Raw genomic sequence first — 143,686 nt, 5'->3', positions numbered from 1 at the left:
ACAGATGTATGGCATAGTTAATTAGCCTTATTTTCCATAGGACACATAAATGACAACCAGATAAACTGACATGCCTTTTGTTTTTGTGAAAATGCACTGAAGAATAGAGGGATTCTCTTTTCACTGTCATATTTTGGATGCTGTGCAATTCCTATGTTACAGCTACTTGGGAGCTTCTGCAGCATTACCAAGCAAATTTACTGAGATTATAATTTTTACAATGGATAACCAAAGAATGCATTTAAATTATGAGCCTGACATGATATAGTATTTAAGTATATTTAAAATTGGAAAAGTAGCCTGAGACTGACTTTACCTCTGTTTTAGTTCATGTCTTATTGCAAGAAATAAATTCTGATGTTTAATTATTTAAAGTCCTAGAGGTGTTACTTGCCATTAATTGCTGAATGCAGATAATATTTTATTTATAGATAAAAATATCTTATGTTTGTTCATTAGTGGTAGAAAGCAATAATTAAATAAACAAAAAATATTCAGAAAAAGTAAAATAAATAAATTAATAACTGAAGTATAAAATTATGTTTATATTAGCAGAAGAATTATCTCCTATTTGTGACTGAATTCTCCCAATAGAATATTACTACTGTCTTCATATTTTGCACTGCAAAATCAACTTGCCACTTCTGCAGCAATTCTTTACAAAAGATGTATTAAGGTAATGTGAGAATTTCTAAGTAATCAAAAATATTTCACAATGGCAATGATTAAGCATTTGAAACTAAAAAAATCCAGCTGCAGGATGGCTTTACAAGAGCCAGTTTTGGTCACTGGATCCAGAGTGTTGGAGCCTGTTAAATATCTATAGACAAGTGCTACAAAAGGATCAGCTCGGGCTGTGAGCAGGTACAGTGAGAGACAAGCCCTTCATGCTGGGTCTGAGGATGACTGACAGTGTTTGTTACACTTCTGAGAGAAAGCAGAGATGTGGAATCCTATTTGATATTCAAAATGGTCAGACTTTTTGTCAGAACATAAAATAAGTGGGAATAACAGAAAATTTTCCAGTTTGTAAGCAGTGCCCCACATTTGGCAGTTTAAACACTTTAGATAAACATTATTGAATAATTCCTTTAAAATACACTTTAAAAAATTATTTAACAAAAAATCTGAATACTAGTCTGTGATGGCTTTTTTACCCAAGAAATCTAACTAGTGGGAACAAGAAATCTGTTCTACCATGTGGGAGGATGGGAGTAGCTTATGAGTTTTCAATTAATTGTTCTCTGTTTTGATCTTTCCAGGAGTTTTGCTTCAGACAGAGTTACTGAGATGGTAGAGTGGTGTCTGTTTAGTATCATCCATGCTGTTAGAAGTGCAAAATAATCCTGACCAGCTTCTACAAACTAAACTGTAAGCAGGGAAGCAGGGCTGGGTGTGGTACAAACTCTGACTATACTCACACAGGTTATTTTGCCACAGGAATCTCCCCTGAGAGCTATGATGGGTGTCTGGCTGCAAGAGGCTGTGGGTTCTCCAGGCTGCTGTGGCACCCAGGTTAAGCATTTCTCTCCATTTCCGGACTCTTAAAAGCTTCTTAGGTCACTTAATATGGCTCATGCAAATTTTCCTACATCACAGAATCACAGAAGGGCTTGGGCTGGAAAGGATCTTTAGAGGTCATCTAATCCAACCCTCCTGCCCTTGGTAGGGACAACTTCCACTGGATCAGATTGCTCTGAGCTCAATCCAGCCTGGCCTTGAACACTTCCAGGGATGGAACATGCACAGCTCTCTCTTCTGGGCAGCATGTCCTGGTGCCTTGCTGTGGGAGGATGGATTGTAGGAGAATTGAGACAGTGCTGAAGGAAATCTCACCTTGCCTGAGGAGCTGCAGCTGTACTGATTACCAAAGAGCAGGAACAGCCCTGCCCTTCACAGGCCACAGCTATGGCCAATAAGGATGGGTGCTATAAAAGAGTGGGTTAGCTGAGTGAGATGAGGGCTGGAGATTGTTGGCTGTGCTGTGAGGAGGAAGGGTCAGGCAGTTGTGCAAGGGACAGGAAGGAGTCAGCTGGCCATGCAGAAGAGAAAAGGAGTCAGTGTTGTGAGGAGCTGCCCATGGGAACTCACAGAGAGAAGGTATGAAAGTTTTACAGTAAGATAATAAACTGGCAATGACAGTCAGTTTCTATCCACTGTTGATTGGTGCCAAGCACTGATGCCAACAATTGGTGGTCCATGCAGGGATGAGTCCTGATACCTTACCACCCTCACAGTTAAGAATTTCTTCCTAATATCAATGTATAAGTGTGAACTCATAATCAGTGACAGGATATAGGGATTCAGAGAGAAGTAGAAATGCAAACTTCAGGGGCCTAACCTGCTGGAGACCAGCAGGGAGCCAGGCCTGCACTCACAGCTCTGCATGGCCAGCCAAGGAAGGACTGAAGATGTCACAGCATGAGAAGAGCTCCTGGCCTGGGGACAACCCCCCTGCTGCAAGGCAGCTCTGTCTTTGGAGAGACTTTGCACCCACCCTGTTGGAAACATGTTCACGTGTCTGAGTCAGCTGAGGGAACAGACTGCTTCTCACAAAAAGCAGTGAGTTGGGAAAGGGCTTGGTGAGGGCTGTAACACAGAAAAAAAAAAAACACAAAAAGAAATGTCAGGCTAGGGCTGGAAGGTTATATTGGTTCTGTATGTGGCAATTGTACGGCTGCTGCTAGAATAGTGTATTGCCAAGGATGATGTTGGAGGGGGGAGAGTTAAAGAAAGAAGACAAAAAAGGATCCAGAATGAGGAAGGTATTCCTAGAACTGAGCTATTCAGCTTTTTTGAGAAAGGGTAAGAGATCTTACACTCTTTTAGATAGATATCTACATGAGAAAAAGTGCTGGTTTGGTGCTTACTTTTACAGGCATGAATTAATGGGTAAAAGGGAGAAGGAAAACTTGAATAGTGTTGCAATCTGCTGTCAGCACTGTCTGAGGCTGCCCATTTGCTTTTTTAGTGATACTGGAGCTACACACACATTTTCCCCTTCCATTCTGCAGACAGCAGGTCACCAGGATTCAGTAGCTAGAAGCTGAACTCGGCCAGTTAAACTCAGATTTGTAATAGGACAGAATTTCCCTGAAATAAGGTAATTAACAGCTGGAATGATTTGTCAGGGGAAATGCACAAGCTCCTAAAATGAAATTGTCTTTCAAAATAGGCTGTAATCCAGTTGGAGAGAGCAGCTTTATGCCCTGTTTATGCAGAAGACCAAAGTGAAAAAATACAGGGTTTCCTTTCACCTCTGCACTCTATGAAAAATGCACCTGATGTTTACAGACACTTCAGTTCCTGATCATGCTGACTTTGCAGTAGTGTGTGCGCTCCTGAGCTGACTTGAGGCAGGATGTGGTGCTGCTCTATTTGCTGCTTGTCAAATTTGACAGTTATAGGGAGGAGGGGAATGGATCACTTCAAAAACTAAAAATGCATTTTCCTCTCTTCTCTTTTCTAAGACAAATCAGTGTAGCAGCTAGTTAAAAAAAAAAAAAAAAAGCAGAGAGAAAAAAACCAATATCTAGTACAAAATTTCATGCCTGTTTGGTATAATTTTCAAAATAAATGTGTGGATGTTGAGAAATTCTACAGAAGAAAGAGGCCAGTCAGATCTCAATAACACAGCTCTCAAAGGCAGCTTGCATTTCCTTTGGTTCCATCTCTTTCCATGTGGCATGTCTGAGCAAAGGCAAGAGTGCCAGTGGCTGTGCCTTGGCTGACATGGATGAGGATGCACCCAGGAGAAATGGAACTGCCATTGTGTCCTCCACTTTCTTCTCTGATCCTGATGTCTGCTGGCTGCAAAATGGTGCTGTAGCACTTCTGCTTTACACATACACTGGCCAAGCCTTAATGTGCATTCAGAGCAAGCTGTTTTCCTTGGTCATGCCAGCTGCAATGCAGAGTAAAAGGAAAGGCAAACAGGCACTTAAATGGGCTTTGAAGCCCTCATTGCAATGCAGTGAGAATAAAAGCCTCTTTGCTGCCAAAAAAAAAAAAAAATCAATTTGCAGCAGTATAGAGGCTCTTTCTTCACTGTATCCTCAGCTTACACTCACACTTTTACTTATGTTCCTCCACAAATTGACACCAGTTAAGGTTTAGCAGCATGCATTGTCTGGCACTATTACATGGCTGGCCTGGGAGAGCATCCCACTCCTCCACTCTCCTGTCATTATAGTGCAAGAGTTTCATATTGCCAGAGTTTTGTACCCCCTTGATGTTTCTTGTAGGCAGTTCCTCTAGGCACTGGCTCTGACTCATCCTCACCACAGCCAACTGACTCCAACTCCCCTCAGCCAACCAATCCACTCTTTTATAACACTCTTCTCATTGGCTACAGCTGCAGCCTGTTAACATCAGGCCTGCTCCTAATCCTTTATAATTAACCCAGCTGCAACTCTTTAGGGGGTAAGATTACTTTCTATACTACCTTTATTTACTTATGTTCTATCCCCCTACACTCTCCTAACCTGCCTTGACCACCTGTCTTCCAGGATGGAGGTAGATATGACATGGAAGTGACAGGACCTTCTTGCATAGGTCCTAACTCTGCTCAGTTGGAGCATGAGGTCAAGGGCACCAGTGGGAGCTGGCTGCAGGTTCCACTTTGCACAGGTGGGTTTTGGTCACAGTACTGCTAAAGGCTGTCTCAGCAGCTTTGGCCAGGCATTTCCATCCCTAAGCCTTTGCCTTTCTCTACTCATCCTGCAAGCTCCTCAGGTCTGGGGTCTTTTCCTGTGCTATGCACAGAATTACACCAAATAACAAATAAACAGTCTATAACAATCCATGTTGCTCTATTCCTCCTGTGGCTGTGCGCACAGCTCCTCTACTACTTGATGTTTGTGCACCTAGTCAACCCAAGCAGGTTGCTGAGCACGGGACCACAGATGTCTGCCCTAACCTGCCCTGTGGTGGCTGAGTGCTCCCCAGAGCTGCTTCCAGGCACGGTCTGGCAGTGAGGGCAGCAGGGTGGCCCTGGCTAGCAGGCAGTGTGCCCACAGCCACCTCCATCTGCCAGCCAGATGGTGAGCTGGCACAAACACGGGCTGTCCCACAGCAGGCAGTCCTGGCTCCCAGGGAAGTTTCTGGGCATGCTTCATTTTTGAGTAGAGGCTGTGTCCATGGTCACCATGCCCCGAGTCCATTCAGCCCCAACACAGGCAGTGTCTGACTGCAGACTGTGCACAGCTGTGCCTTGAGAGCAGGTCCAAAAGATGTAAACTGTTTTTTAGACCCAGGCTGGACTCAGCTTGTAGCCCAAAAGGAGTGGGAAGTAAAACAGCATCATATCCATGTTATTGCCTTCATTCCTCAGCTGTTCCAGAGACTGGAGTTGTTCCTGACATAATTAGGGCTCTACAGCTCTGCCTACAGAGCTCGTGGTACAGTCCTTGTGAAAAAACCTTGATGGCAGTTATCCTCTATTGCTAGAAGATTTCTGCAATCGTACCCTTGGCTTTTCCTTCATTTACTGAAGAGAATTGAATAAGAAAGTGGATCTTTATAGTGCACAAAATATATGAGAGCACTGGGAGTAGCATCTCAAAAGCAATAGATTTTAACTTCATGGGCAATATTTGAATAACTAACTGGACAAGAATCTGTATTTAAGTAGGTATTCCCAAAGTCTATAAATTTTATACTCCAGGCAGATTTTGTTTTTTGGTATTCTTATTACTCAGATTTGTACCTGAGGTTGAGAAGCTAGGTGGAAAATATGAGGTAGTCCTAGCTGCTATTTATATAATTCTAAATTATGGAAAACATAAGCTTTTTCTGGAATAATTCTTGCACCACCTTTTTCCAAGCAGCTGCACAAAATCATTACACTTTCCAAAATTAATATGTTTTCTCGTCTTTGGAAAAAAAGAATTTTCCCATATCAGCATTTTGTTTCAGTAACTTAAAAATTATCATCTCCAAATGTCAGATTCTACATGATGATTAATAGCAGGCAATTTTACCTCAAAACTGTACTGGTTTTAGTGTAAAAGTCGTAGGTCTTAGTGGAGGACTTGACTTCATAATGAAATCCAAAAATGCAGGTTTAATTATTTTGCATTCTAAAGCTGTCTGGACAGTTGAACTAGTTTCTCGGAAAAGCAAGCTCAGGTTTGGGAGACGAAAATCCAGCCACAAGATGGCATCTCATTCTCACAGGAACACCCAGCAATGGGCAGGAATATTGCTGAAAACAAAATGAAGCAGTGATAGGCATTTCAGTAAAACAAAACCATTTTAGACAGGACATTTCATCATAGTGCTGCCCAGAATAGGGCTGGCATGAGAATGAAGTAAAATATGGAGCAAAGAGCGTGTCTTCCTCTCACCCTACCCAACCTGTGGTTGTGATCTAATGTTTTTAATTGCTGCAATTGAAATAGAAAAAAAAAATCTGAATCCACCATGAACATAATGCAGGCACTTTGGGGCTATTAAAGGGAAGATGGATCACTAAAACTGGTTCGAGAACGTTTTGAGTGTAAACTACTCCAAAAGACAGTCTGTGGCTAATGTTCTGAACAGGAAAATACTTTGTCACTCTCAGGGATGAGACAACTCTTTCCTATAATTCCTTTTTTTTGTATTATGCAGTACATGCATAATATCTGTGGTATGTTTCCAGTTATCAAAGAGTGATGAGACACAAACTAAAGCTATGGGCTCAGCTGAGAGCTACTTTAGTAATATTACCACAGGGAAAAATGTGACTGGCTCTGGAATTGATATAGTATGAAAGCTAAATTTAAAAATACACACATTTTATCTGACACTGCAGTTTAAAACAGAAGGCTCTAGAACATAAATGTCTTTTATTTCTTATGTGTTCTATTAGGTCGAATCTTTGCAGTCTCAAAGCGCTGTATTAATTAATGAGTGTGGGTCCTCTCTGGTCTCAGACCTTGTTTTTCCCTGAGTAACACCACACACCTCTGCACCAGAAGCAGCACCCCAGGGACCCCAGTGCCTTGGGGAATGTGTCCCCAAGAGCAGAGGGAGAGGAAAGGCAGCAAGGTTCCCTCCAGACTGCCCTCTGCTTTATGGCAGCAGCAGCAGCACATCCACCACCATCTGGTTTCAGCTAGGGTTCAAACAGGAGCCATGGGATGAGGGGCATGGCAGGGAAGAAGGAGTTGCCTGCTTAGCCAGAAGCTGCCTGAAATCTCCCTCTTGGCCAGGGTCATGCCTCCATGTGCGGGTGGTGGATGAGGTTACAGGCAGCCCCAAGAACAGGGGAGTGGAACCAAGGGGACAGAAAGCAGATGAGCTGAAAGGTGGATAGTGGCCTGTGATATCTCCAAAACCAGCTGCCTATTTAGGCAAGAGAGTGCCCTGTAAATCATGGTCCTTCCAAAGGCTGCTCCTCTAAGGGTGCACATATGTGACACCTTGTTCAGGCACGCTGCCCTACTTGCTGCTGCTGTTCTGCTTGCTCTGAAGTGAAATATCTTGTAAATGTCCTGTAAATCATAATCTAAGACAATACTGCATCTGGCTGAAACTGCAGTGAGCGTTTCAAGAGTCAGGCTGCTGTCATCTGTATTGGATTGACAGCACCTCTGCACAAAATTTTACATGGGCCCTCTAATGACCATGAGAGGTCATGAACCCCCACAATGGCTCATCAGGCAGACAGCACCATGCTCCCCAGGAAAATACTGAGGCTTCAGCTCACCTGCTCAACCGTGAATATTGACTGCTGGAGTACCTTTGTCCTACTGAAGGCTTTCACTAATACATTGGACAAGTATCCTCTGCAATTAGCATCTGAAATCCAAGAAAAAAAAGCACAGCTCTCTTCAGCTGTGGCTTGGAGAAATGCCTTATCAAAGTTCTCCCAAGGTCTGCCCCTTTTGTATCTGTGTAAGAGACAAAACAATGATTGTGTATTATTCCCATGTTTATTAATGGGGGGAAACACTTTCCAAAGCTTCGCCTGTTATTGAATAGAGAGAGCCATGCAATAAAAAAAAAAAAAAAAACAGTTATGACAACAGTTCAGGAAAATATCAGGGAAAATATAATTGAAATTGTCCTTCTTTTTCCCACATTGAATTCTGTCTTGTTTTTATCCTGCCTGTTTAAAAATGGATCTATTCTGTTTGCAGTGGAAAAACAATAGCATAGACAATTTACTCAGAAGAATCACTTACTTGAGATCTGTTATAGTCAGAGAGCTCCAACAAAACCTGTGTCGTTACAGAAGCTCATGAATGCTATTACACATCTGCACACACAAAATGTGACATTCCTGACACTACACTGCCATCTGAATAGATGAAAAAAATACTTTACGACACACTTCAGAGCTGAGAGCATCTTGCAAGAGCTTCCAAGATTTAAAACATTGACTCAAAGGGTTTTTTAAAGTTAATTATGAAAATTGTACTCAGAATTATTAGTATTTTGTTTCTAGTACTATTGTTTAATTTCAGCTTTCTCATCAGCATTGCTCTCCCCCAGGAGAGCTCTGTTCCCTCTTGTGCTGCACCAAAGCCCTGGCACTTGGAGAAAAGCCCACACTGAATGCCACTGTGCTGGCAGAGCTCCCCAGAACTGAATCTTGCTCAGGTAGACATGACTGCTTTGCCTATGTACCATGAGTCTGAACTTCCCAAGTCAGAGAGGAAGCAAAAAATGAGTCAGATTTGAGATTTTTGCACATGGTCTTGCCAGCAGCTCCTCCATTTACTTGAGAGGTGGGACTTCACAATAAAACTGTTTAGCCCTGAAGACTATCCCTGCTTTCACCTGTGTTACCAAACCTGGGAGCACACTGGAGTTCTGGTGCCTGAACCAGAGCAAGCACCAGTGATGAACTGGTGTCTCTCCTCCACCTTGGCTCCCATGGACAGAATGTTCTGATGAGAGCTGCAATGTATCTGCAGGTAAATACAGGTGCAACTTCAGCTTAAATAGTTTACATGGAATGTTCTCCCAGAGGTTCAATAATGTGAGTGCATGTTCTAAAAGTCATGTCACATACATAGAATAGAATACATGCAGGCTTTTCAGACTCCAAAATGAGTGGATCTTCGCTAAGGTTATCCAAATAATTCAAAGAGATATATAAAATAACAAATGCAACATGTACTTCCCTGACTTAGTATGTCTTCAAGTTTGAACTGGATCATCTAAGATATTCACACAAGTCTCATAGCTCCCTTTCTGACCATTATGCTTCTTTTGCCATTGAACATCAGCCTTCCTGACATGGTGAGTCTTGAGGTTAAAAGATCTTCTGTTCATCATAACTCCTCCTCTTGACTCTCCCTTTATCCCCAAACTCCTCATGTGGCTCCACATGCTGCAATCTTCTGTAGAGTTGTGATGAGCACACAACCAACACCATGTATAATGAGAACTGCCAGGGCCTAATGCAGTCAAACACCCAGGTTGTGCCCTAAGTCAGGGTTAGGTCTGATTTGGCAGCTGTCAGAGGTGAGGGAAGGGAAGGGAAGGGAAGGGAAGGGAAGGGAAGGGAAGGGAAGGGAAGGGAAGGGAAGGGAAGGGAAGGGAAGGGAAGGGAAGGGAAGGGAAGGGAAGGGAAGGGAAGGGAAGGGATGCACAGTACAACCTTAGCAATTCTACCTTTGTAACTCCACATTTCATACTGGTGTCACATCAGTAGTTACAGATTATAGTGAAAATCTCAGGAGCCACAGACCAGAAGACCACCTTTCTTCACCATGGCAGTAGCCTGTCGACATATTCTTATTTAACAGGGCTTCAGCTTCTCACCTAAAAAGCCACCTTCTGTATACATTTGCCCTCATAGATGTTTTATCCAGACACTTCTTCCTAGAGAGAGCTTGTATTTTCCCCTTCTTATGCATCAATTCATTTGTGGTACAAGACTTGCAAAGGTTTTAATATTTGTTCTGTTTTTACATGGTCCATAAGCACATTATTGTGACACAGAATAATTGTTTGAGTTCCAAATGTGTACAGCCTGAGGTAAGATCATGGACACAGATGCATCTCAGAAATATAACACAGAGTGGCAACATTTACTGTGTGGTTAGAAAGAAAATTTTCTATTTAAAATAGATCCTTCCTAACTTAGCTGCAAAATTTATGAGAAGAATGGGATTAGGAGATGGTACAAATGCTACTGTTATGATCAGAGAATATCTTTAGGCCTTAAGGTGCTTGAAGACTGCTCTGATTCCACAATGAGTAGATTTAATCAACTAGTAAAATCAGTAACATTTCTTCAAAAGGATATAAGGAAACCCTTACCAAATAATGAATGCAAATTGGTGGCATCAGACTGTACTACAGACCAATTGGCCTATAATCTCCTCTTCTCCCTATGGAACAGAGAAAGGGAGCACCACACTGCCAATAACAGAAATATTAATCCAATGCTGAGGCTGCTTTGCCATGTCCACAACATACAGTTAAGGAGATAAAATGATGTCAGAAGACCACTTTGGATGGAAGAGAGCTTCTCTCTGTTTCACTTCCAGCTGCCACTCCTATGACTTCATTTCAGTGTTCAGAATGCAGTTTTCAATCCAAGGTGCAGGTGTTGCACCAAAGTGGTGGTGAGGATGTCCTGTATGATGCCCAAGGGATGGAAGCATGGACAGCTAACCCTATGCAGACTTCTGCACTCACAAAACCAGCATGGGTCTGTTGAACACCTCTGGATATAAAAGGAAGCAGGAGACCACGAAGCCCAGTGTTCTCATATCTGAAAGCAAAGTATGAAAACATTTCATTGAAACCCTGATTTGGCCTGTAAGCATCCAGACTGTATTTGCCCAGTGCCTAACACACTAGGTTTTGGAAGGTCTAGGGACCAGAAAATAACACTATTTTTTTCTTAAGTAGGATTTAAATAAGCATTATAGAACTACTTTAGCAAATTTATTTATTTATTTATTTATTTATTTGCTCAGCATTAATGTGCTGGGTATCTTCCTTGACTAAATTAAAATGACCTAATAAAAACATCCAAATGTTTCAGATGACTCTGTGGGCCTTAAAAGAGCATTACCATGTGACCATATTATTTAAACATTTTTCAGGCACAATTAAGAAAACAGTGATTGGAAAAGTATCCCAGTTGGGACAGATAACATTTATATGGTGTGTGGGCTGATGGGAGATTTAAAAGTGCTGTTTGTTATGCTACAGACAGTTATGAAACAAATGATCTGGCTCTAACATAAACTGTTAAACTGAAAATATGCCAGAGGGAGACAGCTGCCAGTACATTAAAAAGTCATTTTCTCAGACAACAAAGACTTAAACCAATCATTTTATAAACATATTTCTTTCCCCAACCAGATTTTGGTAATTCTAATGGTTTGCCTACTGCACGGAGAAATAAAGTAAGCTTTTGCTCATATTATTTGTCAGGAATTTCTGATTCGGAAGAGCAGATGGTGCTAAAAAACTGAACAAGGATAACAGAATTATCAGGCTTTCAACTGCAAAATCCATTCTTTCCATACACATTTAAAATAGAAGCAATGCATATCACAAGCCCCTGACCACCGACAATCCACAGTTTGCATTTACATGGGAACGGTTTCTAGTGTTGAAGATCAAAGATTGGAGTAATGTTTTCTGGATTTGTGACAAAGATTTTGAATTATAAATTAAAGACATGGCCAAACTTGCCATTGGTGCAAATCTGGACATCCCTATTAAATTGCTGAATGTAGGGATTTACACAGCATAAGGACTCAATGCCACACTTTCTAAACAATCTATGCCATATTTCATGCTGACCCAGGTTACTGCCTGGACAAGTCTTAGAGAAGCTGGGTATTGAAGCAAAGGTCAGAGCACTGTCTTTTCCCCAAAAAAATTTACTACTTTCATAGCATCACCCAAACAATTTTACAGCACAGTACTGAGAGTGGCAGGTGGCAGCTATGCACAGACACAATCTGTTAAAGCAATAATAATGATCACCACTCGGCATCCCTCTCTCTCCAGAAGTGGCAGCACTAATGAAAATGTAATCTGATCTATTTTAAATACGTCATTACCAGGAATTTCTAAGAGAAGTCTAACAGCACTGTCTGCACCCACCAGCAGCAAGGCCCACAGCTTCTGTTTCCTAAGAGATGGCAAGGCTGGCTCCGCTCTGCAGCAAAGGGAGGAAAGGGCAACCACATAAGTCTGCCTGCCTGGTGTCTGGTGAATCTGCCTTTTTCTGGTATGGACCCTGCATGCCTGGCTCTGCCTGGTCCCAGAGGCATCTGCCCTGTGTGCATGGGAGAATGTCTGTGGAACGTCCAGGAATCAAGAGTGTCCCAAACCCCAAAATTCATCCTGAACCTCAAAGCTCACCCTGAGCCCCAGTCAGGCACAGCCTCTCAGCACAGTGGCATCCCTGGCATCCCTCCCCTGGCCAGGTGCTGCTCATCCCAGCTGAGCAGGATGATTCAGCACTCAGTAGAAGGTAAGTAGAGATCCTGCCAAAGTCTCCAAAGTGTTGATGCCTACACTAGAGAGTTATTCAGGGCTCCCAGCCAGTTTCCAGCCTGCACATATCCATCATCCCCTCCTCAGTCTGGCAATTTCACTCTGGAGCTGCTTTAAGACCCAAAACTAACTAACCTAGTGCCTGTCTGTTTCTAGGACTGAATGGATCTGCAGGGAGGGTTCAGGCAAGCCAGTGTCAGCAGTCCTGCATCCCTGAGCCACAGCCCTGTCATTCCCAGGCATGCCAGGGCTCCCATGGGTGGCACAATGGCAGGTCCTGGCACTCAGAGAGCTACTGGCTCAATGCTCCAGTACACACGAATGGGTACAGCAGTAACGAGTCAATGGGAGCATCAGTCACGCTGTGACATGGAAATGTTCCCACATTGGGCTACTGTGTAAGCTCAGAGCTCCTCAGCTGTGAGGGGGGCAAGCAATGTGTGCAGGGGGCAAGCATCAGATCTAAGAATGCACACCTTGGTCTTAAATGAACCTTCTTGTGGAACATGCCAAGTCACACAGAAAGGATCTTTTAAAGCACATCACTCCTAATTTAGGCAATTTTCTCATAAAAATTGTTTTGAGCACATATATAAATGAAAGATAGAAAAGGAATAAAATGCCCTTTTATTCTCAGCATTTAAGTAATTTCAACCTAATCAATTAAATCAGCATAAACTACACCCATTTCCAGTTCAGACTCCACCCGGTTTGCATGATGTTGTACATTGTCACTGTAGATAGAAGTTTCCCAGGAAGGAACTCATTTCCCAGGAAATGAGAGCAAATGTACATTCAATAACACTTTCTCAGACACTGACGTGAGCACACACTCTGAGCTCTTGCTGAGCATGGGGTTCTGACACCAGGCAGCCCCTGAGGCCAAGTCAGACAGTGAATGATGGTTGTACACTCTGCTCTGAGCCATCTGCAGTGACATTCTCCTTAACCAGAGACTACCCTTTCCTTCCCATTTTCTAGAAAAGAAACAGGAAAGTCAGCTTCACAATAAATGTTTACAAACAAGCATTCCTGTTTCCATTTTTAAATCACTGTTTACTCATACTGTCCATCCTTTTTATGGTGATAAAATTGCTTTCTTCTACCTACACTGGCATCACAAGTAGTTTCATCCAGCTGCCTATCAAGAGATAATCTTAATTCTTGAATTTGTGAACAAATTAAGAATCTAAGAGAGAGAAGCCCAGCTCTCTGTTTCGTTAGGAGGCATATAAACTGTATATTATATATGATAATTCTAAATGCAATATTCTTAAGTGTGAGGCCTTCTTTGGGGGAGATTAAACTGAGATCCTAATTTCTATCTCTTTTCTTCAGACAGTATTTTTAAACCATTTTATAGACACCAATACTCAACCATGGACACCCATTTGAGTCTGAGCCACCTTCACCTGTCAGCCACCACCTCATCCAAGCCACCTCGGCAGTTGAATGAAAATTAGGGTAATGTGGGGAAAGAGCAGACTAGCTCAGTTCATCTGCTAAATGTGCTCTCTTGAAAAGAAAGTGGTGAGGTAAATCACACCTACCTAGCACCTAAGGTAGTGCCTGCATCTGAGTCTCTACAAGCTGTAATAACCCAGATACACTGTGTACATAGAATAGTGAGAAATCTGAAAACTGCTGTGCACAGAAGTATCTCTCAAAGCAGGCAGCTCTGATGGGGAAACCACTGATCTCTAGTTTTGGACAACCATGCTGCTCTCCTGCTTTTGCACTATTTCCTTTTCCAGCTACTTAGCTGTGATGAATTGTAATGGGAGCCATTCTGGGAAACGCAAGTGAGAGTGGGCTGAAGCAGGCGAGCTGCTCCATAAATTGGGCTGTTTGTTACAGCTTTTAAGTTGCTTAAACAGCCACACTGATGAAATGTTGGCAACCATCTGCTACAAACATTTGTAAATAAATACAAACCAACCTAAATATTTCCTGGCTTGTTGCTCTGTTTCAGGCATGGGTCTCTTTTCTGAGGAACCTTTTAAAATTTACCTGTAGTTTATGCACAGGCCTAATTTTTTCAGACTGTTTAGCTACCTGGGGGTGATTTGCACTGTTTTTTGGTACCCGTCTATGCAAATTACTCATGACTGAATGGAGAGGAAAGATGCTTAATTCTGAAGACAATGATGATGATGATGATGATGATGATTATTGATATCATTTATCAGTGTCAAAGCAAACTGTTAAACTTTGAATTCTTCATGGAAGACTGGTTAGAGAAATTAATTTTAAGCTTTCTTTACATAATTTTTTTCTGTAATTATGAGCAAGTGGGATCTCCTTACAAAAGGAAGAAATTTTAAAGCATTTAGGAGCCCCATCCAAAGCTTAGCTGTGTTTGGCTCTATAGAAATAAGGGTCAGAATTTTGAAAGTCTGAATATTTAGTTTCAGCCTTACATGAGGGTCGACCGTGTTATAAACAACACTCCTCATTTCAATGCATCCTATTCAATACTTCCTCTCTGGCTTGTGATCACATAATATCTCTTTTGTTTCCATAACAGATGCTTAATGGGAAAAATGTTATTATGAAAACTGAACTAGAAATCAGCTACTGGATACTTCTTCAAGCATCTACCACAAAAAATGTTACTTGTCGACTGTCACTATGATTTTGCACCAGACTGCCCCAAGGAAACAAATGCTGCTCACTCTCAGATCCACTTTCCTTTCTGACACCTTTGTTTCTGCAAGAAAAACTGCCTCCAAGCTAAGAGTGCTCTAAGCAAAATTCCCAATTTGGGTAGAGTGTTTAAAATATGATGAAGAAATGAAAGGACTTCTTGAAAGCTTGATTTTTCTGCTAGAGTATTGTTTTCTGGCAAGGAGTAGTTAAGGTTTACAACATAATTTTACAACTCCTCCAATACAACAAGGACTGTGCTTGTTTTAGACATCTTCTCTTTTATTGATGACCTACATTGAGTTATCTCTAATGTGAACAAAACTTCTAAACCAGATGTAATCTAGTAGAAATATCTTTCAATTTTTTTTTAAAAAAGTTCAATTATTCCTTTTCCTCTGGAGAACTAGATCAAATATAAGCATAGCTGTATTATTTTGCACAAACCAGTGATCTTTTTTGCTTCCACATGATTGCAATGCTTCTGAAAGCTGCCAGGATGCATTAAAATAATTCATGAATTTATAATAAGGGCCTTGGTTCCACACTGCAAGTATTTTGCAGTAGAAAGGATACACTGCCAAAGGATTCATCCTTGTTAATAGCATGCTCTCTACTTGTGAAACATTGGCCTTTCAGACTTGAGCAAATAATTGAATGTCCTTTTGGCTCTGTTCCACTAATGACCCTCTGGAATAGCACAGAATCCTAAAGCCAGAGAGTAAATGGAGTCCCTTCTTACTGGTCTTCTAAGTGTATTTGATATCCTGCTGTATTAAATAAATCATGGTTTATTAAAAAAAAGTGTTCAGGGGGGTAGGAGGATCTACTTGTTTATTTTACAATGATTTGAAAAAAAAATAGTAAGATTGGCATTAATGGAGTGAGAGTGGAAGTGTCTGTGTGTGTGTGTGTGTGTGTGTGTGTGTGTGTGTGTGTGTGTGCAAGTACCAGAAGAAGCAGTTGGATGTGCTAAAAAGTTATGTGGACAGAGAGGAAGAACAAACTGACCCAAAGATAAGGTATCAAACAAGACAAAGAACAAGTCCAGGGCAAAAAAATACACAAAGGCAACACATATTCATGAAATTCACTGATTTGTGAAAAGTGAAACAAAGTAGTGAGGCAAAGTATCCCAAACACCACTCCCTCCCAAAGATAAAAAGCAAGTTCAAAATCAGGTCACTTGCCAACTAAGAAACCCAGAGGCACAATGAGGAATAACAGACAGCATCCTTATTTTCTGTATGATCCCACACATGATCTCGGCCAGACCAATTAAACACACACATTTTGGTATCTCCCAGTATGTGGGTGTGAAAGCATAAAAAGAAAGAGTCAACAGTTTAAAGAGATTTTGTTTATAAAATCACATTCCCATTCCATGAGACACTATGCTGAGCCTTATCACACTCATTCCATATGCACTCTAGTTCTTCAAAATCTGTCAAAACCTCGAGTTCCCAGGTAAATGATGCACACATCCCCCTGGCAGAGGTCTTTGCTGTCATTGCTGTCCTGCAGCTCTGTGGAAGACTGAGGGTGGCACTGCAAAGATTGGCTTCACAAAGCCATGGCAATAGAGGTGGTCTAGGCAGCTTGAACAAGAATTCACATGGATAAAATTGTCGCAAGTGGACACAGCCAGCACAATATCTACACATAATTTAAATTCTTCTAGAGCCTTTGAAACTAGACAGTAAATGGATTACAGGCTTTGACTGTCCCAGTTTCATCATCTTAAAACACTTCAACCAAAGAAGAAAATAGCAGTAAATGAAGACCTTATGGATTGTGTGCTCCCTTTATGGAAGTGGCAGAACGTGCAGTGTATTTTCTATAAAACAATAGAGGAAGTTATACTGAGTCTTCCAGAATGACTTGAAATGAAAGCTTAGTGTAATACTGTAGAGTCAGTGTGGAAGTTTGGGAGATTTATGAGTTTGCTAATAACATGAAAAAATCTGGTTTCAGGTTGCCACTTCAGAGTCAAAGCAGTTTCCAAGTTTTCCTGAAAAGTTTCTACATGCTGAAAATTAAGACACTTGCTGTGGAAGTCCTTACCTCATGGCTATGCAAAGCAATGTGCCAGTCTGGGAAAGTCAGAGGTTGGAAACCGGATTATCTCCTTGGTGCAAAAGGCAGTACCTCCCAAGGTATGTTAGATCAGTCTCCATACACAGACCAAGAGGCCTTAGAGGACCACCAGCTGGGCCTGTCTCAAAGCAAGGACTGAAGTGGACAGATACCTAAATGAGGACTTCAGGTGGATTTTGGATGACCAAACTACGTACTAGAAAACCTGTTGCAGTGTCTTCCTTGGAATGTCTGACTTCCCCAGTGTCCTATAAAAAGTCATGCCCCGGTGTATTAAAAAAAAATCATCCTGGGAAACATTGAGTGGTTCTGCACAAGCCTGTCCAGATACTCCTTCATATGAGGGGATGGATACAGCGAGCACATTCACCTGCAGCATCAGCCACTTGAGAAACCGCAGTGGCACCAGCACCTGCTTTCTTAGGGTGCCAAAGCATGAGCAAGATATATGTGAGGTGCGGTATTGAACAACTCTTTAAAGTATTGATGCAGTCTCAGAAATCCCAGCCTCCTCTCCTTTCCTCTCTCCATTCCTCCCAGCCACTTTCTTGTGAGGCTAAAAATTCAGGTTTCCTCACACACCTCCTTCAGAAACTGCTCAGTTCTTTGCTGCACTATGGCAGTTTGTAGCAGTGGAGCAGGAGGAAGCATTAGCAGATCATAACAACTTCTTCATAAATGTCTGCAGTGCAGCTATTTTCTTCACTTTTGGGGCCTCTGAGCACTACTCCAATATAAACATGGATAAGCAGAAGATAAGAACATGACCTAAATAAGAGAGAAATCTGCTGCTCACTAACCTAACACAGCCAGTGCTGCCAGCTGGTTTGTGCATGTCCTATTCAAATGGCTCCTGTGTCTTGCACCAGGCTGAGGCTAAGAAATATGGTAGCTAAGAGGAAGCCCTCACTGACTGAAAACTACCATACTCCATTTCCTTATTTCTACATATCCAGATACTTTCAAAAGCAAGTTTTTATTTTCCAAAGCAAAGGACACGTGTAAGGCATGGTTTAGACTGTAATTCTCATAACTAGGCTGCACACTTCAGCTTCAAACGATGCCTTCAGCTCTGAAAAATTAGCTCCAGGGATAAAGCTCCATGATATTATTTTGGAGCTGTGCCTGTCACACATGTGACCTGGCATCTGTGCTCCTGAGAGCCATATGTGTCTGCTGAAAACCAACTGTGTTTAAAAGAGGAAGACAGGCAAACTGGTAACCCCTACAAAGAAAAGACAGAGGAGTAAGGACACCAGGCACGATCTGATGATTTAATAGCACACAGCAATCAGGCTACTAGATTGCACTTAATAGTATTTCATCAAGAGGGATTGCTCACTGTAAAAAAAAAAAAAAAAAAAGCAGAGCAATGAGAACTGTCCTTTGTGGTCTCATTTATACTTCCATTGGTTCCACTGGGATTGGTGTTCTGCATGAATCATAATGGGACACTGATAGCTTGGCCAATACTCAGACAGCACATCAGGGAGGGAAGGGAACTGCATATAGGAACGTGACATCCTGTTTGGAGGCTTGAGAGGCAAAAATCCAGCAGCAATCACTTCCAAGGGTAGTAACTCAGTTCTTATTGCCTTCATAATGACTCCACAGTTATTCAGTCGATGAAAATGTAGCCTGATATTGAGCATCAAGAAGATAAATTAACAGTAAAGTGAGTCTTACTCACACATCCACACCCTACTTCAGCAGAGGACTGCAAAAACACAGCATCTACTCTTAAAGTATGTTGCCCTCCTCTGTAAGGTACTGAGATGGCTGAAAAGGAGGCAGGAGCAAACCCTTTCTTTACAAAATACCGTGTGAAGGAAAAAAAAAAAAAAAGCTGTTACAATTTAGTAAGCAAATTTTCCATTGCAATTATTGAATAGTTCATGTTATAAAGTTCATGTTACCCATCATTTTGGCTGACAGTGAAAACACAACAAAATTATTTTATGAGCTTTAGATTTGGCAATAACAACATGGATGAAGTGCCAAATGCCAGGAGGTTATGGCATTAATTTTTGTATAAGACCCACTATTGCAGACAAAACAACTATAGTCTAATTAAATAAAAGCAAACAAACAAACCAACCCACCAAAATTGACATAAACCACAGCAGTCAAACCCAAGCAAATTTAATCTTGTTTGATGTAAGCTTCCTTCCTGCCTCCCTCTCCAGCTCCAGGCAGCTCTCTTCTGTGTCTCAAGTCATGCTGGAAATAACTTACAAAGCAAACTCTTGGCTGAAGACCCCAAATGTCTTATGGTCAATGAACATATCCCCCGAAGACTTGCCTTACATCTAAAATGGAATACAAAGGATTCTCCAACTATACAAAGGATTCTACAACTATAGCAGCTAAAAATAAAATCCATCCAAAATAAATCAGGGGATTATTATCAAGCAGGATATAAGACAATGAACAAAAGCTAATGAACAGAAGACTCACTGTGTCATGCTAAAATTAGACTGCATTGACATTTGCACTGTCACGGGTTTGTGGAATACTCAAAGGCATATTATTGTTGTAAGCATCATATATATCTTTATCAATTTGATAATTAGAGCTAATTCAGTACATTTCTAGTTCAATGGGTAAGTGACAGGATAATGTCATAGAGGAAAAAATGATGGAGTTGGTATTAAGAGGCACAATTAGTGCAAATTTTAACACTGAAAAAAATATGTAAACAGCAAGTCCTCTGAAGTTCCTGAAAGAAACAGCAGGAACAGAAAGGACAACATTACCTTTGTCACTGTCCCCCAACACAGGTGCTCAGTCCTGAAGCCAACTCCCTCAGTCACCAGTACAGCCAAAACCAGCCTTGTTGGCAATAGGAGATGCACCAAAGTACAAGAACAGGAAAAGTGATGGAAACACAGAGGTGGGAATGGAAGGAGAGGGTGGGAGAAGCTGGTGTTTAGATGACCTGACATGGAATCACACCTTAAATTGCCTAAAATAAGCAGGGTCATTTTGAAAGAAATGAGTTAAGGAATGATCATGTGAGTGGCAATCCCAGCAGGCTTGAGAACATTGCATCCTCGGTCTGAGATAGGGATGAGGAGGCAGGATAGGCTGTGGAAGACAAAGAGCTTCTGCCAAGTTGCACTTGGATAGAGTTTCCACCAGTGCTTCCACCAGTGCATGTAGCACAGGGCTCACATGCCTTATCACAGCACCCAAAACTGTGTATAGCAGAGTGATTCTGCCCAGATGTCATGAAGAAACTCCAGGTTACAATCTGAAGAAATCCAGCCAAGTAAAAGAGAGAAGGGAGAAAAGTAGTGGAACAACTGCCCTTGTATCACTGTATGAAATGATACGCTGTAAATGAGCAGTAAAATCTGGAAAAAAAAAAAAAGGAAGAAAAATGAAAAAACATACAGGACTGAGGAACAAAAAAAAGAATCTGAAGCTGAAGCTTCAAGACATTATGCCACCAAAATATAAGCATTTCTTGAACTAGCTGGGTAGTTTGATTTTAATCAACTATGTGTTTGTAAAATGCATAGCTTTTTGTTTGTTTGTAAAATGCATGCTTTCCATTTCTGCATATGGATCATAGCTTGATCCATATGCAGAAATATTTCCCTGAGCTGGGAAGTGACAAATCACAACACAGGTCTGGTGTAACTCCTTCAGAAATTCATTTTGGAGCTCACATTACCGTAACAATGCTAATAAACATGAAGTTGCACAGATGAAAAGAAATAAAAGTTGGTTGCCAGCTTAAATTATGATTTAGAAGTCTCAAAGCCCCTGAAGTGTACAGGCACTCAGAGAATCACCAAATACACGATGCTGAACTCAAAGATGAGCGAAGTGCTGATTAGAAAGAGATTATTTATGAAAGTTTTCTGAAAAACAGGGTATTTTAGACCATGGAATAACCTCACAGGAAAGAAGGAGAACCGCAAAGCCTGGCAACTGCTGAGGACAAAGTGACAGCCTGGTGTAAGGGCAGCCTCTCTGAGGTAACAGATCCACACACAACTGTTCCTGTGCTTGATGAAAGGCAGGTTAACATGAGAACGGGACAGCTGCTCAACGAACATTAAATGTGACAGGAACAAGCCCCTACAACAGCAGCTCTCATTTTCTACACGACCTCTAATACTGCAATTGCCTGATCCATTCAGCTTGGTTTCACATACGCCTCCTTGTCCTCATGCCACTTCACTCTTACAATTATAACCTCTTCTATAAAATCAGGAATACATCTGCAGTTTTCCTCAAGTGCAATTGACTACAGCATTCCTTGAAACGCCAGAAAATTGGCTTTCCTTTCAGACCATGCACATTTTTACACAAAAGCATTTCCAGCCCCAGTTTCTGCTGCCATAGCCGTTTCGTAGCCAGAAGAATGGGCGCTTATTTAAAGTGTCAATAATAGAAAGTAATAAAAGCGTGACACATCCTGAGGCGCTGCGAGCTGCTCCTGAGGGAGAGCTGCTTTGGGAGCACGACCCTTTCCCGGGTTCTGTCGGTCACTGTCACACCACTGTCGGATCAGCTCGGTCAGGGCTCCGCTGTTCATTTACTGCTGGGGGTGGTGGTGAGCAGCGACGATACCGAGAGCTTTAGGTGCTCGAAACATTGATTTTATAATAAGGGGTTCCGACTTCGTCTTGCAGACACCGCTCTGTTTCTTCCAGCTAACTAATGTGTTTTCAGCCCACCTCCATTAGAATTTTAACACCAACCCGCAACGAAACCAAAACTGGTCAACCAACCAAACCCCCAAAGTGAGCTGTTTCAGCACGCAAAGCCCCTGTAGATACACACGAATGATAATTTTAAAACCAAGCATTAATGAAACACAACACCAAACAAACGCCAAATCCCTGTCGGCGGCTGGTCCTGCCAATCTAATTGCAGTTCGCAATCAAGGTGACTTTAGGGGAAAAACCTCCCCTTGCAGGGGCAATCACCTCACAGGGTCGGTCCCCTCACAGGGTCGGTCTCCATACAGGGTCGGTCCCCTCAGAAGGACAATCCCCTCACAGGGTCGGTCCCCTCAGAAGGACAATCCCCACACAGAGTCGGTCCCCTCAGAATGACAATCCTCTCACAAGGTCGGTCCCCTCAGAAGGACAATCCCCTCCCAGGCTCGCTCCCCTCAGAAGGACAATCCCCTCCCAGGCTCGCTCCCCTCACACGCAGCCCCACCGCTTCCGCCCGGCGCGCGCCCCCTCAGCCTCCACCCCCCTCCCTCCCCGCCCCCCGGGCGCGCACGTGCTGGAAGCAAACACGGCGCGGCGCATGCGCGGTTCGGCCACCCCCGCCTTTACCCCCCCGGCTCGGGGCTGGCGGGGCCGAGGGAGGAGCCTCAGTCTCCGGGCGCCTGATTGACTGATGTCATTTCCCCGGCTCCGTGCCGCGCCCGCCCATTGGCTGCTCCCGGACCGCTATCTGCACCGCGCCGCCTGGTTGGCTGTTGCCGCGCCGGCCGTTGCCTTATCGCAATTCGGGCCACGCGGATTAGGGCATCTAAACCCCGCCTCTTGCTCCAGCCCCTCCTGCCGCCAAAACCAGCTCCGCCTTCCCCGCCTTCTCCCGCCTCTCATTGGTCCGGAACAGCTTCGCTCCTCCCCCCGCCCGCGCGCTGAGCTTTCCGATTGGGTGACAGCCGAGCTCTCCCCGCTCCCCCCCTCCCCGGCCGTTGATAAAGTTTTGTCCGGAGGCGCTCGGGCCACGCCTCCTCTATCCTGGCCCCGCCCCCCCGCTGTCCCGGCCCCGCCCCTGACCTGCCCGAGGGGGGGCGGCCGTTGAGGCGCGCGCGCGCTCGCGGCGGCGGCACCTCCCGTCCCCTCCCGACCCCTCCCTCAGTCCCGCTCGGCGGCCGCGGCGGCAACATCGGCGGTGCCGCTGTGGGCAGAGGTGCCTGCTTCTTCTCCGCCTCAGCTCCGCTATCCCCGGGCACGGTGAGCACAGCCGCGCGCAGCCGGGCTCTCCTCCCGAGCCGCCCGCTCCGCGCCGGGGGAGCCGGGGCGGCGCTGGGGCCGGCGGGGAGGCGAGGCGGGATGTGGGGAGGCTGCGGGGGCTGCGGGGCTCTGCCCCCGCCCTGGCACCGCGGAGCCGCTGCGGGCGCGGCCGCCGCTCGTCGCGGCTGGCGCTGGTCACGCTTGTCACCCGGGACCAGGCTGGGCTTTAGCATCGTATTTCATGTCTGTCATATTGCCTGGGAAACTTCTCCAGCCTGATACAACTTCGAGCAAAAAGGCAAAAGAAAAAAGCCTGAGCCTTTTCATTTAATGTTACCTCTGTTGGAAAACACAGCCCGGCAAGTTCCTCTTAAAATATAATTGCAACATCACTCCGTTAGAGGAAGCGAGAGCTGGAACATAGGACCGCAGGGAAAGCACTTAATCTCTCCTTTTGTGTAACGTGGGAAAAGACTGGGCTTTTCTGTGCCGTAGGACTCTCCGCTGGGAGGTTTGATGTCTTTTAAAGTATTCCGAGGCTTTTCAGAAAGATTTTAAGTGCAAATTGCTCCTCTAAGGCTCTAATCGGCTGAATTGGAAATGAGATTGGGTATTGGAAGAGTCTGCTGTGCTGTTTTTCTGTCATTTTGGGTGGAAAACGCAAATGAAACCATAGGAGTGCTGGACGTGGCTGGTCTGAAATTGGGGTGTATTCACTCCCCAGCCCGCGGTTCTGACACCCCTTGAGAAACTTGTGTGCGCTTTCTTCTGCCTTTGGCTTGACTGACCTTGCTCTGCAGAATCCTTTGTATCATTGCTACTTCCAAGTCTTGTGTAACATCTGCCAGTGCTATAGAAATACATAAAATAGTTATAGAGTTTTGGATGTCCGACTTGCTTCCTGCTTGGTTTTTCTCAGATCTTTCGAAACTCGGAGACTGAGATTAATGCTTTTCTTTTTTTCCCCTCCTTCCAATTCAACAGATGCAGTTTATGTTGCTTTTTAGTCGCCAGGGGAAACTGAGACTCCAGAAGTGGTATGTCCCATTATCTGACAAAGAAAAGAAGAAAATCACAAGGGAACTTGTTCAAACAGTATTAGCCCGCAAACCGAAAATGTGCAGCTTCCTGGAATGGAGAGACCTGAAGATTGTCTACAAAAGGTGGTTCTGTCTCACTAACCTCGTAATTGCCATACATTACAAACCGTGTGTTAAGTAGCAAGAAAATAATGAAGGTTGTTCTTGTTTTGTTGTTTTGTTTTTTTTTTTTTAATTTTTTTTTTTACTTCCCTCTGCTGGTTACAGAGAAGACTGACTTTTCTCTTGCATCTAATTTGATAACCAAGCGGGAGTCATTCATGTGTGGAAAATCACTCATGCATTGAGAAATGTACTGAAGAAATGAGCTTTCCTCCTATTTTTATAAGGAGTGGCAGTTCCTCTTGGTAGTCTGTTTAGAGTCATGCAGTACATACATGCTTCCTATTTGTACACATTTCAGATTTAATAAGTGATAAAAATTTTATAAATATTTACCTCAAGAAGTAGCTTCATAAATCACCTGGAAATGTAACTTGCTTTTAAAGGCTTCTAGAAATAAGGAAATAGTTTTTCATAGTACTTGGTTTGAGTATTGCCTTTTTTGGGGGGTTTTTCCCCCCTGTATGTACAAAAAGCGATTTTTCATTATTGAAAAAATCGTGGCTAGCTTTCTTTTGATGGAAGGTACTGTATAATTTTCTTCATGATAATTTCATTTTTCAGGTGTTCCCTAACCTTTGTCGGAGTATTTGGCAGGCATTTTTTAGCTTTGTGCTGATCTTTAGAATGTATCAGAGTGTAGTGGTGTGAGCATAATTCTTCTCCAGAAATAACAGTCATCCTCCTCCCGATGTGGTATGCTGCATCTCTCCCAGCTAAAGGTGGTGCTACAAAGCCTTGAGTTATCTCTCTTCCCTAGTTAGTTGTAAACCTGAGAGTGTTTATGCATTCCTGTTTTCTCATGGAGATGGTAGATAGTTTGTGCCCCACAGAAAATATTGTTGTATTCCCTGTAGATAGGACAGAAAGGACTGGAGCAGAAATGAGCAGTTTGTAACTCTTCTCCAGGATAACAAATGGGTAGTATCAAATATGTTTAGATGTTTTCAGTGCTGCTCTCATAAATACATTGGTTTGTGTGAAGGTACATGTGTGAGCATTGCTGGTCTGCCTAATGCATGCAGTTCTTCAACACAGGAGAAAAGAGGAGAAACAATGCATGAAGCTATGCTAATAGCAGACACAGTTTCTCCTGCCTCTTGATTGCTTCACAAACCTCCTTGAACATGTATGTAGACAAGCTTGCTCAAACACTTGTGTGCTTCCTTCCATATTAATGCCTGCAAGTGCCTTTTCAGCTGGGCATTCATGGGACTAAATCAGAAAAATGAGACGTTAGTAGGCCAGCCTGTTTCCTTCCTTACCCGGTCTTGAACAGCAGTAGTTGTTGTGGGGATGCTTCCACACAGCTGCTTTCCCTCCCTGTTTGTTGCTGTTAACTCCTTGCCACGTCCTTTTGTGTCCAGGAGCTGGTGGAAATTGGGGTAGGACTGTTTGAGTTGCTGATTGTTGTGGAGTTCTTGCATCTCAGTGGTGTGTTGTGGGTCCTGTGGTCAAGGAGAATGAAGAAATTTGCTGGGAGACATCTATGTCTGGCTAAAAATGGTCTAAGTACTGCAGTCTGTCTGCTGGACTGCTGGTGTGCACAGCTGACTGCAGTAGCTTATTTCACTCTCTGCAGACCAGTCTGGCACAGAGAGCCTGTGGAACTGCTGAAGATGAGCTTGTACCAAGCTAATGAACATCTCAACTTTTTTTTTGACTGAAACATCACCAGAAGGACTAGGTGTAAGAGGTGATAGTTTAAATGTCTGTATCTGGTAACACTAATAGCTCTTAGGTTTGTGGGACTTGTTCCCATCACTGCATCATAGTTAAAGATGATGAGCACCAGCTAGTATGATTTCTTTGTGAAGGGTGACTTTTTGTAGCTGAGAAGGTGATGGGCTAAAAGCAAAACACACCACAAGGAACTCTGTAGCTTGTGAAATTGCAAAAGGTGCTCACAGTTCCTCTTGAGCATCTCCAGAGGATTTCTGCTAAGATTTGTTCTTGTCTGATCTATTGCTGGGAGTGATCTGAACCTGCTGGTGCAAATGTTTTACAATAGAAGTTCTGAAAGTATGTGCCTATTGCTATTTTGCATCTTAAATTCTTGGAATTTAAGTGCTGTTTCTCTTTTAGAGTGTGTTTGTTGTTCACAGGTAGGAGAATTGAACCTAGATATTGTAGCTCAGAGAATGATTGGCAGTATCAGAGATGTATTCAGGGCCTTATCATACCTTTTTGAAGGAATAAAATGAAGTTAAATGCAGCAGTTGGCAAGACAGGAGCTTTAATTTCCTTATGATACTTAACATTTATTAAGACTGCTGGGCTATTTTGATTAGCCTCCTTAGCTCTGTAGCATTTTCTCTTTATAGGATGTTTTCTGAATTTTTAAGGAAATACATCTTAAAATTCATTTAAATGTAGGTGATGTAGCTTTTATTTCCCTCTGGTTTCATACATGTACCATTTATAATGGCTGCAACACAGGCTCAGTCATTGCCTTATAGAGTTTTTTCCTTCAGCACTACAGAGCACAGACAGAAAGGTGCCCAGCTTTTGTCATGGTGTGTGAATTGGCTTCTATGTATTCTGTAGCTGCTTTGGAAGATAGTTTTTTCAGGCTGATAGACACCAGAAGATTAAAAAGAGAATGTGGGCTTCTAACTTCAAGAAGCACAGAGATTTGAAATGACTCGCTGGGAAAATGAAAAATTAAATATGGGAAGCCAACCACAATTATGGTTTATGAAAATAGAGGGGGAGTCATCTGCAGACAGCTGATTAGAAACTTAACAAACACAGCTGATGTGTTTGCTGTTCACAGTTTGTCATTTAAAAAGTAACGTAGTGGTTTTGGAGCATATAGGGTAGAAGTTCTTGCAGCTTTCCCCCTATGGCAGAAAAAATGTGTTAAGTGTTAAAATTTCTAATTTTTTCTTGGAAGACTTCTGTTCACAATTGTAACTTTTGGCAATATGAGTTATTTTCATAGTGTAGTGTATTGAGTCAAAATCAGAACTTGGAGAAAAACCTCTTTTATATAAATTTTACTTGGTTAGCATTTGTTTAGCTGCATCCACGGGACATAGTTTAGTTATTTAATTATTTGATTAAGGATTGTGGCTTTGCTTTTATGTGTCAGTTTGGAACTGTATTTGGAATATGATATTATGAAACTACAGTAGCTTTTGCTGCTCTTGATGTGGCATTTGTCTTTTACTTTTGCACGACATAACCATAATCAGAGGTTATGTTAAAGATTCAAAACAGAATAAGTTTTAAAGTTTCTTTTTACCCTCCCTCCACTGAAAGAAGCAATGAAAGAGTCCATTGTGCAGGTACTGTGTCTCTTCAAGTGTTGAGAGCTGAAGGTACAGCCATGTGGCCAGTGGGATGTGCCCAGCTTGGCATGATCCCTCTTTTTCCTTATGTATAACTTAGCAGCCAGTTGTACCTCTTCAAAGTATTACTGTGATGTTAGTCAGGTAGCTTTGTAAAACTGGCTGAATGCAATGATTTTTGTGAATTAGATACTTGGACTGGATAAATTTAATTAGATCAAGTCTTCTTTGTACAGAGTTTTAGTTTGTGTGGCACTAGGAGGACCTCAGTATCAAGAAGCAACAGCTTTTTCTTAGAGAATAAGCAGAATTGTTCCTTTTGAAGCTGCTGGGGGCTATAGCCTTGCTGAAATAAGAAACTGGAAAAGTGCTTCACTTTGATAGACTATATCCTGGAGCCTCAAAGTTCATGGTTTTTTAAAGAAATGAGTAAAGTTGTGGGACAAGAAAAAAACCTTACTTCAAGCACAGCATATTAGTTGTCCCAGTTTTCATTGAGTTAGCTATCAGCCAACCACAGATTCTTGGGCTCATTAAACACTTGTCTGCCTCCTCCTTGTCATTTAGAGTTCAGTTCTGTTCTTTCCAAACTTTGTAAGCTTTAAACTTCCACAATTAGGATCTGCATGCCAAGTGACTTAGATGCTGACAGACTTATGGCTTGTTTGCAGGCTTAGCTGGTGCTGAGCTTGCAGGGATGACTTGAAGCAGGTGAGGTGTTCCCTCTTGAGGGAGAGCAGCTCTGAGCTGGTAGGATTTGTAAGTTGTACTCTGCCCACAGTGACCTGATCTCTCAGCAGAGTTACTGAGCCTGGCTGTGAGAGCAGAAGAGGAGAACTCTGCTGAAGTATTGCCTGCCTGTTTTGAGGCTTCCCACTGCTGAATTATTGCAGCTCTTGAGGGAAAGATGCATGGATTTGTTTCCTGTCAGAAAAGAAAAATCTCGAGGCCATCTGTCTGAAGGCAGGAATTTGCATAAGTGTTTATACCTGCTGTGTTACCTTTTGGTTCTTTAATCCTGTATTACATTTTCAGGTGATTTGATCCAAACATTGTTTGGTCTCTCTGGTTTTGGTCTCCTTTCTGGTAGGTGGAGGATATTTATCATAAAATATTGCCCTCATTTCCTAAATGAGGGCAAGCAGCTGAATTGAGTCTGATGATTATTTTAATAATGTTTAGCGAGATAAAAAAAAAGACCAGAACTACAATAGGAATAAAAATGGCAGAATGTTTCTTACAGACTACACTTTATTTACTTCTGGGAATGTACTTTTCTATCAGGATTTGCCTTTTCATTGGGTGCATAAGAAAGGTTTCTGTCAGGCCCATTAAGAAGAAGCTGTTTCTGCAGAGCAGAAATCTTTTTGAGCCCAAGTAATCTGCTTGTCTTTGTGTGAATACTGTCCATGTCAACTTCTGCACTTGGCAAAACTTCCAGTGTCTGCTGTGGATTATAAGTGCAGGCTTTTTTTTTTCTGAAGCCCTTCCTGCAGGGGAAAAAATTAAAATAATGCCTCTGAGAATTTGGATCTGAAGCATTCCTTTGTAGTATGCTCATGCCCTTTGGTATGACTTGTTTTTACTCTTCTGCCTTTTGCCATTCAGGCTCATTAAATCTGCATTTGTTTGCTTTTGTTGAGCAGTGATCCATTAGTCATGGTTGCTACTTAAAAAATAAATACCAAAATATTCTCTGCATATAATAGTAGATACCCTTGCCTCCATTTTGTGTTGATACCCACTGAGTAGTTTTTGTTTCTTGGTCTTATTTCTCCAGAACTGCAGTTGGCAGGACTTGAATGTGCAGTCTACTTGCTAGCTGCCAAATACAGTCTTTTGAAAGTATGTTTTGTGCTCTCTTAAAGGAGGACACTGAGAGCAGACCATGTTCTGAGAAAGTATTTTGTGTTGGACTCCCTCTCTCCCCTCCTCCCTTCTTTTTCCATAAAATAGTTCTGTGTGTCAAGAGACACTCCTAAGTACTAGAGGAGCAGAGATGGAGTTTCCCATGTGGATAAACTTAAAATATTTGAGTCAAATTTGATTTGTAAGGTCTGCTGGTACATGGTTCAACATGTGTTTAAGCACTGTAAGGAAAGAGTTGAACTGCACTTCATCATAATCAGTGCTGCTCTTGAGCAGGTGATGAAAGGCTTTGTTTAGATGGATTTGGCCTGAGTGCTGGTGATTAGTGCAAATATCAAATAATGTGTTAATGCTCCTTTTTGCTACAATGAAATATGATAACATGGAGCTTGACTTACAGATTTCTCAGTAAGTTTGAAAGCATGTTTTTTCTTTATAATATTTCTTTCCAATACTTTTAAAAATAGTTTAGGTTCCTTATACAGATTGAATGTTGCAAGCTACTGCAATGACTGTAAATGTCCTTGAAAAATTAGTGAGGCATAAACAGAACAATGCAGAATCAAAAGAACTGTGCTCAGATAGGACTTGTGATAAGCTGATGAATCCCTGTGGTGAAGAGATGAAAGAGAGAGGGAATGAAGGTGTCCTTCACTGGAGGTGTCTTCCTGTCTTCCCCCATCATGTTTTGTGGTAGGACAGGCAATAATATTTTATAGTAGTTTAAAGATTTTGTATAAGAGCTATTCTGATTAGTCTTTCATGTTGAAGCCGTAGCAATTTGATTTGGAGCAGAGGGGGAGAAGGGGGGACATTTTCAGATCATAAATGGCGCTGGATAGGTGTCTTGGAGATGAATTTCAACATAACTGAAAATACAGCTGGGTTTTTTCAGAATTTCTAACTTCTAAAAAGTCTGACAAGTCCCAGCTGATAAAATATGTTTAATGTTTAAAAGATGGATGGATTTCTCTGTATGGGACACAACTATGCACCTTAAACTAGGTGTTCATATCTGGATGACTTATTTTTCAGTAGGGTTGGCTGCACAGGAGTGCTTAATGGGGGCAGTTGTCCCCTCTAGAGGCAAACAAAAGCTGTTTCTGGTTTATGTAAATTAGCAGTTACAACAGGTGGCACTTGAAATCTGGTTTGTGCCATGTGTGACTGAAAGGCATATGGTTTTGGCATATTAGAAAAGACTAAATGGGGTTTTCAGCTTTCATTCCTGCTTTGTTTGTTTTTTTTTATTTTATTAGGTTTCTTTAAACATGGCTTGAACAAATATATAATAGAGCACAATAGAATTGGGTGGTCTTTTTGTTAAAGTGGAACTGGATCATATCTGAAGTTATGACTTCCTGTCTTCCAAGATGGAAGTGGATTGCTAGAAACTATTTGATGGCCTCTCATCAGTCTGATGCTAGGACAGTTAGTAGGAATTGCATTGTTGGCTTAGTAGTAGTTGGGGTGGATGACATTGGTGTTGGTTTTGGAGTTTTTGTGTTTTTAAAATTCTCTATAAAGACCAAATCCTAATTGCTAATTCAGTCTATCTTTCTTGAGGCATAATGGTTTTTATTATCTGTGTATAGCTTACATGATGAAAGTTTAACATGGGATCAGTTGGTTAATATACTGGTGTGTGGATGTTAGATAGAGAAGAGAAGATATGTCATCTTAGAACTCTGTCATGATACCACAAATCAAACATATTTAGTTTTCCAACTATCTCTTTGGCTATTTTAGTTCTGTCAGCTAAAGGATGGTCAAGAGTGAAGTCATGCTTGACTCAAAGACATAATTCCCATGTACATGTGTGTGTCTTCTGGTCTGTCAGCCATTCTTTGGCAAGACTTGCTTGGTTGTGATTTGGATACCAATATACTGAACTTGAGTATGAAGGACTGCTGAGAATGTGATACTCCTCATTTTGCTTATGTGTGTATGCTAACATCAGGATTATTTTGTTATTACAGATATGCAAGCCTCTATTTCTGCTGTGCTATTGAAGATCAGGACAATGAACTAATAACTCTGGAAATAATTCATCGCTATGTAGAACTTCTTGACAAGTATTTTGGCAGTGTGAGTTAAGTTTCTTTATGCTTTGGCATTTCTTTTTATGCCCACAACATTTTTACAGGAACATAACCAGCTAGTAATTGAAAAGGTGTGTTTAATACTTCTGTGTGGCTTGCTTGGGCAAACTAAGCTGATGGTTGCCTCTATTAAAATACAGAATTAAATTATTGATTTATAGGACTTTCATTAATCTGGTGCTAATTGCCTGTATTTGTTTCATTTTATAGTAGTCTCACTTGGGTCAGATAAAATCTTACTCTTAACCAGGAGGCTTTTCTTCCCCTGGCACTACTCTAGTGTGAGCACCTCTTACATCTGCTTCCAGAGGAGGCAGTTGGTTGTGAAGTGGCAGGAATGGTAAGGAAAGGTGTGAGGGACATCTGCTTACCCAGACAGCAAACACAAACTGCTACAGCAATGTACATGAACACTCCTAGAAGAACTGCTGCTCATTCTGCCTTCCTTGGTAGTCCTTCTGACTATGAAATGCAGACTGAACAAGAAATGAGATTTGTTTATTTTCATATCTCTCTGTAAGACTGTGTGAGCTGCCTTTGCATACTGCAGGCAACAGGAGAACTTCTATAGGGAATGTTCTCTTGTGTCTTGAGGAGCTGTGTCTTACAGACTGCTGTGCATTGAAGCCTTTTTAACAGTGAAAGCTTTTTTCAGAGGTTGCTGTAGCTGTTTTTAACTGAAGAAAAAATCTGATGGTGTTTTTTTTTTCCTTCAAGATGTGGTTTTTATTATTGCCCCAGTCCTTACAAGGTTACAGCCTTAGGCTAACATCTTGATTTGGTAAAGTTTGGTGAAGCTGTGAACAAGTTTTGTGAGAGGATATACCTCAAGTGAGAGTATCCTTCCACTTTGCAATAATGCCTGATGTTCTTTTTAGGTCTGTGAACTTGATATCATCTTCAATTTTGAAAAAGCCTATTTCATTTTGGATGAGTTCCTTTTAGGAGGGGAAGTTCAGGAGACATCCAAGAAAAATGTTCTTAAAGCCATCGAACAAGCAGATCTCCTACAGGAGGTAAGCACATCCAGCTTCTCTGGCCAAAGTGTCAGCATGGTAGGCTGGGACTCAGAAACCTCCTGTTCCTCTAAGCTTCTAGAAGGTATTTTGTAGCATGCTTAGCATGTAGTTTCAGCTGGTTGTCCTAAGTGTGCAATAGGATGATGTTAGCTGCTCTTTTCGTTTGGTTTGGCATGTTGACTTTGTAACCTACTGTGACTTCATGTTCTGCTAGTAAATGCAAGTGGCTGTTCTGTGTTTGTACCTAGATAATTGCAGATCATGTTAATTTAACTTGGTGTTGTTCATGTGTCTTTTCATTCCTTCTTTTTATTTATTAACCATTAATTTTTTTCTCGTACCTGATGCATGTTCACTTCTTTACTTTTTCATTGCTGAAATCCAGAAGCTAGACTCTCTTCTTTGAGACTTGTTCAGGTATAGTTCTGATTAGTTCTTAGACCTGCTTTTCTGCTGTAGGCTGCTTACTGTGGAACATTTCCAAGCTGACAAAGCAGTAATAGTAGTGCCATAGAAACATACAAAATAAAGTATAAGAACATTGTTTTTTTCACTTTGAATGCTTTTGTTGTTTGTTATTATCACTGAAGAATGATGGATTGCATGTCTACCATTTTGAAAAAAAAACCAAACATTTGATGTGAAGGGGTTCAATGGTATAGAAAAGCATAATATAATTTCTCCATATTTTTCCATCCTGTGCTGGTTATTTTGGGTTTATCTGATTTTGTTTGGTATTTTTTTTTCCTTACTGAAATGTACATTGTTAAGGTCCTTGAATGTCTGCCTGAATGTGAATCAAAAATTCTGATGTGCTGGGGGAATCATCAAGTCTTGTGTGCAAGTCAGTGAACATATGTTTTAACAGGGATGGTTCACCTTTATTTTTTAAAGTCTACTGAGGTTTACTGCTTAGATGCTATATAGATCCAAGTTACTCTATTTCCCCCTACATGAACCTTCAGTTTGTTATTTTCTCCTATGAATTAATTGCTTAATTCTTTTACAAGCCTTCTGTGTTCCACTTGGTAGTCTTTTGTTGGACATAGTAGGATGGGGAAGCACAAGGTGTTCTTTACCATGATAGCTGGTTTTTTTAATCCCTTAAGAATACATGCAGATCCACTGCACATTAAAGTTCTTGTCATGAACAAGGTCAGCCATTACATACAGATTTGCTACCCTATTTTTCTAGAAAGGAAATACATGCACTTATTTACTTCTTGTGTTCTGATTCAATTTAAGTCCTCTTTACTCTTTGTAGGAATTATCTTAACCAGAAGTCCTGTTGCAGTTTACAAAGAGAGGACAAAAATGATGTGTTCATTCTCTTAAAATCTTTAGCTCTTTATATGAAAACATATGTAGCAGATTAGTTATATATTCCAGTTTGTCTCCTGCAAATACAGTTAATTGTACATAAAGTAGAATAACTATGTTCTTTCTCATTGTTACTGTTTTTGAACTTTATTTTCACTACTTTTGAGTGTGGGCTGGTCTAAAGAAAAATACATTTCTAGGAATTCATTACTATTTTTCTTTCCAAGCAACAAACATTCTCTTTTTACAGAGAATATAATTTCATATTAATATAACTTCAAGTTAAAAATCTTAAGCCAAGGGAAATACCACTTTTTCAATGTGAGACTTTTTCTTAACCCTGGTAGCTTTACTCTGATTACCCTTCCTTTCCCCATCTTTAGGAGATTTTGAGTTGCCAATGTTTATTAAATAATTCTGATTAACTTGAAATGTAGCAGTGTATCACAGCACTGCTGGAGTCCTGTGTTGGGCTTCTGTGTTTTTCATTCTTAGTTGTATTGAGTGTTGATCAAGTATAAAACTACTCCCTATACCTGTATTTTAGTTTATAAACCCTGTAAAAGTCAGGGTTCAAATTAAATTGAGCTTCCAATAAATTTGGACTATTTTCTATGGAAATTTGGTTTTGTATCAACTGCTGCTATGTAAATGCTGGGTTTGATGAAGAGAGTTGTTAAAATAAGTTTCTCACATGTGGAGAATTTTTAGTATTTTGAGTTAATACCTGCTTCCCAGAAGACTTCAGAACTACCAGACTGAAACATGGTGTGATCCAAATGCAAAGCATATTTCTAGCACGTTTGTCATATGTTTGTTTTTGACCATTTAGATTTTAATTATGTGCAACAAAGTAATTATTTGGCCCTGAATACTCATATTGCCAAAAAAATATATATACATGTGTACACACATACACGTATATAGATAAATACACAATATTATTAATGGAGTACGCAACATTTTTAATTAATAATGCTCCAGGCATTGGTGTCTGAAGTACCTTAAAGATGAAGAGCTGTAAAGAATACTTACACAAAAGAAAATCATTACAGATCCATTAAGTGACTATTTGTGTAATGTTAAGAGGAAATACGCTGAGGCACAAATTGCTGAGTAGTGAATTGGTTCTTAAGTAGCCTTGCCTACTTGTATTTTCTGTTGAAGTTTCCCAGGATGTACTTCTGTGTCTGAGCACCTACTTCAGTTTGTCATAAAGTTCTTGGTGCTGTGAGCTCCCTTCACTAACTGCTGCAGTTTGTGTGATGGAAGCACACCAGCTTGTTAAATCCCTCTCACCTTCACATTCTTGTTAGTTCTTCAGGAATGTACTTAGTTCAAGTATTCATTCCCTAACCCCTCCCCCATGTTTATTACCACCTGATAACTTATCAGCAGTCAGTCGTCAATACTGGCAGTGGTACCCAGATGAAGGGTAGTAAAAGGTAATTAACTCCAGTGCTTGCATTCTTCCTTGTCTCTCTATTGTAGAAATGTTTCTCTTCAAAAGAATGCTGATGATTTTGTATCTTGTTTGCTAGAGAGATTTTAATACTTAACTACTGATTACAAAGGCATGCACTGCTGAAAAGGTGGTTTTTGCTTGTGTGAACAACTCAATTATACTGAAGAAATTGGTAGATGGCGTGTGTTGTTGCATGAATTAAATATATACATGTGATGTGTGAAACAGCTAAAAGATGAGCCTGTGCATCATTTTGTGACACTTGAGATTTTTAAGGCATGGAACTACCAATGATAGATGTTCTATACAAAAGAGAGATTTTGATTTATTTCTCTCAAAAGTCTAATTGCTCTGTGCTATTTTGGATAGCTTCAGTAGTTCAGTATGGTGCTCGGAGGTTTGTGGTCGTTTCCTGTACTAAAATGCTGAAATCAAGGAGTCAATAATTATAATATTTAAACAGAGCAGTCATGTATATATTTTAAAGCAAATCTGTACAGACTTGCTCCTCTTAATTTGAAGTAGGAAAAATTTACTAAACATTGGCTATGAATGAAAATGGTTTTTGTTGATTATCTAAGGCAAATTTTAGAAGAATATTTTGGAAATCATCCCCATTTTGATCACCATTGTTATTTTGTAGGATTTTTTGTGTAACTTTTAATACTTGGTTGCAGAACATCTAAATACTTAAAAATACATATTTTTAAAGAGGTTTCTAAATAAAAAGGCTAACGAGTCTCCACAAATCAGACTTGCTTGTTTGCGTCACTACTTCAGTAATGATCAAAAACTTAAAAGCTATGTGAATGTTTTTTTTCTTAGGCTCTTGCAGTTTGGCCTCAGGCAGTATTTACTAGTCCTTCCACATGAAGAATAAGAGATAAGCTATCAATTAACCTTATTTTCTTTGCTTTCAAACCCTTGCCTCATCCTATATCCAGAAGGGTGCTGACAGTGTTCATGTTGGCCGACTTGCCTCAGATGCTTAGGGTTGCTGCATAGATTTAAGCTTTTGGGTTTAGAATGAGCATCTTTGGAAATGAAACTCTGGTGAATTTCCTGCATATGCTATGAGAATTTTCTTACTAGAGATGAAATGTGCTTATTGGAAACCATAGGTTTGAAAGTATGCATAATAGTAGGTATTAGGTTGTTCTTGAGATGTGCCAAAACTCCTTCATTTTCTCATTACCACTGTTAAAATTCTTCTATTTATGCCTCCAGTGGGTGGGAGTGAGTATAAGGGATTTTGTCTGATTTAGGAAACAGCCTTTGTAAGCATCTTTTTATTACCATTTGCCTGAGAAACTGACCACAGTGAATGCAATTAATTCAATCTTCACTTAATGTTTTTTTCTTAAATATGAACTGTTGAAATGGACTGCCTTCCTCAGTTGGCAGTGGCATCATTTGCCTTGGCTGTACCTGTGTTCCCCTGAACGTGAAACAAGAATGAATAATGAAGTCTTTATTATCATGGAGATCCAACTGCCTTGACTGCCATCTTCTCTTCACATATAACTTCAGTCTCACTTTCAGGTGGTCAGCTTTGTTGATCAGTTGGTCACTGCAATTTTAAGACATGCATCTGCTTGATTTTAGGCATAGAAAATGATCTACATTTAGATATATATATAGACCTATGAGAGTTACTGTCAATGAGAAATGATAGATTTTTAGTTCATTATTTAGGGATTAGGAAATAGCTATGATTTTTATGGATTTGGAATCCCTCCCAACTCACAGAAGAACAAGTTGTAGTGTTTTGGTAGCGGATGCTTTTGTAAAATGTGTTTCAGAACTGAGTCTCTGGAGATGTATTTATAGAAGAAAGGGGTTACAGTGCTGTTAGAGTGTTTGGCACTCTCCATGACACTCAAAAAAGTCATGGCAATCAGAGGCAGTCCCTGGTGACTGGGAAGAGGGAAGCTTTGTACCCATTTCAAAAAGGGTAGAAAGGAGGACTGGAAACTACCAGCTTGTCATCCTGACTTCAGTCCATACCTGGAAGGATCATGGACCAGATCCTCTTAGGAGCTGTGCTAGGGCACATGGAAGCCAGGGAGGTGATTTAGGACAGCCAGCATGGCTCCACCAAGGGCAAGTCCTGCCAACCCCTTCTCTGGGTTGGCCTTTGATAATGGAGCAACTCTGTCAGTGGGCCAGGGGAGGGCTACAGATGCCATTTATCTGGGCACAGTTCCCCAGAGCATTGCTCTCTCTAAATTCAGGAGGGGTGGATTTGATGGGACAGTTACACCCAAAGGATAGGAGTCAATGGCTTGGTGTCCTGATGCCTTTCAGTGGTGTTCCTCAGGGGTCAGCAGTGGGACCAGAGCTGTTTGATATCTTGGTTAGTGACATAGAGGGATTGAGTGCACCCTCAATAAATTGGCAGGTGACAGCAAGCCGAGTGGTGCAGTTGACACTCGTGAAGGATGGAATGCCATCCAGAGGGACCTGGATGGCAAAGCTGGAGAAGTGGGCCCCTAGGAATCTCAGCAAGTTCTACAAGATCAAGTACAAGATGCTGCACCTGGCTCAAGGCAATCCCTGGTATCTCTACAGGCTGGAGGGTGAACAGGTCAAGAGCAGCTGAGAGAGATTTGAGGGTGTTGATGGATGAGAGGCTGGACATGACCTGGCAATGTGTGTGTGCAGCCCAGAAAGTCAGTTCTGCCCAGGGCTGCATCAGTAGCAGGTCAAGGGAGAGGATTCTGCCCTTCTGCCCTGCCCTGGTGAGACCCCACCTGGAGAGCTGCATGCAGCTCTTAGGAACAAACCTCTAAAGGTTTCTGAATTTAATTGTAGCAGACAGGTCTGTAAACGTTGATATTTCTGTATTTTTAATAGATAATTTTAAACTGTCCTCCTTGCACTGCAGAGTAGGCTTTCCTGTAAATACTGACCAAATTACACTTTCATGTTTAAAGCTATAGAAAGTATTCTAGAAAATGAACAGTAGAACCTGCATCTCTTTTTCCCAAATAGTAATGGGGGAAGAGGAAGTTAACATTTTAAGATTTAAATATCTTCTTGAAAAAGTGGCAGAGTATCCAGGAAGTTAGCATTATTATGCTTTGACCTCTTCCCTTGCTCAGTCTGATTTTTTTTTTTGTTGTTTCTTCAAGTGTGTATGTATGTAAGATGTGGCTAATTCTATTACATCAAAGAAACCAAAATTAGAAGATGTTAAGACTCAACAAATTGAAGAAGTCTTTCATAAGTGTTAAATATGCATTCATTAAGCTTTGTAAATTGAAACATCAGAAAGTTTCAACTAAAAAAAAGACAAATTAGCATAGGCAGTCCTTGCTGTCTCCTAACTATCCAGTACCCTCTCTGATGTGAATGCCATTACTGATCAGTTTCTAAACTGTGAACTTGATCATTTATTGATGTAAGCAATTCTTGTAGCACTGTTGAGGGTATATTAACAATACACTGAACTCTTTGTAGATTATAATTCTAATAAGGATGTATTTATTCTGTACATTCAACTGATAGATTCTTTTCCAGAGACATTGTCCTGTCCTCAGCAATAGAAGCACTGTGTCAGGGTGATGCAATGAGAATTTTAGCACTGCTGCATGTGCCATAGCTATTTTCAGGAGTTTAGTCGTGTGCTGCTCATCAATTAGCATAGTAAATCCAGTGAACAATTGCAGAAGGCTGCTCAGGAGTAAGGAGTATCTTATCTTCAAAATCAGGTGCTCTTTCTGAATGCTCACATTAATCTGCATTTTAATAGAACAAGTTCATTGGATGTGGCAGGATGTTGAAAAGATCAATGTTGATGTTTGGATCTTGAGATTGTGAGGAGAAAATTCCATTTTTACTCTGTTGTCTGAGATGATGTATCATGTTGCAGGGCTACTACCCTTTCCTAGAATTCTCACTACCTGTGAGATGGTCTTAGAGTGCCAGAGAATATTAGGTGAAAAGAGTACAAATGTCCCCAGGAGGCATCCTGTTGTGTTTGGTTTTAGATTCTCATTTCTTTGTGGTCTTCTCTGTATGTTGTACAGATGTTGGGGCACATTGCTGGTATGTTTTAGGGCTTTTATTTATTTTTAAGGGAGAAGCTATATTTTTTTGTTGCCAAGCTGTCTAGCAACAGTAGTAGTTCTGGTGATGGATATCAAGATACAATAAAAGTGTGTATATTAAGTTTTATAAAGGCTGAAAATTTGATATTAAAAGGCAAAAAATAATCTGAGAAGACCTGTTGTTCACAACTCTTTGAGAATTCTAAGTATGTTTGATTAACAGATGGATTGATTCAAGTGAAAATGTTGAACTTTTTGCACTAAGCAATACAACACGAAAGTGACTACTCAGCAAGTAACAATGGTGACTTAATAAATATGAATTTTGAATTAAATTGTTACATTACTTCAAGGATGATAGGTTGAATGAAACTTCTTCATGAAACAAGTCTAATTATTTATGTTAATAATAATACTGTGTGACAGTTAATCACTGAATGAAATATATGTAAATTTTGTATTCTATTATGCTTTTAATCTGTTCCAGTAATGAACAACTGCTCTTTAAAAATGTAAAATCTTTGAATTAAAATTCCTTCATGCACAACTGAAGCTTTCTAAAGAACTCTTTACAACATACTCTTTTAAGGTACCAATATCCTGTACCCGGTTGAGAAATGAAAAGTAAACTTTAGAGTTTTTCTGATGCATCTCCTTGAAGTCTTTGAATAGATGTTTTCTTCTGGTGCATTTGTATTTGCTTTCTTAACAATAGACTTTTAGGAAAACCTATTGAAATTGTATTAATCTAAAGAATAACAGCTGAAACAGATTTAAGTGAAATAACTGAACTTTTGTATATTGTTTAGAATATTTTTAAGTCTTATTTTAAATGTAAATAAGCTGTACATGATTGGGTGGATGTTGGGTTTTTGCCTTTTTTTTTTTCATTTAGTAGTTGATACTACATTTTCACTGCTGCTTGATTTTGTTTGTAGAGCCAGAATGAAGACTGGGGAGGTTTGTCTGAGGATATCTTATGATTAAGAGCAATCTAAGGCATTAGCCCTTTTGACCCCATCTAAATGATTGGTAACTACCAAGTTTACCATTTTGGTGGCATGGATTAAATGGGTGCTATGCAAAGAGTGCTGCACGTGTAATTAAGTCCTTGCAAGGGTAAACAGAAAATGGGTGATGGGCTTAACTTTCTGCAACACTTGCATGATGGTCTTTGAAGAGTGCTTTGAGTGTTTCCTTTTATTTTTCTTTTACGTACTAACCGCATCAACTTGAAATCTCTGACTTCTACTGGCTTTCTTTGGTGTTGGTAATTAAGTGGGATAATGCAAGTTAGAGAAATGGATACCAAAGCTAATAATTAAACAGATGTTTGGCTTTGTTTACTTACAATCAGCCCATATAAACATGTATTTATTGGAAAATGAGCTGTTTACATCTGCTATGCAAAGAAAATGGGCCCTAAAAAGATTGGGTGCTGCTGCAATTGACTGTGTATCAAAATGCCGGATGCTGCATGACAGAACAAAGCTTATTTGCATATATAGTGCATTGCAACATATTTTTGTCCAAAGCATAAGTGGAATACGTTGTGGCAGTCCTACTAATAAAGGTAAGATTTTAATTTGCATAAAGCAAGTTTAAAGCATACACGAAAATGATTTGCTGAGAAAAACTTAATTAGTCTGCTACTTATTTGATATAATGATAAACAAGGAGTTTAGTAAACAGATTGGCTTTTGTGCTGTGGAACTGTGGTAATAGATCTAATTTCATATGCAGCTTTATAAATACCAGGATTTAGTTTCCAGATAAAAGAAAACAATTGTAGTAGGCAAAGGTATTTGTAATATGTTCAAAACCAAATTCAGAGCTGGTGTATGGGTATTTTTACCGTTTAAGAGTTTCCTAGTATATGATAGAGCCATTGATTTGTGTTGGGAAGAGGAGAGCAGCCTATAATCTGCTTGCATATCAGACCTGAAGAATTAGGGCAGTCAACAAGTCATTTGTTGAAAACAATTTCTTTATGAGCTTGGACATATTCTAAAACAACTTTAAGAAAAACTTAAGTGCTCAAGCTTGATACTTTGTACATTTCCCCCCAAATTTTATTGCTTTTGCTGTGCTCTTCTGGATAACAAGTTCATATACAAAGAGTGTGATTCTTATGGTGAGGTTGGAATTGAAACTGTGCCTGTAAAACTTTCCTTGTGATTAGAACTTTAAAAAGCTACCTACATTGTTCAGTGCCTGTGCTATGAACAGAGCTTAGGAATCCTAATCTTTTTTTTTTTGTGTCTCAGATGGCTACAAAGACCAATTCTGACACATACAAATCAGGCTTAGATAACTGTGTGACTCCAGTTTACTTGCCTACAATATTTCCCTGGGTGAATGCTGTGTGTGGGCATAGTTTTGCTTGAAGAAATGTGCTTTGTCCCCATTAAATTAAACACAGTTGTATTATCTGATGCCCATGGAATGCTACTTCTTGGCCTGTACTGTTCCTTGGAAGGAGTGAAGGAATAGTTGCTGTGTTCAGACCCCAATTTACAAGGTTGTCGAGGTTCCTCAGAATATGGAGAAATAGAAATGGCATCTGCTGGGCTGAGTGGAGAGGGACAGATAGATGGTTGCACATAATCAGAGATAGGGAATAGTTAGCCTGCAGTAAGGTGCTGCAGTTTGTGTATAGGAATGAAGATCATCTGGGTTAGAGAAAGATCTCCTGAGGTAAAGGAGGTTGCCTAGGGCAAGGGGAGGAGTTTGGCTCAGAGCTTGGGTGTTTGGATTAACCTGATGTTTAACTAATTGGTTATACAACTTTAAATTACTTTAATCCTTGTTACTCTGAGGCATAACCAACCCTAGAATGAGCAGAACTTGTTTTTTTGGTTGTCTCTTTTAGAGAGATTTTCTGTAAACTAGAGTGTTGAGAACTACATATTCCATGTGGCAGTTGTAATAAGCCACATACTCAGAAGTAGTTAGTTTCATAGAGAATGTGGTGAAATTTATGGTAAGCCTTGCATAATACTGAAAAACCACATGAAATCTTGACGTACATTCAGATTGTTCTGTGTAGAAATTCTGCTTTCTATGGAGATCATTTTACAGTGGTAAAGTCATGGTGTTGAGTCGGGATGCAGGTTGCTCATCACCCAAACTCATGCTGACAGTGACTGTTGTTGAGAAAGCTGGATCTATTCTCACTCCCACCTTTGTGGGTCTGCTTGCCCTGTGGTTCTGGGTCTCCTAGCTTGTTAGCCAAAACTTGAGCTCATGTAGGGGGAGCATGAGGGAAGTGCCATGAGGAGAAAACCGGTGGCATTGAAAAGGGAAGTAAAAAGCAGCTGCTTTTGGCAGGCCAGGACTTCTGCTAAAGTTGATAGTACAGCTTAAATTATGTCTTATTTTTTAAAGAATCACAACGTCTAAGTGGTTTAAAAAGCAAGTGTTCCACACATCTTGTCCTGACTCACTGTCTGCTGTGAACCCCCAAGTCAGCCTGCAGAGGTAGGGTCTAATTTACTTGTCATGTGCTGCACCCCTGCTGTTGGCCTGAGTCATAGGAGTGTAGTGAGGAGCTCAGCAGCAGTATTGACTTTGGGAGTTTTCAGCTGTCCTTTCTCTCCCTCTTTCCTTGTGCCAGAAAAGCTATTTATACAGCCATTCTAGAACTGGATTTCAGATCCATTTAAACTGATCCAATTCAAATTGTTTATTTTAAAAAACATATAGTCAGCAGCTTTTCTGTGTTTACAACTTGTGCCTGCAAACATTTGTCCAAACAATTGTAAGAATGCAGAGTGCTGCAGTGCCAGGAAGGAAGGGAGATGCTTAAATGCCATTGCCATGGAAGCTGAATAGTATTGGACGTGACATGGCTTGTTGCAGCAGTATATTCTGGTCAGCTCTTCAAAGATAGCAGCCCTGCAGTTTAAGAAATGCTTCCTTGAGCAAAAGAGAATAAGTGATGCAAACCTGTATCTGCAGTGCTGAAAGAAAGCATTAATGAATCCTTATGTGCCTAGTTTGACAGTTTGCCAAACATCCAGACACTGTCAGATTATCTGATGGGGAGCTCAGTGATTTTTTTTAAAATAATTTTGGCTCTAACTTCACAATACAAAGTGTTCAGCCGTAATATGTGCTTAAAGCATTTGTGTTTTTGTGGTGGCGAGGTGGAGCCTCTGATGGATTCTCAGAACCGTCCTTCCTGCTGAAGGCTGGCTCTCGATTGTTCCTGGCTCGCTGCATAGCAACTGATTGGCACATGTGGAGGAGAGCCCCAGAGCGATTATCACCTCTGAGCTGGCAGATCAGAGCCGCAGCTCAGAGGCAGGAAGCGCCTGCTATTATCGGGTTGTAGTGCACAGAGCTTCAGCTGATCTTTGCAGTGCTTCTGGGAGAGAGGCAGGCAGGCGCTGCTTTCATACCCTTCTGCTCTGCTCTGTTGAGATGATGTTGTAGAGCTGAAGTCTGTGCATATGCTTGGATGTTTTGCTGAGTAACATTTGCAGGACAACTTGCTGTTTCATATTCTAGTTGAGAATTCTGTTGACTGGTTTGAAAAAAATCTTGAAGTTTTTTGTTTTCTCTGTATAGAAAGCTGCAGACAGGATCTTGACTAGGAGTTGGTATTGATGAAGCATTCTTCTTTCTATTTGTTTGCTTGTAGGTTTTTTTGGTTTTTGTTCTTCTTTTGTAAGATTATTATAGTTAATACTTGTTTTTGAAGATGTTTGTAAGTGTTTCTAGGTTCTCTGGAAACACTTGGGTCTTCTTAGAAAGTAGAAATAGAATTTCGTAATAAGAATGCCCTAGTGGGAAATACCAAGGCCGGACTAGATGTGCCCTGAGCAATCTGGCCTATGGTAATGTATCTGCCTATGGCACAAGGACTGGAACTAAATAATCTAAAATATCCCTTCCAACCCAAACCCATCTTTCTAACAGAAGTGTCTGAACAGTTAGCTAACCAAAGATTGGGAAACAGGTACTCTCCTGTTTTGAAATCCTTGAAAAGGCAAGTGAACAGCAGCAATTTCATAAAGCAGCCGTTCATTAGAAATATTGCCTAATAATGATTCAGAAGTAGAGTGAAAAAGTAATTGCTTTTGAAACATTGCTAAGGAAGTGCTTGTTAAACGTGAATTTCTTCCTACTGTAAAAACTTCACGTTTCTAAACATAAGTCCTCAGCCTCTGCCCTTGATTTCCCCATAGCCTGCTTCTGTAGAATTCTTCCCAAACTTCCATGCACTCTATGGACCCCCATTTGTATGTTGTTTGAGCTAGGGTTTTGTTAGGTGCTGAGTGAGGAAAAAAGCCAAGTCTTTATCAAACAGTGGCAGTTGTAATTTTTGTGTGCAGTTTAACATGGCTTGCCTTCACAGACTTTGTGCTGGGTTTGTTGGGAAAGAACTTAAAATAATAGCCTAAGCAAACTTTCCCTGGAAAAGAAGTTGAGCAAAGTGTTGATGAAATCTGCGTCACTGCCATGAGATGTCATCAGTAAAATGGCAGCCCTGCAGCACGCTGAACTTGAGACAGTTTGGTAAAGACATAAAGAATTTCTTTTCTCTCTTTTGCCTGAGGAAATAGCACAGTTTTTTTGTCCACTACAGACTTAAAATACCTTAAATTGCAGCAAGTAAATAATTTAAGGTAGATGTTAGGCAAATTTTCCAGTGGAGATGATAATTTAGCATTTAAGTAGATTGCCTAAGGCACAATAAAAAGGCATCACTGGATGCCTTTAATAGATGAAATATCTCTCAGGAAAGTTATAGGTATACTGTTAGGGGGACTGGATTAAATGAAGTCTCCTCTAATTTTATTTTAGCTATGATTTCTAATTAGTTTGGGTCATGACAGAGTTGGCTGAGAAAATGTCAGTTGGGTTGGACTGGCTAAATAGTTCTGTTTGCTCAGATCAACTCTACCATTTTTCTAATTTAAAAAATTTCCAATGACTCAGGCTGACAATTTCAGAGAGTATTACTAGCTTTTTAAAATGAGTTGTCAACACAGATGTTGTTTTGAAGAAGATTAATTCTAGTAACTTTTAAAATACTGCAATTCCACAATGTGCAGATTGTGTTGTAGAGCTATTACTTTTCTGGCAGTACTAGGATCTAAGACCTTTGTGTTAAAGTCAGATAAGTGGTTTACAGCCAAAGTTTTACGTGATGATTTTTCAGAGGTGTATTTCATGTTAGTTTGCCTTTACATTGTACTGTAAGGATACTATTGTCTCTTCCTTAGCTTCTAGATCAACTAAGTTATAAACTTATAACAATAAGTTTATATTCGATCTAAATTGTTATCTTAAACAACATCTGAGCCTGTGAAGCATGTCCTTGAGGTCTGCACATTCCCACCAAAGGAAAGCAAGGTAGTATAGATATTGGTTGTGGAATTTGACAACTGTCCCTTCCCCATGTTGTCTTTTCTGGTGTTCAGACCAGCAGGCCAACTGCTCTGGAGACAGTGTAGTGGGGAGGCACAAAAAAAGATCAGTCAGAGTTGAAACTTGTGAGGTGCTGTAGTTCTGTGATGGCAAACAATTTGTCAAAACTTCATTTTCCTTTTGGTTGCTTGTCAGGCTGCCCACAATGCCAGGCCCTTGTGTGGGATGGTCCTGGGTGTCCTTGGTGGGTACAGAGGCCTCACTGGAACACCAGTTCTCCTTCTCAATTTTGCTGTGTTATCACTTTGTATCTCTATTACTGTTGTCTTCCATTGAATCCTTCAGGTTCACTTCTACAGGGTCAGTTTATCGCTAGTCTAGTTGCAGGTGATGTTTACGCATTCTGTAAACCAAAACGGAGTGAAATAAGCACATTTTTCCTATTGTTGTCTGACCATCTGTCTTGTTTATCAGTAAACCATAAGTTTCTGTGAAGATGAGGCACTGATCTCACAATAGTAATGTGAGTCAATCATCTAATTTTGTGTACCATGATTTTAACATCAAAGACAGCGAAATCCTCGAGATGTAAACCATTGAAAATACAATCAGGGTGGGGAATAACCCAGACTATGGGTCTGTGCAAATTGGGAAAGGACTTGCTCACATGAAGTGAGCACTTCCATGGCCTTATTTGTTGATGTTTACAGATATGTAAAATGGGACATGGTCAGTGTTTCCAGGCCAAAGAGGATGCCTAAGAATGTGTACACACAAAATCCTTCAATGCAACAGTGGGTTGCAGTCAGCTTCATAAGAAAGAGAATGAGCTGCTCTTGTTCTTCTTTCTGTCCAGAGAGCTAATGTAAAGTTAAGGAGAAATCTATTAGAAGATTTGACAGACATTTCAGTGAAGACACCAACTTTGATGGCTCCACATTTCCAATGGTAAACACTGGAACACATGAGTTTTTTCAAGGAAGAGGGGAATCACGTGTACTCATATATAACCCAGATTAAAGTTGGGCATTTTAGATTATTACAATATGCCTGTTCTTCAGTTGTCTTCTCATGAACAGTCACCAGTGTAAGTAAAGCAGAAGTTTTCCCTACGGACCTTTCTGGGAATATTTGTCTGTAAAATACTAAGAAAATTAGTATTTTATTCTTTTTAGTTAAAACTCCCTAGTCCCTAATAATTTACACTATTACCATGCAATGCCTTTTCCAGTTAGGAAAATGCCTCAGCATTTTGTTTTTAATGTAGACTGATGATTTCTACTTAGTCCACGCGAGAGGTGTTAAGTGTTGAAATTTACATTTGTAATTTTTTATTATATACCAAATTCTTTTCAATCTAAAACCTATAGCGTGCATCATATAATTTACTGGTAACTGTCACAGAGTTATATGGGTGCTATTATTTTGTGAACTACTGGATTTGTAGTTAGCTAGGTCGGGGTGATTTAAACTACTGTGACATGATCTTCAGATTACTGATACTGAGAAACAGTATAAACAACTGCAGCTTTTGGAATATTTTTGTTGTGCTTTTTTTGTGATTTGAGAACAGATTTTTAAAACATGCGAGCTTGGACATGCAAATAAAGTGAGATGGCACAGAGGAGACAGTTTTAGAAGTCCATGGGAACTCTCTCAGTTCTGTTGTAAAACTTCTGTCATTCTGGGAAGTGGGATACTAAAATAGATTGAAGATTGTAATTGGTACAGGATCAAAGATGGAAACTGACATGCAGAGAGTTGAGTTTTGTGTGTTTTCATCCCAGAAAAAGTTAATTCTGCATATATGGGGCTGGTGCTCCTTAATTACTGTTACTCCATTATTGAGTGTTGCTTTCTTTCTAGCTCATCTTTCAGCAAATTGAATACTAATGTTCATGCCAATCATACAAGAGTGTGTTGAGTTCAGCAGCATAGTCCAAAGGCAAAGAAAACTTTGTCTGCTTTGAGAGGTGTATCAGAGGCCTCCATTTTTCTAAACAGACTCCCTGGATTTCAGAAAAGGAATTTTTGTCACCAGTAATGCCATCGCTGCACTACCCTGGCATGGTGTGTTCAGAGCCATGTTCTGGAGGCCTGGTTCCTCTAAATGTGTATTTTATTAGAGCAGATGTGGTGGGTGGTGTCAGATGGCACTTAGCTCAGTGCCGGTCTCTGACGGAAGCCAACAGTCAATGCCTGATGCAGAGACAAGTAATAGATGGGGTGGCCCATCTCTGGAGCTTCAAACTTTTTTTGGCTAAGAAGAGCTCTGAGCTTATGTAATAAAGTATTTATGATATCAAGTATTTCTGTCTATTGTTGGACACAGTATGCAAGTATGGGGGGGTAAAACAATGATTCTGCCCACTACTCTCACCCCCTGGACATCTAGAGTAGTCAAAAATACAATATTGTATTTCTGTATCAAATGTCCTTTTAATGTCAGATATACAATAGCAAGGTAATATTTTTGTTTTCTTGCATATCTGTCCACTTTTCTATTATGTATAAGAATATGTACATTTCTTTTGTAGCCACGTCATGAATACTTTAATGTACCAGTGTACTAAATGGCTTCATTCATCATGCATGCAGAATTTCAGAGGAGATAGACCTGTGACTTACTCATGACAGAGCATTATCATCAGCTTGCTGAATCCAGTCATCCTGAATCTAATAGAATGCCACAACCATTCTCTGCTGTTGTACTTTCCTCTTCCCCCTCTGTTTTACCGTGTTGTCTCTTCACATGTCTCATTTCAACAAAACTTGTGCTTGTTGCCATATGGTTTACTTTTTTATTGTGTGTAAGCTTGAAGTCTTATGCTTAAGAGTTCTGTAGCATTTTCTGAGCTAAACATCTATATACTGCAATACCTATATTGTAACATTACTCAACCCACATTTATCTTTTAAATAGGTTGTGGTGGTATTTAAACATACTCTTAAATTAAGACTTACAGAGAAAGTAGTGAAGGAGAAGTATCATGTGACATGTGTATACACACAAGTATTAAATGATGCTGAATTAAATTCTGTGTAGACCATGCATCTTAATTAAAGGTGCAAATAACACTATCCCTTTCTGAAGACTGGTACAAAAAGTGTGACTGACCTTACAAAAAGGAGAGGGACAGAATTGATTAGGTCAAAGAGAATGATGGGTAAATGTGAAATTAAAACATTAGTATTTAAGTGTGCAGAATGCTCTTGTGAGTAATTTAAGTTACTGCCACTGAAGGAGAGTACAATACCATTGCTTGACAAATGAATAATGGAATCATAGAAACATTAAGGTTGGAAAAGACCTCTTAGCCTATTGAGTCCAGCCATTAATGATTAAGGTTGGAAAGATCCAAGTCCATTAACAGTATTCTTGCAATATGCCTTCTTAAATTGGCATTTCCAGTTTTAAATGCAGGCTGCCTTGTGTATGGGAGAACTGCCACGAAGGGGAATATAAATGCATTCAGTTGAAAAGTGGGCAGTGAGAGGGCATGTAATGCATCCTGTTTGGAACCTAAAACCAGGGCTGATTCTGAAAGTTGTTTCCATGAATTATCAAGGAGGCAGTTACTAAAATGAACCACAAACAAGCTAGTTCCCTGTACTATATGTGGTAATGCACTACCTTCCAAATGTTAAACTGACAAAAAAAAATGGGAGATTTAGGGGATTAGACAAAAGATTTGGATTGGATTTGCAGCATTCTGAAATCTTAGAAAACAAGATCATAGGAGTGGTTTTCCATTTCCAAGTTTGCCTTTTTTCTGTAAGCCATTAACAATGTGTTTGGATGTCTGGTTAATGCTGCTTTAGCCTGCATTATTTCATGCCTGTTGGCTTAAAATGCTGTGCATTGAGCTGTAATGAGATGCTGTTTTTCTTGTTATCTGTATACAGCTGCTTGCTTCTAAATGACTAGGTAATGAATTAGCTTTTCTGGCATGTTTGAAATAAAGTATTGCATGCACTTTTGTCTCATGTGAATGACTTTTTTCCTCATCTGTGTTCTGATATTTCAAATTTGTTGTTTGCCTTGGGTGATTCTGAGCTACAGGTAGTATATAACACTGCAGAATGTTTTACCTAAGAATTGGATAAAATGTTTTACACTTAGTAAAACAAATAATGTGAACAAAACATAATTCATTCTATTTGTTTCTTAAAGGTAATAATTAATGAATTTATTCTTCTAGCAAAAGACATTAGCCTTTAGGTGTTCCTTGAGATTATATTGTTGATGAGGAAGGCACATCTGTTTCAAGATTACTGCTTTAGTAATAAAAAACATTAAAAGAAATCTGAGTTCTATGGGTGATGTATCTGTGGACCAGTAGCTAATGTCCTTGAAATAGGTTGCTTTTAATGGTTAGCTGGTGACCTTGATTTACTTGAAGAAATGCAGTGTTTAAGTTTATACCTGCTGAAAATCATCTCAGACTTTGAAATGGCAGTGAAAACAACAACACTAAACTGCTCTAAAAACAGTGGCAGCACTGCTCTGCATTTCTTCACAGCTATAAAGAACTTGTTTTCAGGTGACTTTGTAAATATCCTGTTGTACTCCTGTGTAACTCGTAAGTGCCCACTACTGTCTAATCAATTTAAAATTAAAAAATGAATTTATTTCAAATATTTTGAAGACCCTGAAATGCTTGAGAAGTTGTATTCTTGTAGAATGCTCTTCAGTTCTGGTGTCATAGTTAACAGTATAGGATTTCTTGAGTAAAATGCCTTACCTTGGTGGATAGGGGAGGTGTGTGTCTTCCAGAATGAATGCAACAAAGTAATCTGGGAATATAATACAAAGAGTTATATTAGAAATGCTACACAGCCATTTCTTCAGCCAGTGCCTCCTTTTGGGGTTTTGTTAAAATACACATGCAAATCTTTAATCCTGCCATCCTGTCTGGCTTTGTCAAGGTCACTGCAGTTCTAAGAATATTAAATATTGCATCTGTGAGGGAAAAAAAACCAAGCCAGCACTACATCTTTAATACACCAAGCATCTTGTTTTCAGATTTAACTTGCCTTTTATTGCAATTTTTTATTTTCTTCTGGATTTTAGAAGCCATCTCAATATGCCTGTTCCAAGCTCTGACTGATTTTTAATGAAGTTGATTTAAAGTATCATAGCTTGTTCCTTCACTGCTGAATCACCTTATACATGAGCTGAATGATCATAGTAAACTTGATCATTTTGTGCCACATAGTCAAGGCTGATAGAGACAATATTCTGATGTTGTTATTTGCAAGGTTTGAAGTGTTTAATTTTGTGTTTTACCAACACTATTTTTCTAATAAATATTTGCAAAGCAGTTGAAAAATAATTTGTTGGCTGCCTTAACTGTTATCTGCTTTTTTTTCTGCTGCATGACATGTCTTGTTTTAGGATGCTAAAGTAAGTTTATTCATGCTCTTGATGTTAAAGCTTTTTTTTTTGACACGGACACAGTATCCCCCTTCATTTATCATGGCATTGTTAATTGTTATTTTAAAAAAGGCTCAGCCTAACGTTTCTAGTTCAAACAATTTCTTTTCAGATGCTATGGAAGTAATGAATACAAAACTGATGATAATTGTTTGGAATTTGGTATTAAACAACTTTCTCTGAATCTAAGGAAAGCTTTCTAAGATGAGAATTAACTTAAAACTTTATGCCTGGTGTGGAATAATAAAATTCCTGTCATAAAAACTCCTCCCTCTTTGAAAGGGATCAATTTGACACCAGGCATACCAAGGTACTGTGACCTGCTTTTGTTAATTAAAAACATGGGATCACTGTATAAAAAACCAAACCAAAACTCTTTTATAAAGATCTTAAGGGATACTGTATCTTAGTTTCATCTGTAGATTCATTCATCCACTTACTTGTTATTCCTGAACAGATTTTTGAGACCCCCCTGAAACAATTCACCACAAAATTCACTGGTTCCATTGCAAGCTCCTTCCCCATCCTTCCCTAGTTCCTATCTCTCTTATTCACTTGTGATTTGTTCCCTGCTGGTAGATCTAAATTGTTTTATTTTTATTATGCTTAAGGGCAATAAAATCCACCAGCTATTCTTGTGAACCATGGCAATCTAATTAACAGCTCTGTGAAAAGTGCAGCTAATACCATGTTTGCAAACTGCAGTGCTTCCATGTTTTCATGTCTTCAGCTTTCTTTTTCAATTCAGCATCTTCCATACTAACTCATGTACAGCTCTGCTCAGTAGAAACAGTGTTCATTTACTACTGTCTCACATTTTCCCTCCGTAGGAAGCAGAGACCCCACGTAGTGTACTTGAAGAAATTGGATTGACATAAATCTTCTCTTCAGCTGATGCCATCTCAGTGTTTCATACTGTAAATGTTCACTGCCTTCATTGTAATGTTTAGCTAATGGTGTAAGATGCTGTTTGTCAGTATTACTGTTTTGCTAAGCTGCTTCATTCAGGCCTACAAGAAAAATACAAAAATACTTTTTTTTGAAAAGGGAACAAGAAACCTAAGTTCAAAATTTATAAATGAAAGGGAATTAGATTTAAATTGACTCAGTGTTTCCCTTCACTGCATTTATAGGAAAATTGCATTTGACTTCGATAAGCCTACTGTTTTTTATAAGTGAACTTGACTTCAGGAAATAAATGTATTACTATGACATAAGCATAGCCTACCTAAATGAAAAGAATCTACATGGACAACTCCAAATATGAAATGTTCCGGTGTAGAAATTGTGTTTATGCAACCAAAGAATTTGTTCATCTACATTTTAGTCACCACTTGTGATTATTCTGCTTATTTCAGTTGTTGCATAATGATTGGAAATATCTGTTTACTACTGAATTTGTCATTATACCAAAGAATCCTGCCAGGATCTGCATATCAAACTGGTAAAAAACTGTTAAGGTGATAACTGCTTTTTTTAAGAAATCTGATCAACTCACTAGACATGAAGGTGTATTTTAGTGTAACTACCTTGAGCAAAACTGTGCAAGTTACTATACTTCAAAGGGAATGCATGGAGGAGAGAAGGAAAACCAGCCCAGACTGAATAAGGAAACTGTTTTTAGGTCTGATATTAGCTTGCTTTGACCATGAACACAAGGAGGTCAGCTTTCTAACTGAATAGAGAGATGCATAATGAAAACTGAACACTTTGAAAGATGGGAAAGAAGAAGCTTTACAGAAGGGACCTTTTATTATTTTCTCTCAAAGTCTACCAACTAATTTGTATTTTTTGGTGTTTTGTAGTTACGCTTCATTGGGTGTATAGGTACCTTTAGGACACACTAAGTGTCAGTCATTTAACTGCTTTTCTTGATCAACACATTAAACATGTGGTACATCCCTTACAATACTCCTGCGTGATGTAGTTGAACCAACTAATTGGCAGTGAGAGCTCTTAACCATTAGATTTGTATGGGATATTCACTACAAATCATGTGAACTGATATCCAGGAATATTTTGACACTTTGAACAGACTCTCAGTAATTAGGGACTGAGCCTGTTTCACTAGCAGAAATGTGATCCATGTGTGATTTTGAGGGAGACAGTGGCAGTCTACACCTGGGAGTAGCCAAGTTCTGTTTCCTGTCCCCTCCCTCTCCACCCAGACACCTTCCCCTGGGAGTTTTGACTTGTTCACCTGAGTGGTGCCATGTTTTCACAAAGCTCAGCTCTGGCAGTGCTGCTGCAGAGTGGGTTCAGTAGTACCAGCCAAAGGAAAGGTGCAGTGGTGCCACTTGTAAGCCCTGATCCAGACCCCAGCACCAATCCTTGTGACAGCAGAGTGGCCAGCCAGGCCCAGGCTGTGTGTGCCACTCCTGTGGCAGTACCAGCGTGGTGCCTGTGAACTCAAGCCATTAGAACTTGTCTATGGGTGCCCATTCCAGGATTCATACACAGATTCCAGAGACTCTTTTTTGTCCCAGGGCATTTCCCCAGTGCACAGTGGGCAGGGGTAGATGAGGGTAGAGGGGTAGTGAAAGGACCCTGTGTGTGAGATTGTAGTGGTAAAATGGATTTAAGTCAAACCAGAAGCAATTTTATATGTATTAAACATGTTTTTAAAGTTTACACTGTCACTTGTATGTGCTTGGCTGGATTAAGCTTCGTTGTGATTGTGACAAACTGTTTGACCTCTGTCTGTCACATTGGTTTAGTTGTAATAAATGTTCATTTTTACACCATTACTGTGTTTATATGTAATTAGTGCCTGTATTCACAGAGGAAAGAAGAGGCCACTCAGTGCTGGCTTAAAAAAAGGGGAAAGTTTATTACAGTGCTTAACCTGTTCTTGAGCACTTCATTAAAAAATGTTGAGGATACTGTGTCCAAGTTTAGTTATTTACATCCATTTAAATTGTAGAGAAAGCAATAAATTAGCAAGTTTTTGGAAAGCTTGCCACATTAAACATGAAATTTATTTAAGTGGATGTTAAGTTGATGGGGTAGTACCACTTCATTTGAAAATTAAACCACATGTTGAGAGAGATTTCTGGATAATAGAGACTGAATATTCAGTTCTTTTCATAGAATTCTGAACAAGTCAATGCAATGTTTACAATCCTGGTCTTGACCAAAAATACGTCACATGAATCTGTTCTCCACCTTTTTAAAAGAACTGAACTGCTTGATGTTATCAGCAAAAGCATGAGGAAAAATTAACATCTTCAGGCATTTCTGAAATTAATCTGAAATGAAGTTCCAGGTTTTGAATTTCCTGTCTTGTGCAGAAGGGCTGGGGAGAGCTAAAGAAGAAGTAGGAATTTCTGGATTGTTCAGGCAAGTTGATTGTTGTCTTAAATGTCTTCAACTTCACTGACTTAAGTCTTTTACTCGACGAGGCCTTCCTGAAATGTGCTGTTCCTTTTGGGGTGATGAGGCCACAGTGATGCTCACCCTGTGGCTGCCTCTGTCAAGTTCCCATGTACTGGGTTACAGTTGTCCGGCTTGCTTTGCAGTCTGTCCCACAGCTCAACAAAGTCTTACCTGTCCATGCCACATCAGTTTTGGTTTTCAGCCATAGATACCAATTCACCTGATACATCAGTGCTGAGCAGGAGTGTATGTGGAATAAATGAGGTTCATTTTAATTACAAGCTTACAGTGAACGCAAAATGAGCTGCACTCTTTGGATGATGTAAAAAGTAAATTAGGCTTTTAGGTTATTAACTATCATAAACTTCCATCTTTCATGTTTTGTAAGAAGTGCTGATCCAGGACAGGAAGCAATAGCATCTTTTAGCAGGCTCTTGCATGTCTTTAGAAAAAAACCAAGTTATTTAGCGCACAGGAATGTCACTGGTAAACCAGAGGGCAGTTTCAGTACACTGAACGTGCTAATGCAAAACTGGATGCAGAACAGCCATGCTGCCATCACAGGGCATAAAAATGGGAGAGGAGTCACTTGGGATGCATTTTGGACAATGTGCCCTATACACAAGGGCTGGGGCCAGAGAGGGAAGGCCTTGCTGGGTGTCCACAAGAAATGCTTTGCATTCAACACACACACGTGCCTCCCTCCTCAACCCCTGATGGGGGTTTGCTGCTCTGGACAGGCAGACAGGGAATGAAATCCCACAGAAGTGGCCCCCAGCTACAGTTGGAGGGAAGGCTCTGCTGTGAGGGGGCAAGCCCAGCTCCCTGATGCCTTCATTCTGCTGGGCAGCAACAGTGCCCATGCCTACAGGGGCTCCCCTGTGCTGCTGCCTGCCTGGGCTGTTCCTCCTCCACTGAAGGGCAGGGCAGCACCTGCTCCCCATCCTGACTGAAGCAGGGCAGCTGGCAGGCCCTGGCACTGCCCCCCTGAACCTCTGTGTAAATGCCAGAATTACTCCAAAGCACCTCCATGATCCCTGCAGAATTCACAACTGAAAAAGAAGTATTTTGAAATACTGCTACTTTTAAATAGCAGTTGAAGACAAAACAAAACTTGGCCCGTATTAATTCACTTTATAAGGTCCTTTTCTGTGGAATATGCGCAATAACACGCAATGGAAATTTACAAATTTAAATCCTTTCCATGTTCTTCTGGGACTTTTTCCCTTGGGGAAAGAAAATAATTAAGCTTAACATTAAAAAACTTCTAGTCTGTCTCTCCAGAATAAAGCAGCTCACTCAAATAATAAGGAAACACAAAACCATGCATATAACACTACTTAAGATTATGAAGCAGAGAAACAATACTGAAAATTACAAACTCCAGAGTTAGAAAACTGGTGGAATCCCAGGTTTCATGCTAACAAATGCAAGCTAAATGTCAGATCTACAGCACTCAAATTCTGTGTAATAAACAGATGGTGTGTGAAAGTGCAGGGCAATCACAGCTACCAGTCCTACACTGTACAGGTACAGCCAGCACGTTTGGGTCCAGACCTCAAGAAAAACAAGCTGAAGCTTCAGCCATTGTAGTAGCAGAAATAAAGTATATTTAAATTTTTACATGCATTTCTAAGCAAGTTTGGTTTTTTTGTGGTTGGTTTTTTTTTTTGTTTGTTTGTTTTTTTTGTTTTTTGTTTTTTTTTAATACAGCCACTTAGCTTTTCAAATTCTGTTGCAAAACTGTGGGGACAAGGAGCCTAATCACCCGTGGAATTCTCACATGGTTATTACTGGGCACTTAGTTTCTAATCCCATGGAGACTTGGTTTGCTTATTTCACCTGACTGGTCACAGGTTCCCACCACATTTCCTTGAGCTGCACAGCTGATTTTGCTGGGCTAATGCTCTGTGACATCTGTCCGTGTGACACGGGGTGCACAGCGGGGGCACAAGCCAGCTCTCCCACCTGAGAGCTCTGGGAAGCAGGGCAGCCCAGGGAAGGGAGGGTGGAACCAGCCTGTGGTGGCCAACTGAACCAGAGTTTGCTACATGCAGTGCAAGTGACCCAGTGAGACAACTGAGCATCTATAAAAAAACAGAAACCTCAGGGAAAATTTGTCTCTAAGGAGTGATGAGAAAAAGGTACGTTATAAGAAACTGGCAGTAACAAATTTCTCAAATGGAATTAAAAACTTTGTGCTGTCTATCCTTTGAAATATGCCTTTTAAAAAAGTTATTATTTCAAAAGTTATGCTAATTACAATTCCTACATCAGTTAATAAATAAAACATTTAATCAAATTAACTAAGCTACAGCTCTGCCTACAGTTATGACAATATATCGTGGAAGTTGGGTTTGAACTGAACATCACTTTTGTTGCATTACTCCATATTGGACAAGTTACACATGAAGAAAGAAGGAAAAATATATAATCAGCATGCTAGGTGCACTATGCATTTAGAAAAGCAAAAATATATATATAACATCCAGAAGCAATGTTCACTTGATCTTAACTATCCTGGGGAAAAACATTCTTGCTGTGAGGAATGCTGTTGGTAAAGTTCAGATACCTAGATTTTCTAAGGGAGTTAATGTTACACTGCTGGGAATTCTAATGAATTCCTATTTGGGAGCACTTCATGCCTGCTTTAGGCTTCTAACCCTTGGGGTCTGATTGGCTCTCTGAAGGCAGGAGCCCAGTTCTTTGGGGAGGCTAAAGACAGGGAGGTGTCTCTACAGGCCATTACAGCACCTGCACCTTTGGTGCTACAAGCTCTCTCTAAGTGTCTGAGGACACTGAGGTGCCCAAGTTAAAACCTGAAGGTAAACCATGTGAAATACAGTACATCTAACAGCACAAATCTTTTAAATAAAAGTGAAAAAATATTGGTAAGGATTTCTCTAACTGCAGGTACTTTGCTAATATAGCTGTCATTTCAAGGAGGTTTTGTCCCAGTAATTTCATGTTTATGTACCCTACTCTTCACCTTGGCTGTGGGAAAGCAAGGCAGTAGGGTGCCTTAAACTATTTGTAAAATAAACCTCAAAAGGCTCTAAGTCAAGTCCTCCTCTCCCAAAACCATGAAATAGTCTTTCCTGTATAAACCCTTCAGTTTCTTCAGCCACTCTGCAGCCATCTTGACTGAGCCTTCACAGTCACACCTTTGGTTCCCTGATGGACACTTTGCACCCCTCCAGCACAAGTTAGGCAGGTCCTTTTCACCTAAAAATGGTGAGCAACCAAGAGGTATGCAAAGCAGTTCTAACCTCACTCAAGGATTACAGCTGCATGGTCTCCAGTCTTACTTGGGGATTAAGGTACTGAATAAACTGATTGTTTCTCTGTGTACTTTCTTGCTTGGTTTTAGTCTACTGCAATCCCTACAAGCCATCAGCTCAGCAGCTCAGTCAGGGCTGAGAAAAATCCAACACTCGTGACCAAAAAGCTCCTACTGGACCAGTACTGTACAATCAAACACGCATGTCTTTGAGATCCCTTTTCTCCAACTCATAAAACAATTATATTTTCTTTGTCTGGAAAGCAATTTCCAATAAACACGAAAAATACAAATGGCAATCATCTACACAGACCTGGATCTGCAGTGTGCTGGGGTGTGAATTTACTGCACACTGGCTGTTCTGTACTAACTCCTTACAGGAACAGTAAACACTTAACATACACATAACAGAAATAAGCACATACCAAAGAGGCTTCACTTCTCTATTTGCACTCGGTGTGCATCCAGGTGTTGCAGCTGTTCAGAGGGACAGAGTAGCTAGAGTACTTGACATTCACACCTTCTACAGGACTGAAAACTTTAAATTTTCTCAAGCTTCGCACACAGTAAACTACGTTCCTTTATTAGGAAGAAACATTTTAATGTGCAAGAACACTTTATTTGAAATTCATATATATATGGTACCCTATTGGGAAGATTTCTTTTTCAGCTCTATTTTTATCAATTAGTGATTTCTGAAAGTAATTCTCACTTTGTTTTGGGAGTTTCACTATTTTTTCCTCTGCTGCTTGATCTCTTTTTACCCCTGCTCCTGGATCGAGAGGAGCTCCTGCTCCTGCTCCTGCTGCGTGTCCGACTGTGACTCCTGCTGCGGCTCCTGCTGCGGCCTCTCCGCTTCCTGCCCCTGCTGTGGGACCTCCTCCTCTCCCGGCTCCTGGACCGCCCCGAGCGGTGCCGCCTCTTGTTCTTGCGGCGACTCTTTTTCCTCTCCGATTCTCCGTTCCTGCGGTGGGAATGGTCGGGGCTGGGGCTGCCCCTCCTCCTGGAGCGGCTGTAATAGTCGTCACGATGGCTCGAGCGGTTTCTCCTCTCAGAGTTTTTAGACAACTGATGAGTCCGTTCAGGAGAAATACGTATGTCTCTGTTGGCCTCCCAAAACTCGTTGTTTGGATTTTTGAATACGTGAAGAAAGTTGCAGTGTTTCCCTCTTGGACACTTCTGCCTTTCAAATAAACCTGCAACAGATTAGGGTTTGATTTTTTTAACCAGACCTATTAAATCTCTTTCTTCATTATGTACCAACTGGAAGAAATTAAATAAACTCAATTTTGCTTCTCCAAACAGAAGAACATGCATCTGACCACCTATCAATTTAACTCACAAAAGATTAATTTTCGTTGTGTACTTTTCTTTGAATTAGCTTTTTAACAGCTATGAAGATTTGGTTTTAGCTTAGAACAAGCTTAACTTTTTATTTCATTAAGTTTTATTTACCTTAATGTAAGAAGGTAAATAAAGAACATGTTATATTTACTGCTTATAACTGTTGATAGTCCAGAAACTGCCATTGCTTCTCAAGAGATAAACCAGTACTTCTTGGAGTTTCACTTTAAGATTATTATTTCAAAAGCAAGAATCCAAAACTTTTTTCCTAGACCATGGTAAATCCACTAGAATAATTCAGACATGATGTTACACTCCCTTTCTTTCCTGGATCTGCACAAGACATTTGTCTTCCAAACAGAAATGAATACAACATTAGGCAAATCTGAAAGCTACAGCCTAATCCCTCTTTTTCACTTCCATGAGTGAGTATTCTTTCAGTTACACATACTCTCTTTTCCAAGACTCACCACATATGGCAGTTTTCCACCTCGTCACAGGACAGAATTCACAGTGAAGCTGTCTGCCTGCATACCATCGTCCACTGAACAGAGCCAGAGCTGCCTGACAGTCCTTCTCCCTTTAAAAAGGAAAAACAACAGATGGCATGACCATCACACAATCATTTCAGACACCCCTAACCAATTCTGGGTTCCCACTACAGTGTGAGAATGCACTGCATGCACGATACAAACACTTATTACTCATCACTCAGCTCTGGAGTTTAGCTGTAACTCTTGGTAAGACTGTGAGTACTTACGACTGGTACTGGACGTACACATTTCCTCGCAGGTGGGGCTCATAGTTGCAACTGACCTGAGGGGATGGAAACATGAAATTAGGCCAGTGGAAGGTTTATGCTGTACAACAGCTCACACATTCTGAGATGGGCAATTCTCATTTAAGACAGTTCATCCATATCAACTTAGAGATGATGTTTTTCAAAACACTAAGTGCTAATCAAAAAAAAAAACAAAAACCAAAACAGAACAAAACAAACAAACAAACAAAAGCCTTTCTGGCTTATGCTTAAATTATGCTTGGATTAACTCTGAGACCTTGGCTTCACTTAGTCCACAGGAAAGCTTGTACTCCATTGTCTTGTACTAGTCTGGGCCAACCCTACTGTGCAACAGCCAAATCCTGCTCTGACAACAATTATTAGTATCCTCACATGGAAATGAGGGATTCATTACAGTAAGAGACTCTAGAGCAATGTATCTTCACAGCATCCCTTTAAAATGGTTTCAAAAAGCTGATGACACCATTTTTCACTGTACAGTTCTGAAAAACCTTTTTTGTAATAATTTAGCATTCAAAGTAGATCTAAAGCTCTCAAAAATTAACTTTGAAAAAGTTTGCTGCTAGTTACAAAAGATTCCAACAGGCAGGTCCAGGCAGGTGGAACCCAGTTCTCCAGGACAAACTGTGATTCCAGCCTCTGTTGCCTGCAGGCCTCTTCCAATATTTGCAGCAAACAAAGTTAGCGGCTCCTTTCATCCCTGAACCCTGACTGACCCTCAGGGAATACATCTGTGTGTGCTGGATCAGCAAAGGGCTTCAGCCACAATAACAAGCACTTGTATAATTAAGTATTACAGGATAAGGAGTCAAAGTATTTGAGATAAACAGTGTCAATACAAGAACAAGTGAGAATGATTTTGCCATAGACATTTTTGGGTAGGAAAAGAACCCTAGAGTTCTAAGGTAGTGTTTTATCAGGACCTTCCAGATTCTGGAGCAGCTTCCTAGAAAAAACAGCCAGAATAAAAACCTTGGGCTACACTGGCAAAGTAAGTAATCTGACAGAGGGGTGTGTCTAATCTGATTCTAAATGGTCACAGAGGCTCAGCTCACTCACAGTTAAGATCCCTGCAGCCAACATGTTTTTCTGAAGCATCTCTAATGTAGCGAAAATGTGCATGACAATCATCTTGCTGCTGTACAATTGCCTTAGAAGCCAAGGAATGGCACATTAATAGTGACAGGGACCCAAGCAGGTGCAGCTTAGCACACCTGCACAGAACCATGGTACAAAGCCAAGGACCTGACTTTGCTGATAAAGCTTTTCAAGCCATGCTCCATAATGAATCTGCATCCTGTTTGCTAGTAGAGGACAACTGGCTATTATTCCATGACTCAAAATATGGAGGGGATGCTCCACTCCTGCAAACAAGTGAAGATTTCTTGCCTATAAAGCTCATTTTACAACTACTGAAAACTCACTCCTTCTACTTTCCCCTTGCTTGAAATGCTAATGCCATCGCAGTCCTGAGGCAGCTGTCAGTAGATGAACACAAAAGAAGAAAAGGCACTATATGCCTCCTGGTGACTGCAGGAAAACACTCAGGAATGGCAAGCAGAAGGGGATGCTGCAATAGATTCAGATACAAGGAGACTGCACCATCCAAGCTGCATATTTCTGGGGCAACATGGGAGTGTTAGTACACATCATTCATCTCTGAGGTCTCCATTCAGAGATCCCTCTTTGTCCCCATAAGAAACAAATTATAAATGGGAAAAAATCAGTACAAAACACTGAGCAAACCAAATGCACAAACTAAGGATGGATGACAAATCTCAAAACCATTTATGTAACTTACCTTTCTATAATTCTTCCTACTGAAATATCTGCTATCTTTTCAGTTCATTGTAATCTGGTTTTATTTTATTCAGCCAGTCCTAAAATGACATTGTTTGGGTGTACACTCCAAATGCATTTCATACCCCCACTATTTCATTCCTTAGGCCCAAATACAGTAGCTCAGATATATTTATATTGTCTAACAGTCTTAATGGACTCGCTGGGACTTAGCAACATAGAAGCCCAGGCTTCTGTAACACTTGAGATGAATGAGAGAGAAGATTCACCCAGAGTAACATGGTGCTCTGTAAGAGCAGTGACAAGTTTACAGGTGCCATGAGAGATGCACAGTTTGTTGTAAGGACACAGCATAGTGCCCACAGGATTTAGCTGGGGCATGCTGGACAGAATTCCTCGCAAGGCTCATAAACCGCACGCAGATGCCTACCTTGAACTGAACCACCTTCCCCACATTCTGAAATTCGGGGAGCACATCCTCATAGAACTCCAGGAACTGCTGGTAGGTCTCCTCATCACTGTATTCCAGACTGGCATCTGTGTCATAGTCGTCCCTGCGGCACTGCTCCATGCCAAAGGTGATGAACATCCCTCGCACCAGCAGCGTCTTGCTCGATGTGGGGTAGTTGTGCTTGCGGGAACACCTGCACAGGTGCAGTGAAAAAGAAAAGTGGAAAGATTGGCACCTCCAGCAGAAAATACACTTCTTGAAGCTTCAAACATTTGTCATTTTCATTTACAGTTATTATAAAAGAAAATTGATTAGTGGAAGATCAAGATATTTCAATTACTAAACCAAATATTTTGGAGTGAGTTTGTACATAACTTTAGGGGTTCCTTAGTGCCATTAACAAACACATCCTTGCTTAGGAAGGCAGAACTACAAAAGTTATAGATACCAGTGTCACAATGAGAGCTGGGAAGTAATTTCTTTTAGGCTACAAGGGTTAAAGAGTTCCCATTTTCTGAAGGGCTTAAAAGATTGTCAGGAGTCTCTCTAGAAAGAGATTTTAAAGCAAGTCCCTGCTCTTCTTTTTGCAAACTGAAAAACTTATACTGTAGTTGTTTTCATCATATGGGAATGGAAGGTGGGAATGTGGGAAGAACAGCACATTCAGACCTGCACCTGGATGAGTATAAGACTGGTATTTTTCCACTTCCAACAGAAAAAATCCCAAACCAAAACACACAAAAGTAAAAACAACAACAACAAAAACCCACAAAACCATAAATCCACAAACCAAAAAACCTACAAAAATCAAAACCCAAACAAAAAAAAAGATTCTTCTAAATCAGTCATATCTTAATCTGCATCTTCTTGTCAGCCATAAAAGTATTAGATCTCCCTCACCATCCATCATATTCAGGCTACCTTGCTAACATGCTGAAATACAGTTCTCCCCTAGACATCTTTAGATTCAGTAAGAACACAGATGTTCTCCATGCTTATTTCACTGTGCTTTATGAATCCCATTCAATATATCCCCAAGCAACTGGGTCATGCACTCTCCAACACTTTTCTCCTTTTCACGACCAGAAAAACATCCAGACTAGTCTAGTCTCTTTATGTCACTGGGCAGCACAAAAGAACTGCAGGGAGGTCAGGTCTCAAAATGGACAATTACAACTCAGACTTCAGCTAGGAAGTTTTTCTGTACCCAGTCAAATCAGAAATGGACTCTCACCTTCTGGTTGGCCCCTTAGACTTCAAAACACAAACAACAACAACAAAAAAATCCAATCTCCAAACCCAAAACTAAACCAGGAAACAATTAATTTCGTGATTATTGGTTTTTACATTTTAGAAGCTGCCTTCTTTTGCTGTTCAATTTCAATAATAGAACAGAAAATATGAAACCCCCCTAATATTGTCTGCACACAAAATTATATATTCACATGCCAGAAAAAAAGGAACCCCAAGGAAAATGAATGACCCAAGAATCCAATATTACTGCAAAATATTAGGTTTGAATTACTGGGGAAATTGGTAGTAGCAAACTCAGCCAGTTTCAGCTTATTCAGGACATAATGAGCTTTGACAAGATTCAGTAGTTATTTGTTGATAACACTGGCTCTTAGTTTTTCACAACTCCTTTCAACCCATCCTTCCAGTCCTATCCTAGCTGTACCAGTCCTTCAACTTAGAGACAGCACCAGATGTTAAAATGACCAGATTATGAAGGAAGCAGGTATGTGAAGAAAAAGAAGGAAGATTAAAGGGAGGTAGCTGAGATCAATAGGGGTGAAAGAGGAAGGGCAGAATATTATGTTTCTCAGTATTTATTTTGCAAGGGTTATTCATAGTTCAAATGCAAAGTTCAAAGCAAAACTGAGTTTTATGGAATCCATAAATAATCCATGGAAGTTATCTCCATTAAAGATCACTACAAAAAAATACTGCAAAGACTACAAAGACCAAGACATTTGAAAAACATGCTGTCTGCAGTGATATAGCTGGTAAAATTTTTATTATGGAATTCAACACATATTTCAGGATAGAAAAAAAAAGATGTGAACTTGAAGCTTCCATATAGTTGAATTATCTTATAATTATCCACAATATACATCACACTGGAACAAATTACTCCCAGGATAAAGAAAACTACAATAGCTAGACTGCACATGTCTCAGTGATACAAGTGAGTAAAATAACCTTGTAAGTTTTTGCTGAAGATTCATGTAATAAATATCAGAGTCCTTCCCTGCTAAGCTGTTGTTTCTCCTTAGCAGGGAGAAAAAATCAGGGATTCTCAAACCAGAAGCTGCATTTGGGTCATCATTGTTCCTGGTCACCAATGAACATGTACTCCCTAAACTCATTTATACTTCTGTTTCCCTCTACATCCTCTGGGAACAAGTTTGCCATTTGTTTCATAAGAGAAAGCCTTTCCTTTGTCAAAGGTGGTAAACATTCTGAGACACCTGACTAAGTTGCAAATAATCATTCCCACCCTACTCCTGAGTTTGCTGTTCGTTTACCACAGTCCTCTTTCACCTCCCTCTTTGAAAGTAGAGCCTGGACTTGTCAGCCACTTCCACAGAGGTGCTCCTCATCTCTCATCATCCTGATGAGCTTCTCTGTTCTTCCCTTTTACTACACTTCCCTCCTGAGACAGGGGCACCCTGTCAGTGTACCAGAATCACAACTGAATGCATCACACATTCAAATAGCGAGAACTCTGGAAGCTACCTGACAACTTTCCAAGTGTGCAGATTTACCTTAACTTCAGTCCATTTGGGATCTGAACATATGCAAATTAGAAAATATAAAAAATTAGCATCTGACATATCAGACCTGTACTAATAACAGACCATATACATTCTATCAGAATATACCTGTGCATGAGTCTAAGCTAAGGAAAACTCAAGTCTCACCAATGTAACCAGAATGCACCATCAGTGATATGCCATAACAATAAATAGCTCAATTCTAGCCAGACAATTCTCTGCTCTCAGTCCACATCCAAATACACAGAAGTATTTTATGCAGCAAGTTTTCCTCAGTTTGCTTATGACCTAATTAAGTTGCCTCTGTTTTATCTCCCCAACACACTTCTATCCTGGTAAATATTCAATGGATTACCTGTCTCCAAATCGGCAGGAACCTGTTTTAATATAAAATGGGCAATTTGCTCTGTCCTTCTCTGTTCCCAGATTCTCTGGGGGCTCTGGGTTATGCCAACTCACACCATTCTCCAGCTGTGGAAGAAACATTAAAATAGACAAAAGTTAGAAAACAGTAAAGAAACGGAGTGTCAAAAATAAAACTTAATAACTGAATTCACAAGCAGTTATGAGCACTGTTTCTACAAGGCAAGCTAAACCTATTTAAAGCATTGTTTTTCAAAGCTGCCCTGTGCTTTGGGTCTCATTTTATACATCTGTGTCATGGTTTAACCCCAGCCAGCAGCCAAGCCCCAGAGAGCCACTTGCTCACAGCCCCACCAAGTGAGATCAGGGAAAAAATGGAAAGGTAACAGATATAAAACTCATGCATTGAAATAAAGACAGTTTAAGAGGGAAAGCAAAAGCCAGGCAAAAAAGCAAAGCAAACTCAGGAACTAATTCACTGCTTCCCAGGGGAAGAAGGGTGTTCAGCTATCTCCAGGAAAGCAAGGCCCCACCACATGTAACAGTGATGTGGGAGGACAAGCATCATCATGCCAAATGTCTCCCCCTTCTTTCTTCTTCCCCCACTTTATACACTGAGCATGATGTCAGATAGTCTGGAATATCCCTTTGGTCAGCTGGGGTCACCTGTCCTGGCTGTCTCCTCCCAACCAACCATGCACCCTCTGCCTCTTCACCAGTGTGGCAGTATGAGAAGCAGAAAAGACCTTGGAAGAAAAGGTCTGTGTAGGCCCTGCTCAGAAATAACAAAAACATCTCCACATTTTCAACCCTATTTTAAGTGTAAATCCAAAACAAAGCCCCATACTAGCCACCATGAAAAAAATTAATTCTACCCCAGCCAAAACCACCACAACTTGGCAGAGAGAAAGCCAAGACTATTTACTTATTTTTCTCTGCAACAGCCCAAAGCTCACCAAGCTCATTATTATCACTGTTATGTGCATCTAGAAAAGGCTAAAATAAAAGTAACTTGTCAAAGGACAGAATTTTAAAAAATGAGATTCATAGTTAGCACTGGAAGTAAAAGTGTCCATACTGATCATCTTGGGTCATTAAAAATTCTCTAATTCAAAATGGCCTCACCAAATTGCAAGCCTTTAATGACTACAACCAAGACACATATTTTAAAAGGAATTTTCATTTTAACCAAACAATCTGTAAAGCTGACTGGCCTAAGTTCTCATTTTAAATCAACTGAAAATTCTTTTTACTCACAAGCAGCATTTGACCCAGCTACCAATTCTGCTCATGACTTGCAGCCATAATTTTCTATCACCAGAACAGCCCTGTTATGTCAGCAGTAAATGAACCCTGAACTGCTACTCTAATGCAGTCTCTAGCATACCACATTTCTGACTATTCCTTTGCAGACATGACTGCTAATGCATCTTGAGCTCTGGGCAGGCAGCAGTTCAGAGCAGTTTCCTACCCATCTTAGGAAACAGATTCCCTGCCTAAAGAACTGTTTAAACATGATTTGGAACCAAACCTAACGCCAATGTAGCTACGGCAGTCAATAAACAATGGATAACTAGGTTAAAACTTATTTTTCAGATTCATGCAGTGGTTTAAACAGAGCAGGAATTTTCACAAGTTGAACCATATGACAGGGATAAAAATCCAAATTATTCTTTAAGGCAATCTCTAAGAGTCTCATGAAAACTGCAGTTTTCTTTTCTACACACTGCCAGTTTGAGATCCATGCTCTTCCAGGCATCCAAGCAGTCAAGCTTCTCTCTCCCCCACCTTTTTTTCTTTTCATTAAGGATCTGTGCCCTTCTCTACCACTCAATCCTCTTATTTAGAGCCTGACATCTGCTTAAAAAGGCAAGTTTATCTTGCCACCCAGGGCTGACAGATTTATTTAGAATTACAATTCACAAATAAACCATCATGCACAGTGGTTTTTAACAGCACACAGCAGTATTTCCAGGTTCATTTTGACTCAGACCTCCTGAACAGTCATCAGCATGCACAACTGCACTGCCACCAACCAGCCAGAAATATGCTTAATTATGTTCCACCCAGTAAATAATTGTTTACAGCTCATGCAAGCCACTATATATTAAATTTATTCAGGCCATTAGGTTCTGGAGAGCAGATGGACAGCATGCTAGAAGGCAAACACTGGATGGAAATTAAATTACTTTTCAGTTCTTTTTTCAGAAAGTCTCAGAGCATACCTGGCTTTCAGCTTGATCCAGCATCCTCTGCACAGCTGCCTATAAATGGTGCAAACACAGGACTAGTGAAAACCCTGAGGATACACAAAACATCTGGTTTCTTTAGTTAAGAACCTAATTTACAATGCTCAGTGATTATGCATCATGAAAGTGTGATGGGGTTTGCTTTAAAAACAGGAGATTTACTTTGGCTCTGTAGCAATTCAGGTACTACAAAGCTGTTAAAGGATACATCAGACCAGACCCTCATGTAGATGACCTTCTAAACTAAATGATAGACAACAGAGAAGTTTAATTTTCTTTTTTAAAACTATCATTGAACTGCTGATGCTTAAATCTCCTGCTCTAGCACACAGCCTGGTTACAGGTAAGTCCATAATTAGTTGCACAAAATGTTTTAACTTACACATTTATGGAATACACAGAAAAATGCAATGCTTGGTGAGCCTCTGTTAAAGCAAGAGATGTAACTGGTAAGAAACTTAAACACTGTAAGTTAACCATATCTAGCCTTCCAAATACAGGGAAGCAATGAGGATATTCTTTCCCTTCATTTTTCTAAGCGGGCTGAGCATAACAATACAACTCTCCAAAACTGGCTGGACACTGCTTCTAATAAATTGCTCTATGAAGTTCCTAGAAAAAAGATATTTTAATATAATCAGGACAAGAAAATATGCTAGGACTGGAAGAGAATTAATTAAATTTAAAAAGAGCAAATAAAAATTAAAAAATGCAGTTAAAGATGAGGACCTGGTACTGATCACGAAGGATATTAGATAATACCCACCCTAATAAAGAAAAATTAAACAGAACAAACAAAACTCCCTGAACCACACAAACAAAAAAAAAAACACCCCAAAACTAATCCTTCACCCACTCCAAAAAAGCCTCTAATCACCATCACCCATCAAACCAGAAAATCTATTTCTTCATTTTAGGGAGGGAAATTAGTTTTTTTTATTGTATCACTTGTTAGAACTTGAATAAACTGCTGTTTCAAGACACAAGCAAAACCAATTAAACAACTTTCTGCTGCTAAAATGGGTGGCTCTGCTTTTAGCTGGGTAATCAGTTTCCCTCTGGGTGCCTGTCATTGCCCTCTATGAGCCAATTTAACTCACTATCCCTGGAAATAATAACCCAGAAAAACACAAAGCAAAGAATCCAACTACCAAATAAAAGAGAAAGCTGCTTCCATCTAGTTCAGGGACACCAGTTATCCCACTGAGGGCTCGGGCACACCCAGACACAAGGATAGAGGGGAGGATTAAAATCCTGCTGGTTCAACTCTCTCCAAACTGCATCTCAACCCTAAATAAAGGACATGAGCATAATTTTCTCTCCCTACTCTGCAAAGACAGAAATGGACACCTGAACACCAGAGGAAGCAAGACAGGAAATACAATAACTACTGTTCTTTGGCATCCCTCATTCAAGTGCTACATCATCAGTAGCACAACCAACTATTAACTGCACACAGCCAGAGTTGTCTGCTCATGGCTCCTCTCCTGCTGTGGCTATCAGACTCAGCTCCCAGTGAAATGTCCTCACACTGAATTACTGTACAGGAAACCTTACATCCAGGTCACTGAACTTGTAAAACTGAAGATGAATGTATCATTAACAGAAATGTTATCAATGATTTGTATCTTCAGTATCATTTTTATTCCACCCAAGGAGCTCTGAAAAAAGATACGTCCTGTTGGATGAGTCAGGTAAAGAAGAGCTGTAACACATCTTTTGATTAAGAACTGTGTTAAGGAACAGCAGCAATGTACTTCCATGTTCCATGTCCTCTTTGGGCATTTTCTTCAGCACTGACTGTGTTTAACTAGGACATTAAGGAAGGATTATGTTTAATGCATGATGCAGAAAGTGCAGTTATCAGAATCTGCACTAGCACAGCACCTTTGTATTTACCTGACGTAAACAATTACATACTGTGAACAACCAGATGGGTTAACAGGAGTTATACTTCAGTATATGGAGCCCCTGGATGCTCTTCAACACTGAACAATGGCTTAGGAACTTAGAATGGGTTAACTAATGCATTTGCTATTTATAAAAAAATCCCTTTTCAACATGCATAACTGTTGCATCTGATCATGTCACAGGACATACAACATACATATCCTCCCACCACCAGCAATCACCTCTCTCTCTCTCTTCTCCTGTTGCTTCTGCTGTGCCACTTCTCTCTCTTTTCTTTGCTGCTCTTCCCATTCTTCTTTGATCTTCCTCTTTATGACAGAAAAAAAAAAATTAAGGAATAATGCTTTACAATCAAAGTCAAAAGCATCATGTTGCATTACAACTTCTTGACAATTAAGTTTTTATCTAGTCAGAAGCAACTAAATCTGACAAAAGCCCTTTTAAGAGCTGTTGTTTTTTTGTCTTTTCAATTCTGCTTTTCTATACAAAAGAGTGGAGACTCTATGCTTTCAAACCAGCATCAAGAATAATGAAAGTTACTACACTAAGCTACCTTGTTGCCTAGCACAACTCTAAGATTTTGCATCTTTATACCTCTTCTTCCTCTTGACGCTTTCTTGCAGCCTCTTCTTTTTCTTTCTTTAGCTTGAACTCTTCTTGGGCCTTCTCTTCTCTCAGCAACCACTGCTCATGTAGTTTTTGTCTACCAAAGAAACCAGACACCACTCAGACCACCAAGTTAAGGACTACCCATAACTGAAGCAACTGTCATAAAAAAAATTCAATATTGAATTTATTACTTCAATAACTGCAACTTACCTAATGTTATTTAAAAGAGAAATTTCCATAGGAATCATTCAGGCTTCAGAGGAAAGGACTGTGTAGCCTGACATATTCAATAAAGATTGTGTTTCACAGAATATATTTGAACTTTTCAAAGTACTAAAATGGAATTGGTTAAAAACTGTTTATTGCATATATGCCATTTGCTAGATTTCTCACCTTTCTGCCTCAAGTTTTTTTTCTTCCTCTTCTTCCTCCTCTTCTTCTACTTCCTCTTCTTCCTCCTCAGACACAGATTCATCTTTTTCTGCAGCTTCTGATAAAAAAAGCACAATTCAACACATCTACATAACTGCATGCTATGGCCAACACAGATACACAAAATGATATCTTTAAACAAAACCCCCAAAAATCCCCAATCACTTCTAGTCCCACTGACAGTGCCAAACACTTCAGTACCTGAGTCCCTTAGTTTGGCAAGTGCCTGTCGCTTTTTTTTCCTCTTCTCCTTCTTCAGAATAGCTCTGTACTTTTGATGGCTGAGGATGGGAGAACATTGCTTATGTTAAAACAGACAAGCAAATAATTTTTACTGTATACATGCACTTAATTTCCTTCAGCAATACAAAATCCCACAAACTGCCAAATTAACAGGCATTTATATGAAACAGTAACTGCACAGCAGCATGTGATGTGACATCTGATGAAATCTGTAACTCTGTGGCTGTGCTGTTCAGACTTGCACATGGGCAGCAGCAAGAAGACCTGACATGGGGTCTCATCTTCTTTGAGCTCTGCAGTACTCAACATCATCACCAACTCCATGAAATCTCCTTCAGCTCCTGAAACTTGGTCACTAGATAAGGGAGAAAAACTTGGGGATCTCCTACCCTACAATTTTGGTACAACTTTCTGCACATTCTAGTTTTTCTTTTACAGGACATGAAATTTCAAGTTCTTTCTTTTCTCCTTTGTTATTTTCCACATGCAGCAGTCTCAATGCACAGCTAACAAAACACACTCCACAGCCCCCACAGACAATGCTCAGCACTGCTCCTCTGCTACAGAAGCTTGGCCAGACTCCTCCTTGCTTGTCTGACACCTTTGACCAGCTGCCTACAAGCAGCACCACGTTTTCACTATGGTTAAAATGCCTCTAATGTCTAAAAGCCTTTTCACATCAAGCTCTTTTCTGTCAAGTTTCAATCTATCTTTCCTCTTCCTAGCCAGGTGATAGCGAAGAAATAGGAAGGAGGAATCATCTTCTCCTCTTGTCATTGTGCCACAGCAAATGCTGATGGGAGATTAATACCTTCCCGTTTTGGAGTGTGTAATTTTAAAAGATTCCACACGTGTAACTCAGCCAGCCCGAACTTCACCCACATCTCCAGTCCTGTTCAGGATTGCTCACATCCTCACCACCTGCACACCTGTGCGTGCCAAGGGGACACCGCGGTGCTTGTCCCGACAGCAGCGCCTGCCCACACAGATAATGTCACCACCAGGGCCCTCTGCCTCTGCCCCGGCCAGCCTGGCCGCTTCTCACCTCGTGTCCCTGCCTGAAATGGATCGCATCGCTCAGCAGGTGCCTGGGGCTGACAAGCGAGAAGCTCCTCCCCAGTTCCTGGGAACATTTTCTTGAGGCCCAAGGAAGGAAGGGACGGAGGAACTCCCCTTACTCCCGGGCCAGCACAGGAGAGGGGGGCACACGGCTGACGCGCAAGGAGCAGCGGCGCCCAAACTGCTCCAGGACTGGGCTTCGCCTCTGCCTCCAGCCGCAGGACACCGGAGCGAGGCCTGGGCGAACGCCTGCAGACCCCGGCCGGGCAATCCCCCGGCGAGCCCGGCTGCCCTGCCCACGGCCTCGGCGGCGGGGCTGGCCGGGGCTCAGCCCGGGCACGCACATGCCGCTGCCTCCCCGCGCCGCGGCCTCCGCTGTCCCGCACACCTCTCAGTGCCGCCGCTCTCCCGGGCGCGGATCGCTGTCCCGCCCCGCCGCAGCTGGTCCGGGCCGGCACGGAGCCCCGCTCCCCCCGGATCCGGCCGGGAACGGGCCCGGCAGCGCCCCTCGCCCGCGGCTCCGCCGCTCCGGGCCCGCTCGACACCCCCAGCGCTGCCGCCTTCCCGTCCCGAGAAACACCGAGCCCAGTTTCCCCCGTCCCGCCGGGCCACGGCCGCGCGGAGCTGCGCCACTGCCGGGCCCGGCCACGGGGCGGCCTCAGCCGCGGCCGTCGTGCGCTCGGGCGGTCTCGGGCGGTCCCGGCCGGGACGGGGCCGTGACTCTCCGCAGGGACCCGCGGGCCCTCCCCCTTGCCCCAGGGGGTCCCAGCCCCGGTCCGGCCGCGGCCTCACCTCGGCTTCCCCAGGGGGGGCTCGGGCACCAACATGGGCGCCGCCATCTTGCGGGACCGACGGGACGTCACGTGACCCCTCGGCGGAAGGGCGCGCAATCGGTTCCGGCGGCCGCGCGCGGGGCCGGGCGCGCGCCGAGATCCCGGGGCTGAGGGCGGCGCGGCCGGTGCGGGCTGGGGGCAGGGACAGGGACAGGGACAGGGACAGGCGGCACTCAGGGCAGGGGAAGGCGGCACCGGGGGCACGGAAAGGCGGCACCGGGGGCACGGAAAGGCGGCACTGGGGGCACGGAAAGGCGGCACCGGGGGCACGGAAAGGCGGCACTGGGGGCACAGAAAGGCAGCACTGGGGAGCCCGATTTACCGAACTGTCCCAAGGACCGCAAGCGAGGGAGTGCAGAGAACATTCCGTTGTCACGGGATCCCTGAGTGGGTCAGGTTGGAAGGGACCACAGTGGATCATGTGCTCCGAGCTCCCTGCTCAGACAGGGCCATCCCAGGGCACAAAGCTGTGTCCGGACAGTTCCTGAATATCCCCAGTCAGGGACACTCTGCACCTTCTCTGGGCAATCTGTTCCAGTGCTTGGTCACACGCAGTAAAGAACTTCTTGCTCATGTTCAGGTGGAATTTGCTGTGCCCAGTTTCTGCCCGTTGCCTCTTGTCGTATTGCTCGGCACCCCGGGAATATGGTCCACTGCTGGACCCATCCTCTGACACCTCCTTTTTAATGTTACTATGTGATGATGAGGTCTCCTCTCGGTTGTCTCCTCAAGGCTGAACAGGCCCAATTCCCTGAGCCTTTCCTGACTCTGTGCCATGTCCTCAGCCCTGTTGGGTACCTGTGTGCCCGAGCAGTGGTGCCTGAGCTTGCCTGGGGTGCTGCTGCTCATGGCAGTACCGGGCAGTCACTCCCTGCCCACAGCCTGTGCTCTGTGTGGGAGCTGCCTTGGCTGTGTTGGGAGCTGTGTGTGGGAGCAGGGTGTTCAGTGCCTGCCATGAGGGGAGCTTTCAGTGTGTCCCTTGGCTGCTGTGAGCATGGCTGCCCTGCCCCACAGCCTCTCAGAGCTGGGGGAAGCCACAGTTCCAGTCCATTGATCAATTTAGCTCACACTGCTGATGTACTCTCATCATCATCTCTGAGGCATTGTACCTGACCTGATTATAAATGCATTTCATGGCAGGAAACTATTCCACACAGACCCTCCTGGGTGTGATGGGTGGAAATATGCAGGGTGTCAGTAATCAATTCCTCTGTGGCAGGAGTGAGAGATTACACCCTTCAGAGGCAGTGTGCTTGTAGCTATCATTTGGCATGTTTTGCATAGCATTAACAAAGTACATTGTTGATTAAGGTCTAAATTATTCTTCTAAACCACAACGTAGGAGCTTATTTCCTACATCCTGGAGGTAGTGCACTGCAGAAACAGCCAGAGCTGCTGACGGTGAAGCACACCACAGCAGGCTCTGTCAAAATCTGACTAATTGACTGTGCTGTTCATTAACAGCATAATGAGTATCCTCTTTCTTACTCTGAAGCTCAGTGAAGTTATTCAAAGCAAGCATGTGACTGCTGCAGTCAGCAGTTACATTTGCCACTTGACCAATGAATATTCAGACCGTGACCTCTCTGCTGTTACTGAACCATGTGCCAGAACCTAGACTCTCTTAAAATTAAGGAGTTGTCACCAGTAGTACTTCCACTGCTCCCTGTGCAGAACATACATGTAAAGTAACACATAATTTGCTGTTTCTTGGATACAGAAGATGGCAGTATTGGGCATTTAACAACTGATGAACCATTGGCACCCATGAAAGTATTGAAAAAAACAACCAAATGTGTTTCATAATCTTATTTCATTAAGAAATTATAACTATAGCTTTCATCCTCTCATCAACAGGAAATGCCATAATATTAACCTTCCTTTAAGCTATTCATGAGTCAAAATTGAGAAATTCTGTAATTTCTTTCTTTTGGTATGCTCCATTTCATCATGGCATTTTCCCAATGTTCTTGGGGAAGGCACCATCTTAAGCTTTTATATTTCAGCAATTAAAAGTAGATCTCATTTTAAGAAAACACAAAACATAACAGCTATTACCAACATCCAGAATGATTCTGGAAAAAGCTGTCATTCTTTTCAAAACAAGGATACAACATTTGCATTTTTCTCTGTTTTGTTTATTTTGATTAGTTTATACACATATAGCAGATTGGTTTTCAAGTCCAGGTGCAGACTTCCATACAATTTAATTGATAGAGTGTCAGAAAGATAAAGATGTGGCAATTGCAGGCAAGAGTCATTCACATATCCAAAGTCATACTGCATTCCAGTCAGTAGCTGTTATTCCTTACACTGGAATTATAGACCCCAGGCCTTCACAAGCATAGTTTATTTTTGTGGCAACCTTCAGGTTTTGGGACTCGCTCTTCCATATTTTCTACAGAGAAATACTCTTTCATAATCCAGTACCACATGAACCCTCTCATGAGAAGGTCAATAGTGGATGCACAGATTGTACTGTGTGGAACACCAAGAACAGAGAAACTTATCTTACAACTTGTAGTTATGTGCCATCCATGTAGTAACTACCATGCATGTCCCACCTTGCACTGTAAATGTCTGTGTGTCTCTCCAGATGTATCACAGGGCTGTGCATGCACAGTAGAGCAGCTCTGTTTGGAGTGCAGTGACTCTCTTTGGCACACATTTGAACTTCCTTTCCCTGTGGCTCTTCTGGTTTCCATTTCTTGTCTTTTCTGCCATTGTAGAGTAACATAAGCAGATAAGAAGGGTTCACTCTCTTTGTTGTGGGCCCCAGCCCTCTGTGGAAAAAAGAAAGATACATTTGATAAACATACAAATTATGTAAAAATGTCTTCACTGTATTATTTGCCATATGCTCCAGGAGAAGAGTGGCACCTTTCCTCATGGAATTGTACATCTGTTTGTTTTGTTGTTTTTGTTTTTGTTTTTTGGTTTGTTTTTTTTTTTTTTTTTCCTGGATGATGCAAATGGAAATAAGAGAATAGGGGCAGTCAAATGGCAGTCAAATCACTAGCTTGGATTTGTCTGACCCAGAGGATATGTGCTGTGTGGGAGACATCCAGGTTGTGTGGGTTTGGGGTGGGTCAGTTTTCATTGGCACTTCTTGGTGTGTTTGTGTAATAAACGTGAAGATGAAGTGGTGGCAGCAGCACCATCCTCCCACCCCTTCCATGCTGGAAGTCTCTGCTCACTCTCAGTGCCAGCCCCACTGTGGGCTGTCCTTGGTGCTTTCCACTGCAAAGTGCCCTTTCCAAGGTGATAGATGGGAATGCTGGCAAGTGCATCCTTCCCCCACCTGCACTACTGTCTGCAGAGCTAAATGTTCCTCACCCACTGTCTGCTTCTGTGAGCACTGATAAAAACTTGGTGACAGCCAGGTCACTTCTGCCCTGTTACAGTGATGGCTGTGGTGGCAGTCCTCATTCAACACCCTGTTCCCCCATGTCTTCTGGAAGTGACAATGCAGTGTTTGTCATTTCCACTGCACCCAGGGAACTGCACAGCACTGTGCACCACTGCAGTTCGGGTCTGCAGTTCTCCAGGTACATTTCCATGAGTGACTAAAGCTGACAGTCACACATGGGCTCTTTCCTCCTAAGAACTGGACACAACTCTTTGAGACTAAAGATTAACTTCCTCAGAGTTTAAAACTGTTAATTTGTCAAATTTGAAAACTGAGGTTAAGTTTAGCCATAGTTGTTAATTAACTTATACAATAGCTATCAATATTTTACTTCCCTGGGATTTTCCATTTCAAAGACATTGAAAGGAGCAGAAAAAGTACATTGCTAATCACATGGAGAAGATTGAGGGGATTTGTTTGTTTGTTTACCAAGTCATATGCTTTCTTGACTTTGCAATAAATTTCTCCTGATTTGTTCAGGAGTCCAAATTTTGATGTATTTTTAAATATGTACATACAGATTATACATGAACTTTTGTAGATCAAAAGCACTGAAAAAAAATTTACAGAGATACTCTTTATTTTCAACCAGGCAGGCAAGTTAATTTGGTACAATAGGAGAAATAATTCTTTGCACTAGTTCAGTGATATTTCTGGAATGCAGACCATGCATGAAATTCTTCATGGCTATGACCTGTAGCTCCACAGTAGTTAGGAAAAGCAAAGATAATATAAAAGAGGAACTGCTTAGAAATCTAACACCTCACAAAGTAGTCAGTTAAAAACATGCATTGCATATGTGCCTGAAGATTGTAATTTATTCAAACAAACTGATGCCTGACTAATTAATCAGTGGCAAACAAATGCAGACATGCTTAAACAGTGCTGTGTATCTGGCCAAAATGGAAGGAGAATCTGGGCAGAAAGTTATCAATGCATGTAGATTTATTACAGAGATACAAAGTGGCAGAATGTCTGTCTGTCCTTTTAGATTATACAGATATACTCCATTTATAAACTGAAAAGTTGCAGTGCTTTTTAAGACACTATTTAAAAATACCATTAATTTGAAGCAAAGTTATCTTCCTGCTAACACCTGGTGTGTTCTTGCATGTCCACCTGGCTTATTTAAAAACTGTGCTGGCTTTGGGAAAAGATTTATAGATGTGTAGCAATTGGTAGATTATGTGCAGCACTCTGTGCACGTACAATTGGATATGCACGTGGGCCTTCAGCTGGATGCATTTGGCACACATCCACGTTGCTGTGCACATATATATCAACTGCATGATGCTCTCCCTGTGAGCTCTGAGCTGGGGTGTTTATCACACTGCATCTTCTCCTGGCCTCCTCCCCTCTCTGCTGGAAAAAATAATTTTTCTTGCTTCTTGCCAGCAAGACAAATTGGGGAAAATCAGCCATCCTGGCTGGAATTCAGCAGCTCTGATCAGGGAATCCAGTCATGTTCTCTGAGTTTGTTCCTGCTGAGTGTCATGTCCCTTTGCTGTACTTTGACACTGGCCCCATGCAATTCTGAGGGGAAGAACTGATTTGTGATGTTTTACAGCAGGGGAAAGTGGTGATGCTGTGGTGTATCACACTCAGTTCCATTTGACTTCTGGCAGCAGGGAAAGGGTGCTCGACTTTTTTTCGCTCTTCCCGAGTTCTTCAGTGTTTCCCCTAAAGATACAAAAAAGTTCATGTGTTTGCTATTGAAGCAATGCACGTGAATTCACCATGAAACTGACTGCATTCACATTCTTTAAAGATTTTTCTAAGTTACAAATGCTACAGGAACCTGATAGTCCTTCATATATCTGTACATTTTTCAGTGTGCTCCTTTTGATGTGCATTTACACAGCATGTTAATTTAAGCTGTCATTAGAAATGAATGCATCACTTTTTTGTTTTCATAGGCATAGATTGAACATCTGAGCAGATAATGTATCCAATACTTTTGTATCCAGACTGGGCTGCCTAGTGAGAGCAAAGAGGTGCCTGGGAATCAGCTTGGTGAATGACTTTTAAAGATGGTCTATCAAGTCCTTTAACAGTGGCCTCTAAAACCAGTTTAAATTAGTGAAGCAGTAAGTTCTGTGCTACCCAAAAGTCTGAGTATCTAATGCAGTAAATACTGGTTATTGTTTTTCATAAATTCAGCCCACAGTTCAGTCAGATTTTTGTACTGTTTGTCATTCATGTGAAGCTTTTTGGGTTTGCAGTCTCAAGACACTTCTTGGTGCTAAAGGACCAACTGAAAGTAATTCTGAAGTGATCTTCAAGGTAGGACCTAACCATTAATCAGAGTGGCTACAGGGGGAATAGAGCAACATAATGAAATAAAGAAATCCTGTCTTGCTGCCTAGATTGCAGACACTGTTCAAATACCTGCAATACATTTCAGTTTCTGAATTCTTTTTCTTCCACATTTATTTATTTGTCTTGGTAAACATTTGATTAATAGTGCAGAATGCATTAAAATATTTCCACATGTGTGTGTACACATATACACAGTGGGTCATGTCTATAAAACAAAAATACATTCCTTTTCAACATGCTTCCTACTAAGTCCTTTATTGCACCTTTGCTTATTCTAGTTGCTACCATTATAAGCCTCTGACAGGAAAAAAGTATTTCTCCCTGCATGTAACAGTTCTTTTCATGCAAAGCAATGCCTCAGATGTAAAGTGGTTTGTGTAGAACAAGGCATTTGCTCTGCTGGGCTTGAGCAAGGACACAGGAGTGGGGCTGGGGTGGGGATAGGGGGACACGGCGCTGTGCCCATCAGGCTGGCCCTTCCCAAGGGCTGTGAGTTCCAGGGAAAGTGGGAGGCAATGCCTGAGCCCTGTTTTTTGGGTCCAGGTATTCTATATTCATCACACATTTCTTTTGGTGAGGTGAAAAGGGTGCCCAGTCTTCCTTTATCCTCAAGGACCCTCAGTGGGGCCAGACAGTTTCCCTGGAAGACAGGTGGCAGCTTCTTTTGGGATCTAGTGGCAGCCAAGCTTCAGATTCACCTGCTGTGGGTAGCAGTTGCCAGATGCTCTGGTGTGATGTGCCACAGACACTTTGTGTGTCTGACACTACGCCTGTGAGAAAAAAAGATTGGCCTGGAACTCTCTGTAAAATGTTGTATTTTTCTAAAAAGGAATAAGGAAAATTAAATACTTGTTGCAGTTTTTTGGTTTTGTTGGTTTTGATTTTTTTTTACTACAGAGAAAGGTAGTAAATAACTAACAGACGCCAGTTGTTTCTAGTGCCTGTTTTTAGCTAAAATAACGGGGGTTAATTATTAAACCTTTTACTTGGTTGCTCACTTGGGCTCCTGATGCTTTAATCCTGGGTCACACAAAGTTTAAGAGTGCTTTACAGGGGAGACTCACTTCTTTTTGCCTCAACCTTTCCATGCTGACGGGATGTTACGGGCTTTGCTGCTTATACTTTCTGTAGTTGCCATTGCTCATGCTGAGCTCTGCAAACCAGGTAAGATTTGGAGCTGATTCCCATCTTTCTTTAGGTAAAGTAGCTATCAGTTTAGACTACAAAGCTGCCAGCTTCTATGAATTTTATTTTAACTGGTTGTCTTCAGTTTGAAGATGGAAATGCTGACCATTCACTTATTTTATGAGTTTGCAAATTAAGTATGGAAGTTGGTCGCACTTCAAGAGGTCATTGTAAACCTCATTAAGAGTCTCTTGGACTTTTTTCATACAAGTAATTTCTCCTAAACCTGTGATTTCTTAAGATGCATTTAGAAACTTACATTTGTGAAATAATCAGGGAAGTAAATTATTTAAAATCCTATTTTGAGTGACTACCAATATATGTTTGCTTTTTTCTCTTTTGTCAGATGCACAGAATGCTTTCAAAGTACGGATTAGTATCAAAACAGCTTTGGGAGATAATGCAGTAAGTAAAATATTTTCACATATTCTTCCTAACTCAATATCTGCCAAAACAGAAGTACTGTATACTATAAAATTTGTGAATGCAATGCAAGCAATTTATTCTGCAATGTTAATTGTAATAGTTTGCTCAAGTAATGATCCAGGCCTCCGTTTCTTGACATTTGACTAGCCCACTCCTTAAAATGTCATCCTTTAGGAGAAATATAAAGCTTGTTTGTCCATAAAGGTAATTTAATGGTCAAAGATTTTTTTTCCTGTGGAAAAGCAGTAGGGATGTTACACTTTATACATGAGAAGTGCTGCATAAATGTAAGTCTGTATTTTGGGAAGGGCACTTCTGCTTGGGAGTGCTAATTGTAAAGTCAAGCATGTCTCTGAAGAGAAGCAGGAAAAGATTTTTAGGTCTTTATGAAATGGGACTTTATATCAGGCTCTCAGACAAGCATTAACTGTAGAGATCATTCAAGCATGTCTCATCAATTCCCTGCTAATGGAGGGCTTCAGATAGTGGCCTTTCTTCTCTGCCTGTGGTGCACAGGCTTGTCTCATGAAATGCTTTGGCTTGATTCAGATCTTTGGGCTTAATGTAGAAATACTGGTGTGAGCAAAGAGAGCTACGTGAGAGATTGGGACATTAGATGACTGAGTGGTCCTTCCTGATCTAAAGCACTATTTAATATGTCAGAGCCCAGTATTTTGTTAGTAGTTTTGAATACTTAGAGCAAATCTACAGCATGTTAACAGGGCTCAGCAGGAAATTAGGTATGAAACATCCTGGACAGTCATGTGCACTGTAAGTCTGGTGTCTGATCATGTTATGAGCCCTAGGAAACAAAAAGCAGTAGGTTACATGTTTTGAAAGACTGGTGATATGAGAAACTCTCTGTGACTGGAAAAGCTGTTCTAAAATTACCCTGAAAGATCAGGTAATTTAAACTAACATTAGCAGGGACCAAAATTTCACTGGTAATTTTATAACCCAAAGTACAAAGAAATATTCAAGATACCTGCTAAAGTAAATGTCTCAAAATTCACAGTGAAGTCAACTCTCTTGAGTGGGAGACTTTAATTAAACAGTAGTGTGAGCCTAGGTTTTTTTTTTTATTATTAAAAATAGAGTAATACTATGGCTGAAAATATGTCAAAATAATTATTAAAGCTCCTCTTGATGATAAGTGCTAATATTTTGATTTAATCTTGGTTCAACATAGTAACAAAGAACAAAAATTGCTGTTCCTGGTAATGTCCTTTTTTAGTGCCTTTTTCTTTTCCAGCTGTAGTCAAATAAGGGGAGGTTGTTTGATCATTTATAATTTTTTTTGGTTTTCACTCAAAAAGGATATGAGACAAATCATTACCCTTGAAGGCAGTTTGTATTGCTGGGAAAAAAAGCCATAACTGAGGAGTCTATTGTTTTTTTGTAGTTGTTTATGTCATAGAACAAAGTGTGTGAAAGCTCAAAGAATGGGGCCGTCAAGAATAGCATTTTAGAGCAACAGCTTGCTGAAAGTGGTATAATGCTATGGAAAATCATCCACAAACAATAAAAAATTTATTAAGTACACAGGAGGTAGTAGTTCCTTTTCATAGCCATTGCAGTCTTCTCTGTGAATGACTGAAATCGAAAAATGAAACTACTATGAAACCGAAATTCATTTCATTAAAGATTTTGGGGCACTTTACTTCTTTGTGCTGTTTATTTTGGCAAAGAAAAGTGTAATACTGTCATTGTGTCACAGCAGGACATGGTCAGCTTGGTTCATTTCCAGGTCACTTGAAGCTCCATGACAATGGAAAGCCAAGATGTTGTGGGAATTTTTCTCTAGAAGTGGCAGGATAACTCCAGTGTACATTCAGGGGCATAGGAAAGAGGTTGGTGCAGGTTTTCTCATGGTATAGTGCATGCCATCCCCTGTGTGTGAGACTGATGAAAACAGGACACCATTTTTTGATTTGTTCACCAGGTAAGCTGTACTCTGAGGCAGGGAGTTCCATTTGGTGTATTTATTTAGTTCTTATCACAATGGAGCTGGAAAGACCAGCTCTGATGCAGTAGGTATTCACCTGTTATCATTTTATTTGCCAATAATGGGTGTACTTGACAGAGGTGTTGTTTGCTGATCTGTGGGAGGAAACACAGTGCCTGTAGGCCTAAATGGAAGGTGATTTATGAGACTCTCAGAATGGTTTTGACTTTTTGAGTGGCTTCTGGAATAGCTTCTAGTCACTAGTTGTATTCTGTTCATGGAGCCAGCAGAGGGGTAGAGAGTTAATTCAAAAGGGACAGAGGCAACTAGAGAGTGAGAGAAAGTGATGGGCACTCACAAGTCTGTGTAACTTGCTGTCATCACTCGTTTTCACCATAAGAGTCAAAGAGTTTGCACTTCAGGGCTGCAGCCAGCTGAACTAGACAGTGCACTTCCCTTCTGGCTCACATGTTCAGGCTGCTTCCAGGGCAGAGGAGGAAGAGGAGGAAGGCTGACATACACCTTGTGTTTTGCCACCAGATGGGATCCAGAAATGTGTTTGTATGTCTGCAGCCACTCTGCAGTCTGAATGGCACAGAATCATTCAGGAGGGAAGAGATCTTGGATGGTCCCAAGTCCTCACGTGCTCAAAGCCAGGTCAACACTGAAATCAGTCCAGGTTGCTCGGTGCAATTTTGTAATATTATATTCTTATATCTTAAATTTTGTCTTTTACAGCATTATTACAGCATTTCACCCCATCAGCAACCTATACTCATCATCTTTCATGCATTATCTCATCATCTTCTTCATTCAGTAAGAGGCATTTAAGACTGCCTTTCACAGTTAGCTGTGTCCAATTCTGCTCCTCCTTAACTTATAAAGGATGGCAAGTGCAACTGAGCCAGTGTTTTTGTGTTGGTTCCTTTGTAGCACAACAAACATGGTAAATTTAACAGTTCTGATACCATCATGTAGTGTTTCATTGATAACAGTTATGTTTACAGCATGTGGTTCCAAATTATATTTAAATATGGTTGCAAATGATATTTAATGTTTCCTCTAGAGTAGCAGAAAGTGTGCATCAATATCTGAAGTGCACAGGGACATCCTCAGTCATCAGCTGTGCTCCAGGCCTTTGCATTTGGAGGATAAAGATGAAGCTGAGAAAGCCCCGTAGTAGAATGAATCAGTTCTAGTGGAGGGTGTCCCTGCCCATGGCAGGGGGGGTGGAACTAGATGATCTTCAGAGTCCCTTCCAATCCAAATCATTCAAGGTTTCTTTGCACCTCTGACTAGAGAAAGCTGCTGTTTAGAAACAGTTTTCTGAAATTCACGCCCACCTGTCCTGAGTTCATACAGTTTGTTAGCTTTAAGTTGTTCTTGCCTTACTTTTCCTTCTCATTATGCTGCCTCTCCCTTGTGTATTCCTGTATGCAGTCATGTACAGAGGTTCTTGTTCACCTGGACCCCACAGCCATGTCCATCTCCTCTACTTCCTGTTTAGTCTGCATTTTCTCAGGCCTTCTTGCCCTTCTGCCCAGAAGGTTGTCTGCAATATCTTCTCCTGGCTCAGGCAGACCCTTGATTTCTGCTGAGCTTTCTCTGCCAGTCTCCTCCCCCTCTTTCTCACAGTTTTCTGTTTATTCTGTCTCTTTTCCTACTCTTAGAGTGCCTACTCTTTCAACTGGGCCTGGAATTCCTCATTAGAAATTATCTTCCCTGATTTGAGATATCCTTTTTGTTACTCTGACTTAAAGAAGTGCTAGGCTGCTGCATTATTTATGAGAGCTGTGACAAATTGTGCATGTATATATGCATTGCACTAAACATAAACATACTGAGTCCATGCACTTGGTAGTGCTGCATTGTATTTGTGTCCACGTGAGCATGAAATGGAGTGTGCTTCATCATTATCTATTTTCAAGACAACTGATTAAATTATCTCTACAGCTGGTTTAATTCACTGCCTAACAAATGACGTCTTTTCTGTCCTTTTGGACCTGTTCTCAAAGACTGCAGATGGCATGTGGGGATTCAGTCAATAATGCCACACAGAGAAAAACCAGATCTTCCCTTTTAGTAATGCAAATTGTGCTTCATGGTTTAAATACAGATATCTTTAAAATGATGATAAATAGTTCTGTAGCTCCAATCTGTATTAATTCCTTTACTACACAATCTCTTTCAGTACTAGTTGCTCTCATTACTGTCACATTTTCATCAGTGCAGTGGGATCAAAACACATACTTTTATAACTTTTTTCCAAGGAGTTTCTCTCTGTTTTTTTTTTTTTTTTCAATTTTAGTTCCCAGGTTGGCAAGCATTGTCACAGTGTGCTCACAACCACCTTCATTCACAAGGCAGGAGTGGTGAGTCAGAGCCCAGGTTCTCAGCAGTGCAGCTGCACTTTGGTGCTGCTCAAGTTGTCTGCTGCCTCAGCTTTGGTGTCCCTCCTATCTCATCTCAGAGAGCCCATTTCACTCAACATTTATCTAGGGATGAGAAATAAGATCACTTTCTACCATTTAAATTTACCCTTTAAATTACTCCATCCTTCCCTGTTCAGTTTCCCAGGATGCCAGTACAAGATGAGGGTTGCAGGTACCTGAAAGTTGGATTCTCTTTTTTTTTTTTTTACGGAGAGGTTGCATCTCCATGCGCCTAAAATCAGAATTTAAAAAACCAGAATTAAGATTTGGAATTTTCAATGCTATCTACTGCTTTTTGGTGTGCATTGCTGTTTTTTGAATGTGTTATAAAGGACCATAAAAAGTAGGTCCAAGTTGAGAACAGAGCTAAGTGTCCACACCACTGGGTTTCTGGTTTGGGTGATTACAGAGCAGATTTTTTTAATGCTGAAAGTTAAAGATTAGATTTGTGTTCTGACTGACTGAAGAAAGCTGTTTCTAACTTCCCTTAATATAATTCCAAGAAACTAATAATCTTTGTAATCTGCTGAAAGGGGAAGAAATTTAATCAGTATGCCTCAGTCATGGCTCCTGTTATAAGAATGTAATAGATGCAGTTCTTACAGGTCATTAGAATTGCATATGTGAGTGAAAGCCCAGGGGAACCCAGTGAAGCTGTCCCAGAAAACTTAAATTATGAAAGCATAATTTTTCATCAAGACAACAGAGAACAGTTTTTGGAGCCTATATTCTTCTTCTTATTGAGGTAGTAAGGATGCTATTTTTTCTCTTTTATCTCACATGCAGTATAATAATCTTTAATATATTTGAGTCTTCTTATAATCAGGACAGTGTGCAGCAATAAGGCTGCAATCTCAGCTTATTTCCTGGTGTCCTAATGTCCAACTCCCAGAGACCACCTTAAACAATGGTTTTTTATTATTATTTTCAGCCAGAGACAAATAGTTTTAGAGGGTGGATTTAAACCTTTTACTTTAACTCAGTTTCTCCAGCAAAAGAGGCAAGGCTACGAGTGCAGTTGTGTGGGGAGAATTCTAATAATATGTCTAGTCTTTGGTAGAATAAACTTTACATCTCCAGTTTGGTCAGCTTTCAGAAATATTCAGTTAATTCAATTTTTGGAAACATACCTTGCAGTTTATATTATTTATATTACAGGCTCTATTACACTTTTTTTTCCATTAGAAAAAGTCCTTTGTCCTCACTAAATAATGGGCATTCATTTTCTTAGCACAACCAGAGAATTTATTCATTTTCTTGATCAATACAGCATTTCAAGTTCAGCGACTCTTTTCCCTCTGTGTACTGCCAGCACTGGTGCTGAAACTAATTATTTTTCATCTCCCTTTACAGTATGCCTGGGATGCTAATGAAGAGTACCTCTTCAAAGCAATGGTGGCTTTTGCAATGAGAAGATATTCCAGCAAGAGCACAACTCAGTAAGCATCTGCTTGGATTTGCCTTATACATATTAACAATGCTGCATGTAGTGACCTGTCCTCTGCTGTACTGAGCTGTAGAAATCATTATATAGAGATTCTAAAAGCAGGCTGTTCCACTGTACCTCTGACACCCAGTTACATATTCAACATCACACTGTCTCCATTTCAACAATGTTCAGTCTTTGAACCAGTGTCCCTGTGGATCTCAGTGGGATGGTGCCAGTTCACTTTCAGCAGAATGCAGCGGGAAGATTTGGCACCTTCTGGAGACCATCCTGAGGGGAGGTGAAGGGACACCCTGGGAGGTCAGGAAAGGCAGCACAGATCTCTGAGGGAGCAGCTCTGGTGCATCCGTCCTTAGAGCTCAGCTTCAGCAGTGTGCTGGAGATGAGCTGACTCAGAGCCCTGGGAGGTGGATAGCTGTGCCAGTGCTGTGCTCTGCATTCCTATCCCTGATATCACAGCAGCTGAGTTTCCTACCATCACCAAGTCTCAGATGTTGTAGTGTAGATAGAAATCAGCCTTTAATTGGTTTTGGGATTAAATCTACCCTGAGGTATTGAATGTTCTTTGCTGGTTTCTGATCCTTGCTACTCTATGAAATTAGATACCAGATTAGACAGAGCACTTAGCAAGCTGTATTCTCAGGATGTTCTTATCTTTCTTAAAAGAAAAACCTTGTAAGTGCATTTCCATAGGCCTATTTTTTTTTCATTGTTTTTCAATCTGAAATGAAAGATTGACAGTTCTGGTAGGCTAACAAGGATAAGGTTTTCAATTTACTTAAAAATAAAACTACTTCAGGCTGTCATTGCATCAGGTGAAGCATATTCCACATTTGAAAAGATATTTGTTAACTTTAGTTTCATGATGATTATTGGGGCTGCTGCCTTTCTCTTAAATAAAAGGGCATTTCCCCCTCCATGTGACAGGAGTGTTTTATTCCTGCTGTTTCATTTTTATTCCTCAGAGGTGGCCTCCTGTGAGCAAAAGAGGTGTTACATCAAGCTTAACAAAAACAGCCAAGTGTGCTACTCAACCCAATTAAAATGGCACTTAAAAAAATTAGTTCAAGATACAAGCTAATTACAGATGATTATGTAGGACTTTTCTCAGATTTTCAAGGCAGCAGAGTTTTCATTCAGCATCTGCTCCATAAAGGTTCACTTTTGTATACTTATTTTAGTCCTGGGTCCTTTTTTAAAATTATTCTCTTCCTTTAAAGTCATGCTGCTTTCACACAGCAAAAACCTGTGTCAGAAGCAAGTGATCTTTTTTCTCTTCAAGCACTGTGGTTTTCTGCAGATTAAAGTAAGGTTGCTGCAGGAATGGGAAAAAATCTAGCCAGTATGGAAGGAGTAGAAGTTTTAATGGCAGTTATCTGTAGCCACTCTGGGCAATCATAGAATTTATACTAATTAATTCAGTTCCTATCTAGAGAGCTTTTCCTAGGGACAAATATGATGATGCCAGTGTTACTCCAGTTTGGAGGTGGTGTTGCATACATCAATATTCCCTGCTACTAAGTTGATCAGAGAAGTCAGTATAATATTTGGAATCAGCCAGCTGTGGGGATCTTTACTCTTTTTAGGATGGTATCTGACTTTCTCTTGGGGTATAAACTTGGGTGCACCCCTCATGGGGTATATATTGGAGTTATAACTGATAACTCATGTAGGACTTAGAGACACCTTTGGGGTCATTATAGACAGCATGTCACCTGCAGGAGAGCTCTGAGATCTGACACAACTTCCTGGGCAACAGGCTGAAGTGTCTCCTATGCACAGATCTCTCTCAAATCCCAAGGGACCTCAGAGTCCCTGTTTAGTGATGGAGAGGCTGGATTAACCTCCCAGTACACCTCAAATAATATCCCTGTTACATGGGAGCAGGAAGGCTGTGAAAGCTTCCATCCTGTTAGATGGAAATAAAGACTCCTTTCCCCACCCTTGGGGCTGGCAGCTGGAAGGAGGGAGTGCAGTCCTGCTCCATCCCCTCTGCAGTGGGCATGGAGGTATGGGAGCAGCCAGAGGGAACAGCAGATGCTGTACACAGGAACAGCGCCCTGGCAGAGCTGGTGAGGACACTTCACTGTGGTGAAGAGAGAGGCACAAGCAGGAGCTTGTAGCAAATAAATTACATTGCACTGCTGGCAAATAAATTGCATTTCACTACAGGAGCTTTTGTAGGAAAATGTCAACAGATTTTCTTCAGGAGATGTAAAAGACCAAAGACCAATTATTCTGTCATATAAGGACAAACAAATTGCCTGTGATTGCATTCTGGTAGCATCTAAACTTAAGGAAATTTTGCATCTGGTTAATTGAAGTTTTTTTCAAAATAAAACCTATGAAAAAGATCACTGTTATTTTATGTAACTAAATACTGGTTCTGCCAGGGTGTAAATTATGCATGTGGCCATAGCCAGGATGTGACAGACCTCTGCTTTAAAATCCCATTTATTTCTAACACACCCACAGCCTTGAAGTAACTCACAGCCACAACTAACTTCCACATGTGACACAAATGCCATTAATTTCAGCAAACTATATCAAGCCCCAGAATAATTTGTCTGGTGGATCAGGATAACCATTGTTGCAGTCTGCCCCATAATTTCTGATATTTGAAGTCACCTCTTGTTAGGTTTCTGAAGGTGGATAAAAGCCAGGCTGTGGTGACAAGCATTTCAATGTGAGGCTGCAAACAGCAGCTGATGCTGTGGCTGCCCTTGTGCAACCACTGAATGACCCAGCACAGAATGGGGAGGATTGCACGTTACATCTCGAGCTCTCTAAAGTTAATTTCCAAACTGAAATTTAATAAAGCATGGAGCAGTGTTTAATGTTTGAAAGGCCTGTCAAATTTTCAAGTTTGCACAAAACAGAAGAAAGGTATAATCAATCACATTACTCAATAGCTATTAATAGAGTTACAAATAAATATTTCTTTTTCAGTGGAGAATTAATACCCCATTATTTCCTGCTTTATAGATGGCCTTTCAATTGATTCTTAATTCACATGGTCATGAACTACATAAGGCAACCTTTGATCTCCCAGTGTTAAAAAATTATTGTTGTAGCCTGTGTTAGCAACCCTGGTTTCTCTAATCTGTGACTCATTTGAAATAATATGCATCTCTTTTGGGCCTGAGACTAGTTAATCTTTAGAGCAGAAAGAATGTCAACACATTTGTTTTCATTCAAATAACAGACTCTACTTTTGGTATATCTTTCTCCCATTTATAGATAAAAACCCCTGAAATTTTCCTTATGAAGTGATCAGGAAAAAAATTCATCTACCTTGTCCATCTTCCTAAGACAGGCTATTTTTTGCTACTAAAAATATTGTGACCATTTAGAACAACAAAATAAAGAGTCTGGAGTAAAGCTGTTACATCAAAGTAATCCCATGGCTGCTGGGAGGAAAATAATGTTCCTTTGCAGAAGCAGCTGCAGAGGCCTGTGTTGGAAGAGGTGTGATGCTTTTGGGAGAGCTGGAGATAGGCACTCGGGACTTGGGGACTGTGGTTCTTCCATGAGCTAACAGCCATTCTGGGCACTCAGCTCGCTTCGACTCTCTGACAGCTCTTTCTTACCCCCAAGCAATCATTTAAATCTCCATAAGGAGCAATGGTGGTGTTTCAGGCCAAGGAATTGCCAGGGTTTCCTACACTCTACTCACTGTGTATCAAAGGAAATGCAATTTTGGATTTTTGCCATGGTGTCATAAGGCCAAACCAGGATTTTGTCATTTTGATGATAACAGTCTACTATAATCCCATGTCAAAAGTCCATCAACTGCTAAGGAAAGGAAAAATGTCCACATATATATTTACAAATACATCTGATTAGTGCCTGGAGAAGCCAGGTTTCTCAGATCTATACAGTGTGGTGGCATAGTTGCAATGGTTCTCATTTTTTCCTAGGTTCTCTGGTTTTCCTCCCATGCCATTTGCTTGCAGGTTTGATTTGTGAATCAAACCTGCAAGCAAATGGCATGGGAGAAAAAAGAGTGCACCACTGCACAGAAATTGCCACATTGGTGGTGCTTGTTGAACCAGTCTGTTTTGGTGTTTACTCATTCCTTTTGAGCTTCTCATGAATGGGATTATTCTCTTTGGGGCCTGGAAGGGTTTATGGCATTTGTATTCCCCTGATGAAAAAGTGGTAGGGGTGAAACCAGAGTTTGGGTGCTTGTAATTGAGAAGGATTTTAGAAAGAACAGGGAAAAGAAAAGAAGCCAAATTTACATATCCTAGTGCAATCCTTGCTGCCCCTTGTTTCAGTGCTGATTGTTCTTCAGAGAGATGCTACCCCTGTGGCAACTGAATGCTTTGTCTCAGGCTAAAAACCGTGGCACTTTAGGGGAGACCCTGGCTTGAAGAGTCTGGGTGTTCTGCCAGTCCTTCGCTGCCTTTATCTGTCTCTTTGGGGATCAATATTTCTTACCCCATTTGAAGAACATCTGTAGGGCAACACCAGCTCAGATTTTCTACCTGGCCTGCTTTTTGATTGCACCACAGAAGCTGCAGCTTTAGGAACTTTGGCAACACGAAGTTTTGGGTCCTACTGTTATAAACACTGAGATAGAAAGCTTCCTCTGCAGTTACAATTTTAAATATTCTGTGAAGTCAGCAAGAGTTTGTCAGCCACCAGCCAAAAGTAGGCATTTTTCCCCTCTCCTGTAAATTTTTTGCTTTCTTTTTGTTTTGCAAAGAATAAATCTGCTTTCATCTTCTGACTGTTGCCAGCAACTGATGTGAACATCTTTTCAAATTCCAGAGGATAGCTTTCCTCTTTTATCCATAAAAATTCTCTGTAAAATTGATTCTATTCTAGAGAGGTAAAAGTGGTCATTTTGGCTCTGCAAAATCACTGCTTTCCATTTTATTGCATATCTCTCTAGGTGCTTATAGCCCAGAAAGCCAACTGCATCCTGGGCTGCATCCAAAGCAGTGTGGCCAGCAGGGCAAGAAAGGGGATTCTGCCCCTCTGTTCTGTTGTGCTCTGCTCTGGTGAGACCCCACATGGAATGCTGCATCCAGCTCTGGGGTCCCCAGCACAGGAAAGACATGGAACTGTTGGAGCAAGCTCCAAAGAGCCAGAATGAAATCAGCTCAGTTGGCTGGAGCCTGGTGCTAATAATGCCAAGGTTGTGACTTTGACTCCTGTGTGGATCACTCCCATAAGAGTTGAACTTCATGATCCTAGTGGGTCCCTTTCAGCTCAGAATATTCTGTAATTCTCAGATTAGAAGCCTATGAGAAGGGTGGAAAAAGACTTTTCATAGGGGCCTACAAGAAGGATGGAAAGAGACTTTTCACAAGGGCATATGACAGGACAAATGGGAATGTCTTCAAAATGACAGAGTAGGTTGAGATTAGATATTAGTGAGAAATTCTTTACTGGTGGTGACTCACTGGCACAGGTTGCCCAGAGAAGCTGTGGATGCTCCATCCATGGCATTATGCAAAGCCAGGCTGGATGGAGCTCTGAGCAGCTTGGTCTAGTGGAAGGCTCACTGCCCATGGCATGAGAGTTGGAATAAATCTCTAAGGTCCTTTTCAGCCAAAGCTGTTCTATGATTCATGAGATAGATAGATAGATTAGATAGATAGATGATAGATAGATAGATAGATAGATAGATAGACAGACAGATAGATAGATAGGTAGATGATAGACAGATCTCTGTAAAATGATCTATTGCACTACCTACTCAAAAAAAGTTTTCATCAGGAAATAAAACATTTCTACAAAATATTAATAGTGAGGCACTGCGATCTGCCTTACAAGCAGGTCCCTGGCTGAATGGGGAATGCCCAGGCATGGAGATTCTCTCTCCCTCCTGTCCCTCTCACTCTCAGTCCCCCAGTCCCCTCAGTCCCCCCAGTTCCCCCAGTGCCCCCAGTCTCCCAGTGCCCCCAGTCCCCCCAGTCCCTCCCCAGTCCCCCCAGTCCCCCAATCCCCCCAGTGTCCCCAGTCCCCCCAGTCCTCCCAGTCCCCCCAGTCCTCCCAGTCCCTCCCCAGTGCCCCCAGTGCCCCCAGTCTCCCCAATCCCCCCAGTCCCCCAGTCCCCCCAGTGCCCCCAGTCTCCATAATTCCCCCAGTCCCCCAGTCCCCCCAGTGCCCCCAATCCCCATAATTCCCCCAGTCCCCCAGTCCCCCCAGTCCCCCCAGTCCCAGTCCCGGTTCCCGCGGGGCCGGGGCGGTGCTGCCCGGGGCCGGCAGGCGGCGCTGCCGAGCAGAGCGCGGGGCCCTGTCACGGCCTGGAACGGGTCGGTTTTCACTTCCTCTGCTTAAATATTCGCGATTGTGTCATTCCAGAAGGGTTTTCTGATGTTTCCACCATTTATCAGTAGAAATCTGAAAAGAAAGTCGCGTATAAAAGGCATTTCGCGGACTATTTTCTTAGTACGCCATGAGAAGCTGCCTGCCTGTGCCCCTCCACATTTAACTTCACAGGAAACTGAACAATCTTCCTTTAAAATAGATAATATAAATATTTTATATAGCATAAGCTAAAAGGAAGAGGCCAGTGCCACTAGAATGACTAAATTTAGCTTGTTCCATGCACTCTGTGCCTGGCTCTTTGAACAAAGATGTCAAAAGCTATAACATCAATTCCACTGATCCCTCCAACAAATGTATCTTGTAGAAGAACTGCACTTACTTAACAACCACGTGGGCAATTCTCAATGATTGGTTCCTGTGGTATTTGCTGTCAAAACCAGAATTCTTAGTTCACCAATGCACTTCCTCCATTATATGGCCTTTGTCATAGCCAATGATGATTGTAATTCAAATATGTATTTTTCCATTTGATTACACTAAATGTATGTCCAAGACCATGAAAGTCTGTAATAGATTTAGAAATTCGTTTGAAAACTCATTTGGTCTTCATAAGCTTGATTTCTTTAAAATCATATGGGAAATGGGAAATGGGTGAGTGGTGTTTCCTTCTTGAGTATTAACTGTTAGTTTTTTTAAAAATAAGAAATTTTTCCCCCTTAGTTGAGAGCAATATTTTAGGAAAATCTAAAATATTTCAATAATTCCTTCCATGCTTCTTTAGAGATGACTTTTGTTTTAACTGTCTGCAGAATTTCCAATGTGCTGCTCTGCAATGTGACAGACCGGGTGTCCTTTTGGTTTGTGGTCACAGACTCTTCCAAAAATGTGACAACTGTTCCTGGAAGTGAGGTAGAGGCAGCCATCAGGTACAGTCACTGCTCTTGCAATGTTTTCTTCCTTGTCTGCTGAGGATGTTGTCTCTCTCTGGGCCTTTTATGAATGAGCACTTTGCCTCTTTAAGGATGAACTAATCCAAGTTGCTAAAACGCTGAGGGCACAGTACTCTTTAATGAATGTGAGATTAGAGGATGTTTAACAGTCCCACAGAATGCAAAGAACTTGAGCCTTGGGATTATAACTTTGGAAAGAATCTCTGTTGATGCTGGAGACTGAAGAAATCTAATCCCTTTCCAGAGCCCCACCTGTGATGTGCTGTCCAGTGTGTGGCACACTGCTCTCATCCAGCTCTCATCACATTTCCCAGTGAGACAGGTGATGGAAGGGAACACTTTCTCGGTGGGATTAATATAATTTGGCTTTTACTGCATGGTACATGCACATCTATACCTGGGCCAATGACTGTAGGCTCCCCTTCAGTGCTTCTCACTAACAATTCATCTGAATTAATTTAGAAGTCAGCTTTCACATGAGAAGAGCTCGTGTGAACTCCTCATGAGCAGAGCTGGCTGTGTCCCAGCTTGGCTTAAGCAATCTTGTGCTCGCATTCTTTTCATACCAGCTCCTTCTAGAATGCCAGTCAGTATCCCAGCTGAGCATTGCTTGTACAAAGTACAGTGCACTACAAATCACTTTGCCTTCTACTGTCACATTCTGGAGCAAGCAAAAGGAAGAATTTGGAGCTGACAAGGGAAAAAGAAAAAATGGGATAATCTGACTTCAATGGTCCAAAAAAACCTGCACCAGGGGTTTAGAGGGATGAGTCCCTCAAGCAGCATAACACAAATATATTTCTCAAGCATGGAGTGGAAAATGGATCTCTTTGTTTTCAGGCATTCTGTTCTGTCTTGAAAATTCGTGTTATCGCAATGGAGGTGTAATGCCTAATTCCTGATGAATGAGTATGCGTTCTTTTGGAAAGATTAATTTAAGCTTATGAGCAGATTAAACTGTTTCCTACAGAGACACCAAACAATAGCTTCACAGCATTAGTGGAGGAAGCAGATTATTTATTCACTGAAGCTCTCTGTAAGAGTGCTGGAATGCGGGGGTTTTGCATTTCTGTTATTCTTTGATACATTCAGTAGCATAAGCTGATTTATTTAAGCCTTTTATGTGCCCTGTTTGGCACAGAAATTGGATGGTGTTATTGTTTGGTTTTTAACTGTTGTCTGTCACCTGATAAAGAATATGCTATTTATGAAAAGTTTTAATTCCTACCTAATTTAAAAACAAGAAATAAAAGGGTCTATAAAACTAAAATGGTTTTTTTGTTCAATTGCTTCTGGTTGCAGGCTTCCATACAAAACCTTTATTACAATTCTTCATGCTAGGGTAGCACATAGCACTAGTCATGGACTACAATAGTGTTGTATGAGATTCCTACAAAGTAAGAATAAAGAGGAAGGTAAACCATGTCAGAGCTCTGTATGATATTCAAAATTTTGCATAAATACACACAAGATATAGTTATGCATATACAATCATGAAATGCCCTTGTAGTTGCCTGTATGTGTTTCAGCACACAATTCTGAAACTCAAGCCACTAGATGAGGGTAAACAATGCTTATTTCAGCTGTTCACAATGATCCTTTCATATCAGTTAGGAAATCTTTTCCAAATGGCAGACAGCTTACGGAATTATGAGTCTTAAAACATGCCATGGCTTTCAGTCCTGTCCAGGAATGCTGACTTTCCATTAAGGCTAAGAACTTCCTGTTTAAGGGACAGCCAAACATTATCATTTCCAAGAAGAAAAATTTGTTAAATCTTACCCGTATTTCCCATACATCTTTTCTTAGGAAATAATTGCTTTGTGGTAAAGGAATTTAATTATATACAAGAAAGAGCTGCATTAATTCATACAGCTGCTATCAAAAAGAATCTCTCAAGACCTATATGTGTAATCCATTTGTTTAAAAATTTTTAACATTTTGAAAAAGCTAATGAAAGATACTTCTAAAGACTCTTAAATCTGCATAGATTTAGATCCAGAAATATCTTAGAGGCAGTGAAACACTTACAGGCAGTGAAAATGGGTGAAGATATCCACTAAAGGATAGCAGTTGTACTACTTCTGTGAAAAAGCAAATTTCTCAGACTTACAGTTTCTCATATGGAAATGTCAAAAAATGTAGAAAGTACAAACCCCTTTAGCTGCATCCTGCAGGGAAGAAGGACATGTTGGCAATAGGTATGGATTCTTCCAGACCAGATTGCATCCTGTGCCTCATGGATCTAAGAAAATCTGCAGCAGCAGCAGGGGCAGATGTACCAGCCCATAACATACAGGATGGTTCAGTTTGAGGGACTAGGGGGCAGCTGTGAGTAATTCCTGCAAGCAATGAAGGGTAGATCTGCCACTCCTGTGCTAAACTTGAATGCTGCATGAGCAAGGCAACAGAGCCAGCCTTACAGCTTACAACCTGCTATGTCTTCAGGACATGGTTCAAACCAGAAATAAATAATAATATCATACTTCAGGTCTCATCTGTATTTCCCAATTTTTCAGATAAATGCATACAAAAGTCTGATGTTCAAAATGTTGTAAGTGTGTGGGTGTCTGTGGATTACTGAGGTCTCTGTTGTAGTCAAGGTCTGTGTAATCTTGCCAACATCATAGAATCACAGAATCATAGACTCACAGAATCATTTAGGTTGGAAAAGACCTTCAAGGTCATCAAGTTCAACCTTTGACCAAACCACCACTGTGTCAAGCAGACCATGGCACTAAGTGCCTTGAACAGTTGTGTCTTAAACACCTCCAGGGATGGTGACTCCACAACTCCCTGGGCAGCCTTTTCCAATGCTTAACCACCCTTGCAGTGGAGAAAATTCTTCTGTTGTCCAACCTGATCCTCCCCTGGTACAGTTTGAGACTATGTCCTCTTGTCCTGTTGCTGAGAGAAGAGATTTTTCCCCTAAAGGTGGACAACATCCTTTTATTCATCACACTGGATGACATTCAGCCCTGCCTAACTTACAGCACATTCATGAAAAATCCCTTTATTTTCTACTATCTTTTTAACTTGTAAAATACCTTTATAAAGAGTTGTGATATTTTTTTGTTCTTTCTTTTTTCCCTGAAGGATGAACCGGAACAGAATCAACAATGCCTTCCTACTGAGTGACAAAACACTGCAGTTCCTGAAGATAACCTCAACCTTATCACCTCCTGTTGAACCCTCTACACCTGTCTGGCTTATTGTATTTGGTGTTGTTCTTTGTCTCATTGTGGCTGGGATTGTTTTCCTCATTGTTTCAGGGATTCAGAAACACAAGAAGTAAGCAGCCTAGCCTTTCTTCTGTTTTAATGGAATACTGATTAGTTAGGTCAGCTGAGCTGGTTTTGTATTTCAGAGCAGCCTCAGATTAATGCTGTGCATCCTTCCCTAGCTAGGCAAAGATAACCCATCTCTCCTTTTCTGAGGAAAAAGACTTAAAATTTTTAACTGTAAGGTGTAGATGCCTTAGTAATTTTATGATGTAATGAGGAAATGGAGAGTGTAAGAATATGGTCCTGGAGGCCACCTGACTAGAGATGAGCTTTGAAAAGACAATTGATGTCATTCTTGGGAAGGTTTATTGTACCACGGGTGAGTCTCCTCTCACAGACCACCCACACAGCTACCAGGAGGGGGAAGGCTGGCAGTGACTGTGTCCCTTCCAGGGCAGTAGTGTCAAAAGCTGGTAGGGCTAAAGAAACTGTGCTGCTGCAGCTTGAGAAGACTCAGTAGAGCACACAGTAATGATTAATGTATGGCTGAAGAGGGCCTGCTCACTGGAACAGAGCAGGATTTCACTTAACATCCATGACTTGATGAGCTTAAAATACGCAGCCCTTCACAGGTTCCTGGGCAGATCCACCCATGAGCTTAGGAATTTTTCTGGTGGTCGGGTAGGAGATACTCTCTTTTCCTCTCCATTTCTGCCCTGGTGGCACTGGTGAAAAAGGGAAGGGTATTCATGCTTCCCTAGTGTGGGAGCAACACGGAGAGCGGGTGGAGTTTTGATCCTGACACCTCTGCTGGCTCTGAGTTGAGCATAAGGAATAGAAATTTCTCAGCTGAGTTGAGATTCTGCCATAGAAGTTCAGCCTCTACCATGCTTTTGGCTGTCACAGAGTTTAGGTTTAGTTTTGTAGTTTAGGCTACAAAATGGTGACTTCAGCAATAGATTCATAGAGGAACAGCAGAAGAACTGAAAAAGGGTACATTCCTGCTGATAACCAGATAATATCCAAATTATTGACTGTATAATGGATTGTATCCCCAAATATATCAGAAAAAGGAGTTTTTATTACATAAAAAGTAGTATGTTGCAGAGACTTCTCCTTCCTGCCTTTTTATTACCTTGAAGAATGTTGGAGGACCTCAGAAGAACAACACTTGGGAAGGTTAAGTGCTTCTCATAGAGGACCTTTAGTAGGGCAGTCAGAATCCCTTCAGTTATATTTTTCAATCAGAGGAGTTACATGAATTTCCAAAACCCCTTTCTGTTTTCTAAAAAATCCCACAAAACTCAGCAAACAATAGACGAAGGATACTGTTGGGGAAAGAGTCTGGGAAGGTATTTGGAATCTGTGGATAGTTAAAGCCGTATCACAGCCATGTTGTATGGACTGAGTTATCTCATGCCCTAAACATAGGCAACCTCTTCTGTAAAACTGAGTGATGTTGCTACCTGAAGCCCATGCCTGCTCTCTGTGATAAGAGCATGCAGTTTGGCTCTGTGTTTTTTTATAGTGGCTAAATTTCAGGGAGTCTTTGAACATTTCATGTAAGTGTAATAAAATAAACTAGGATAAATAGCTGGGATTTTTCTCGCTAAAATAATCACTTGTGCTTCATATCATGCTGAAAGACAGGATTTCCCCCTGTATTTTCAAAATAATTCAGCTGAGCTTGAGCAGTTCCCTTCAATATGGTGCAAGCTGCATGCTCTTATCATCACACTGCCATTAGTATGGCTTGTTGCTGCCTGCCTGTGCACCCTCTCTGTCTCATGCTCTTGCCCTTTTAGTTGCTATGCTTTTTCCACTTCTCCCTCTGTTTCCCTACTCTACCATTACATAAAACCTTTCCTCAGAGCAGGCTCATCTGTGGCCGAACTGTAACCCTCCTTTCACATCAATAACATCTGCAGGCAGGGGTGGGGAAGTAAGAGAGAGGGTAAACCAAGCATGTATTTCTTCTATCTATGGTTGCAAGGACTGGAAAGGTAAAAGGGATGGTCTGGCTTATTTGGCTTCTTGGAAAAAAAATCAGAGAAAAGGATTTCAAAATAACTGATCTCTTTGTCAGACAGTGAAGTAAGTGACCAGGTTTTCAAAGGCTTCAGCATGTTCAATAATTTGTTTACTTAGAAGTCTGTCCAGAGCTTACATAATGGGAACCCTGTTGCCTAGTAAGCTGTGTTGGAAATCTGACCCCTAGGATGGTGTCATCTTCTCATAAATCTGGCATTTTGTCTTTAAAGGCCTTTAAAATGCCATGTAAATACCTCAGTTCAGATAAGACCAAAAGCACGTGCTCCAGGCTGTCCATGCTCAGGGTGTCAGGGAAGGGGAGTTGGCTTACAGAGGAGATTCAGTACTGAGTTAGACTCATGCATCATTTATTGAAGTGAGAGATGTGCTGAATTCAGTGCCTGCAGTGAGCTGGCTCAGACACACTGTCTCCCAGCCTTGTGTTTGCTCTCCTATCCTTGCAGGAATGGGACACCTCCCCCTACAGCAATAGATTTGCCCCCTGCCCAGGGCAGGATCATCCTCTGCAGTCTATCCTGAACTCACCCAAAGTCTCCCCTTATCCCCCTGCAGCAGGGGCCATAAAAATTGCCTTGGGAAGAGTGAAAACAGAGACAGCACAAGGTCTTTTCCCGTATTATTTCTCCCAGGAATCCATTTGCAGCTGTGGGCCTTCCTGAGCTGGATTTGGTCTTCTTGTATGTTTTCTCTTCCTTTAACTTTCTCTTCCCTTAACTTCCTTTAACTTAAGGTGTTGAGTCACTCCTTGGATTCATGGAAATTTTTAGCTTCTCTGAATTCCTCTGATAATGAGTTTCACATATCTTCTACTCCTTTCATTTCTTTTGAACCTCCTTAGTAACTTTTATGTTCTGCCCCCACACTTTTATGTTAAAGAACATTCCTTTTTATCAGTGTGAGAGTAGCCAGAGGTCAGAGGTTTCCGCTACTACACCCCAAGTTTATTTTAACAAGTCTGTAATGTGAAGAATCTCCCAAAGGCCTATAAAATTTTATTATTGCTAATATCTCTGTCATTAACAGTTACTCTGAATCAGACTTTTACTGTTGTCCTGAGTCAGATTGTTACAGTGCACGTTGTGAGATAGGAAGAAGCAGTGCACCTGACCTTTGAGTTTCTTGTCCTCTGAAAGCGCTGATGCTGCAGGCCATAAAGTACAGCAGGTTTTTCAACTATGAACTAATTGTTCCCAAGGTCAGAATAAATCTGGAATTAAAGGAACATCGTGACCTCATATTTGTTTATTACATCTTCTAATGATTGTATTTTAGATAATATTTTTTAGGGGTTTTTTTAATGTCAAGAATTTTATTCAACCACTGTTATGTTTTTGGGACAGCTGGAGTCTGGAAAAGTGAAAGCCATGCAATTGTTTGATCTAGAAAACAAAAGTATAAAATACTGGGTAGGAAGGTGGCTGCTAATGAAGTTTGAAGGAAAAAAAATGCAGATTTGCAGCATTGAGATTACCTAAGAAAGTAATCATGAATATTCTGAGGAAGGTAATAATGGATGTCATTAATGTCTCCACATTTGGAGGCTATAGTTAATCTAAGACTGATCTGTTTCTAAAAAATATGTTTTATTTTGTACAGATCATGGGGTGTGATCTATAACATACATTGCAGGGTCAGATTACATGCTTAGTGTAGACCTTTCTGATGTAAAAAAACCCAAACAGATTTAGAGATTTTTTCAAATTTTGTTTTGCTCCAGCTTTTCTTTTGTACCTTCTAGTCATGTTGGAGAATAAGAAGGTGAAATAGTATTTAAAACATACTTAGAACATGTCTACTAAAGGTTTTCTGGTCTCCAATTCTGAGCTCAAACTGCTAAACTAGGGCTTCCAATCTGTGGGTTCCCCAGCTATTTAGATACACTATCTGGTGTATTTACTACAGCAAGGAAGTAAATAGGAAGACTGTGCCATTAGGAGCATAACCTATGACAAACTTCTAACTAAATATGCCGTTTTCTTTCCATGGAATCATTGTGAAGTGCTGCAGGTCAACAGAATAAGATGATCTTTTCTTTCTTGTTTTTAGAAAGAATAAAGAGTCAACAGAGAGAGAAAATTTAGAAGAGAAAGTTGAAGTGACACTAGAAAATGGGATTCCTTGTGAAGCACTGGATTTAAAAGCAGGCCACATTAATGGAGTCTTTGCAGCAGATGATGACCGGTTCACATCCCTATGAAATGCTGCCACTGCTCTCTGGTGGTTTTCTGAAAGACTCCTGTGCCTGCCTTTTCTCATCACTACTCCTGAATGTCAAACATGAAGACAAGAAAAATGTCCTTTCACGTGATTTTCCTTGAGGGAACCTTTTGCTTGGGTCATCCTCCATTACAGTTCTTTTTCATGAGCAACACAAATAAGAAGGCCTCAGATAATATCCAGAAAAGATTTCCAGGAGATGTGTGGCAGAACAGGGTTGGAACCTGCCTTGTGCCAGGCATCTCATTTTTAATGATTATTTAAATGTGTCTATCATTTGTTTTTCCTGACATAAATGTGGAACTGCTTTATTCCTGAATGTCACTGGGGAGATCATCTGTCATTGTCAATTCTTGATGGGTTTTTTTTCAAGCCATATGGAAAAAGTTTCTCTGTAAAATTACTTCTGTTTGCTGCTATGTAGTATGCCTTTAGATGGAACAGTCATCAGTGCATGAAAGTTTCCAGTTACTGAGACGCATAAAAGCTTTCACAGCCTCTGTAAGACCAGGTCAAAATACCTGGATCTTGTATAGCTCTGGGGCTAGCAAAAATCTGGTACTAGAAGTGTTTTTCACTTAACTGTCAAGGTTACAGATTATGTGAGCTGGAAATTTGCAAAACTCTGAAATTTGTTGAAATTAAAAGTTGCAATAAAGGGCAGGTTTTCCACAGGTGCAGTCAGTGTTTTGTGGCCCAGCTCTCATTAATCACAGGCCAGCCTGGATTGGAATGGATTTGCAGACCATCTTGTTCCAATTCCCCTGTCATGGGCAGGGACACCTTCCACTAGACCAGGTTACTCAGAGCCCCATCCAGTCCAGCCCTGAGCACTTTCAGGGGTGGGGCATCCACAGCTTCTCTGGGCAACCTGTTCCAATGCCTCAATAACCTCACAGTAAAGGATTTTTTCCAAATATCTAATCTAAACGTGCCTTCTTTCAGTTTGAAGCCATTCCCCCTTGTCATGTCACTACATGCCCTTGTAAATAGTCTTTCACAGCTCTCTGGAAATGTCTTGCTTACAGTTTTTAATAATAAAACTAGAGTAGATTTCCAGCATAGCCAGCCTGGGGTCAGATGAACCTTCATGATCATGTGATAGGTAGACAACTTTTGAAAGGATTCAAAAGATTTTGAAACACCAATTGCTGAGTTTGGTGCGCCTGATCTGGATAAGTGATAAAATTCTGGCTGTCTTCAGAAGCATTGGTCAACAGAAAAGGGGAGCTTTGTGTGTGGGTAACTGTAAAAAGATAAAGGAAATGTGTTGAAGCAAAATATGGCATCTGCAGTCACTGAGTATCTGCCCACATCACTGGAGGCAGGATTTGACCATTAACCATCCTGTTTCCAGTGTCATGTCTAGAAGCATATTAGAAAACGTCTTTGCTTATTAGGATTGTTTCATCAGACTCCTCACCAACAGGAACAGGCTTAAACAGAGTAAAATGTGCTTGTAAAGGACCATCCAGTGTTCTGAAGGGTACAAAGGTTTCTTGTTTCCCAGGGTGGAAATCCTTCAATCCTTTGTCTGTATTGAGTACCTTTGACTTGTCTCAGTACTGGCTCTTAGGACCAGTGTCAGCAGAAAGGAAGGAATGGGAAGGAGAAGGGGAAGCAGCAGGGTGAAAGGGGAAAGCTGAGCAAGGGAAGCCCAAAGCTAGTGGAGGCAGGAGTGAGGAAGGCAAAATACAAAATAAAGCCATGAACCCACTAATCATTTGCATAATGTGGTCTCATTTGTCACAGTTGTCTTTGATGTCCTGCTGGTGGGTCCCTCTGGACAAGGACTGCATCATCTCTGTGTCCCAGTGTGGGCTACTCCATTCTGGAAAGGATTAATAAAGTTTGTTAGTGATAATATCTCAGTGCTTCAAAATTACCGTCCACAACATGTGGATGTGTTTCTCACAGGAATGTTGAAGATGAAGTTTGTCAGGGTTGGAGGGGAAATATAGAGTACAGTGTTATTACTGCCTCAGTTGTTGCTCCAAGGTCTCTCATGCAAAGTTTTAGTGAAGTAATTCAGATCCCATCATTTCTAAACATTCACACTTTTCCATATTTTGCATGACAGATATCTACACCTCAGTGTGACCACAATGGTTTGCTGGGTCTGCAGTGCCTCTGCAAGAACCTGTGAGAGATTTTGGTGAGAACAGCTTAGTAGTGCAAGAGCAACCTCAAGTTACAGATTAAGAATTGCTGTTTTCCTGTATTGTACTATATGATACTGAAATAAAATTCTCTTGAGATGAAAAAGGGCCAAGCTTATCTGAGCATACTTCTCAAGGCCTGAGTGAAGGTTCAGTTTAGCCTATGGCACTGGCCACCAATTTGAAAACAGATTGAAATCCTCTAGACAAGAAATTATGCAATGTGGGCTGACTGTGGTGGTAAGTATTTAATCAGTGTCTTCCTGACAGCTCACCTTTTACAGCAGTTTGGCTTAATTTTCTGCTGGTGATGATAAGGGAATCACCCAGGGCGTACACCTAGCTTGCCTCTCTGCTGACAGAAAATGGCTCGAGAGAAGCAAATGATACATGAGCAGCCGTATACTACATTTAGCAACATTTTGAAGTCAGTGTAGGTATTAGCTCTTTCACTTAAATAGACACTACAAATGAGGTTAATCAAGGTCACAGTGCTACAGAAGAAATAAATCTTTTTTCTAGTCTGTGCAGTAGGATCTTATTAGAAAACAAAGGACACTTTGATTTGAAACAGCCTGTCCTCCAGAGCCTGTAAATGGTACAACAATTTATATCCCTTGAGGATCTGGCCCACATGTTTTATGTAACTTCCACTTTTTTTTTTTTCTCTAAACCACCTGCATCCTACCCATGATAATAAACAGGAAAGTGAGTAACAAGTAATATAGACTGCATAGTGAACTGCTTCCCAAAACAATGAGTTGGTTCTGATTTCAGTTACATTCGTACTGTGCCAATGAATCTTGGAAAGAGGTACATGGTGTGCCCAAGACTGAATTTTTTCATTTCCAAGAGCTGTATTTAAGAAAAGAGAAGAAAAAGGAAAATTCAATTCAATAAAGCAATAAACCCAGAGTAGTTCTGTTTGAAGAAAATCTGCAGTGTTTATCACTAGCTCCACATCCCTGGCAAGTTGACATTTCAGAAAGGACTTTCACAATTCTGTTCAGCTTGCTTGAGAGGGAGCATTGATGCCTACACCAGAATGAGCACAAATCATGCATGAGTAAGTTGTTTACACTGTCGGTCATTAGCCAGACATTTGGAGTGCTGAAGAGCATTGGTGTAAAGAGTCTGTCTGTGGTACTCAGCCCTGAACATCTCTATCAGCCCACCTTGCAGTCTGGTACTCCCAACTGGACCTGGTATTCCCCTGGGCTCAGCCAGTGCTGAGGAGCCTGCAGGGATGAGCTCAGGGGCCTCATGCACACTATCTGCTCCTGTTTGTCCAGGTACAACATTTGCTTCTGTCATACTGATCTTCTTGGACAACTCTTTCCTAGCTGAGCCTTCATAAAGTGGCACCTTTATTCCACATTTTGAGGGAAGTCAGTCCATTGTTTCTGCTGTTATTCACTAAAAGGATGTGTGAAATGGGCTCAAGAAATCTCAGGGCAGTCTCAAGCCCTGTTCCTTCATCACTGTGAGTACGAAATAATTTCCAAATTAATACAAATCACAGTATTAGCACAAGAACTTTTGGTTTGATAATTTCTTTCAATAACTGGATTCTAGTTTTGACCAACCAAGGAGAGTTACCACATCTTGACAGAAAGAGTTTTTCATGTGTAAACTCTCACATTTGGGAAAACAAAAATATTTACTTTTGAGGTCAGGGAAGAAGTGCAACAAAGACATGAAACAACTCAGTGAAAAATGAGAGTTTATGATTCTAGATACTCTTAAAACATGGCTCAGATGCTCTCAGAAATTTGGTTGGTTCATCAGTGCAGTAACCTGTGACTCATGAAATAAGCTGTTTTAAATATGCTGGGTTTTTATAGAAAATGCATGACCAACTGTCCACAATCCATTAGCAATGAACAATCTTGGCTTGGCTTTCTATGAGCGGCTCCTTTTGGCCTCTCATGGTTTTTGTTTCCTTTTAATGTGTCATGCAAGAAGGGAGGTGTGCAGTGGAGTGACACCACAGCTTCCTACAAACAGACAATTGCTAATGAAAAATTTGCACAGTTAGATGTGCCTAATTTGAAGGACTGAACTTGCTATTTTTCAAACCACATTAAACTAAAGTACATCAACAGTGATGAGTGGGTCACTCTTGCCAGCACAAACACATCGGTATGTTCAGTTTTGTGAATACATTAAGCACTGTGGATGCACTTCACGTGGAAGCCTTGTGTTTTAACTGGATGTTTTGTGTCTGCATTGATGTTTGCATCAGTCCAGAGTAATTCTGCCCTTATAGCCCAGATCCAGCTTTGTTATGAGTAAAGTAAGCAGGTTCAGTAGGAACTGAATTTGATCTAAGATGAAAAAGTAAAATTTGATTTTGTTGGTTGGTCTGTCCTCTTCCTTCCTACCATGTTTCCCTTTCCCTCAGAGGTGGCAATTTGAAGCTGTCAAAGCATCTTGCTAGCTACAGCAATGACTAAATGGAAAACATTTAATTTTGGAAAAACTGCAAGAGGTTCTTGCATTATTTCTACATCACCTTTGCTTTTCTCCTATAATTTGAATTATACTTACTACAAATGACAGTATGTAGCTTTTATCAGTTGTGGACCAACAGGAATTTTAGACTTTGGACTAACATTCTTGATGATATTGTATCTAAACAACTTTGCAGGTGCTGATGTGTGAGCACATGCTCACTGTAAAATGAACTGGGGCCACTTGCTTAGTAAAACTGAAGTGAGAAACACACGTTACCTGGATGCAAAGCCATGCTTCAGAGGATCAATACCTTTCCCTTCATTGTTGGGGCGAGGTGTTTTTTTTGTAAAGGGCAATGTGTAAGGGATGTAGAGTATTGTGCACCTGAGTGGTTGCCTCTCCTTTGCCTTTATAGTGTATGGTTTTAATTTTTACCGTAGCCTTCAAAGTAACATGTTATGATACCCTGATTTATCCTGTCAGTTTGTACACCCATCTTCCTAAAAATCATTCAGCTTCAAACTTTCTCCTAAACTTTGCAAACACACTTTGGTTTCCTGATGCTTCAGGAAACTGACAGCATCTTTACACAGCTCCTGATGTGCTCAGATCTGAGGCTGGTCCCTGTGCACAGGGCACTGTCCTTTGGCAATGCTGAGCACTCTGACTTGGGAAACAGCCATCAGCCTGTGGCAATCTGGGAGTGCAATGGAGCTGAGTGGAGGTGACAGCTTTTTTGGTCTGAAAAAGAAAAGCAGGGAGCAAATGGGACAGGAGGTTATGGAGAGGTATGCATTAGTTGTCCAAGGCATCGGTCCCAGGCTCGGAGCAGTGGGGTGCAAAGCCCCCTGTGCCCCAGGAGGTCGCTGGGTGGTGGCTGGCAGTCGAACCAGGTGGGTGCTCTGCAGGTAGCAGCCTCCCCTGGCTTCCTCTCCTCACAGACAGAGATTCTGACTGTGGTGCAGCAGGTGGGGCATCTCTGGCTGCCTTTACCTCCATTGCTGCTGGGCAACAGGGAATTAATCCAGCCGGCCACTCATCTGCCCTTCCTCGTTCCTGCAGAGGACGAGCCAGCTAAGCCCAAACTGCTGATGCTCAGGCTGAGGTTTGGTGCTGGGACGGGCCCTTGGTGGCTTGGATGGAGCTGGACAGGGGGTGTGTGCCTGCAGAGGGGGAGAGATGGCCCCATCCCTGTCACACAGCTCCGGTCCCCTGAGAGAGCGGACACGGGGATCTCATGAAAGCCTTCTCTTGCAGACAGGGATGTGTCCCTGTGTGGGGACACATCCCTGTGTGGGCAAAGCCACTGTGGCATGGGCTGAAGCTCGCAGCTGCAGAGCCAGGGAGTCAGGGAGCCAGGGAGCCAGGGAGCTGGGGAGTCAGGGAACAAGGGAGTCAGGGAGCCAGGGAGCAGGGAACAGGGAGTCAGGGAACAAGGGATCCTGGGAACAAAGGAGCCAGGGAGTCAGGGAGTCAGGGAGCAGGGACCTGGGGAGCCAGGGAGCAGGGAGCCAGCATCCCAGTGCCAGCACTTTCATCTGAGAGGAGGCGGATGGCAGGCATGCAGAAGGGTTAGTCATGTGGGAAGAAGGCTGCCCAGGGGATTAAAAGGACCATTTGCCCAGCCCCCCGTTCGAAGCACGAGGAGGAGGAGAGGACGGGGGATTGATGCCCAGGTGCAGCCGGGGCAGCGCGGCTCCTCACCAGGCGCTGCTGCAGGGACATGTGCGGAGGGGCTGAAGCCACCCCTGGGCCGTTCACTGCCTCCCCAAAGCCACTTCATGGGAGTCCTCAGAGCAAGGATCTGCCAGGTATTCCACTGAAGCGAGCTGCTCTTTGGCAGAGGAGGGGCAGCCACAGCCTTGTGCAGGTGGTGAGGGGGCCCTGCCACGGCAGCTTGGTCTCCCTGGAGATGCTCCAGGACAGTCAATCCCTGTGCAGCCACAGCCTTTCAGAGCCCTTCTGCACAAAGTGGCCACTGAGTAACGCTTCTGTCTGTCTTTTATGCACTAGGCAGAACGACAAAGTGTAAGAGAGCCTAAACAGTGCTCCTGTGTGGAAAAATTGCCCTGATAATGGTATTTAAAGCCATTTTAAGGGTGTGTGGTGCCCAATACACAACACAAGGGTTTTTATTGAGGCATGTCCTAACTGCAATTCTCTGTTATTGCAGTCCTAGTTTCATAGCACAGCTCAGCCAACAACATGAGTGGTGAGGCAGAAAACTGCTCTAACAGAGCCAGAGCACAGATGAACATCGGTGGGCAGCTCTCTCAGCAGATGTCAGCCAGCTCGAACCCTGGGGACAGGACTGGGAGCACCAGGTAGGAGCTGGGAGCCACAGCTCTGCTGCAGACGGGAGGGCTGGAGGGGAGAATGGCACCGGGAGGAGAAGGAGCCTGTGCCAGCATGCCAGGCTACAGCAGCCTTTGTGCTGTGGCAGTGGCAAACTCACCCAGCCCTTTGCTCCTGCCAAGCAGGCTGGCTGCCATCACACACAGCAGGATTCCACTGAGACACGGTTTAAACCTCCAGCTGCTCCTCTCTCACCCAAACCCATGGCTGCTGCCTTGCTGCCCTGGAAGGTTTGAGTTTCCTGAAAAGGCTCCAGGTACTTCCCTTCCTCAGCTGTTTACTGTGTCCTTTTTGCTGTGGTACAACTGTCTTCCTGCTCTCAGCAGCCTTCCAGACCAGCATAAAGGTCCACCACAAGAAATGCTCCTCATCCAAGTCTGGATGGCCATCACCATCTCTGGCTATATAAATCACTCCCAGCTGAGAGCCTGGCCACTGCAGAAAGCCTGCTGTGCTAGTAAGGCTGACACATCACCCCAGGGGTGGCTGGGCACTGGAACAGGCTCTCCGGGGAAATGATCACAGTACCAACCCTGTCAGAGTTCACAAAGGACTCAGATAACACTCTCAGGCACATGATGTGAGCCTTGGAGCTGTCCTGTGCAGGGCCAGGAGTTGGACTTTGATGATCCTTGTGAATCCCTTCCAACTCAGGATATTCTAGGATTCATAGATTCTATGAATCTAGTGTCTCCCATATGTCTTCTCAATGGGAGCAAATCCATCCATGAAGTTTTGATGTGCTTGAGGCTTAGTGACTCCTCACTGTTCCAACACAGTTTTTCAAAATGTAGCTTTGTGCTAATTCATCTCACAACTTATTTTTTCTCTTGTGCAAAGGCAATGGCAAGAAAGGTGGAGTTTAATTATTTTATTATTCCTCATATATGATAGCAAGATTTGCATTTAGGTATGCAATAGAAAAGAACTTAGAAATAGGGCTGAGAATTTGCAGCATAACTCAGTGTGACACTGCCTGCTCCATTTCCAGCTCACTACAGTGCTTGCACACACATTTAAATGCAGGTGCAGAGGAAAACCCTATACAGCTCTGCCCTGGGGTATCCCCCAGAATTATTCCTGCTATCTGGGGGCTCCTGGGTCGTGCATGTATCCCTTGGGGCTCCAGGCTGTGCACGGACAGGTGGCTGCAGCAGGTGGGAGTGAGGAGCAGAGGTGACTCCTGCACCACAGCTACCAGAGCTGCCTCTGGACAGGCAGAGCACTGTAAAGGGGAGAAAATGACACCTGCATGTAAAAAAGGAGTTTTGAATCAGCCAGCCCTGTTTCAGGACCCTAAAAATACCCAGTTCAGTGATTGTGCAATTAACTTGCCAGCACAGAAGAGAAAATAGGAGAGTTGAAGTGAAGGGTCAACATAGTTCCTGTTCTCTGCTGAAGAAGAAGAAATCAAGGTAATAATAGGCATAATTCTCTGCTCTGACAGGCAGCAGCTGAAACAACAGCACAAAAACCTTTCATCTTTTCACCATGTGACAGTCTCACTGGCAAATTGAGAAGCAATGAGCAAGACAAGAATCACAAAAGGCACATAATTACTTAGAAAACAGGCTTTGTGGTTCTCAGTGAAGAATAAGGGCATTTTATACCTCTCCTGGGCCTTACTGCATCCCATATCATCTGGATGTGGGAAGAGAATATCCATCTATTAACAGGTTTTTGGGCATTGCCAAGCACTGCCAAGGGAATTCTTCAAAGGATTACAATTCCAAATGATCATAAAATTTTGAAAAATGGACTGAAATCACTGTGATGCTCTCCAGCCCAGACAAATTGACAATGCAGTAATTGGTGCCACCCTGGAGCCAGATGTACAGAGACAAAAAAGAGAATGGCTGAGCAAGTAGCACTACCAGGAAGGTCTCAGCTGGAATATGAATTGATGTTGGCTGATGTCACGAGAAGGAAGGTGTGTTATCAGAGAGGGCCTGTGTGTAAAGTGTCCCAGTGATTGGATTCCTGGTCACTGACACAGTTTCAGTTGTTTGCAGATACGGACACCATCACTAAGGAAGCACAAAACCTGGCAAGTCTGGTTGGCACCAAGAAGGGCAACACGAAATTTAGGGAACACAACCTCTGGGGAAGGGTTGAGTGAATGTTGTTAACTTTCACCCAAAAAAAACAATTGTTAGAGGATTTCACATGGACGAGAGACATCAGTCACCCCTGGTCCACAGGACGTGGCTACCACAGGATATTGAAGCTGGCTGTTCCCTCAAGCTCCCTGGTTTCGGGCTGTGCTTGCCAGGTGCTTGTTGCTGGTGTTCCTGCTGAGGCTGTGCTGGGCTCCCAAGGGCTCCTGAGGGCTGCATCTCCTCCCCAGGGTTGGGCAATGAAGGGCCAATTCCTGCTGCTCCCGTGGAGGCAGACTCGTGGTGGTTTCAGAGAACTCTGCTGGGAATGGGAAACGAAGCCTGTGGATGTGGCTCCAGAGTTCCATCTCAAAACAAGCCCTGACAAGACCCAAAACAAAACCATCCAAGTGATCCTGAGCAGAAATTGGCTAATTTAAAAAATACTAAGGCATTGTCTGATCGATAACACTCAACCCAAGCTGCATTTCCAGAGCTAATTCATGCATTGATTTTCCCATTGATTTGCAGTAACTGCTGGGTTCCTAGCTGGATTAGCAAAGGTATTTAAATATTAAGATGGAGTCATTTCAGTAGCCTTAGTCACCTTACTACTTAAATCCAGTTGATTTATAGCTCAGATTAGGTCTCTACACAAGATGCTGTGATCCCACAAAGTCTCTTGCTGCTTTTTGATGGCTCAGTGAACACATTTAAAATTCAGGTTTTATATGCCCCAATTTCTTTGAAAATGAGGTCTGTTCCCCAAATCACCTGGGCTTTGCAAAGCTTTTAAAAACATGTCCCTGAACACCCAACCAGGTACCCTATCTCAGACTCACTGGGGTTTCTTCCTGCCTGGGAGTTAAGGTTCTTGGCTTGGTGGTGTTTCAGTGAAGTTTCTAAATATTTTTACAGCTTATCACCAACCTGTTAAAGGATTGACAGATTCTGAGCTACCAGAGACACAGGTAGGCTATAGATAAAGTGACCAGCTGTATCATTGACAGCACATTTGGGAAACATTAACCAAAAGTAAAAGCCTTTTATAAGAAGGCCATAAAATGGCAGGAGTAATTATGTTTTTCCAAAGTTAATCATTGACTTTTGTTTATTTGGCTTTTTATAAAAAACTTTTTCCCTTCTCTCCTATAATGAATAAAACCTATAAAAGGTCCAGCAAATTGGATTCAGCCTTTCCTCTTCACGGTGGCCATGCTTGAAGGCTGATGAGGCAGAGGCCAACAGGGGAGCTTGCCTGAGGAAACCTACTTCACTGAGAGGTTCTCATCCTGAACATGAATATGTTGGTTCACTTTTGGCTTCTCTGCAGCCTGAGTGCTGTTGTGACCCCTCAGGATGTCACTCAACAAGCCCAAACGTTTTTAGCAGAGTTTAACAGGAGGGCAGAAGATATCAGCTATGAGAACTCCATTGCCTCATGGAACTACAACACCAATATCACTGAGGAGAATGCCAATAAAATGGTGAGTGCTCCATCCTGCATCCTTACTGTTCTCTTAGGAATCTGACACTTTCTGGTTTGTTTTGGTTCAACCAAGCTTGTCTGAAATTGGAGTGTTGCTTCTCTGGCAGCTGTGCTTCATTTTGGGGAGGGTAGAGGAGCTTGCTTTAGTGTAGCAATGCTCACTGGATGTGCCTGGGCCCCTTCCAGCTCTACAGCCTTGGGGTAGCACCTGGAGTGCCTGCACTGCAGAGGGATGTCCAGAAGCTGGACTGTCCCTAGCCATCACTTCAGGTCACTCCAGTGAGTGGAGGGAAAAGGCAGGGGAGCACTGCATGTTCATCCTGAGAATCTGTGTTGGATGGAGAGAGATGCTTTCTTCTGCTGAGTGCAACACTACCAGTGCCTCCTGGTGTAGTGTAGAGTTTCTCTGTGGGGTTTCCCTTTCCAAGAGCAAAGCCTTTCCCTTTCCTCTGGGAGAGGGCATATCCTGAGGGTGAAGATCCTCTCCAAGGGCCTGGAGTAGGAGCTGTCTGTGGTGCAAGGCAACAGGATCTGAACCTTGTGCTCGCGTGAGCTCAGGTCTCCCACTTTCCCTAAGAGCAGACAAGCACTGGGCTTTTTACTGACACAGGCAGTGGTTTTACTTCTCAGTGAGTATGCAAATATTTCCTGGATGCAGGCATTCTGTTAAATGTTTGCTGATGGGTTTATAGGCCTGCACCAGTTACTCAGTGGTGGACATTTCCCCCTGCCCCCATCACTCTTCTCATGGTCAGGGCTGTTGGTGGATTGCCTGGAGGTATTAGACCGGGAAAAATGAAGTGAGATCACAGACCAGCAAATGCCAGCAGTGGAGTTTCTATTACAGTGGTCTTGTGTGTTGGTTTGAAAGTCCATTTCCATCTCAGAGCACTTTTATTTTTGCTGTCTTCCAACACAGTTCTTGCTTCTCAACACCAGCCTCTGTCTGCCCCAGCCCTGGGGGGGTCTCAAGCAGGAGCTTGTCAAGAGCAGCCTGCCATGGTCTGGCTGGTTACTGGTATTGCTGTGCCTCAGCTCAGTATCTTGTGAGCTCAAAGCCTTTCAAAATGAACAAAAGCACCTTGAATTTTGCTTTGTTTTGAAGCATCATAATTTTTAAAGTTAACTCAAGCCTTAGAGAAAACAATTCAGAGCATAAAAATGAAGCTGAACATCCTGCATCTATTTTGCCTAATGGCTGGTCTTTCACTTTGTGGTCATATAACTTAATTAAAACATATTTTAATTATCATATTTCTTAATTAAAGCAAGGAGACTGGTTGCTGGAAGAAATCCTAATGACTAATCATTGTCAATCTGGAATTTTTTCTGAGGCACCAGACACTTAAACTGTAATGCTTCCAAATACATAAAATGAAAGCCCTATATAGTATTTTCAGCATTAATGAGATGATAATAAAATACATGAGGAGATACCAGTAATAAAACCAATTAGTCTAGTGTTCAGAGAGAACTTTTTCTCTCTCTTGATCTCTTCAGCAGTGCTGGCAGTAAACCCACTGATTCCCCTCCTCCCATTCTGCTGGAGGAGAGTTAATGAATATTGTCCCTTCTGGCTCCTTCACATCCATTTGCCTTCTAAATTGTGTCACAAACCCTACAACTATTCCTCTGACTTACCAACCAATTCCTCTAACTGTGGAAATATCGGACAGCAAGATAACTGCTTTCCCCTGGCTTTTGTAGCCAGCGAGCCCCCTGTTCTGCCCTGCCCCTCCTGAGGCCCCTCTCTGTTCCTGCTCAGCACAGGGAGCTCAGGAGCACACTGGCACAGCAATGCTCTTCTCTGGGTGCTTATCAGGCTCTTTCCCACTGGGCTCTGCAAGCTGCTGAGGAGAGTCAGGAGAGTCCCATGAAGGGGAGAGTTTGGAAAGCTGTCACAGACATCTTTTATGAGAAATCCTTTCCTTAGGATTTTTTCCTCCTGAGAAGTTCAGATGCCTCAGGAACAAAATGTAAACAAGGGTTATCTTCTGCTGTGGAATGCAACAGGTGCATCTGTGATTGGCCCATGTTGGTTATTTCTAATTAATGGCTAATCACAGTCAGCTGGCTCGGACTGTCTATCTGAGACGCAAGCCTTTGTTATCATTCTTTCTTTTTCTATTCTTAGCCTAGCCTTCAGATGAAATCCTTTCTTCTATTCTTTTAGTATAGTTTTAATGTAATATATATCCTAGAATAATAAATCAAGCCTTCTGAAATATGGAGTCAGATCCTCGTCTCTTCCCTCATCCTAAGACCCCTGTGAACACCGTCACAGAAAGCCTCCCAGTGAGGGCTGCCCTCCTGCAGCTAGATGGAGGAGATGTGGGGCTGGGATTACCATGGGTTTACACCTGCCACCACCCCTCTGTGCTGGAGCCTGGAGCAGTGGGTGCTGTGCCCCTGTCACACATGGGGCTGAACAACTTGGGCACAGCCCTGCAGAGAGTGTTGGTCCTGCTGTGTGTCTGCCAGGGGTGAAGGGTGCCTGAGAGAGCTCCCCAGGCACAATATGACATTGGAGTTCCCTGATGCCTCAGCACCAGAGATGGGTGTTACAGGTGCCCTATCCACCACCTGGGAAGCTCTGCTATAAGCACAATTAAATAAACTCTCCCAAGGACCCAGGTTAATTAGTACTGTTCTTGTTGCCATTTGGAGTTGCTGCTGATGTGTTAAACTTTGTACACTTTAGAAAAAGGTGAATAAGACAGTCCCAACTCTGAACTGTGCTCTAATGCTACTACTTTGTGAACTGAAATTTGGGGCTTTCACATATCATGGTCTGTAATTGCAGAAGTGTTAAAAGCAATCTCATGCAAAATGTTGAGATTTTGCACACCCAATTTGGGCACCAGTTTAGACCCTCCTTTGCCCAAGAGTAATTTTTTATTTGCCAGCATTTCAGAAGAAAGTGATATTTGCCTTAAAAACAGACTCAGTATCACTATCTTGGCAGCTGAGTGTTCCTGCTACTGCAACAGAAATGGAGTTAGATGTCTGGGTCACAGATCTCTTTGTGCCCTGGCTTATTTCTTCACAGGTGGGTGAAGGAAAGCACTAAGGGAAGAAAACGTGATTTAGAATAGCAGGAGACACAGCAAAGTGATGCTGGATCAATTATAACAACCAAGGTGTGAGTAGACAGTCATGCTTTTTGCTGTTCCCAAGGAAAAATTGTTATCTGGATGTGTGAATAAAACAAAGCCAAAAAGCTCTCTAGCCATTTCACCAGGTGCTTTAAGTTCTCAGTTCCTCAGTCCAGGGGTGTTTTTCACAAATGAAGTTCTTCCCAGAAGTGATGTTTTTGTTCACTGAGTGCATCAGGCCACTCCAGTGCCCTGGAGGGACTAACTGAGGGTTGTGTGACCCCTTGCAGAGCGAGGCGGGCGCCAGGTGGGCCGCGTTCTACGATGAGGCCTCCAGGAATGCCAGCAAATTCCCAGTGGACAGCATCACGAATTACCTCACCAAGCTCCAGATCCAGATTCTCCAGGAAAAAGGATCATCTGTGCTCTCACCAGAAAAGTATAACAGAGTAAGTTGTTGAACCTAGCTCATCATTTTGAGGGGTGAGTTCAGTTGCCTCTCACAACACCCCCGAGCCAGGGCATGGTGCTGTCACCACCCTGCTTGTTATGGGATGATGCAGTGGATGGTATGGGAGTGTACCTGTTCTAGCTGTTCACAGCAGTACAGGACTGGGGGTACTCTGGCCTAGGAAGCTGTTGCCACTTCTGTCAGCAGTTTTGCCATGGAATAAATTTCAAACACGCCTCAGAGCAGTCCTTGCACTTATAGCTGGATTAGCCATAAAACCAAGAAAGGACATGTGGTAAGTGCTTGGTGAAGTCCAGACCTAGGGCAATGAGCAGAAAGAGATGGGTACAAGGACATTCAATGAGTCAAAAAGGTGGAGATGGAGGAAGTCCTTCTTTCTCTGAACATGGTACACTATCACACTGGGAAAAAGAAGGAATGTTTCATTGCACTGGGCACCCTGGGATGCCTGAAAATGGGGAGGGTTCTACAGAAACCTGCTGAAGGCTAGCAAGATTTGGCAAGAACCATAATGAGATTTGACATTTGCACTGACAAGCTCACCTAAGAGGCAGATATATGCATAACGACTATATATGAAATTGGAGTGAGCAGCTATGCAGACTCAAAAGGGATTTATATCCAAAGACCTGAGAGTTAAATTACTTTCCTTTGGCTGAAGATCAAATTGAAACATAGCACTGAGTCATGGGTACCTACAGTCCAGGATCCTACAGTCCTAATTACAGAAGAATCCTGAGATTTCTCTGCTAAGGTCAGCAGTGCTAATCACCATGCAAGGGAAGCAGTAGATTGGCTGGATCTCTTGTCTAATCCAAATCAGATGCATTTCTGAAAAACTTGTGTTGATGGGAATGCTGGCAGTTCATACAAACAAATATTTATTTTGGATCACAACAGTGCACTAATGGTAATGTTGTCTCTGTTGAGGAGATATGTTCTTCAGCATCCTCCTTGTTTAGACACTTATAATTTCCTAGATAATGGCCTTTGGGGCTGAAGTTGTTGATTCATGTTTGAAAAGTGATTTTTTTTATACCTCCTGATGGGGTTCCATAGGAATATCCAAGTCTTCTTCACTGGCACAAAAATTTGCCTGGGCAATGCTTGATTTTAATGCTGACAGAGGTAGAGTTACTCACTAATTACCCCTCCCACTTACAGCTCTTCAGAGTTCTGATTTAAAGCTCTAAGTGAGAACTTGCATAGTCCTGAAGGGACAGATAAAAGTGGTACATGTTATCCTTGAGGCATGAAGATGTGGAAATATTAAAGAAATATTTAAAACAAAGTCATGTAGCATAGGATCTGAGATGCAGCTGAATTATTTCAGGTGCATTTTGCCTTTCAGCTGGCCCAAGGCATGAGCCATGGCTTCTCTGTGGTGGAGTCCAAGCTGATCCATGCCATCAGTGTGATGTGAGCACCCACAGGCAGCAGTCAGCCTGGCAGCACCTGCCAGAGGGGCTTTTTGTGCTGCCACTCAAAGCCACAGCCTCCCATGTGGGTTCATGCTTTTGGAAGCACATTGATAAACTTTATGTTTTTAATGCTGCTGTGTAGCGACAGCTCTCTCATGACAGTCAGTGCTCACTGAATCCAGAGCTCTGTCTCACTGGATATTATGAACCTGTAGGTTATAATCATATATTTGGGAGATTATCTGTCTTTTCCAGCTAGATCTGGTTCAGTAATGCATTTAGGCAAATTCTTTCATTAATCTCTCCTGAGCTCAAACATATGCTTAAATATTAAGCTGGTGGGTGAAGTGTTGATTCTAGCTTTTAAGGAATTAGCATAATTGGCTGTTATTTTGCACAGAGTAGGTTTCTAACAGGCTGTCTTGCATCTAACTTGCAGCTGGGCACTGTGCTCAATACAATGAGTACCATCTACAGCACTGGGACCGTCTGCAAAATCAACAATCCATCGGAGTGCTTGGTGCTGGAGCCAGGTATGACACCAACCACTGCCCTACGGAGTTCTTCACCCTGAGGGTGCAGAAAGAGAAAGACAAAAGGTGGCCCCTGACTGCAAAAGAACAGGCTGTAATTTCAACAGATACTTCCTGCTATCTAAAGCTCTAAAGCTTAGTCATAATTTAATTGCACCTTGCAGTTCAGGCACTTCCATTGGACCTTCTGCCCACGAGACATACTGTCTCCTGTTTGCAGCAAAAAAAAAAAAAAAAAAAAAAAAAAAAAAAAAAAAAAAAAAAAATTGTGGAGGGCTGCTCAGCTTGTTTGGCAGCCTGCCTGTCACCTGGGGTTTGCCTACATCACAGAAAATCTATTTTTTATTCCCTGCCTTCAGTGGTGTTGGACTTAATGTTGCATTGAGGCCAGTCCTGAGAATTCTACCAACTTAAGGGAAGCTAATGTGGAGAGGGCATTTGAGACACTATGAGTCTATGAGGCTATGAATGTGCTCCATGCTTCTTAAAGACAAGGGGGAAATCTTAAATTAGGAAAGGATGCACTGAAATAATGGGATCTTTATATACTTTCAGTATATCAAGTACAAAGTGTTTTCTTCTCTGTCCATGTATTTCTTTCACTTTGGTTTGTTTGCCTGTTATGAAAGAAAAATTCTGCTTTTTCAAAGGCTAGCACCTAGTTTTTTGTTCTGACAGGCCTGGATGCTATTATGGCTGACAGCACTGATTATAATGAGAGACTGTGGGCCTGGGAAGGCTGGAGAGCTGATGTTGGCAAAATGATGAGACCATTATATGAAGAGTATGTTGAACTTGAAAATGAGGTTGCAAGGCTTAATGGTAAGTCAATTTTTGTTTTGTTTTTGTTTCTTTTTTTTTTTTCCCCTTCTGGCTTCCAGAAACTAGTAAATATACTGCAGTATACCAAATTTTCCCAGGAATTCAAAACACATACATAATTTGCACATAATTTGCTCTTGGTGTGCATGTCTCAAAGTAAGAGGCAATGCAGACAGCTGCCAGTTCTTGACCAGTTCTTCCCAGCCTGGAACAAGAGGCACCTTTTTGGCCAAGTTGGTGCCCTTCTTGGTTGGCACTTTTCCCAAAAGCCATAATGCATCAGTGCCCCTCATTACATAGCACCCAGAACTGCACCATTTGTGATTTATGGACAAGCACTCTCCATCTAAACAGCTTCTGAGAGTTGCTGAGTTTTGGCAACATCTCTTTCCTATGGGCATTGACCTTCTTGCAGCAGCCACAGTACATTTATAAGCATTATTCCCTAGCTGGAATGATCAGAACTGGTAGGCCTGGGACAGCAGGTGCAGCTGGGTGTTCAAAAAGGATTTTGTACTGAGGGAACTGTGCTTCCAGTCTGAGATCTTCACACAAATCATATGGAACTCTTTTCAAGGAACATTGGCAGCTGCCTTCTGGTTTTCTTTTGGTGTCTTCTAAGTAACTTCTGAAGTAGCTACATCATCCGTCTCTTGGCCAGACTGCAGCTGTATCACCTGCTTTCCCATCCTCCTTGTTTTGCAAAAACTGTCAGGCTGCAGCTGGATAAGAAAATATGGCCCAAATAGTAAGACAGGGAAAAAAGCCAAACATTAAGAAATGGTCATTATGGCCTTCCTCTGTAGCACTAAGGAAGAGATTCAGCTAGGGGCCATTTTTACTCCAGGTTTGATGGAGCTTGGTGGACTGGAAGATGTCCTGGAAGTGGGAGCTGAATTTCCCTGCTGGTGACTGCATCTGTCCTGGTGGAAGAGGGGGGCCCATATTCAATGTGCACCAGTTTATTCATTCTGTGAGAACCTGCTAGCATCCAGCCTGAGCAGAGGCTGCTGTCTCTCATAGCCCAGGAGCTCCAGTCTGGATTCCTGATTTCCTTTGACCTCCATCTCTGGACTGAATGACCCTAACTAGCAGATAACCATGACATCAATTTCTGAATTTCTTGGAAATCTCCCATAACTGCATGTTCTTGAGGGAGACTTCAGGGAGACTTTTTCCTCTCTGCTAAACCCAAACTATGTAGAATTTTGCTGCTTTGCTTTGGGGGAAGGCTGCAGGTCTGCATGGGATCTGCAGGGAGCTGCACTTTTGCAGACCCAAGCAGTGCCACTTGTGGGGTCCTCATGTGATGCATCCGTGCTTTACAGGTTATTCTGACTACGGAGACTACTGGAGAGCAAATTATGAAGCAACGTCTCCAGAAGATTACAAATACAGCCGTGACCAGCTGATTGAAGATGTGGAGAAGACATTTGAGCAGGTAGAGGCAGGAAGAGCTCTCATCTGGGATGCAGGGTTGTGTTTTGAAATGGGCTCATGTGCTGATGTTATGAATGAAGATGAAACCCGCTTTAAACTGGCTGATCTCAGTCTACGTGGGTTTTACAGAAACAGATGTGAGGAGACACACATGACTTTTCTACCTCTGCATCTGTCCAAGGACCAGCTTGGTCCCCAAAGGCTGGGAAAGAGGGAGCTCTGCAGCTCCATGGGGTAGATGGCATCCTTGATGCTCCAGCTTGAAAGTCAGCAATGCTCCCTCCCTCGTACCTGAGCAGGACTTCTGTGGCTGGAATCTGGATTCAGTGCCTGAGCCCTGAGGCAGGGGGCAAAGCTAAGCTGCAGGTTTGGGGTGCAGTTACCTGCCAGGAGCTTTTTGTCAGAGAGAGCTTCAAGGCTCTCTGTTTAAGAGTAATGAGCAGAATAGAGCAAAGTGAAAAATAAAATGGTTTCCTTTTCCTCCTCTGCCTCCAGATAAAACCTCTGTATGAGCAGCTGCATGCCTATGTGAGACACAAGCTGGGGCAAGTGTATGGCCCTGAGCACATCAGCTCCACTGGAGGCCTCCCTGCTCACTTGCTGGGTATGTCAATGCATCCATGGCGTGCAAGCCTGGCTTTATACACAGGACTGTCACCTACAAGGCACATGGGTGGAGAACAACCTGACTGTTTAATCAAGATATTAACAAAAAGGTTGCAGATAAAAGAAGGGTAGAGGAGAAATGGATAAATTCCTAGCAGAGGTGACCCAAGTGCTTAGCAGTAGTAGCGGGAAGGGAGGGCAGGTATTCTCATCCTCACCAAACCTCACATGGCACAAAACTCTGGCACTTGGCTGGGACATTTCCCTCCCCTCTGCAGCACTTGTCTTCCTTAGAAATGAGAGTTTCAGAGAGACTTGTTTTTCCTTTCAGATTTTACTCCAAGATCCCACATTTCATAACTTGGCTTTCATTGGCAGCATTAAGCTGCCATAAGTGTTGTGTACCTGAGCATGGCACAATGATCATGTGGACAAAGAAAAGGATGTTCAGTTTTCATACACCTTTAGGAATGTCATCAGTCCTGAAACCATATTATCCAAGAATTGCTGATATTGGGTAATAAAAGGATCCTTGATCTGAGTTTATCCTATGCATGACCTTCCAGAACTGTTCCCCTTCACATCTGGATCAGGCCTGGTTAGATGAATAGGAGTCCCTATTTTTGACACTGCACGATTTATAGACCTGTCTGGCACCTTTGAGCAATACATAATAAATAATTTAAAGTATTTCTTTGTTTCTCTCTTTTTCTGAAGGTGATATGTGGGGTAGATTCTGGACAAATCTGTATGCCTTGACTGTTCCCTATCCAGCCAAACCAAACATTGATGTAACTTCTGCAATGGTTGAAAAGGTAAGACATGCCTTTATGCAATATGCATTATGTAACAAATCTAGAAGGTATAAAAATTACATACATACATAAAAATTATGTACCACATATCAGCTGCTCTCTAGAAATCCATGGCTGCCCTCAGGCAGACACACTGCCAACAAAGTGTTTCTTTTTGCATCGTTTTTTTGCTGTTCACTTTTAAGCGTTTATGCATTTTTCACTGTACTCTTGGCTGTTCTATGTTTTCCTCCACGCTCTTTGACCCCCTTAATCTTGTCTCCAAGTCTATTTTCCTCAGAGACTCTTATCCATTAAGAGTTATATTTTGTACTTATAAATATTTCAGGACTCCTGGAGTGGGCTGGTATCAAATATGACCTTTGCCAGTCATTACCATAATCAAATAGTTTGTATATCACAGTTTGTTTTATTTTTGTCAGCCTTGTTTATTTGGATACAGCTGGAGAAACTGCAATGCTGCCTGTTATCTTTTGATAACTGCATAGCAGCATAAGGTCTGTGTTTGGGATCTGTAGAGATAACAGCTGTGACACCACCTTTACCAGACCAAGAACATGGGTGAAGATAATTCCCTGTAGTCTTGCCAAAGCCTTACTCCCTTTTTAAACTAAAGGCAGTTTGATGGAACTAGATGAAATTTGATTTCTGAAATGCAATTATTCACCTGAAATCTACTCTCCTCTCGTAGGCAGCATTCCATGAAAATGTCATGCTGGTAAGAGAAGGAAGAGTTAAATTTGATTCCTTAGCAGTTTGCACAAGTCTGCATTAGTCTCACCTCTGTTTTACACTACTGACCCACTTGTTGTCTTAAATTTGTGTCTGTTGAAGTACCACTGCAAGAAGGGAATCATTATTTACAGAACCTTTGAGCAGTGGGAGGGCTCATCCTTGTTGGTGGATGTGCCCCATTTGGGATTTTCATCCAAATGAGCTGTTTGCCACCCGGGTCTCTGTGAGAGCTCATTTCAGTAAATGCAGAGCTCCTGCTGGGCAGAACAATAAAACTGCTGATTGGCAAAATTGTCCTGAACACAACCATGCACTCCTAATCTGATAAGCAGCTCCCATAGATACATTTGCCAGGTTTTATGGTTCTGGCTGAAGTCTCTCATGCTCATCTGCTGGGAATGTAGCTCCACTTCCTCAAATGTGTTGCCCCCAGGTTGAATGAAGTGACTGAAGGGTCAGATCACAGATCCGATGTACAGGAATGCATTTTTTATCTTACTTTATCTTTTATTGAAAACTTCTCTAGCCTGGGTCAGGTGCTATCTGCTGAACCTCTGGGTGCAGAAACCTATTTTGTTTGCAGGGAAAACACAATTCCAGTTCCCAGCAGAATTCACAGAAGTGCCAAAGGCAGACACTACTGACTTGCTCTCGATAGGCCAGGTGCAGGTGGGAAGCTCCTGGGAAATATTTTAAGTCAGCTGCCCTGCATCGAGCAGAGCATTGGGAAACAGGCTGCATGCAGAAGCAGAGGTTAATGGTGGCATTGTCTCTTTCAGAAATGGGATGCAATTAAAATATTCAAATCTGCTGAGGCCTTCTTTGTTTCCATTGGCCTTCATAGCATGACTGAGGGCTTCTGGAATAACTCCATGCTCACAGAGCCGACCGACGGCAGGAAGGTTGTCTGCCATCCTACAGCATGGGACCTGGGCAAAAACGATTACAGGTACTGGAATTGCCATGACCCCTTCTTGTACTGCCTCCTAGAACAAACGTATCTTCACTACAGGTGCATCATGCTGTCTTAAGTTATAATTTCTCCTTTATTTTTTTTTCTGGCTGAAAAGAGGGGGAAAGAAGACAAGAGAGCAGGGATCCTGTGGGACTGTAAACCTTTCTGTATAACTTTTCCTGTGAAGATCTACTCAAACTTACTCATAGATCTACTCTCAAATTTTAGCTGAGAAGTGGCTAATATTTTTATGAATTGGAGAAATAATGGCTATGTTCTAGAGCTTAAGGGATAAGCAGAAATGCAGGTGGATACCAGTGAGATTTATGGACAACTGCCCATTTTGCAGCAATGGCAGCGGGTCCCTGAGTAGCAAGGGAAAATCTGACAGTCCAATGTCTGTCTTCAGCAGAGTTATCCATGGAAATCCATCAGTCTCTTCCATACTTGGGAAAGAAGTGGGACAGCAAGTTCCCACACAATGAATACTTCTCACAGAAATTCTGACCCCTCTTGCAGCCCCACAGTTACCCAGGGAAAGAAGCTGGTGCACAGCAGAGCCTTAGTGAAACACATTGGTGTCCCACCTCAGCACTCTGGGGAAGATGAAAAGAAACCCTTTTTGGAAGACATTCCTTTAGTAAACCCTACACAAGGATGAAGTAGCAGGAGTCATCAACACACAGGGTTTCATACATTACTGTGTTACTAAGACTGGTGGTTACTCACTCCCACACATACAGTGAGTTTATTGCCAGGTTTTAGGGAACAGCTGTTCTCACAAAACTGCAGTTTTCTCTTACTCCCTGGACAATTTCAAGGTGGCTGAAGGTGTTTTGCTGAATTCCCCATGAAGTATTGCTGTAGCAGGAGGTTTTACACTGCATACCAGGATGTAGCGGCCCGGGTTTTGCAAAGGGCATTTGCAAACTGTGGAGGGGCTTTGCCCCATGGCTGTGGCACACAGGGCTCAGCCAGCATTTCTCTGGGCCACTCTCTGTCTAAGCACAGACACTTTATTCTGCTGTGTAGGATCAAGATGTGCGCCGAAGTGACCATGGATGACTTCCTGACAGCACACCACGAGATGGGGCACATCGAGTACGACATGTCCTACGCGGCCCAGCCCTACCTGCTGAGGAGCGGGGCCAACGAGGGCTTCCACGAAGCTGTGGGGGAAATTATGTCACTCTCTGCAGCCACGCCCCAGCACCTGAAATCCCTTGATCTCCTAGAGCCAACTTTCCAAGATGATGAAGGTAAATAAATGCAGTAATATTATGCATTTATGTGAAAGCACTTTCTGGCCTTATTTTGTAGCACAAGATCGTGCATGCAAACTCAGCAATCAACTGACAGGCTTCTTACTCCTCTAATTTACCAGAAATACTATTTTTTTTCCCAAATTGCATTGTGAAGCAAGGATCACTGCTTTATAGTGCTGTTACATAATTTAAAAAGAAGTAGCTAGCACTTCACTACCTTCAATGCTGAGCAACTCATCCTTAAATCTTCATAGTTCATTTAGATGAGTCTCCAAAACTCTTTTTAATCTCTGTTGCATGAATCCATACATATCTCTATCAATATATGTATTTAGTAGTTCAAATGAAACTGAAACCTTGAAATTTGCATCTCCCACTTAAGTGTATATTCAGTGACAACATAGATAGGCCCTCAATATAATGCAGTTCACCTGGCTTCTGAGCACTGCCTTAGATGGATGAAGATGCACTTTTAATACATTTTGAGATGTCTTCAGCTCAGAATTCCTCAGAGACTGGAGAGGTTCTCAGTGATGGGTAACTAAATGCAAATGTCCAAGGACTAGGTTATTTAAGAGTTTGGGGGAAAGAGACAAAACAGTGTGCAATTCCTAAATTATCTTATGTTTTTTCAGTACTATTCTTCCTTCCACTTTTTCCTTAGTGAAAATCTGTAATTCAAACAAAATGTAAGCATTAGCTGTTAAAGGAAACAACTTTAGCCATCCAAACAGATACTAATTGCTACTATAACCAATACCTTAACTGCTTCTCTCTTCAGAAACCGAAATCAACTTTCTGCTCAAACAAGCACTAACCATTGTTGGAACAATGCCTTTTACTTACATGCTGGAGAAGTGGAGGTGGATGGTGTTTAGGGGTGAGATTACAAAGCAGGAATGGACCAAACAGTGGTGGGAGATGAAGTAAGTTTGAGAAACAAAGGGGATTTTTTTTCATATGAACCTGCAAACTCAACCCTAGTTAACATACTGAGGTGTTTGTGCCCCCATAGGGATCTGTGTCTCTGGGTTTTTCTGTAAATACCAATGGAGAGCTAGATAGAATTACCCAACTGTGGTGCAGACAATGTCTCATAATGCCTCATGTCAGCTTCCTGATAAAGACAGCCCATGGCCTTTGCATGGCCTGTTCCAGATCTGCATTGCTGTCCCCCTGACACATTCCCCAAGAAACCTTCACAGCCAAAGTACAGCCCTTCTATAAGTCTCACTGATCTCACTGTCCTCTGGTTTGCTCCCCACATCCTTAAGGACAAGTGGAAAGTGAGGTACATTGTACTTGCCAGAGAAACGTGCAGATCTCAATTCACCGAGTATCTGAGCCCACTTTCCTTCAGACTGTGTAGTGCTTTTGGAGGCAAATTGTCTGAAAGATTTCAGACTGAATCTTTCCTTACTTGTGTACCAAGATATCACCTTTCTTGGTACAGAAAATACAGTTCCTTGGCAAGTAACAGCCAGAGGTGCTTTTTCAGATTGTGCCCATCAATCAGTCTATTTTCAGCACCTTGGAGCACAAGATTAAAAATAAATGTGATTCAGACTGGAGTTTGGAATTTCCCAGGTTGGTTTTAATATTAGGGCAAAAAAAAATGCAAAGAAACAAAACAAGCCCCACGCTGAAAATGGAGCCTGAACTCTAACATGAACATGAACAGCAAGCCTCCATCAGCAAACAGAATCTATAGCAAAAGTTGATATATGCAAGCCTCCTGACCCACTGTAAAAATCAATCAGCTTCAATGTATTCAAAAGTAGCAGAGATGTCAGAGAAATAGAGAATGACAAATTGTTCAGGGAAGCTTATCACATCTGTTGCAGTGGCACTGCAAAGCTCTCTGCTTGAAATACAGGTTTATGAGAAATATTTCCATGGAAGCTTATTACCATTTTCAGAACTCAAGGCATGGGTTTGTTTCTCAGGAAACACAGTCTCAGGAGAGGAAAATAAAGAGAAATCTTATCTCCAGCACAATGGCATAGGAGGCCACCTACCTTTCAGTTGCCTCGTCTTTGCATGCCCTTGCCAGGAATGAAATACAGGTCTCTAAACTTGGGATGGCCGAGGCATGAGGTGGTTGTGGCATGTGAATCTCATGTCTTGCAGATTATTTCACACCACTAATTGATCCCTGCACACCTATCCATCATACAAGTCCCTTCCTTGCATTATGAATTTCCAAACAGCTTCCTCTCTGTGGTCTCCAGCTGTGGAGCAGAACTCTTGGGGTTACTGGGAGCTGTATGGAATTCTTCTCTTTGCAAGTGAGAGGTGTCCATATGTATCAGACAAAAAGGAAGAAAAGCTGAGACAGATTACCTCTGCTTATTGTCTATAAACAGAAACCCTGTGTTATTCCTTCATCTCCAGGAGAGCCATAGTTGGTGTTGTGGAGCCGGTCCCTCACGATGAAACCTACTGCGACCCTGCCGCGCTGTTTCACGTGGCCAATGACTACTCCTTCATAAGGTAGGGCAGTGTTTAATTCATTACTCAAGTTTTGTCTACAGAACAAGCCCCAGCTACCTAAAACATCTGCTGGATAGTCACAGGACCCAATCTTATTTTGTTTAAAGCCCAGACTGAAGGTTGCTGATTTCAGTGGGAGTGTTTCTCTGCACATCAGGGGTTGTTCCACAATAATCTCTGAGCAGTGAGGAGGCTGCTGACCTTCTTGCTAAACAGGAAAGTTTCATGCTACCATCAAACCAGCAAGAGCACTTGTGTATGAGGTGTTTGCCACCTGGGGGATCAGTGTTCCCCATGGCATTTGGGCCATGTCCTGCAGCCCTGGATGTCCACTGTGTCCCAGCCACCTCATTTTAGAGGGCTCAGAGCAGAGAGCTGGACCTTAAAAACTTTACTCTCTTCTGATTTATGTGGCAACAAACAGATTTGGGGCTCTTCTAGTCCACTTGATCTTGGCATTTTGCTAGATTGGAGTTAGCCTAGCCTGTAAGTATCAGCTGGCCTCTGTCCCTGCAGTGCAGTCTCCCAGGCAGGAGTGACAGCTGATGCAACAGAGCTTTACAAAGACCAAAAGCTTTCAGGTTTCCTTGACAGACAGCTAATGAAACCTGTTCCTCCCTTTTCCTTGCCCTTCCTTTAGGTATTACACCCGCACCATCTATCAGTTCCAGTTTCAGGAGGCACTTTGCAAGGCAGCCAACCATGTTGGCCCTCTTCACAAATGTGACATTACCAACTCCACTGCAGCTGGGCAGAAGCTCAGGTAACAAAGCAAATTTCTCACATGTAATAAATCAGAGTGTAACAAAGCTTCTGGAGTAAATGAGTTTGTATCAAGAATAAGCCTAGCTTGGAAATTTAGCCTATACCTGCTCAATTCATTTTGACAAGTTGACTAAATTTATGTACACGAAGGCTCTAAACATCAAAGGTTTAATTACTTGTTTGTGGGAATAAAATATTTTATTAATAGGAGTAGTGGGAGAAAGGAGTGAATTCAGAAGCAAAGAAGAACACTTTTGTACTGATCACAGAATGTTTTTCTCATCTAGATGGAGCATGGCAATAACATATTACTTCTTGTTCCACATATACAGAGAATTGCTGGAATCAGGGAGATCTAAGCCCTGGACTCAAGCACTGGAAACTATAACAGGAGAGAAATACATGAATGCAACTCCCTTGCTCCGCTACTTTGAACCTTTATATGAGTGGCTGAAAAAAAACAATTCTGGAAGATTCATTGGCTGGAAAACAGACTGGACACCATGTATGTATGGCTTGAGGGTGATTCAAGGACAGGAGTTATTCTTCACAACCCTGGGTTAGCAAAGTGCCTCTCTCTTGTAGCTGTTGGAGGCTATTCTCCCTAAAAAAGCAGGGTTATGGGAAATAAACACTGAGCTGTAAGTTTTACTCACAGGAAAACCGACTGGCTTCCTCATGGCCAGAGCTGAAGAAGTCAGCATGTGTGAGCCTTACCAGTCTTCAGAAATTGAGGTGTCTTTTTTTTTTATGATGACAGCCCTCAGAGTGTGGGATGGCTCTACAGAACGAGAAAGATTCAGAAGCTTGGTCTTGTGTGGCACTTTCCTGAGAGCAGTGTGCCTGTATTGCAGAGCTGTCCAGGGAGCTAGGTGTAGGGGCAAACCAGTACAAAAATATTATTGGTATGGGTTTGCTGACATGTTAGTCAAAGAGGGGAGCTCAAGGGGAGGAAAAGGAGGAGACTGTAGAAAAATGCATTTTTCAGCTTATTGTGACAGTGAGTGCTGAACCAGACAGGTTATATTTGTGTAATCATTGCTGGCACTAGAGAGCATTGTAACTCTTACAGCCCTGTGCCAGTCTGATAGTGGGATTCACCTAACCAGGCACCAGCATCTGCATCTAAGCTGCTCATTCCCAGTGATGGGAGAGAGGAATTTTCCTTCAATCTGAAAAAAAAACAGACTTGGGAACTGACAGCTCAGATGAGTGTGTTTGCAGTAGAGGTGACGGAAGGGAAACAAAATCAGTCCCACCACGTTCTCCAAGGGGAGCAGAGGAACCTGTAAGGAAGCTTTAGCCACCTCAGCATTTCCCAGGAGCAGACTTTCTGTTGCAGCAGCTCTAACATGGCCCTTGTTTCTTTCTAAACAGATTCCAGCAATGCCATCAAAGTGCGCATCAGCCTGAAGTCAGCTCTGGGGGACGAGGCGGTGAGTGTGTCTGTGCTGTGGCACCCTCCTTATCACTTGGGCAACAGAGGTGGTGTGTGATGGCTCAGAAAATGAGTCAGGGCATGGCTGATCTTTGTGTCTGAAGGGTGGCATCAGCTCAGCTGAAAGGTTATCACATATAAGGTGTCTTGTCTAAGTTTGTGGTCAAGGCTGCCTCTAAAATTAGTGGAGGAATTTCTGAGTGGGCCCACCCATTTTAGGAAAGGCATCTCAGCTAGGTGAGTTATTCTGTAGAGATACCAATCATGATTTTCCTCCTCCTACAGAATAGACCTGGAGGGCTAACATTGAGGAACCTGTGTACATGAATATTTTCCCCACATTTGCTGATGTCTCCACTTAAAGCTTCTACCTAATTTCTTCTAATTGCCGTTATCGTGGCTATGGTGGCTGCCTTCAGAAGTTATTAGAGCAGCTGACTTCACATTTAAAAGCAGGGTGGTGGATCCCACTCTCTGTCCTTAAATGCTCTTGATTTCAAACTAAAACACATCTGTTAGCATTTCTCCATAGATTTTTGTTTGGCTGTCTACAGTAATATTTCCAGGCCCTGATGTGTTCAGCTGCCTCCCTGCCCTCCAACCCTGATGCAGAGACAGCTTCGTTGTTGAGATTGCAGGGGACAGTGCAGTGCAGCTGCTTCTGTTTCAGATGAGGCGAAGGGCTTTCATTCCCAAGAGCTTGTCTGCTCTGCCCAATTATACCAGCTGGTCCAATAAAATGTATTACAGCAATGAAAAAAATCTCATCAAAGCTGAAGATGGCTTTTACGATTTTAAACAGAGTGTTGTCTTAGCCCATCTGCTTAACCCAGGCTGCAAATTCACTCCTTATTCTAACTCTTCCTCTTTATGCTAATCTCATGGAGGCAGTGTAGAAGGTTTAAGTGCAGACCCTTCATTCCTGGTAATAGCCATTTTCACCTTGCAGGACATTAGTAATTTTGCAAGAATGAGTGTGTCATCAGGCAGGCCATTTAGAGCTGGGTGTTGGAGCCTATTGCACTAGCAAGGACACAAAGCACGGGCCCATTTTTCATGAATTGGTGCTCTTGCTTCTATCACTCTCTCACACGCAAGCCCCACTGGAGTTTTATTGCTTCCTAGACTGCCTAGTCGAGTTAGATACAATTCAAAACTGATACCAACAGCATAAAAAGGTTCCATATTACAACACGCTTATTAGTCATTATGGTTAATGTTTAGCTTAATATCATTTTTATGCCTGCCTTTAGCCATCACAGTCTTTTGTTGTGCAATTGAACAGCTGTAAAACAATCTCATACAGATTACTTAATCTGAATTATTGCATGGACAGTAGGTTCCTAAGCTCTGAAGAGCAAGCCATACATTTTCCTCTCAAAACCAGTTCACATCACTGACTTGCAGGAAACCTTTTCTGTTTGGTTGCTTTCTGCCTCCCCACAAATGTGCCTTTTGCTGAGCTGAATGCTGGTATGGCAGCAGCAGGCAGTGGTACATGTGTGAGCTGGCATAGAGAAAAGGCAGGGGGAATCTCAGGCACAATCTCAGCCCAGGTACACACCGTGATGTGTTTTGGGTGCTTTGCACGGCTCACAGTGCCCAGAAGCTGTGGGCATTGTTCATTTAAGGTGTATTTTGAGTTGCTTTGCCCTGACCTGACAGCACAAAGCACTCTGAATATGTCAGCAAACAGTTTTGCATTAGTGCTCGCTGGCTCTGGAGAGAGCAGGCAGGGAAGGGTTGCTGCTCTGGGCTCGGGCAGGGAAGGATTGCTGCTCTGGGATCAGGCAGGGAAGGGTTGCTGCTCTGGAGAGAGCAGGCAGGGAAAGGTTCCTGCTCTGGGCTCGGGCAGGGAAGGATTGCTGCTCTGGGCTCGGGCAGGGAAGGGTTGCTGCTCTGGGGCTCAGGCAGGGAAGGATTGCTGCTCTGGGCTCGGGCAGGGAAGGATTGCTGCTCTGGGCTCAGGTACAGCTGTGCTGGGGGCCAGGGAGCTGCAGCTCACCCAGGCTGTGTCTCAGCCCCAGCAGGGATGGTTCAATAGCCCCCAGTTCTGGCAAATTAAGCATCCAGACTCTGGATGGGCTCAGTGCCAGCTGTAGCAGAGCGTGCTCTGCCGCAATTACCTTGCTGATTGTTCTCAGGCTGATGAGATTAGAGCTGCAGCCGCAGCATTGCTGGATCACCAGTGCAGCTGATGAGGCTGAAACATCCACAGCTTTCCTTCAGCTGGGGCTTTATGGAAGTGCCTGCACAAGGAAAACTGCCACAAGATCCCTACTGAATGCCTTGGGGTCTGTCACATTTAAAATAAATGGTTCCAGGAGTGCTAGCCCCTGACTGCCACTTGAAAACCAGACCCCTCTCCAAAGATTAATTCAAAATTCTCTACCAGGTCAATGCCATATGTGTGATCACATTGTAAAGGACTGTCACACGAGACAGTGTTAGAGAATGGAGAGCTGTCAGCCTGCAGGCGTTTAGATGTATTTGACAATGAAAAATCCTTTTTGAATCAGAGGCCACACTTACACTGTCTTTCAAATCACATACGGGATCTCAGAGTGAACACACTGTAACAGAGCAGAGGTGCCTGGCAGAGTTCATTTCTCTCTGAAAGCAAAGCAGCTGCTGTAAGGCACAGTGTGGGGTGGGGGCCTGGGGAAGCCTTGTGGGTAATCACAACTCAAACACAGATCAGAAACCAGCCAGGTACTTCCCCTCCACACAGCCAGTAATAGTATTTGTAAAGGCAATTGAGAGGCACAGTGGCACTTAGAAAACATTAGACTGAAAAAGACAAAGTATAAGTTAGAGAAATGAATAAATGATTAAAAAGTTAATGTGCTAAGTACAGAAAGCATCAGTAGAGGAATCAAGCTCAATTAGATCCTGGTAAAAATGATAATAATAAAAGAGCAGCACTGCAAGCCTAAAGATGTTGGGCATAAATAGAAAATTGAGAAACCCCAACCACAGCCTCTTAGCTGTGGTAGTGAACAGTGCCAGCTGCTGGAGGCAGCAGCAGTAACAAGAGGAGCTTCAGTGCAGGGCTGTGCCAGCAGGAGAAAGCTGGGAACATCTGCCTTTCACAGGGAACTCAGCCTCAGCCTTTCCTGGTGGGAACAGCCAGGGCTGGCACAGCCCCTGCCCTCCAAGTGCCCTGGGCACTGCTCTGATTGCCAAGGCTTTGGGTAGCTGTGCCTTTCCTGGGACTTGGTCCTGAATGGGCTGGCACCATTCTGCCCCTCCTGCCCTTTATTAATAGAATCAGAACTCTTTAGGTTGTGAGGCACCTTTAAAGATCAGCTAGCCCAACCCAGCTGCAATGAGAAAGGACATCTTCAGCTAGGTCAAGCTGCTGTAAGCCTCACCCAGCCTGACCTTGAATGTTTCTAGAAGTATCCACCACCTCTCTGGGCAACCTGCTCCAATGCCTCACCACAGTAAAGAATTTCTTCCTAGTAACTAATCTAAATCAACTCTCTTTTAGTCTAAAACCATTACTCCTTATGCTATTGCAACAGACCCAGCTAAACAGTTTATCCCTGTCTATCCCTGTCTTCCTCATAGGTTTTATACATCTCTCTCATTTTACATCAGTGTCAAGAGGTGGACACATCTGGAAAATGTAGCTAGGTTTTATAAAGCCTGTTAAAACAGAGCTGCCTTCTACCACACCTTCCTGAATAATGCTCAAGAAAGTCAGGAGCTGACTTTCTATCACTGCCAGCATTTATGGACCTTCCTGCCCAGGTACCATAAACACAATCAAATCTATGCCTGAGTGGAATAAAAAGATATTGCCACAGAGTTCAGCTGGGGATTTTCCCTTTGTGCACACATGCTATTTCACAACAGACCAGGCTGCTTTATCACCTCCTGTGGTGTTTTTTGCCCCCTGTACAGCTCTTGGTCCTGTCCCAGAGAAGCTGTTTTTGTCTTCCACTGCAAATAACTTTGGACTCATAAGGCAGGCCAGGAGAAGCCTGCACACAGGCAATACATTTTTTTTAATATCAGCTATCTATTCTCCAGGGGAAAAACCCCAAATATGTGCTGCTGCAGAAGTATTGATGCAAAGAGTTTTTTACCAAAGTGGACCACAAACAAAAATCTGAGCTCAAGCAAATAAATTAGCCACTTTCACACAAAAACTCCACCAAAAAGGTTCTCCTCCTTAACAGAACAGCTCTGCAAATAAAATTATATGATTAAACAAGATCTAAATCATGAAATGTTTAAAACTCAAAGAGGATGTACAATGTTTAGTAGGAATAGCCTTGCTGATGTCTCTTCTCCCTGTAAGGCAGGGAGGTGTGCTGGGACTGCAGCATCTTCAGCAGCCCCATATAAAGGTGCAGAGATTGCAGAGGGACAGCATGATGTCTGGCAGCAGGGATGCCTCCTTGGTTATTCTCCTGCACAGTGCCCAGATTAACAGACCTAAAGGGTTTGGGTTGGTTTCTGATGTGCAATCACGGCACAAATAAATAATACTGAAATGCATGCCAAGCATCACAGTTGCTCTTTCTTTTTAGAAGGATTTCTTAATGTCCCTGATTTCTTGCCATCTCTGAGGAATTTCTCTTGTGCTGTTTTGCAGTATGAATGGGATGAAAGCGAGCTCTTCTTGTTCAAGTCGTCTGTTGCCTATGCCATGAGGAAATATTTTGCAGTGAAGAAAAAGCAGAAAGTTGCCTTCGAGTAAGTGGCTTGCCTCATTGTGCCAGCTCTGCCTGCCTTGCTCCTGCTCAGCTAATGGCAGGAACTGGTGGGATTAATTGTGCTTCCTGTCAAATGTAAGGTGACAGAAACAATGTCAAACATTGTTTGCAAAAAGGCAAGATGACAGCTTGGCTATGTGAGATCTTTTTCCTCAAGAGCCTGAAGTTTAGGAATAATTTGCTAAAGTTAGGTGAGAAGGCTTTGTCTCCTGCAGCTTATCAGTGATGGAGATGAACTTTTACAGTTTGTGCCAAACACACATATAAAAATATCAGGGAAAGTAGACTGATTAGAAATAAACATTTCTAGCAATGTATGTATATCATACTGAATATCCAAGAGGTTTGGGGCTAAGGAAAGATAAACGTGTTGACTATAAAGAACTAGAATTTGATACAGGCTTACTAATCTTATCTAGGTTCAGTTACAAGCATAAAATCTTTCACCTGAAAGTGATTTTGGTAAGAAAAATAACTCTTTTGATTAAGTATCTTCAATAATGTCCTGAAGCTATCTACTAAAGCTATTAGATATTACTTTATAGAACTACAGTCATGTAATATCTAGAATCTACTCTAGAAAAATAAGGAAGAAAACTATTTTTTTCCACTTTGTACTTCATATATCACCTCATTCATGAGATAACCCCAGACACTCCTTGTTCTGCAAGTGATTATGTGCTATGGAAAATTACACCAAGACTTGTCTTAGGTCTGAGGGAGACTCTCTCAGCTCAAGTTACAAATTAGCACATAGAAAAAGGGATTCTAGCAGGAAAACAGATTTCACTTCCCAGCTCATTTCACTATGCCCCCAGTGTAAGCTAAACCTCTGGCATTGTCAATCAAACAACTGTTCACTAGCTTGAATTCAAAGCTAATGTCATCTCAACAATGAAAATAACCTTTTTCTTCTCTTTCTCCTTCAGCGTTACAGACATTCATGTTGGGGAATTGACAAAAAGGATCTCCTTCTACATTACTGTCAGCATGCCAGGTAATATCAGTGATATTGTGCCCAAAGCTGACGTGGAAGATGCCATCAGGTGAGATTTTGCTTTCTGGGAAAAAAAACCCAACCAACCAACCAACCAACCAACCAGCCAGATGGAAGGTTGGAAGGGAAAGCAGTGCTTAAATTAGCTGAGGCAGAAGCAGTGACAAAAAAGTAAATTCTGCAGTTAAAATGAAAATAGTGGGATGAGAGATACTAGGATGAAAACCGTTATGGCAGAAAGAAAATAGTCCATCTATCAGATGGTGTCTTGGATAACAGCCAAAGTAAAATGCTCCAGGGTGTTGCCAAAACACATCTCATTTGCATCAGACCTTGCCAGCCAACCTAATTGCTCAAACTTTGACAGGAACTATTTTATATCCTGAAATACAGAATACAGTAATGACGTGTGCATGCACACGTGTGTTCTTCCTCTCATTTTTGAAAAGTCAGTGCAAGAATTATTGTTAACAAGGAGTCCAGAATAATGGTGTACTAGAAAGACAACCAGATGTATTTGATTATATAGGAGAGGTCAGGGCAAGAGCTAGTTCCCACTTAGAGGTCAATAAACAGCTCTTTTATAGCATGGTGTGGCACCACTCTAAGTCATTGCTATAAAAATGATAAGTAAAACTGCAACTCTGCAGAAGATCATGGGTAAAGTGCAGTGGGAAATGAAGAGGGCACAAATCTAAAAGCAGCATCAGCCTGAGATGGGATTGAAGGAGCAGTGAGATACATTGGTGAGCTAAGGGACAAGAATATGGCTGTGAAAGTGACTCTTGGGTTAGCACTCAGTAGCAGATGTGGAAGTTTAAGGAAAAAAAAGGCACAGATGATACACCAGGGAAAAGGGGTTTTAGGGCAGTGAGAAACATACTAATCTAAATTGTTTAAGATTGTAGGAGGGAAACAGGTAAGATGTCAAAGCTGTGGTTTTATGTGGCATAAATAAGAAACTTTTCAATAGACAAGAAATGGGAAAGAGAATGAAGGGCAAAATACAAAGAAAGAAGGAGATCAGAAGGTTTCTTTAATAAATGTCAAGACTGAGTTTAAGAGTCCATACAGTGTCTGAACACATCAGTTAAGCTACAGTAGGTTAAGGGTTTAAGTTTCTATGGTTGTTACTCACATGCCAGAAGGAAAATGGGTTTAGCAGTACCTCCTCTGCTGCCTTTTAACTGAGGTGTTCAGGGGAAGCTTGCCATGCTGAAGATTTATAAAAAACTGAAAACTGTTCCTTTCCTTTCAATAAATGTGTGAAACCCTTTGAACTTGCATTTGCTGGCAGGATGTCTCGAGGACGAATGAACGAGGCTTTCAGACTCGATGACAGTACCCTGGAGTTTGTGGGAGTCCTTCCAACCCTGGCTGCCCCTTATGAACCACCAGTAACCATCTGGTTAATTGTATTTGGGGTGGTCATTGGTCTGGTTGTCGTTGGAGCTATTGCCTTGATCGTCACTGGGCTGAGAGATCGCAAAAAGTGAGTAATAGTTTTGGATACTGTGGTCATGACTACTGGGAGATTGTCCCTATAATTGAATAATCAGGATTTTTTTTACAGATTAGGCTTCAGTTAACCTGAAGCAAGTTAAAGAATGAAAGCCTGTTATCCCTTTCCCATCAACAGTGGTAGCTAAAGGTTCTTCTCCCTGTCTCTGAGTACAGGACAGCTTTGGCAGCTTTATGCAATTTCCCCATCACCATCAGTGTAACCAATGCTTTGGCCACAGGGAGCTGCAGAGTGGCTGCTGCCAGGGAGGAGGGCATGTCCTGATGGGATCATGGTGCCTTCTGCAACAGCAGAGTTGCCCACATTCACCAGCACCTGCAGTTTTCTTTAATCTGATTGTAGGCTGTACAGTAATGACATTTTCCTTAAATATTACTGCATTAACAAGTATAGCTTGGCTGGTTTTCTGTGTCCCTCCACTAACAAGGTTGCTAAGAACATAGCAGATTTACTACAGTTCTTCTTAAACCTAGCTTGATTTCTTTTATATAAATATTTCCAGTTTACCACAGTATTATTTGCAGTCAGGGATTCTGGGGATCCAGAAGGACTTGGAACAGAACAGGGACCTTCTAATATAAATGAGTTTTCGTTACAGGAGAGCAAGAGAAAGCAGAGGTGAAGCAGGATCAAATCATGAAGAGGTGAACCCTTATGCTGAAGAGGGAAAAAGAAACCTGGGCTTTGAGCCAGCTGAAGAGACACAAACATCATTTTAAAAGGTGTGGGTACACTAAGGGCTTCTGGTTTTTTTAAATTTCACTTTTAACAATAGTGCTTTGCAAAGGAGCAAAACCCTATGGATGTCATCAAACAATGTCTTCTGGTTGACCATTAATCTACTGGTTCATGGCCAATAGCAACTAAATCTGCTGTTTATGTGGTAACTAGAAAACATGCACGGCTTTTCTATGGATTATGTGCATAACATTACACACCATTTGTGCTGCTTTTCATGTGTGTGCTGCATCCAACTTCTGTTTCCTGTGTAATGAGATACAAAAGCTTGCAAGTGTACAGTTGTATACAGACCAAGGCACACAAAACAATAACTCATATACTCCTGAAGAACATCTTGATCTTTCCAGATGGAGACCTCAAAAGTGTTTCTAAAGACAGTGATGAAAAAACCCTTGACTATCAGAAGAACCTTAGTGATAAAGAACTCAATTTGATATAACTGCAATTTTTGCACCTTCAAGAAATCTGTATCAATGTAAAATGGATACTGGATGAAGACTAACAAGCACTGGAAGTTTATTAGAAAATTATAACATAAGTTATTTTTCTAACTGTTTGCTTGTTAAGTATTGCAGAGACAAAATAGCCCATGCTCCCTCAAAAAAAAAAAAATCTCTTTTATGTTTGCATTAAAAACAGAAACTTCCTTAATACTAAATTATCAAAGTGGTTTTGGTTATTTTTCTGTATACCTTGCCATTTCCTCCTCTGTTATAAATACTGCATTACAAATGCTGCCTACAACAAATAAAATTGTGCTGTTACACACAAGGGGCAGTAGACTGAGGCTTGGGAAATTCTGGTTGCCCCTGAAGAACAAAATCCATTCACATGGAGGATAGAGCAGCACTGGACCAGGCTGCCTGTTCTGTACTCTGGGAGGGGCTGTGGGATCTCCACCTTTAGAAGTGCTCAGAGATCAGGTAGATGAAGGTATGGATGATGGAGCAGTGGAGATAATCCCACTCTGACTGAGAAGTTTGGCTAGATGACCTCCAGAGGACCCTTTCAGCCAGATTTTCTGTGATTCTGAGTCTTGCACTGTAGCTGCAACCATGCCAGTGTGTTTTTTTCTGTGCACACTCAGTCCCTGAAAACCACAAGGTTTTCTGATACTCAGTCCTGGATTGCCAAAGAGCCAACAACAAACATGATCCTGCATGAAAAATGCTCAGAAAATGTATGGAATCTTAAAATCAAGGGCCTCCAAAATGACCACAGTCTGTAGAAATCAGCCAAACGTATATCTGAAAAATACATCTGGGCTCTACAGGTTCACAAAACATTGTTATAATGCTGCACATCCATTTCCTATTGAAGAGGCAAGACCCTTAATTGAAGCAGTTCAAAATGGTAAGCAGATGATACTAATTAATGGCAAGCTAGACTCTAATGCTAAGGAATGAAAATACTTTAAGTTGCTTATCTATACCACATATTCCATTGCCATAACAGCTCCAAAACTTAGTACTTGAGCTGAACTTTTAGGATAAATAAATATGTGGTCTTCCTACTTACTTTGCAGTAACACAGAAAAGGAAAGGCAATTCTGGAGACAATCAAATAAAGTAATTAGTTATGCTGAGCCTCTTCAGATGTTGTTAAGAGTAACTTTTTCATTATGACAAAGCTTTGATTTCAATACAATTAATTTTAAAAGCTGTGCTATGATTCAAAAAGCACCATTCAGAATTGTCAGAGCCACTACAAGAATATAGCAGGGTGTTAGAAGAACATTAAAAAAAGACAATGTTTATATGAAAAAAATCCCCTGCATGCATTAGGGCACACTTTCTGTGCTGGGGGAGCCCTCCCTCTCCTACTTTCTCAGGCTCAGAGCTCCTTCCTGACCCATTCTCTGAATCACGCTCCTGGCCCAGCTGGGTCCACGGGCAGCATCACCCCCTGCCCCTCTCTCCCGTGCAGCCTCCATGGCCCCCAGGCCTGCACAGGTCCCCAGGGATGCATTTCCCTGACCCCAAATGCAGCTTCCCCCCAAACACACCTGCAGCTCCCCGGTGACAGGGATGTGCTCCCTGAGGCAGCTCCCAGTGCTGGCACCAAGCAGGGCAGGCAAGCACAGCCTGGGAGCCTCTGCCTGGCCAGAAACCTTCATTTCCCTCTGCTCTTTCCCCACATGGCTGCACCCTGCATTTCTTATCCCTCAGGTTCAGGTGAGCTCAGAGCAGGGCTGCAGAGAGGTCCCTGGTAGGGCTGGGCCAGCTCCATCAGGGAAGGGCCAGCAGACAGCACCCGGACTCTGACCAGCATCACTTGCTGAACTAGCACAGATATGGGGAGACAGAAACAGATTTATTTCAGAAATTACTTTGTTTTAAAATCTCTTTATACATACTAGATCAGCATCTTACAACTGTTAGTGTCTAAGTTTAGATGCCTCTCTTTTGTAGCTTCAGATGTATCTGTATCTCAAGACTTGCTGAAGTTAGCACTAATTTTTGTAGTGCTGTGCACATTTGAAAGTTGGGTGCTCCTATTTAAGCACTAACATCAGAAGCCAAATTTCAGTGTGTCAGTAGTAAAATATTTGGCTAAGCAGTTATATTATTAGCATTTTCATTTATCTTCAAGTTTTTGTTTCTCAAGTATTATAGAGATCAGCAAATTTACCATTTACTGTTGCAATGACTATAGAATTCTGCAAAAAACCATTTTCTTTATTTCTACCTATTATTGCAGGAAGCAATAACACTCTACTAGATGCTTCATATGTTGCTAAATTGAAAATATCCTAAATATGCAGCTTAGAATGAATTCCAAATCAAATATACACCCTGAGGGCCAAAACTAGAGTCAATAATACTGCTGAGAAAACAGGTATAATGTTTTACCTGTAGTAATTTCTAAGTAATTGAAAGTGAGACTAGATCTATTTATGTTGCTGTCACTTGCAGTAGTTCTAAGTTCGACTTTAGGTGTCAGCTTCAAGTGATTATGAAGAAAAACCACATTCAGATGAGTTATGATAATCAGAAAACCCACCAAGCATATATTTCCCTGTTTACATTTCCAGTTAAGGGCAAATAATGACAGTTTGGAGGCACTGAAGGAGTGCAGATAATTGGTATATATATCTCAATATCTGAGATGCCTTTTGAAAAAATGCCAACAAAATAAATTATATTTTTGCACAGTATTCTTCCAATCTCTGTCACCCACAGTGTCAGAAATGCTTTCTCCATATGGTCAACCCCCTGATTAAATGAGAAGAACACTAAAATATAAAATAATAAGGGTGGGTAATGCCAGGCAGATTTCAGGTTCAGCTCTTGCATAGCAGACAGGTGATGTGGAGCCAGAATGCAGAGTCATCTGTTTGTGAGTCTTATTTTCCAAGCTCTGTTGCCTTCTCTCAATGCCTCAAATGAATAGTAGCAGCTGATAAAAAGCAGGGCACTGTTCTGGTAGCTAAATGAAGCAAAGATGATAGGTCTAGTTATTTAATTTTGAAATAATTCAGAAATTGTAATTTGCATTCTTTTTTTTTGATTTTAACATGCAGAAATTCATAGATGGCGATGTCACTACAAATTTCTGCATGCTAAAATAAAGTTGCAGGAGGTAAATAAAATTTAACTTACTTTTTATATCTATCTTACATCGTGATAGTTTAATCTTCTTTCTTTGCATTAATATATCCTCTAATATAAGTCACTTTACTGATTTTTCTGGCAATTATATTAAAAAGCCCAAGAGAACATCACAGACATTTCATGGTGTCATCAATAATGTGCAAAACAATTGTTGCTGGTTAGAAACGAGCCCTAGTCTACAGAAAGCTGATCAAAATTTAGGTGAAGAGGAATAATAAATCAGGATAATTTTTGGCACAGAAGATGCAGACCTCAAAATAAAACCAGCATGAGCAGCATTTGACTTACAGCCCCTAGAAGACTCATGGATGGGGTATCACATTCTTCTGTTGTAAGGGCAGGGTTATTTCACACAGATTTATCTGTCTGTAAAACTGGAGGTCTCTTCTAAGTCTGCTGTTTGAAATCTCTGTACAGGAAGGCAAATGTCTTTTATTCTGTTGCTGCTAAGAGAGAAAGGGCAAATTACCACGGGGAGGTAACAATAATAGTCCTGTAGTTGTGGAAGAAATTTAGACATTTAGAAATTTAGTTTAGCTCAGCACAAAAATTTTTAAGCTGTTAAAATCAGGTGAGAGGATTCTCATCCTGTATATGTTGATGTTGAAAGGTGTTATGCTCAAATAGGTGATTCTGGAAAGAAGGGAGCCAACCTGCCTTTGTGCCTCCTCTCCTGTATTCACCCTGTCCTGCACTAGGTAAAATGGAATGTATTACTTACAAGCGATGGCTATGGCTTTTATTAAAGGATGTTTTCATGATGAGCATCAGTCCAGCTATCAGCAGGGATTCCTAGTGGCTCCTATTATTTTGTTTTCTCCAGTTTGTGCGTGCAGATGTAAATACATACTTCCTACCAGCAGCTGTCCATTGTCTAGTAGGTGATGTTTGAAACCTGCTGTGCTCTGTGAAGTCTGAATCCTTGAGAAAATTTCTGCAATCATCATCAAGCTCATGGGGCTGCTTTCCCAAAGTGAACACCTCCCACATTAAGACATGAAATGTATGTCAATTAATATAAGTACTTTTTCACAGAACAAGACACACAGGCAACATAAAAATGATCAGACTCTGAGAATATTGTTAAAAAAAAAGACTGACAAAGTAGATTCTGTACCTGAATGTAAAACTCCTACTGCATAAGAAGATTAATTTAGATGATAAAGTTAGTTACAAAATATATTTAATGGAGACTATTAAATATATTGAGCTGAATTTTCTGCAGGACACATGCAAACATCCTCTTAAGTATGTGTGTGTATACAGAGGGAAGGAAAAACAAAGTGACAACTATAGGTATCTATGACTTTATAAAATAATAAGAAAAAAATTACTGATTTTTCTGAATGGGACATACACTTCTTTGGTATGAGAAAGATTTCCAAATATTTTACAGTGTCAGTTGTATATATAGCTTTAAAAGCTGGAATACACAGTAGCAATAGAAACACTGAATAATATCATAATTACTAATTCATAATTATGACCTTGCAAGCCACAATTTTGCTTGTAACTGTATATATGTGATAAATATGCCTACCCTGAAGTAAAAAAAAAAAAAAAAAAGAAAAAGAGAATTATTTATTTCACAATGATATATAATACTGGCTGTAATTTTCTTTTTAAAGGAATTTATTGGATCTTTGATTTCACTCCAGCTTGAAGACTGGAGCATTGTAGTGTCACAGTGACACTAAAATGGCATCCAAATCCCAGCTTTCATAGAATATAAAAAAAACCAGAATTCTTTGTTCTCTGACATCTGCTTTTGGGATATGAATACATCAGTTCTGTTCTTTAGCCCTTTAAAGGCTCATTAGTTAAAAACAATCAAACAAGAACTGACTGATCCCACTGTCCCCTTGCTTCCACTGCATCAATGGATAGTGCTAAAGTGAGAAAAATATCTTCTAAGGAAAAATAAAATTTGTCATTGAAGTTAATGCCAATATTGACGTTAATGAAAGTAAAGCCTGGGGCCAGGATTTAATCAATAGGAGCAAAAAGAAAAGTATCACCACACAATCCAACTTCTGATTTAATTGGATATATTATAAACAACTTGTTGAGGACATGAATGAGTTGTTTCTCTGCCAGAGTGGTTAGCACTGGGAGGCTAACTGAGGTTAAAGATAAGAAGCAACCCAACATTCAGAAAGACTTTTATCTGCTTTATTCACTGTGGTTCCATGCCAAGAACAGTGGGTTGCCAATCTTTCATCACTTTGACAGCTGCCAAAATTTTCCTTCTGGAGGAGCAGACCCAGATAAGTGGAATTCAAGCCTGTTCACAAAAGGTTCCCTTTCCTTTGACACCTTTTGCAGACTTTTAGAAACACTGAACAGACTCCAGGGATTTGGAAATCACAGCTTGAAACCACTGAAGTGGAAGTTCAAATGTTTGAAACTCCTGGTGGGAAGTGATCTGCAAACAGATACACTTTTTTCTGAGATTCAGAGTCCCAGCTCCCAGAGTGTCTTTTCCACAGCAGGGCAGCACTGATTTATGGTCTAGACAGACCAAAGACTTGACTTGATCATTACTGCCAAAGTTTACCATATTAAACACACATGAAGCAAATGTGGAGTGGGGAGAGTTTCTGTTTGCCTAAAAGAAGAATCTTAGGGCTAAAGCCAACTATGACAGGGCTTGTTTGCATAAAAATATTGAACAACAACACAAACTATAACTGCTTTTTATAGTCCTTTAGTGTGTTAAATGTCTAACAATTCTGCTTAACAAGTTGATGAAATCCAAATGTAATGGCATATATACATACAAACTCACATGTCAAGTTCCATACGCCAAAGGCCCATGCGCCTGACTTGCTGCTAAATTTGGTGTGATGAAAAACTTCTGGTACTGAGCACTTCTGTGGAAACTTGTTTCCTAGAGAACTTATATACAGCTTATCCAGAACACACCTAAAAAGCACAAACCAAACTTGTTTGTGACCCAGTTACAGTGAAATACTATTTACTGCTTCTTGAACATCATAAGGTTCCTAAAGAAAGCCTTGGCAGAATCTCAGTTTCCAAAGATACCTGATAGAGGCATTACCTATAATCCAGAACAGATCATTGATATCATCTTAATAGGGAAATAATGCAGAATCACAGGAACTCACCTGTTGTCAGGCCAGTCTAGCCCAGCTTTCTGCTCCAGCTGGGTTATTCCCAACATCACAGCAGGTCAGCCATGGCTCTGTTTTGCTAAGCCTTAAAAGCCCCTAAAGACTGCCATCTCCCTGGACAGCATGTTCCACTGTTCCACCACCCTCCTGGAGAATCACCTTCTCTTACCATCCAGCCTGAACTTCCAGAGGCGCAGCCTGTGGCCAATGCCTGCTGTTACATGACCTGGCACAGATAAGATTCCATTGGCTTTGTAACTGTAAGCTGCAGGGGGATACAATAGAAGTAAATAAGGTGGTATAGAATGTAATCTCACCCCCTAAAGAGTTGCAGCTGAGCCAATTACTAGAGATTAGGAGCCGGCCTGATGTTAACAGGCCACAGCTGTAGCCAATGAGAAGAGTGTTATAAAAGAGTGGAGTGGTTGGTTGGGGGGAACTGGAGTCAGTTGGCTGCTGTGAGGATGAGTCAGTACCCAGAGGAGCTGCTATGAGAAACATCAATGAGGTACAAAACTCTAGTAATGTGGAACCCTTGCAATGTAATGATAACAGTAAGTGGCTATAGGCAGCTTTTAGATCCCCTCCTATCCCCTCTTCTCCAGGCTAAGCAGCTCTCTCCCTCAGCCTCTCCTCAGAGGACAGGCTCCATGGGCTACTCATCCTCTCCATCCTCTCCAGCTTCTCTCCACTGAGGCCACTGATTAAGATGCTTGGTCCCCAAATGAGGTCCAAACCTTGTGCTCAAAGTAAACATTGAGGTTCCTTTACAAACATGACATTTCATGAGTGAAATCTCTCAGCTGTGATTTGCCTTTAAGCCTTAACTTTTGGAGACAG

The 143,686-nt window shown here is 41.7% G+C and overlaps 4 protein-coding genes across 6 annotated transcripts; 3 read left to right on the top strand and 1 right to left on the bottom strand.

Moving 5' to 3' along the window:
* The first annotated feature begins 23,003 nt into the window (after nt 1-23,003).
* Nucleotides 23,004-56,319, top strand: AP1S2 (adaptor related protein complex 1 subunit sigma 2). 3 transcript variants are annotated; one of them, XM_054272305.1, is made up of 5 exons: nt 23,004-23,144; nt 24,129-24,307; nt 31,488-31,596; nt 32,489-32,626; nt 52,112-56,319. In XM_054272305.1, the coding sequence occupies exons 2-5, from the start codon at nt 24,129-24,131 to the stop codon at nt 52,157-52,159; spliced, it is 474 nt and encodes a 157-aa protein (XP_054128280.1). In that variant the 5' UTR covers nt 23,004-23,144; the 3' UTR covers nt 52,160-56,319. The 3 variants fall into 3 exon arrangements, with proteins under 3 accessions (XP_054128280.1, XP_054128281.1, XP_054128282.1); XM_054272306.1 differs by lacking the exon at nt 52,112-56,319 and adding an exon at nt 40,405-40,472; XM_054272307.1 differs by lacking the exon at nt 52,112-56,319 and adding an exon at nt 48,382-49,960 and having other exon boundaries at nt 23,007-23,144.
* A 20-nt stretch (nt 56,320-56,339) lies between these two features.
* Nucleotides 56,340-72,836, bottom strand: ZRSR2 (zinc finger CCCH-type, RNA binding motif and serine/arginine rich 2). The gene is made up of 11 exons (XM_054272304.1): nt 72,769-72,836; nt 70,876-70,955; nt 70,636-70,732; nt 70,228-70,336; nt 69,855-69,941; nt 67,699-67,737; nt 65,466-65,581; nt 62,313-62,526; nt 60,041-60,096; nt 59,751-59,860; nt 56,340-59,132 (listed from the first exon to the last, which is right to left on the bottom strand). Exons 1-11 carry the CDS (start codon nt 72,813-72,815, stop codon nt 58,645-58,647), a joined length of 1,443 nt encoding a protein of 480 aa, XP_054128279.1. The 5' UTR covers nt 72,816-72,836; the 3' UTR covers nt 56,340-58,644.
* A 6,788-nt stretch (nt 72,837-79,624) lies between these two features.
* CLTRN (collectrin, amino acid transport regulator) lies at nt 79,625-101,372 on the top strand. The gene is made up of 6 exons (XM_054271985.1): nt 79,625-79,701; nt 80,069-80,127; nt 85,879-85,964; nt 93,067-93,183; nt 96,304-96,498; nt 100,530-101,372. The coding sequence occupies exons 1-6, from the start codon at nt 79,635-79,637 to the stop codon at nt 100,678-100,680; spliced, it is 675 nt and encodes a 224-aa protein (XP_054127960.1). The 5' UTR covers nt 79,625-79,634; the 3' UTR covers nt 100,681-101,372.
* Nucleotides 101,373-111,071: 9,699 nt separating this feature from the next.
* Nucleotides 111,072-136,076, top strand: ACE2 (angiotensin converting enzyme 2). The gene is made up of 18 exons (XM_054271954.1): nt 111,072-111,254; nt 114,642-114,800; nt 116,684-116,777; nt 117,456-117,599; nt 118,928-119,040; nt 119,535-119,643; nt 120,363-120,460; nt 121,975-122,144; nt 123,183-123,409; nt 124,197-124,341; nt 125,810-125,908; nt 126,549-126,671; nt 127,006-127,178; nt 128,051-128,109; nt 132,718-132,818; nt 133,768-133,884; nt 135,133-135,327; nt 135,956-136,076. The coding sequence occupies exons 1-18, from the start codon at nt 111,072-111,074 to the stop codon at nt 136,074-136,076; spliced, it is 2,430 nt and encodes an 809-aa protein (XP_054127929.1).
* The last annotated feature ends 7,610 nt before the right edge of the window (nt 136,077-143,686 follow it).

Source organism: Melozone crissalis, unplaced genomic scaffold (assembly GCF_028551555.1).
Source record: "Melozone crissalis strain CALT ecotype California unplaced genomic scaffold, PUWL_Pcris_2 ptg000013l_1, whole genome shotgun sequence".
Taxonomy (NCBI): domain Eukaryota; kingdom Metazoa; phylum Chordata; class Aves; order Passeriformes; family Passerellidae; genus Melozone; species Melozone crissalis.
Note: the sequence above shows the minus strand (reverse complement) of the source record. Positions and strands in the feature narration are given on the sequence as shown.

Excerpts from the sequence above, each read along its gene's own strand:
- AP1S2 (XM_054272305.1), top strand. The coding sequence starts at position 24,129 with ATGCAGTTTATGTTGCTTTTTAGTCGCCAGGGGAAACTGAGACTCCAG. Across the intron at positions 31,597-32,488 it reads TTGACAAGTATTTTGGCAGT|GTCTGTGAACTTGATATCAT; the intron begins GTGAGTTAAGTT and ends TGTTCTTTTTAG. Across the intron at positions 32,627-52,111 it reads AAGCAGATCTCCTACAGGAG|GAAGCAGAGACCCCACGTAG; the intron begins GTAAGCACATCC and ends TTCCCTCCGTAG.
- ZRSR2 (XM_054272304.1), bottom strand. The coding sequence starts at position 72,815 with ATGGCGGCGCCCATGTTGGTGCCCGAGCCCCCCCTGGGGAAGCCGAG. Across the intron at positions 65,582-67,698 it reads TGGATCAAGCTGAAAGCCAG|CTGGAGAATGGTGTGAGTTG; the intron begins GTATGCTCTGAG and ends TTTCTTCCACAG. Across the intron at positions 59,133-59,750 it reads GTGGAAAACTGCCATATGTG|GTTTATTTGAAAGGCAGAAG; the intron begins GTGAGTCTTGGA and ends AATCTGTTGCAG.
- CLTRN (XM_054271985.1), top strand. The coding sequence starts at position 79,635 with ATGTTACGGGCTTTGCTGCTTATACTTTCTGTAGTTGCCATTGCTCAT. Across the intron at positions 85,965-93,066 it reads TCCAGCAAGAGCACAACTCA|AATTTCCAATGTGCTGCTCT; the intron begins GTAAGCATCTGC and ends AACTGTCTGCAG. Across the intron at positions 93,184-96,303 it reads GAGGTAGAGGCAGCCATCAG|GATGAACCGGAACAGAATCA; the intron begins GTACAGTCACTG and ends TTTTCCCTGAAG.
- ACE2 (XM_054271954.1), top strand. The coding sequence starts at position 111,072 with ATGTTGGTTCACTTTTGGCTTCTCTGCAGCCTGAGTGCTGTTGTGACC. Across the intron at positions 120,461-121,974 it reads CTTCTGCAATGGTTGAAAAG|AAATGGGATGCAATTAAAAT; the intron begins GTAAGACATGCC and ends TGTCTCTTTCAG. Across the intron at positions 125,909-126,548 it reads AATGACTACTCCTTCATAAG|GTATTACACCCGCACCATCT; the intron begins GTAGGGCAGTGT and ends CCCTTCCTTTAG.